This window comes from Gigantopelta aegis, chromosome 6 (assembly GCF_016097555.1).
Source record: "Gigantopelta aegis isolate Gae_Host chromosome 6, Gae_host_genome, whole genome shotgun sequence".
NCBI lineage: Eukaryota > Metazoa > Mollusca > Gastropoda > Neomphalida > Peltospiridae > Gigantopelta > Gigantopelta aegis.
Genome location: NC_054704.1, coordinates 26,020,791 through 26,129,481, shown reverse-complemented (window position 1 = coordinate 26,129,481; position 108,691 = coordinate 26,020,791). Strand labels below are relative to the sequence as shown.

General features: G+C 36.3%; 7 protein-coding genes and 1 long non-coding RNA gene across 9 annotated transcripts; 4 read left to right on the top strand and 4 right to left on the bottom strand.

Moving 5' to 3' along the window:
• Nucleotides 1-918: 918 nt before the first annotated feature.
• Nucleotides 919-38,884, top strand: LOC121376011. Its single transcript, XM_041503769.1, has 16 exons — nt 919-2,033; nt 9,088-9,161; nt 10,432-10,549; nt 14,024-14,098; nt 14,898-14,986; nt 18,590-18,663; nt 22,617-22,687; nt 23,537-23,685; nt 24,799-24,876; nt 25,335-25,395; nt 26,758-26,875; nt 28,603-28,685; nt 29,522-29,956; nt 32,687-32,818; nt 34,028-34,096; nt 36,322-38,884. The coding sequence occupies exons 1-16, from the start codon at nt 1,125-1,127 to the stop codon at nt 36,565-36,567; spliced, it is 2,781 nt and encodes a 926-aa protein (XP_041359703.1). The 5' UTR covers nt 919-1,124; the 3' UTR covers nt 36,568-38,884.
• Nucleotides 38,885-41,761: 2,877 nt separating this feature from the next.
• LOC121376246 (keratinocyte proline-rich protein-like) lies at nt 41,762-46,342 on the bottom strand. The gene is made up of 2 exons (XM_041504069.1): nt 45,935-46,342; nt 41,762-44,544 (listed from the first exon to the last, which is right to left on the bottom strand). Exons 1-2 carry the CDS (start codon nt 46,226-46,228, stop codon nt 43,549-43,551), a joined length of 1,290 nt encoding a protein of 429 aa, XP_041360003.1. The 5' UTR covers nt 46,229-46,342; the 3' UTR covers nt 41,762-43,548.
• Nucleotides 46,343-49,808: 3,466 nt separating this feature from the next.
• On the top strand, nt 49,809-64,997 carry LOC121374279. The gene is made up of 3 exons (XR_005958218.1): nt 49,809-49,841; nt 63,531-63,602; nt 64,833-64,997. It is a non-coding gene; the product is annotated as an uncharacterized LOC121374279 (long non-coding RNA).
• On the bottom strand, nt 54,689-58,100 carry LOC121374277. Its single transcript, XM_041501315.1, has 2 exons — nt 56,507-58,100; nt 54,689-56,432 (listed from the first exon to the last, which is right to left on the bottom strand). Exons 1-2 carry the CDS (start codon nt 56,974-56,976, stop codon nt 56,291-56,293), a joined length of 612 nt encoding a protein of 203 aa, XP_041357249.1. The 5' UTR covers nt 56,977-58,100; the 3' UTR covers nt 54,689-56,290.
• On the bottom strand, nt 58,251-68,898 carry LOC121374274 (PR domain zinc finger protein 10-like). Of its 2 annotated transcripts, XM_041501312.1 has the most exons (8): nt 68,142-68,898; nt 65,591-65,674; nt 64,660-64,713; nt 63,516-63,668; nt 62,894-63,003; nt 61,838-61,990; nt 60,868-60,973; nt 58,251-60,262 (listed from the first exon to the last, which is right to left on the bottom strand). In XM_041501312.1, the coding sequence occupies exons 2-8, from the start codon at nt 65,634-65,636 to the stop codon at nt 58,332-58,334; spliced, it is 2,553 nt and encodes an 850-aa protein (XP_041357246.1). In that variant the 5' UTR covers nt 65,637-65,674; nt 68,142-68,898; the 3' UTR covers nt 58,251-58,331. The 2 variants fall into 2 exon arrangements, with proteins under 2 accessions (XP_041357246.1, XP_041357247.1); XM_041501313.1 differs by lacking the exon at nt 68,142-68,898 and having other exon boundaries at nt 65,591-66,185.
• Nucleotides 68,899-70,160: 1,262 nt separating this feature from the next.
• On the top strand, nt 70,161-77,598 carry LOC121374278 (coiled-coil-helix-coiled-coil-helix domain-containing protein 7-like). Its single transcript, XM_041501316.1, has 3 exons — nt 70,161-70,513; nt 73,126-73,224; nt 76,233-77,598. The coding sequence occupies exons 1-3, from the start codon at nt 70,406-70,408 to the stop codon at nt 76,341-76,343; spliced, it is 318 nt and encodes a 105-aa protein (XP_041357250.1). The 5' UTR covers nt 70,161-70,405; the 3' UTR covers nt 76,344-77,598.
• Nucleotides 76,232-97,809, bottom strand: LOC121374275 (steroid 5-alpha-reductase DET2-like). Its single transcript, XM_041501314.1, has 10 exons — nt 97,721-97,809; nt 92,849-92,992; nt 92,333-92,416; nt 90,934-91,013; nt 87,186-87,239; nt 86,676-86,768; nt 86,167-86,276; nt 85,678-85,768; nt 84,848-84,937; nt 76,232-81,411 (listed from the first exon to the last, which is right to left on the bottom strand). Exons 1-10 carry the CDS (start codon nt 97,733-97,735, stop codon nt 81,348-81,350), a joined length of 825 nt encoding a protein of 274 aa, XP_041357248.1. The 5' UTR covers nt 97,736-97,809; the 3' UTR covers nt 76,232-81,347.
• A 107-nt stretch (nt 97,810-97,916) lies between these two features.
• LOC121375297 lies at nt 97,917-105,439 on the top strand. The gene is made up of 3 exons (XM_041502676.1): nt 97,917-98,273; nt 101,997-102,058; nt 104,568-105,439. Exons 1-3 carry the CDS (start codon nt 98,092-98,094, stop codon nt 105,164-105,166), a joined length of 843 nt encoding a protein of 280 aa, XP_041358610.1. The 5' UTR covers nt 97,917-98,091; the 3' UTR covers nt 105,167-105,439.
• The last annotated feature ends 3,252 nt before the right edge of the window (nt 105,440-108,691 follow it).

The following is a 108,691-nucleotide window of genomic DNA, read 5'->3' as shown; positions in this document are numbered from 1 at the left end:
CAGTGAAATACCCAGAAATTATGGGGGCCGAGTGATGCAGAGTAAAGCTACATTTTATCCCTCTGGAGCTCAGACTAAAGGCTAAAGAGATGTCATTGTTAAGACATATACCAACAGTCTTCTTAACGACCAAAAGGGGCGGGACGTAGCCCAGTGGTACAGTGCTCGCTCGATGCGCGGTCGCTATGGGATCGATCCCCATCGGTGGGCCCATTGGGCTATTTCTTGTTCCAGCCAGTGCACCACGACTGGTATATCAAAGACCGTGGTATGTGCTACCCTGTCCGTGGGATGGTGCATATAAAAGACCCCTTGCTGCTTATCGAAAAAAGTAGCCCATGAAGTGGCGACAGCAGGTTTCCTCTCTCAATATCTGTATGGTCCTTAACCATATGTCTGACGCCATATAACCGTAATTAAAATGTGTTGAGTGCGTCGTTAAATAAAACATTTCCTTCCTTCTTAACGACCAAATGTACACATTAAATTAAATTTCTTCTTTATTAAAATAATATTGTTTGTATATTCAATGCATTTCTGATCGACCTAATATTTGTGCCAACTTAATCTTCATTTTATTTTTTAATAGGCCGTAAATGTTTTTCGTACGTACGAAACTAGTGACAGACACAAGAACGACTAGAAACATACATTGTTCATAGAGACACTAATATTCTAAAAAATATATTTAAAAACTAATCTTCACAATTAAAAAGGCTCTATTACTATATAAAAAACACCCCCAAAACCCCAAGAATCCCCCCCCCCCCAAAAAAAAAAAAAAACCACAACAACAAAACAACAACAACAACACCAACCAAACCCCAAACCCTTCTTAACAATTTAACAATGACAGTCTCTAGCACCGGAAAGGTCATCCTGACGTCATAGATAATTAAAGTAGTCCAGTAGCAACGCAGGAACAAGGCACCAGTAACCAGTTTTATCGCATTGTATCACCACATAAGTATGTAATTACCACCCACTTCCACATATGTCGCAGACTTCTTCAAAAGATAAATATATGTCCTTGTTTCTGAAGTACTGAATTAGATTATTTTTTGTTTTGGAAAAAAAAAAACCGTTTAAAATTTTTAATCGAAAGTTTATTAAAGCAGAATACAATGGCTAACTTCGAGAAAACTATTGAGTTAGTTGCATGTAAAAGCAAATCCGATTTCTCTGATATAGATTTGGAGACTTACCATTTGCCAGAAAATTACCAAGGGAGTAAAGTCTCGTTTAATTTATTGAACTTGAAGCGATTGGTCAAGGCCAAATCAAAGAAGGATCAAACTGAAGAGGAAGTGAAGCACGTGGAATCAAAACTTGGTTATTTGTTTAGAAATTACGAACACATTCTTCCCACAAGTCTTAAAGAGGAGATCGATTATTATGAGAAAAGAAAAGAAAAACATGGTGCCAAAACGGTTGAGGGCAGACAGGAACCAGAAACAGAAAACATCACCAAACAAATAAAAGAGGATAAACTTAAACGAAAACTAAGCACCGGATACATAAAGATGAGCCATAAGAAAGTTACCTCAACTGAACATAAACGGAAAGTAAGCACCGATGGGATGATGTACAAAGGGCATAAAGAAGGAGTAAAAATAGTGTTACATGAGGTAAGTGAAACATCATCTAAACATGAAGACGAAGAAGAAAAGAAGAGTGAAACGGGTAAAGCTAAAGCAGGCAAAGAGCAACATTTCTTGGCGACAATATCAAAACCCGACAATGAGAGATTTGATGCAATGTTAGATAGACTAAGCAGCAATGAATCGTCAAAAACGGAGAAATCAAAGGGAAGAAAATATTCATTCCTCCCAGTAGAACGAAGACGAAAACTCTTGAGGAAAATGTCTGTCCCGCTTGATTTGGGTACTATAGATCGTTTGAGGACGAGAAGACGATCCATCGCCGCCTCTGTTCCGGAAAGAACAGCCAATACTTCTACTGGGTCTAAGCGGAAATCTCAAACACCGTATATTGATATTACAAGCGTTGAATTGGACATCAGAAGAATGCGGGTAAGATTAGAACAAAATAAAATATGTTTTGGGCCTCAAGTGTATTTGTTGGGTGGTGGTGTGTGCGTGTGCATGTGCGTGCGTGTGTGTGTGTGTGTGTGTTGGGGGTGGAGGTGGTGGTGGGTGATGGTAGCCAAGACACTCCCACTTGTCACCACCGGTATCGTATATAGACTAGCAATCCTTTAACCCACACAGTTCCTTTTTTCAAAATATAAAGGCCTATATGGGATCATTACCTACTCCCTATTTTCGTGACCGTGACTTACTGAGATACGAGGCTGTGATCGTTTGACCTACTTCTCCGTACTGTGGCATAATCTTAACTTACCAACCCAAATGTGGCACACTGACATGGACTTGTGTTACTGACCTTATTGGTATAAAAAGGGGCTAGATTTCGGCCCGTTTGAGTACTTTTGTATCTTGGACAAAGAAGATGTAATCAGGACCCTCATTAAGAGTCAGACCAATATTTCAGCCGAACAGCGACATGTAGGTGAATTTAGTTCCATTGAAAAAAAAAACCAAGTTTAATATCCATTTTATCTTTTTGTTGAAATCAGAACTGATTTGACATACTGAAAGGGGACTGACTCCCTTAATTATGGTGTATAATAACGTTGATTCCTGCATCTAGACTGAATGCCATATCATGCATTGTGTTGCCTGTATACTAAGATTTAACGAGTTACCTGTCTTTTTGGACCCCTACAAATACTAGTACTAATATTTCAAACTCTAGGTGGCGAATTCGATTATTATACCTTTTTACCAGATTGGCGGCACATTAATTTGGTAAAAAGTGAAACATTTATTCCCAGAGTAATTGCTACACATATACTAGGCTAATGTTCGTATGCTTGGTGTTCTCAGTGCCATGCAAAATGTGAAGACTCAAACTTAAAACGTTTGTTTTGTTTAACGACATCACTAGAGCACATTGATTTATTTATCATCAGCTATTGGATGTCAAATATTTGGTAGTAATTTTGGCATATAGTCTTAGAGAGGAAACCCACAACATGTCTTTCATTAGTAGCAAGGGATCTTTTATATGCACCATCGAACAGACAGGATAGCATATATCACATATTCATTTAATTTAAATTAAATAATTCAATCCAATTCAATTCCATCCCATCCTACCCCATTCAGTTAAATTCAATTAATTTCTCAAGCATGCAAAATTAGACTCAAAATAAATGTTTAAAATCGGGACCTCTCACATCATCTTCCAAAAAATTATCTAATCTCCAGCAAAATCTTAATAGCTCTCCAAGAAGAAAGTAAAAGACCCTTAGCTGGTCTGATTCCGCTACATTACGATTACAAACTTTTATTATGGAATATCAATAACTTTTTTAATGGTTATGTTTGGTAGCGAGCAATATTGCATAAACTAACCAGCTGAAAAGTTTTTCTTCCACTAGGACTTTCAGTATAACAATGAATGTTCCAAATGGACGTGTTCTGTCGTTTCACAGTCTTAATAAAGAAACCTATCGATTCTTGCCCGCACGAGAAGTTGTCTGAAAAGAAAACAAAAAAGCAGTCATTTGCCGATATCCTTCTTTCAAATGTTACTACTATTTGTGAGGCGGTTATTTTCTCCTAATACTAGGCTACAATACAAATATCAATTGTAATGCGCGAAACATAACAGCATGGTATTAATTATTTTACAAGAAACAAACCAGTGCTGCCAACAAACAGAATTTTAGAAATAGACCTAGATGAACTATACGTTTGGAATAACGTTTGGGTTAAACATAAAACACAAATACGATTCTGTTACATACAACCACAAATGTTCCACTCTTAGAACCACAAACGCATTTGGAATAAAATGTGACTAAATGTGAATAAACAGATGTAACATCGTCAGTGAAAAACTTACCAATAGTTGACTGTTTTGGAGAGGATTGTGAAAGAACCAAGTTTTGTATCTCAAAATCAAAGATGTTTCGAAACAAAACGACTATATGATCGTGATGTATGTCATATATGTATCTAAAGATAGCAGCAGCAGCAGCAACAGCAGCAACAACAGAAGATAAAGTGAACATATACACATTCAGCTTTACACAGGATGGTAGTAAACAGACACCTTTAGAAATATCTGCGCAGAAGAAAAATGTTTAGGAATGGTTTTAATTGGATACTAACAGCAAGACTAATTATGTGAGATGTTCTATATAGCGTTGTGTCATTTCATGGATTTCTTTGTACAAAATGATAGCCTACTTTTGTTACTATAATTAAAAAAAAAGACTTTGAAAATGCTTTTACTTGCTCAATGATTCGTTTGGGAAATGTTTTAGTTGAACGTGAAAACAAGTAGACGTATATCACTGTAAAGACATTGCAGATTTATGAGATTGATGGTTTTCTGTTGCAAAATTAGTTTCCGGATTTCAGTGCATAAGACAATAGTATACATTTACTACTTTATGCATAAAAAAACTAAATTTTTATAAATACTTTTCATCGGATCTATAAAGGAGAATAATGTTTTCCAATGTTTTCAAGAAAATAGTTTTATGGATTTATTTGTAGAGAATGGTGGTGTACATTCATTATCGAAAAAAATCGAAACAAAAAAAACATGATCATAAAGAATTGCTCTCTCTCTCTCTCTCTCTCTCTCTCTCTCTCTCTCTCTCTCTCTCTCTCTCTCTCTCTCTCGCAAATAAGCTTTTGTGAATTGTAGTTTCTGCAAGGATATGAAGATGTTAAGAGAAATCTAACATTCGGCTACATTCGTACAAAGAGCCACATGAAGAAAGAGGTTTTTCTTGTTATTAGTTGAAACTATATTCCTAATTGTAAGAGGCGATCCTAACGTTGGCTGTAGTTAGATGATGATTTATGAGAGCCTAACATTAACACCGACTATGAATCCCTTTAAATCAATTTTAGAATTCTGTTCAAAATGCCTCAATATTGTTTTATTGATGTATGAATATTTTAGTGCTACTTGTGGAAAACTGATTTTAACAGGATTTGAAAAGAGACTGAACTAAAAGTAACGTCTTTATTATATTATATTCAATATATGGTCATTTGGCACCAACCAGCTATCTTCTAACCACATCAGCTTTTGTAGTATTATAGTGAACCCAATTAGTTACTTTTATTACTGGAATAATAAATATGTGATGTAAACCACTCGGGAAGACAATAGAATATTTGTGAGACTTAGTATAACGCATTTAAAAAAAAAGAGGGACAAAAGAAGAAAAGAAATAATAATAATAATAATAATAATAATAATTTATTATAATAATAATACTAATAATAATAATAATAATAATAACATGAGTTTATATTTACCTTCAGTTGACGATTACACTATTATAGATCCGGAACTTTTCAAAGACGAAAAGTATAATATTAAAAAAAGCAAAAGACGAAACGAAACGGTGAGTTTTTCGCAGTTGCCCTATATAAAGGAGATTCCCCAAGAAGACGTGTATGAAAATCAAACATCAAAACTACATCAGATTAAACAACGTCTTAAACAGAAAGGCTATGACAATAACACAAGAAAAAAACCCCAAACCGAGGAACATCTCAAGCAACAAGAATATGACAGAGATTCGAGAAAACTATTAAAAATCTCGAACATTCAGGATCATGATACAGGAAAATTACTCACAATCAAAGAAGTTTCGAAACAAAAAGACTATGGCCGTGATGGAACATATTTGTCCGATATCAAACAGGTTTCTAAAGACCGTGATATTTCAGCAAGCAAATCAAAGAGGTACACTGTTAAATTCTGGCAAAGAGTTATGCATTTAAAGCACGACCGTCTAGACATTGTTTCTGGAGGCAGCCCAAGGTTCCCTGTCATCGCGAAAGTAGGAGACGTGGTGAAATGCAAACAAAACGATCCCACGCACTCATGTTGTAAGCTTGGAGTTAAACGAGAGCCCACCATGCAACAATTAATCAAACGTTTGGTTGCAAGCTCGCGTTCTTATTACCTTCAAGATGATTATAGATCAGAAGAGGTGAGAATGTTTAGGTGTCAGTCTGATTGAAATCAGCTCTACAGGCCCGTAGCCTATAATTAAAGACCCAGTGGAGCTGATTTTAATCAGATTGGCTTACGTGTCAAATACACATACTTGTTCACACGCATAGAGACACTCACTGCTATATGCATAGGCCTACATACTCAGTCGTGGGTCTAGACAGTTTTCTTGGGTGTGGGGACGTAACATAGAGGATGTGCATATGGGGTTTTGGGGGTCCAAACCCTCTGTTGAACGTGATTTTTTCTCTTTTTTTTAAAATACATTTTTTGAGAAGAACATAACCTGAATCCACTTAGAACTTCGTTCGCAACGCTCTAAGCCATCGCACACGTACAGATCCAGACGCTTGTGACAATGTAATGTAGTTGTGTTTATAGATAAATAGGCCTAAGACTTTTCACAATATACAATGGTAAACTTAATGACTTGATCAAAGATAGGAGAGTTGACCTCTTCGGTCGGACCCCACATTAATAATAATAATAATAATAATAATAATAATAATAATGTATATTAAAGCTTAGACTATTTTGTTTCAACGACACCATTAGAGAACATTGATTTATTGATTGAAACATATTTTATTGCATATAATGTACAAATGGATTGGGCACAAGTTATTCAACTTACGAGACCCTCTCCTAATAACATACAATAATGACAATATGACAATAACAGCGACTACAACTATTACAAGAATATGAAGAAAAAAAAATATTCAAAGAGAAGTATATACATGAGAGAAAAACAAAACATAGAAAATAAAACAAAATAATAAATAAATAAATAAATAAATAAAAAATGAATGAAAAAATGAAGAAGGAAATCAAACGAAGGTGATTTATTTTCCAATCAGACAACCCAATTTATAAAATAGTCTTAGCAGACAGGTTCCTGCGTAACTGATTTAGAATTACTTAGACATTATTATTATTATTATTATTATTATTATTATTCAAAACGCTGTGTTTGTTTAATATATTTATGTACCATATAGAATATTTGTTTGTTAATAGTATCATTTACAACAGTACTGCCATACAATACTAATTGCAGATTAACCGGTGCAAACGTTTTCAAAGAATCTAAAAGAAGTTGTCTCTGTTTGGTAAAAAGATTACATTCAAAGTAATAAATTATGATAGCAATTTTCAGAGTGGTATCCACAATTACAAGAGGGTCCACAACGATATAAGTCGGCAATTAAAGTACTGCAACTATGTCTGAATCTAGTGTGGGAGATATTTTCCTTTCGATTTCCATATGAATATAATGAAATTACCTTGCAGCTCTGTGGTACTACTGGGGTTTTTTAAAGTGGAAATTCCTTCACTGTTTCGAATTTCTAATGGCAAGGCATTCCACATGTCTATTGTTGAATGTAAAAATGACATTTTAAGTAAATTAGTTCTTGCGAAAGGAATTGATATGTCATTTTGATTCCTTAATCTATAATGAACGCACTAATCAACCCTGGGTGGTATACAATTTGTTAAGAAGACAGGAGCCATGACATTAAGTATATTATACATAGTACATATTGGTTTGCCTTTCGGCGTTCTAAAAGTGTGGCTAGCCCTGTTTCTGAGTATAGCGCGTATCTTGATGTGAACAGTGGTAGACCCGTTATTATTCTTGCTGCTTCAAGTTGGACTTTTTCTAACTTTTCCTCACCCAGTGCAGAACATCCATCCCAAACTTTAGACGCATATTCTAGTACTGGACGTATGAACGTTACATATATTTGCATCAGTATTTGTCGATTTAGAGTATACTTGTATTTTCTCATTGCAGAAATCATAGACGAAGCTGATTTACATATATCAATAATATGGTTTATCCATTTTGCATTGATTGTAAATGTTAAAAGCTAGATATGTATGTGTCTCAGTTATATTAATGTCCGTAATACCAAAATGTACGTGATGGATTGTTATTTTTTGAAAATAATATTACGTGTGTTTTCTCTGGGTTAAACGTCACCAACCATTGATTAGACCAATTATAGAGTTTATGTAAGTTTTCGTTAAGATTAGATTATATAGCATGCAAGTCATTTGATGATTACGTCATCAGCGAACAATCTAGTAACACAGTTCAACTCCTCAGCTATATCATTTATATAAACTAAAAACAGGAATGGACCGAATACTGAAATTTGGGGTATACCAGCCATTAAAGTACCATAGTTGGATAGGGAGCCATTTACTTGAACTCTTTGCGATCTATTTGCTATGTAATTGTTTATCCGTTTTAGTAAACGTCCTGTAATACCGTAACGCTCTAGTTTGTAAATTAAACCTTTGTGCCAGACTCTGTCAAAAGCTTTAGACTTATCACAGAACACTGCATAAAAAAATGTTCCTTGTTATCGAGAGATTGACATATTTTGGTATATAGTTTAATTCATTGATATAAAGCGCTATGCTTAGGGCGGTAACTCGTAAAAGAGATTGTTAGATATGAAACAATTATAAACATGTTTAAAAACGATTCTTTCAAATATTTTCCCATCACAACTGATCAATGATATGGGTCTGTAGTTTGTGGGACAACTTCTGTCTCCCTTTTTAAATAGTGGTTTTATTAATCGTCGGCTATTGAATGTCAAAGTATATTATACACCAACATACAGATCAAGAATACACATTCACATTTGAATCACGCAGACACACGTGTATACACTTCCTGACAGATGCGAAACTGTTTGACGTGCCCCTATCCAACATAGGTTCGGGCACGCCCGCCCCGGACTTGGCCTCTGACATAGCCCACCATGGACTCGGGTTCTGACTTCGCCAGCCTTCGATTCCATGGCGGGGGGTTTCTGACAGAACATTCCTTAGCAGCAGAAGGAAATATATATAGTGTTTGCCTTTGCTTCTTCCTTATAAAGTTTCCTCCTTTCTCTTCTTCTTTTTCTTCTTTCATATTAGTATAATCGTACCAAATGGACAATAATAATGTTCGTCTGTTGTTGTAATGTTTGTTGCCATTGTTACTTGCAGGCTTTAAAACGCTTCAGAAGGGCTGTTAGACGGGTGATCACGATGCGCAAAATTACGGACGCCATCAAAAGAGAGTGAGTTTTTAAAGGTCCATTCTCAAAGTTGCAAGTGTCTGAATTTTCTTCTCTTTTTTAAACATTTATTTGTGATAAATAACTACAAATTAATCGATCCCATATAATATATTTTCCTAATTAAACAAACACTCCCAGCAAACCCCCCCCCCCAAAAAAAAAACCCCACACAAAACAACAACCCCCCCCCCCCCCAACACGAACAACAACAATCAATCAACAACCCACCCACCCAAACAAACCAATAAACCAAACAGCAATAAAACTAAACAAATAAACACTGAAGTAGATTATTTAATGTCTAATTCGGATTCAGTTGGGACTGATGAAATATTTTTGTTATGTTACAGTCAATGTCTAAAATCAGGAAAATTATAACATGTCTGAAATTTTCAGGAAATTTATAACTTGTCTGATTCACTCAATCAATTTACAAAGTGCCTGAAATTTCCAGTTATTTTACAAATTGCCTGGGGAATGAGCTCCTTTATTTAACAGATTGATTGAAATTAGTTAGATAAAAGGAAAAGGAAGATAATGTATATTTTTAACGATTTATTTAGACAGAATGAAAGGCAATAAAGACAAAATATCTTGTTAATATGGTTCCCGGTAAACCCAAACATCCGCAAAGTCAGGGATCAACAGCGACGTACAGGACATGTTAATTGCATGGTGACAACGACTCAACAGATTGGCCAACCATATATATATATATATGTATATGTATGTGTATGTGTGTGTGCGCGCGCGCGCGTGTGTGTGTGTGTGTGTGTGTGTGTGTGTGTAACATACATACATACATACATACACACATCTAACCTCTCCTGTGGACTGGATGCAAAACCTCATCCATTCTTTGTCTTCCTACTAACTACTAGGCCAAGTTGGTTGAGTAATGTTTAGTTTTGTGCTGGCCGTCTAAAATGGCGTGTAATTCAATAGCATTTGTATTCGTACCACGCAAGTAATTTAAATAACATCCACCCCAATATTAATATATTTTCAATTTACTCATTTATTCCAAATTAAATGTATCATTTCAATTAAAATTCTATCTTTCTGACCTGGACAGGAGGTTTGGCGCAAATCAGCAGTCATGCCCAAAATGGACGTGCCTGAACCTTCAGTGGATATGGGCACGTTAATAGAGTTCCTTCCTTCCTGTAAGATATATGTACAATGTATATGTATATCTGTGTGTGTACGTCAGTATTAGCATGTTCTTGAAACTGTAGCATTAAATAACTATTTGTGTTTTGTGTTAAAGAGTCCACCCGGATACAGCATTCGCTCACATTCCATGCGAACAAATCGAGGAAGGCTCACAAAGTTGGTTATTTGACGGATCATTGTGGTTTGATGCATCTTATTTCATAAAGAGAAGGGTAATTTTTTTTTTTTTTTTTTTTTTTTTTTTTTTTAATACAAAGAAAGAAATTTTTTATTTAGCGACGCACTCAACACATTTTATTTACGGTTATATGGCGTCAGACATATGGTTAAGGACCACACAGATTTTGAGAGAAAACCCGCTGTCGCCACTACATGGGCTGCTCTTTACGATTAGCAGCAAGGGATCTTTTATTTGCGTTTCCCACAGCAGGATAACACAAACCATGGCCTTTGTTGAACCAGTTATGGATCACTGGTCGGTGAAAGTGGTTTACACCTACCCATTGAGCCTTGCGGAGCACTCATTCAGGGTTTGGAGTCGGTATCTGGATTAAAAATCCCATGCCTCGACTGGGATTCGAACCCAGTACCTACCAGCCTGTAGACCGATGACCTAACCACGACGCCACTGAGGCCGGTCAACTGCATATACTATTGATTAACAAAGCTCGGTTGTGAAAAGAAAGACGGACATGTGGCCAAGGACAATACGAATAAATAGAGAGTAAGCCTACTTCAGTCACTCCATTGGCTGTTCTTTTCGAGTAGTAGTAAGGGGTATTTATATATGCACCATCTCACAGACAGGGTGGTACATACCACGGCCTTTGCTACAACAGTAATGTTGTGGAGCACTGTCTGGAAAGAGAAATAGCCAAATCGATCTTGAGTTGATCCGCCATTAGGTTAGCGCTATATTACTGGGGTACGTCCCGCTCCTGTACACATCGATCGATCTTGGGTTGATCCGCCACTAGGTGAGCGCTATATTACTGGGCTACGTCCCGCTCCTGTACGTGTACATCGATCGATCTTGAGTTGATCCGCCATTAGGTGAGCGCTATATTACTGGTCTACGTCCCGCTCCTATAGACATCGATCGATCTTGGGTTGATCCGCCATTAGGTGAGCGCTTTATTACTGGACTACGTCCCTCTCCTGTACACATCAATCGATCTTGGGTTGATCCGCCATTAGGTGAGCGCTATATTACTGGACTACGTCCCTCTCCTGTACACATCAGTCGATCTTGGGTTGATCCGCCATTAGGTGAGCGCTATATTACTGGACTACGTCCCTCTCCTGTACACATCAGTCGATCTTGGGTTGATCCGCCATTAGGTGAGCGCTTTATTACTGGACTACGTCCCTCTCCTGTACACATCGATCGATCTTGGGTTGATCCGCCATTAGGTGAGCGCTATATTACTGGACTACGTCCCTCTCCTGTACACATCGATCGATCTTGGGTTGATCCGCCATTAGGTGAGCGCTATATTACTGGACTACGTCCCTCTCCTGTACACATCGATCGATCTTGGGTTGATCCGCCATTAGGTGAGCGCTATATTACTGGTCTACGTCCCGCTCCTATAGACATCGATCGATCTTGGGTTGATCCGCCATTAGGTGAGCGCTATATTACTGGACTACGTCCCTCTCCTGTACACATCAATCGATCTTGGGTTGATCCGCCATTAGGTGAGCGCTTTATTACTGGACTACGTCCCTCTCCTGTACACATCAATCGATCTTGGGTTGATCCGCCATTAGGTGAGCACTATATTACTGGACTACGTCCCTCTCCTGTACACATCGATCGATCTTGGGTTGATCCGCCATTAGGTGAGCGCTATATTACTGGACTACGTCCCTCTCCTATAGACATCGATCGATCTTGGGTTGATCCGCCATTAGGTGAGCGCTTTATTACTGGACTACGTCCCTCTCCTGTACACATCAGTCGATCTTGAGTTGATCCGCCATTAGGTGAGCGCTATATTACTGGACTACTTCCCTCTCCTGTACACATCGATCGATCTTGGGTTGATCCGCCATTAGGTGAGCGCTATATTACTGGACTACGTCCCGCTCCTATAGACATCGATCGATCTTGGGTTGATCCGCCATTAGGTGAGCGCTTTATTACTGGACTACGTCCCTCTCCTGTACACATCAATCGATCTTGGGTTGATCCGCCATTAGGTGAGCGCTATATTACTGGACTACGTCCCTCTCCTGTACACATCGATCGATCTTGGGTTGATCCGCCATTAGGTGAGCGATTTATTACTGGGGTACGTCCCCCTCCTACACACATCGATCGATCTTGGGTTGATCCGCCATTAGGTGAGCGCTTTATTACTGGGGTACGTCACGCTCCTACACACATCGATCGATCTTGGGTTGATCCGCCTTCAGGTGAGCGCTTTATTACTGGACTACGTCCCTCTCCTATAGACATCGATCGATCTTGGGTTGATCCGCCATTAGGTGAGCGCTTTATTACTGGACTACGTCCCTCTCCTGTACACATCAGTCGATCTTGAGTTGATCCGCCATTAGGTGAGCGCTATATTACTGGACTACTTCCCTCTCCTGTACACATCGATCGATCTTGGGTTGATCCGCCATTAGGTGAGCGCTATATTACTGGACTACGTCCCGCTCCTATAGACATCGATCGATCTTGGGTTGATCCGCCATTAGGTGAGCGCTTTATTACTGGACTACGTCCCTCTCCTGTACACATCAATCGATCTTGGGTTGATCCGCCATTAGGTGAGCGCTATATTACTGGACTACGTCCCTCTCCTGTACACATCGATCGATCTTGGGTTGATCCGCCATTAGGTGAGCGATTTATTACTGGGGTACGTCCCCCTCCTACACACATCGATCGATCTTGGGTTGATCCGCCATTAGGTGAGCGCTTTATTACTGGGGTACGTCACGCTCCTACACACATCGATCGATCTTGGGTTGATCCGCCTTCAGGTGAGCGCTTTATTACTGGGGTACGTCACGCTCCTACACACATCGATCGATCTTGGGTTGATCCGCCTTCGGGCGAATGCTTTATTACTGGGCCCGGTTCCTCTGTTGAAGAGAGCGTCCTTGTATTGGGGTCCCCGGCAGTGGGTAGCGTTATTTGGTGTTTTCCAGTTCCAACCAGTGTTTTGTAATTAGTATATGAAAGGCAGTCATATTTGCTGTACTCTTTGGAAAACTGCTTTTTAAATTCAACCTTGGACGTCTCTTCCCCATTGCTTATAAAGTTTATTTTGTTTAACGACACCACTAGAGCACATTGATTTATTAATCATCGGCTATTGGATGTCAAATATTTGGTAATTTTTACTTATAGCCTTAGAGAGGAAACCCGCTAAATGTTTTCCATTAGTAACAAGGAATCTTTTATATGCACCATCCCACAGACAGGATAGCACATACACCACGGCCTTCGTGATGCACTGGGGAACGAGAAATAGCCTAATGGGTCCACCAAGAGGGATCGATCCCAAACCGGCCGCGCATCAAGCGAGCTCTTTACCACTGGGCTACGTCCCGCCCCTCTATTGCTTATAACAGAAGTCCCGTACGCCTATGATAGTGCGGCAGCGGGGTCTATAACATGGTTGTTCTATCATTAAATAAACATTTGTTTTCTTTAAATTTTGTTTCAGCTTACCCTTAGCACTGAAGTGAAAAACATTTTGCGTCTTCCGCCTTTTATGCGGGCTCCAGAACAGGTCCAATCGGTAAGACCATTTAATGGTAATGGTTAAGCTATCTTATGCTCTCTTAACCTAGCTGAAGCCACATCGCATCGTCCTTGTAAACCGTTTTGCATTGTACACACTGCGAGATTGAAATCTTGCGGAGTTTATTAATTTGATTCATTTCAACTTATTTTTGTGCTTGTATCCAATTAAGATTCAAGCACGCTGTCCTGGGCACACACCTCAGCTATCTCGACTGTCTGTCCAGTACAGTGGGTTAGATGTTAGTTGTTAGTTGGTAAATGGTTAGTGAGAGAGAAGAGGGTGTAGTGGTCTTACACCTACCCATTGAGTCGTTAAAACTCGCTCTGGGTGGAAGCCGGTACTGGGCTGCGAATCCTGTACCTACCAGCCATATGTCCATTGGCTTAACCACGACACTACATCTCCTTATTTTAGAGGGGGTACCTAACAATAATAGAAATACACACACCCCCCACCCCCAGTTCAGATAGGTACAAATAATACTGTTTAAACAAATAAAAATATTAATACGCCTTTGAAGTAGAGACTTGTGCCAAGTAGCAGACTCTGAAAATAGTAACGAAATGCATTTTGTTCCAGGAAAAAAAGACCACGAGCTTGTGGTAGACAAAATTGGTGGGCCAATCGATTATTGGTTTCAGGTTTTTTAAATGTTTTTGACTACATATCCACCTTGCCTGAATAGCTCTACCGCCCCGCCCTTCTAATTCTTAAAGATGCCTGCTTCAATTTGATTTGATTTAAAAAAAAAAAAAAATGTGTAGTTGGTTGCTCATGCGTCTGTCTTTTTTAGGTAATATATGCATTACAAGATTTTGTAGCTTTCTCCGAATACCCATTGCACCTACAGGAGAAAATCGCCAAAGTGGCTTGGTATGAAAAGTAAGTTAATGATTCTTAGTCCAATAAGTAACTGTAAAACAAATAATACATCAGAACAATAACCAATTTTGGAAAATATTTTAATATTACCCCACAAACGTTTGTGGACTACTATTGTGAAGTTTAGAACGTCAAACCAAGTTTCAATCGGTAACTTAAATTAGGCGTTGGAATAATATTCTTTGGGAAAATAGATTATTTACTTTATGCTATTTTCAGTGAAATTGGAAATGGAATTTTACTGTTTGTTCATATATACATTTCTTTAAATTGTCTGAAACAGCATTTACATTCATATTACTATAAACGACCCAGTGCCTATAAGTTTAGTCAACTCATGAACAATTAAAGAATATGTACACTAAAGAAATTAGCAAACTTTATAAATAGTATTACTAGTGTCTTTGAACGACCACTAATTCAATACTTTTAAATACATGTTCAAACTTTCTTACAGCAAACAAAACACTATTCAATAATTAAAATTATTCTAATATTTAACCACTGTCTACATATTATATTCGAATATCAGACTTGATTTATATTCAAGATTTAAGCTTTCGTTAACGAAATAGCTGAATGCACATTGCTTAAAATTGAATTCGGTGAACCTTTTTAAAATATTAATTTGGCAGAAATGCTAATTCAAAAATCGTATTTTGTTTATTGATTGGTTTGTTCAGTCTGCACATCAAATTTTGTTTTATTTGGGAAATGGAAACTGGCACCTGGCTAAGTTTATCATGTTCAAAGTCACTATCAAATTGCTAATATGTTTTGTTACCCAGCTTAAACCATGTATGCTTCTCTTTGAATATTTAATTTCTTGTATATTCTTGTAATAGTTGTAGTCGCCGTTATTGTCATATTTTCATTATTGTATGTTATTAGGAGAGGGCCTTGTAAGTTAAATAACTTGTGCCCATTCCATTTGTACATTAAATGCAATAAAATATGGTTCAATCAATGTATATTGTGCACTATATTTTATATATGTACTTTGATATGGATTTTTATATTTATATGTATACAATCCTCTTGTAAACTATCTTGTCATATATGCATTATTATTATTGGTTATATCTTAAAATAAATTATTACACATAGCTGGAATATATTTCACTTGTCATGCAGACATGTACTAAGGCTTTGGTTTAATGAAACAAGCTATAACGACCTTTACACAGCCACAGAACCTAATATTTGTATATACAAATAGATTTAGAAGAAATAATTAATTAAACTTCATGCCTTTTAGAATAATGATTATGGGGAAAATTTGTTGGGTTTTGGTTTGTTTTCATGAGTATGTATATAAAAAAATCTGAACAAGAATTAAATGTTAATAATTAATGAAAAACGTAGGCTTTAAATAACTGAACAGGACAATAATGCTAAATACAAACACAACTACAGGTTTTGTTTAGATGAAGTAACAGACGACAGCTATGGTGGTAGTAATCGTGACGGCAGGATATGCTAATTTTTCGCGAATACCTGATAGCATCACTGTTTTGACAGTGATTCATGAATGCATGTCTTCACAGCTATGTTTATTCCAGCGAGCTCTGTCCTGCGCAAGATTTAATTTAGTAAACTAGTCTGAGAGTGGCAGTCCTCTGAGCGATTCAGGAAGGCTATATTGTCCCATAACGGATCTCCTCAGAAGTGGCTGTCCTAGACAGAGATTCATGGAATCAATCACTATTTTATCAAACTGCCCATTCGACTCTGCATTGGTAGTTTTGTCGTTTAAATTAATAAATGAATATCGTCTGTTTTCTAACTTACAAGTCATGTCGACATAACCATTTTTGTAGGTGATCAGGCTGATTTTTGCTCGAATTAAATGAAAATGCCCTAATTTGGATAACAACCTATCCTGATATTAGCATATCTTCCAAACAACTCTATAGGGTTGAAAATGAATCACTACGCGTTTTTACCTGGATTACAGTTAATATTGTGGGTAGAATACTTGTTTGTTTTGTTTAGCGACACCACTGGAGCACATGGATTAATTAATCATCGGCTATTGGGTGTCAAACATTTGGTAATTCTGACTCGTAGTCATCAGAGGAAACCCGCTACATTTTTCCTAATGCAGCAAGGGCTCTTTTATATGCATTTTCCCACAGACAGAAAAGCACATACCACGGCCTTTCACCAGTTATGGTGCACTGGTTAGAACGAGAAAACCCCCAATCAGTTGAATGGATCCACTGAAATGGGTTGATCCTGCGACGCAAGCACCTCAGGCGAGCACTCAACCGACTGAGCTAAATTCCGCCCCATGTGGATAGAATGATGTAAATACATGGTAAAATTGTTTCAGGCCAGCTGATTTTGTTCGAATATCTCTATCGTTTTTGTCCAAATTTGAAGATGTGCTCCAGCAGTAGGGGGTCAGTTGACTCCCACCCCCCACCCCACCCCCACCCCACCCTCTTATACGCTTATACACCTCGACATTATTATCAAGCTCTAAAAACATAATCAGCCGTATTATCTGTAACCGACTCAGACGCTGTATATACATATATATATTAAGCTGGGCAACAACATTCACAAGGCAAGTTGAGAAAGTTAAAAGTGTGTTTAGTTTAACGACAACAATAGAGCACATTGATTTATTAATCATTGGCTTAACTGGATATCAAACATTTGGTAATGTTATATATAGTCATAGAGAGAAAACCCGCTACATTTTTCCATTAGCAGCAAGGGATCTTTTATATGCACCATCCCACAGACAGGATAGCATATACCACGGCCTTTGATATACCAATCGTGATTTACTGGCTGGAACGAGAAATAGCCCAATGGGCCTTACTGATGGAGATTGATCCCAGACCGACCGCTCATCAAGCGAGCGCTTTATCACTGGGCTACGACCCGCCCCGCCCCGCCCTGCCCCGCCCCGCTACGCAAGTTGAGAAATACATTTTAAAACGTTACTACAAGCGGTGCACGTCCATGTTACAAGGGAAGTCTACAGCCACTCAAATCCAGCGGGATGCTATGATACGGTATTAACTGCGGGGGAATATCTAAAGAAAATCTAAGAATTGGGCAATACGGGGGAAAAACCCTTAAAGTTGCTGTTCTATTCTAAATGCTAAAATATGTATTTAAAATCTACTCGAGATTTTATAGCTTTAAAACTTAGCCATTAATTGCATAGTTCGAAAGTTTGGGAGTATTTTTTAAAATTATTATTTTAATATATCTATAATTTGAGTACAAATGTATACCTGTGTTCGCCTGTGTTATTTCTACGTTGTCTCAGATTTAAAACACACAAATATAACGGCAGATTACATCTAGTGTTAAAAAACCATTCAATAATTATTCACCAATATGTATCAAAACATGGCCTCTTTACAAACAGAGACGTTGCTTCATATGAATCAGTTTGTATTGTTTTAAATAATTAGGGTCATCGTAAAACAGTCTTAAAGACAAGTAGTCGTTTAACAGAATAGAATAGAATAGATGTTTAACGACTTCCCAGTATGAAAAATACCCGTTTAACAGAGACGGGCAACTTGACCAGGGTTTAGTGGTATTTTAACGACATGTTCGTCTGTTTCATCATTTCAGAATTCCGGCCAGGCGAATAATAATTCGACAGGGACACTATGCAGAAGCCTTCTATTTCGTTCTCTCTGGATTAGGTAAATCGACTGTTCTTTTATATCAATATATACACCAAAGTGACAGCCAGGAACGTTTTAATGGGTGATGTCACAAGTCATTAGATAACTAAAAGAAACACATAAAACCAATATAAGTTTGCTACATTTATTTACATCAGCAAATAATCATATAAACTCACACATTTCAATCATTACTCAAACCATAGGCCTATTCATCATACATCAATGCACACTAACACAACCCCTCACACCCAAACATTTCTCTCCATCACACATTTAACTAATTTCACCAGTCGCCATCTTACTACAGATGATCACCACACTAAACAATATTAACTACACACAAATACTACTCAATGTCTTAAGTATATGTCACATCGCACATATAGCACCACGTAATATTTAAAATATTACGTATTCAAAATAAAATGTCCGTGCCCACTTATGACTTCATATATCTTTATTAAAACAGTTTTTTATAACACCCGAAGTCACTTAGTTATATTAATATATCTAACTAATTAAGCAGTATTGCACATATCACTTTCTTCCAATTAGCAAGTATCACTGCTAATGTTTCAACACATACATGAGCACGTTGTTCACTAATACAATTATGAACTAATTTCACAACTCATCCTTCTCTTCACTTTCCGAATTCACCACACCTCCATTATTATACTTGCACAATATAATAATATTATAAAACAACAATCCGTTGTTTTTTATGTAACCCGAACATGGCTAATAAATAGCCCACACATTCATTTCCACATTAGCACCGCACTGCGCTCTCTCGTGTACGACTCCTCCACGAATTCACCAAACCTCCACAAGCTCAACTCTCAGCCACATCTTCATTCAGGCAAGCCAACTCTCCATTTCTCGGTGAATCTTCATACAGGCAAGCCACCTCTACATCTCTCGGTAGGCACTACTGCTATACCAGCTATAACAGTGCTGTAACCAAGATGCACTTAATTACTATGATGTAACACCGTATTATTCCATACACTTTATTTACAACCAACTTCATCTCTTTACTCAATGTCCACACTATACAAGTTATAGTAAACATTCATTATCGACATCTTTATAAAATTAATATGTCATTACCATACTACTACACTTTAACATAATACAATGTTTTATAACCATCACAAAATACCATAAACTTCAAATGTACAACTAAAATACCACGTGTACAAATAAACATAGTATAGTAAATCTACAAATAATCACTTTCAAATCACATTCTGCTCTGATTACCCTTGGCTTGTGACAGGTGATTACCACTATTTTGGGGGGAATAGTGTTTTATCAAAATCCAAATATAATGGTGAGAGGGTTAATTGATTTTTTTGTTTTTAATTTGTTTTTTTTTTGTTGTTTTTTTATGATGGGGAGGGGGTAACTACAATTTACCCCACACGTTTCTGGTTACGCCCAATGCACACAGTTTTATTTTTTTACAAATCCAACCTGTACCGCTGCAGGCATGACATATATAATATTACTTGAGTGGCCGCTAGAATTTAGATACAATGTATCTTAAAACGAGTTGTTTTAAAACGTATCTAATTACGAGTTATGAGATCCGAAATGTAATCAAACCCATCATATTTTTCGTGCTGGGGTGTCGTTAAACATTCATTCATTCATTCATTCATTCAAACCCATCACACATAAAAATCGATGGAACCACCATAGCGGTATTAAAACCAACCGAGTCCCCCAATACTGAATTAAAGGGACTACCCAGAGTTTGCTGACACTGTAACAAGTTTACGACATACGGAGCCTTTTTGATTACTAAAATAACATACTATTAATAGTATTATTAAAGATAGTTTCTTCATTATAATATTAGTGTCTGTATAAACCAAATTTTTTTTTTTTTTTTTTTATTTTTTAACGACACCACTTAGGTCAAAAATGACATTTGTGGGATCAAATAGACAATAACACCCGCAAATCTAAAAAGTCTATAATATGGTTATTTATTATATAACATTTAGTGAAATATCTTAAAATATCAGTGAAATAAAAGTGTTATCAGTCACTCAGTGACGATAACAACTTTTACAGTGAAAATATCACTATTTCACTCTAAAATATGTTATCGTCACTGTAGAAAGTGTTATTTTCACTGTAAGAAAGCCGGAACTATTTTGCTGCTGGCATTTAAAAAAAAAGAGGTAAATTGCCAAAAGTTATATAATAAATAGAAAATTTCGTGGTTTTTGTCAAATATGATTTATATATCATCTCGTGAAGTTTGCAATCGCGACTCATGAGATATGATTGCAAACTTCACTCGATGAGATATAAATCATATTTGACAAAAAACATGAAATATCCTCTAACTCCTAAATATATAGTACGAAGTAAAATGAAAAATTACTGCTATAAACATTAATATACGTCCGCAAATGCATTGGATATACAGACACTGTTATTCACTGTTCGCTGACTACACTTCTAAATTTGATCGTACGATGAAGATCATCGTCCTCTCTAGGTCCTCCTTGTTGCCATAGAGCTTGGTAGCAAGAGATTCTTGGTGAGGCCAGATCTCCTCCCTGATCTTCTGCTGCTGCGAAATATGTAATTTCAATACCGTAGCCAAAAGGACTGTTAGTGGGGAACATCTTACAATGGCTACAAACTAACGATAGTCACTTTAATTAAATCATTCCATCTCATCTGAAATAATATTCTTATAGTTCTTCCAACGGGGAATACCTTTTTTAATACTGGTACTGTAGAATTTACTACCAATTATTTATTTATGAACCGACTGTTTTCTAAAGTGCACACAAAAATAGAGGGTTTTTTCCCCCAAACATTTCTACTTTTCTTCTTACGTCAAACCAAACTGAAATTATTTACAAAAAACACCCACCCCCCCAAAAAAAAAAAAAAAAAAAAAAAAACAACAACAAACAAACAAAAAACAAACAAAAAACCCCAACATTTTTGTAGGAGGATGGGACGGACTATAGGTTAGTGGACTTGTACTAACCTCTAGCGGACGTCTTGCATAACTTCTCGAATACATGTATTTTAATGTCCGTTCCACAATATCACCACATTATCTTTTCTTTACTGTGAACTTTGAACATACATCTAGTTACAGACTAATTATGCCAATGCTTTGTTTTCTTCTTAAAAACTAAACAAAAACAATCACAAAGAAACAAAATAAACCTCCCCCCCCCAAAAAAAACAAAAACAAAAAACAACATTATTTTTTATTTTTTATAAATAAATAAATAATAAAAATAAAATAAAAGTAACATAACAACAATAACAACAACAACGACGGCGACGTTAAACGACACCACTGACGAAGATAGACAATGTGTTGGAGGGTGTTTAAACGTCGTAGTTATTGTTTTTATTGGGTTATTTCTCGTTCAAACCAGTGCTCCACAACTGATGTAACAAAGGCCTTTGTGTGTCCTGGGCACAGATTTTTAAAGCTATCTTAGAGCTAAGATCGTGTTCGAAACCCTAGTGGTATATGGACACGTTAAACCAGTTATTAAGCTAAGCTAAAGCTAAGATGTCGTAAAACCGCCGTAGGCTATTGCATTTGACATAGTGATGTGATAGCTTACAGCGGTTTTACGATATCGTAGCGCTGAGCTTTAGCCTGATGCATATAAAAGATCTCTTGCTACTAAATGGAACTTTTACTGTTGTACGTCGTTAAATAAAACATTTCTTCCTTCCGTCACATTAGATTGTTTAATTAATACATTTTGTCCAATTAACCATAAATCGTTATTCTCTGCCCAAAACCGGCAACCTAAATAACATAAGTGTGTGATAGACAGTGTGGTTTGTTCTGAATTGAATACAAGTAAACAAAAAATAAGAAAAAAACATATAGGCCTACTAAAGTAGACACAATGAGAAATGTATTTTAACTGACAAGACATAATATTGATTGCGTGTCTTTACAGCGGTGGTAACAATCATGGTTGGTTCAAATGTTAGAACAGCCACAGTTCTAAGAAGTGGAATGACTTTTGGGGTACGTAAGACGTTTATGTGTCTATAACACACACACACACACACACACACACACACACACATCTTCACATGCATGGGGTGTATAGTTGCAGAAAATATATCTAAAAATATTTAGTATTAACAAAATGGTGGATATTCGTTAATATTGAGTTCAGAATTTTTATGCATTAATATATGATCAATTTATAACTGTTACTTGTTACAAAGTTTATAATTTGCTATCTTAATAAAACTGCTATGATATTTTTGCACAGTCCAAACGTTACACCTCAACCCCCACGATGTTGGTGAAATGGCGACAGTGGTTTGTTGAAGGGATTGATCCTACGACCCATCGAACCTCTACATCCTGACATCAACACTTTTGTGTGGTGGTGTGGGGGGGGGGGGGGGGTAAAAAGGTTTTGTTTGGGGTGGGGGGATTGTTTTGTTGGTTTAACGACAATATCAGAGCACATTCATTTATTAATCATCAGCTAATGGATTTCAAACGTTTGGTAATTTTGACAAATATTCTTAGACAAGAAACCCGGTACATTTTCCTATCAGTATCAAGGGCTATTTTATATGCACCATTCCACAGACAGGATAGCACATACCACGGCCTTTGATACACCAGTTATGGTGTAATAGCTGGAACGAGAAATAATACAATATGCCCAACGACGGGGATCGATCTCAGACAGACCGCGCTTCATGCGAGTACTTTACCCCACAGGAGTACATCTCGTCACCGATTGTGTCTTGGACGAACAGCTCAGATGGCTGACATGTCTGCCCAGGACAACGTGCTTGAACTTTAAAAGTAAATGTGGAAATAAAATCAGTAGCTTTCAAGTGCTATTTTTAGGAGCTCGGTCTTCTTCGACGCAGTCTGCGAACGGCGACCGTGACGACCCATAGGACGATGGAACTTCTGAGTATCGGGCGAGGGGATTTCTGCGACATCTATCTGGAGTCTCAAACAGACGAAATACCCGAACACGTCTCCTTTCTCAGGTCAGCAGGCCCATGGGAACTAGAGGGGGCTTACCCCCCCCCCCCCCTTCCATTAAAGCATGCCCGTAGCTATGTAAGCATGGGGAAGTTGCTCCTACTGAAAAAAATATCGCTGTTTTAGAATCTGCGGACTTTAGCTGTGATGTATTCGCCTTAATTAAGAATGCATCCTCCCTAAAAATTGAATGGATACCCCTAAGTGACATCATCTAAATACAGGACTGCTACTGAGATCAAACATTTACTCTTTCCTTTTTTCTTTTTTTCTTTTTTTGTTGTTGTTTTTCTGTATAATATAAAACAACTGTTTTCAGTACCAGTGAGATATTTAAAATGGCGTGTCCAATCAAATGATTTGATGGTATTTTACTATTTTCAGTGCGTGTGATTTTATAAAGGTGTGGCTAATCAAATGGTTTGGCGGTATTTACTATTTTCAGTACGTGTGATTTTTATAAAGGCGTTGCCGGTCAATTGATTTGATGGTATTGCACTATTTTTAGTACGTGTGATTTTATAAATGCGTGGCCAAAATAATTTAATGGTAATTTACTAGTTTCAGTGCGTATGATTTTATAAAGGCGAGACCAATCAAATAATTTATCTGAATACGGGACTGGCACTGAGGCCTAAACTATTTACACTTTTTGTCCTACTGTTTTATATAAAACAACTGTTGTCAATACCAGTGAGATATTAAAAATGACGTGTCCAATCAAATACTTTTATGGTATTTTAAAACGTGAGATTTTATAAAGGCGTGGTCAGTCAAATGATTTGGTGGTATTTTATTAATTTCAGTACAAGTGATTTTATAAAGGCTTGACCAAAATAATTTAATAGTATTTTACTATTTTTAGTATATATGATTTTATAAAAAAACGTGTCCAGTGAAATGATTTGATGGTATTTTACTATTTTCAGTACGTGTGATTTTATAAAGGCGTGTCCAGTGAAATAATAATTTAATGGCATTTTACTGTTTTTAGTACGTCTGGTTGTATAAAGGCGTGTCCAGTGAAATGATTTGATGGTATTCTATTGTTTTCAGTACGTGTGATTTTATAAAGGTGTGTCCAGTGAAATGATTTGATGTTATTTTACTATTTTCAGTACGTGTGAGTTTATTAAGGACTGGCCTATCGAAGAACTACTTGAAAGACCAGACATGTGTATGCTTAAATATTTCAGGTAAGCTATACTTTTGCTTTATAAACTGCAATACCTGTAAACAAATTATATGTTATATTTTTATTTCGTTGTCTCAACATCATAGAAGTGAGCTGCAAATTAAATTAGGCATCACAGTTTTTATGTGTTTAATAAATATTATCCCCCATTAGTAAGACAATCAATATACCAGGCTTATTAAAAAGTGTAATAAGAAATTATCAAAAAAGAAAAAAGAAAAAAAATATTTTTTTTTTTTTTTTTGGTGGGGGGGGGGGGGGGGGGGGACATTTATTGGGTTTTGTCTTCATTACAAATTGAAGACAGTAACAATATTTTGGCACATTATATTCGCTATATATAGTAAAGAATAAAATGAATGAATGTTTTGTTTGGTGGGTTAATGGGTTGGTGTTTGTGTGTGTGTGGAGGGAGGGAGTATACTAATAATTAGCATTATTCAGTTTTTATTTCCGCAGACGACATGTTCTAATAGTCGACGACAGCGTTCAATCGAAGTGGTTGTATATTGTGAAGTCTGTAAGTTAAATTCTTTTACATCATAGTTTAGATTTAAGTCTGGTTGTACTGAAATATAGCTCAAAAGTGTTCAGTTACTTGCACAGACATAGCAATTGATTAGAGCTGAAATTGTTTTACACTAGAGAATACCATGGCTCTAGTGTTCAAGGTACCTTTCCTTTTTTTGTTTTGAATAAATTTAATTCGGAATAACTACAAACAATGGAGCGACTTAGAAACACGTTGGATTTGCTATTTAAAATTGATAATTTAAACAAAAAAGTTGTAAGCAATAATTTGCTAGTAAACGGTAAATAATTTTATATATATATATATATTATTATAATTATCTGTTATTTGTATCTTATATTATTTTTTATTTAGATCACTGATAGAAAAACAATATATATATATATATATATATATAATAATATTTGGATCAAGAAATATTTAGATCAAAAATTCATTATTAGCGTAGTTATATCTGTGTAAAATACAAAGATACAACGGTAGACTAAATGTCTCTGATATGGGGTTAAATGTCGGTAACATGGGGTTGAATGTCAGGAATATGGGGTTGAATGTCAGTAAAAAGGGTTTGAATGTCAGTAATATGGGGTTAAATGTCACTAAAATGGGGTTGAATGTCAGTAATATGGGGTTGAATGTCAGCAAAATGGGGTTGAATGTCAGTAATATGGGGTTAAATGTCACTAATATGGGTTGAATGTCAGTAATATGGGGTTGAATGTCGGTAATATGGAGTTGAATGTCACTAATATGGGGTTGAATGTCACTAAAATTGGGTTGAATGTCGGTGATATGGGGTTGAATGTCACTAATATGGAGTTTGAATGTCACTAATATGGGGTTGAATGTCACTAAAATTGGGTTGAATGTCGGTAATATGGGGCTGAATGTCACTAATATGGGGCTGAATGTCGGTAATATGGGTTGAATGTCACTAAAATGGGGTTGAATGTCGATAATATGTTGGTGATATGGGGTTGAATGTCGTAATATGGGGTTGAATGTCACTAAAATTGGGTTGGATTTCACCAATATGGGGTTGAATGTCAGTAACATGGTTAGCTTCCTGGCATTATGGATGAGAGTTTTGGTTGCAGTCAACATTTACTGATACTACTTGTGTGTTCTCGTATTTCTTTCCATCAGTATTTAATTATATATACTATATTCAAGATACAACAAAAGAAATATTCTATCTACCTAAAATGTGCCTAAAAAATTATAATATTTAATAGTAACGAAAATAATAATAATAATAGTTTTTAAAAAATTTAAAATCCTTTCGACTGTACTTTGTGAACAGATACGAGTTATTATTAATGTAAAACAAATAAATCTCTGTATGATCAGGGTTCGTGCGTGATTATGAAGACATTAAAAGGGGTCATTGCTCGTCGGAGTATACCGAGGAAGTTAACAAAATGGGATGATGGGGCTTGCATGTCCAGATTCGTCCTTGGCGGCACAGGTAAGTTGAAAACACGTAATTTATTTATGTTTAATTCTGTCGACGCGAACGCACGCCAAACACAAATAACTGACACATAAAATACTCACACGTACGAAAACGGTATTCATCGTGACAGTAATATATATTAGTGCGAAATACGCGGGTTATGAATCAGTTTTCATTAAGCCAATTAAATTGTAATTAAAAAATGGATATACTAGTATACATTTTTAAAAAATTACTAAACGTTATACGCTTCTACCGTCAGTAGCGCATTTTACTTTCAGACGGTTCAGACACGGGTTTGGTCTGAGCTAGACGCCTATCTTCAAGCATGCTGCATGGTTTTGTGGTGCCAGCTTGTCGCTTGGAACGCTCAGATACTTGACATTTAATCAGGCACGGCGGAGCAGGGGGAGGCTTGAAGATCCTACTCCCATAATTCTGAATAAAAATATTACTGGTAGTAAATTTTAAGGCAGAGATTAATTTTACTTTTATGCAGGTATTCCTCAAGTTCTTCATCATTCATCTGCGACGGTGTACAATGCAAGTGGTCACTATTTCTACAGGGGCGGGACATAGCCCAGTGGTAAAGCGCTCGCTTGATGCGCGGTCGGTCTAGGATCGATCCCCATCGGTGAGCCTATTGGGCTATTTCTCTTTCCAGCCAGTGCACCACGACTGGTACATCAAAGGCCGTGGTATGTGCTATCCTGTCTGTGGGATGGTGCATATAAAAGATCCCTTGCTGCTAATCGAAAGGAGTAGCCCATGAAGTGGCGACAGCGGGTTTCACATCTCAATATCTGTGTTGTCCTTAACCATATGTCTGACGCCATATAACCGTAAATAAAATGTGTTGAGTGCGTCGTTAAATAATAATACTATTTCTACAAGGCAAAATCGTTGTCTCCTAATCGTTATTGATAGGGCGAAAACATGTTTGTTTTGTTTAACGACACCACTAGAGCACATTGATTTTATTAATCATCGGCTATTGGAGGTCAAACATTTGGTAATTTGACATATAATGTTAGAGAGAAAACCAGCTACATTTTTCCGTTAGTAGCAAGGGATCTTTTATATGTACCATTCTACAGACAGGATAGCACATACCACGGCATTGCTATACCAGTCGTGGTACACTGGTTGGAATGAGAAATAGCCCAACGTGCTCACCGACGGGGATCGACCCTAGACCGACCGCACATCAAGCGAGCGCTTTACCACTAAGCTAAGCCCTGATAAGACGAAGTCAAGCTGAACAAAGCGAAGTTTTGCCTCCCTTCGCGCGCTGTAGGACGAGCCCTGACGTAATAGCCGTGTTAAGTACGGTCCACTGACACACGTACCAGGAACCAATTTCACAAAACATCGTAAACGAACATTTTCACGTAATCTATGACTAAACCACAATTTGTATTACCACAAACAGTACTAGTATAGTTTGAAGTATACATATTTGAGTTTTCTTTCGTCTTTACAATGTAAGGCATCCGTATAATCAATTTTCCACTGACAGGACAGCACATACCACGACCTTTGATATTCTAGTCGTTCGGCAATGGTTGGATCGGGAAAAAGTAGTTAAACCAAGGAGGTGGTTTGATCCTGCGACGCTAGCACAGGCGAGCGATCTACCGACCGAGTAGATCCCGTTCCCGCTTTGTTAGACTAATAAAGAAATTATAACTCTACTAATTGCAATGACTGCTAAATGTTTTTTTTATATTATTTTTAAGGTCCTAAAATCGACTCTGGGATACCTCATAGAAAGACAGGGTCTATTTCCCCATGGCCTCGGACTCCACCAATACAGTCTGAGGTAAATATATTCACCCATCACTGTCACCCTGTACAACGACCACCTGTCTGTACTTGTACATTCTCTCTACATAAAAGTGCATGTCTACGAAGGAAGGAAGGAATGATTGAATGAAAGAACGGACAAACGAATGAACGAACGAACGAACGAACGAAGGAATGAATAAATGAGCGAATGAATAAAATGAAGTGAACGATTCGGATTGGTTGATTGATTGACGGATTGATCGGTTGATTGATTGGTTGGTTCATGTTTACCGATACCCAAGTACGAAAACGTATGGTGGCCATTGGATGTAAAGCAAAGATAATTATGCGAATGAATGAATGATTTACTACAACTGCTGTACTGCTGTGTTAGCCAAGAAACACAGAAACATTAATAGTTCTCTGCAGTATTATAGTACTACGATGTTGCGCACGGTATTGCTACCAATTTACGTAACGTCAAAAACAGAAAAATTGGCAATTTTAAAAACGCTTCAATTTTTGCGTTGCGTCAGTTCTGGTTTACTTTCGATTTTAATGCAAATGTGTGCCTAATGCTAGTTCAAGACCACCAACTGCCAACAGAAAGTTGGCCAACTTTCTTCTGTCACGACTTCTACGACTGTCCAGTTGCTAGTATGGGCGCTCTAACAATTCGATTCTCGTCGTATAACCCATTAGTTGTTAATCTGAGCGCACTCATCGCAAGTCGGGATTGAGAAACTTACACCGCAACCGTCGCGTTGGCCAACTTTCTGCTGGCAGTTGGTAGTCTGAGCATAACATAATGCAGAAGTTTTAATTATACAAAACTTTTTTTTTCATTTTTTGTTTGTTTGTTTGTTAAAGATTTCAGTTACAGTGGAAGATGCAGAAAGCGAAGTAGGAGAAGAAAACGATGAAGAACAGGAAGAAAACGAAGAACAAGAAGAAGAAGGAGAACTGGAAGAGGAGGAAGTGGAGGAGGAGGAGGTAGATGGTGAAGAAGAAGAAGAAGAAGAAGAAGAAGAAGAAGAAGACGAAGAAGAAGAAGCTGAAAATGGAGAAAATGGAGAAAAAAAGGAAGAGAAAAGCAGTGAAAGACAGAACAACGAAGGAGTGAAAGAAACAGAAGTAAAAGAAACGAGAGGAGTAAAACATGTACGAATGAAAATAGCAGAAGAAGAAAAGTCAGAGCAAAACAATAGTGAAAACATGAAGAGCAGAAAAGAGAAAAATGTAAAAGAGAAAAGTTCTAACAAGTTTTCTAAGAAAGCATTTTATCCAAAAGACAAAGCTCACTTTGTAAGTACCATTGTTGTATCATTTAAGATATCATCCATTTAAATTGCAATGTTTTTACATGTGTAGATGACCAGGATTCGATATTACGCTAACGCCGCTTATCAGTGCATACATATTAAAATAGCCTGTTCACTGGTGTAAAATGTAAACATTAGGATAAATAATTTATTTTCAGAATGTAATAATTAAGCTGACACATTTAGCTCATCTTATTGCTTAGTAAAATATTCCTTTAATGCCCGTGACAAAAATAGCATGAATTCAGAAACGTTATTGGTTTATGAATAAATGTAGCATCGTTCTAAAACACTTTTGAGGTTATTTGAAATAAATATTTACAAATATATATGTTAAATGTACTCATATGAGTTGGCCTACATCAGGCTGTACTCATATGAGTACAAAAGTAATTGTTACATCATATTTATTAAATATTTATTGCAATCAGAGAGAAAAACCCATATCAACTTCATACAACAGAACACAAGAACATTGTAACAGTGCTAAAAGTGCAAAGAAAAGATTTCCAGTGGAATATGTTTGCCATAAGTGCCTATTGTAGGCCTACTCACAAGAGTTGACATTTAAATTCTTGGCTCTGTTCAAATGTAAGTTTAGTCATTCAAGTGGAATATGTTTGCCATAAGTGCCTATTGTAGGCCTACTCAAAAGAGTTGACATTTAAATTCTTGGCTCTGTTCAAATGTAAGTTTAGTCATTCAAGTGGAATATGTTTGCCATAAGTGCCTATTGTAGGCCTACTCAAAAGAGTTGACATTTAAATTCTTGGCTCTGTTCAAATGTAAGTTTAGTCATTCAAGTGGAATATGTTTGCCATAAGTGTCTATTGTAGGCCTACTCAAAAGAGTTGACATTTAAATTCTTGGCTCTGTTCAAATGTAAGTTTAGTCATTCAAGTGGAATATGTTTGCCATAAGTGCCTATTGTAGGCCTACTCAAAAGAGTTGACATTCAAATTCTTGGCTCTGTTCAAATGTAAGTTTAGTCATTCAAGTGGAATATGTTTGCCATAAGTGCCTATTGTAGGCCTACTCAAAAGAGTTGACATTTAAATTCTTGGCTCTGTTCAAATGTAAGTTTAGTCATTCAAGTGGAATATGTTTGCCATAAGTGTCTATTGTAGGCCTACTCAAAAGAGTTGACATTCAAATTCTTGGCTCTGTTCAAATGTAAGTTTAGTCATTCAAGTGGAATATGTTTGCCATAAGTGCCTATTGTAGGCCTACTCAAAAGAGTTGACATTCAAATTCTTGGCTCTGTTCAAATGTAAGTTTAGTCATTCAAGTGGAATATGTTTGCCATAAGTGTCTATTGTAGGCCTACTCAAAAGAGTTGACATTCAAATTCTTGGCTCTGTTCAAATGTAAGTTTAGTCATTCAAGTGGAATATGTTTGCTATAAGTGCCTATTGTAGGCCTACTCAAAAGAGTTGACATTTAAATTCTTGGCTCTGTTCAAATGTAAGTTTAGTCATTCAAGTGGAATATGTTTGCCATAAGTGCCTATTGTAGGCCTACTCAAAAGAGCTGACATTCAAATTCTTGGCTCTGTTCAAATGTAAGTTTAGTCATTCAAGTGGAATATGTTTGCCATAAGTGCCTATTGTAGGCCTACTCAAAAGAGTTGACATTCAAATTCTTGGCTCTGTTCAAATGTAAGTTTAGTCATTCAAGTGGAATATGTTTGCCATAAGTGTCTATTGTAGGCCTACTCAAAAGAGTTGACATTCAAATTCTTGGCTCTGTTCAAATGTAAGTTTAGTCATTCAAGTGGAATATGTTTGCCATAAGTGCCTATTGTAGGCCTACTCAAAAGAGTTGACATTCAAATTCTTGGCTCTGTTCAAATGTAAGTTTAGTCATTCAAGTGGAATATGTTTGCCATAAGTGTCTATTGTAGGCCTACTCAAAAGAGTTGACATTCAAATTCTTGGCTCTGTTCAAATGTAAGTTTAGTCATTCAAGTGGAATATGTTTGCCATAAGTGCCTATTGTAGGCCTACTCAAAAGAGCTGACATTCAAATTCTTGGCTCTGTTCAAATGTAAGTTTAGTCATTCAAGTCAATTGTACTTAGTTTGAGGATATTGGTCATATATGGAACTTCTCAATACTCGGTGTTTCTGACAGAAAGAAATCTTTGGGTATGGCGCTATGCAAATGAATATTTACAATGTTGACAGTAAGTATGCAGGGCCGTAGCTAGGATTTTATGTTTTGGGGGAGTGGGAGGGGGGGGGAGCAACTGAGTAGTTAATAGTCTAAAACTCCTTAAACGTTTAAGAAGAGAATTTTCTTTAAGTTTCTATAATTTTTCCGGATTTTTTTGGGCTCCACGCTAGCTACGGCCTTGGTATGGGGGACCTCCCCCAGAAAGAATATGTGTTAGGCTTAGCATTAGGGTTAATAAAATCATATACAGTAATAATAAGAGTCATTAATTTTGTCAAAAGGTCATCTTAAAATAATAAAACCTGCAAAAACATTTGGGTATGGCGCCATACCCATTTTACCCTCTTGCAGGTACCCTGAATTATTACTGATTCATTAGATTTGTTTGGGGTTTTTGTTTTTGCATTAGTATTTGTACTTATAACGCATGCATTCGTTTGAGTACATTTGGCATTAAAGGGATAGTCATATGTTGATCTTTCAAAAATTCAGCTATCCCTCGCATGATTTCAATGCTATTTTTAAATAATTATTTTTAGTCTGCTAAGCGCAAAGTGTATGAGGTTCCCCAAACATGTCTGCCAAAGATTCCGTCGAAGAACAAAAAGAAGTCCGTTAAACCGCCAGATGTCTATATTCGCGTGAAAGTGCTCAAACCCGGAGATGTTTTTGTAAGTTATAACAGTGTATTTTTCTTATATTCCACAATTCCTTTGTTTTGTCTTTTCAAATTATTTTAAAGATGCTATCTTCATAGTTACATAATGACAGCTTCACGTCAAAAATATTCATTAACTTTTCTTTAAAATATAAGCATTATACCTTTAACGTAATAATATAATTAACTAGTAGAAACAAAAAATTACAAGGAATATCTTAAATTGAAGACGACTCATAAGAATTAAAGTAGCAGACTCAAGTTTCAATCCGTGAAAATGGAGACAAGACTAAGTTTAGTTAATCTACAAATGGATACATTTCTAGTTTATGAAAGTGTTATGTATTCAGACTTCGAAAAATGTGTACTTATTGTCTATTTTCACTCCTTTTAACATTGTTCTATTTTAAAAAAAAAATTACCCATGTTTATTGTATACTTAATATGTATGACTTTAAAAACCTTGTACTATAACACCTAAACAATATTGTTTCCAAGAACCCGACCTACCTCATTTTGTTCTCCCAGTCTATTATTAATTTTTCGATGTTTTATTAATGTGGGTGAAAATAGTACATACATAACATTTTATCTGGACCCGTTGTAATGAAAACAGACTGAAGACTTCAATACAACACTCACTGCACGAGTAGTAGTTAAACTTGACTAACGTCTGGACTTGGTCTTGTGCTAATTCTGGAGACTTCAACACCATACTCATTCCACGAATAGTAGTTAAACTCGACTAAAGTGTGGACTTACGTTTGCGAAAAGTATGGAGACTTCAATACAATACTCACTGCACGAGTAGTAGTTAAACTTGACTAAAGTCTGGACATGGGATTGCGCGAAGTTGGGAGACTTCAATACGATACTCATTACACGATTAGTAGTTAAACTTGACTAAAGTATGGGCATGGGATTGCACGAAGTCTGGAAACACCAACACCTTACTCACTCATAAATAGCAGTTAAACTTTACTGAAGTTTGGACATAGGCTTTTCAAAAGTGTGTACACTTGAATAGCAACATACAAATTGCAATAATAGCAGCTAATTTCTATTAACATCTGGATTTTTAATACATATAAATGTTTTATAATCTACGGACTTGGTTGGTGAGTACCCTAAGTATAATTTAAACTGTTTGTATTGAAGGACGAGTTTAGCTTATTTGATCAAGTGTTAACATTTGTATTCATGTTTGGACAATTAATTGCAGGGTTTAACTAACCTGGTACTGGACGAGGATCCAACTGGCGTCAGTAGGTGTAACACATCTTTCAGTTTGGTAAGTTATAACCGTTCTCTAACTAAAGTAGTGTCGGAAATAGAATGAAAATATTTTCGTCGATTATTTCTTTCATATTAAACTAAAAAGTAAATATTTTGTAAATATCTATTTAATGACTTAACATTTGAGCAAAACTGTCAATAACCATTCTGAGTGTATGATCTGTTATACCGGTATTAAAGGTGCTATCTCAATGTTACATAATGACAGCTATTGCAATCTTTTTTTTGTATTATTAAATTTTGCTTTAAACTTTAAAGACTACACCTTCAACTATATGCCCACAAATGATTACTCGTAGAAAATAATTTTTTATTGGAGAATCGTTATCACTAACATATGCTCACATATAACTATGATATAGCACCTTTAAGTGATTGCAAGATTGTGTACATTTCTAATGTACTTATATTGAATTTATATTCACTAAATATGCTGGTCATAATTAATAATTTATGCTGCAATTCAAAATACACAGTTATCTTGCAGTTTTAAATTAAAAGTTTGTTTACGGGTAAATCTAAATAATTATGTTATAGTGTGTTCCAATAAAGTTCGCAAATCAACTGTTTATTGACATCTTTCTTTGAATTTCAAGAGTTATCACCACCTTATACATCAATGAGAGCCCAAACAAGTAAATGCTAAATTAGGTAGAGTATCATTAAATATATATTTACAAAATATTTACTTGTCAGTTTAATAAGAAAGAAATAATCCACGAAAATAATTTTTATTCTATTTCCAACACTACTTTAGACGTATCTCCCGTACCACGGTTATTTGCACCACAGACCTGTCACGCAACAGTCGCAATAACCGTGGTCTAACTAGACGAATCTCTCGTAAAAGGACGAGATAACTGTTACTCAACGACCGAAATAACCGTGGTCTAACTGGACGAATCTCTCATCAAAGGACGAGATAACTCACTCAACGGCCGCAATATTATAACCGTGGTCTAACTAGACGAATCTCTCGTAAAAGGATGAGGTATCTGTCACTCAACGGCCGCAATATTATAACCGTGGTCTAACTAGACGAATCTGTCGTAAAAGGATGAGGTAACTGTCACTCAATGGCCACAATAACCGTGGTCTAACTAGACGAATCTCTCGTAAAAGGAGGAGGTAACTGTCACTCAACGACCGAAATAACCGTGGTCTAACTGGACGAATCTCTCGTCAAAGGACGAGATAACTGTCACTAAACGGCCGCAATATTATAACCGTGGTCTAACTAGACGAATCTGTCGTAAAAGGATGAGGTAACTGTCACTCAACGGCCGCAATAACCGTGGTCTAACTAGACGACAGGCGCGAATTCAGATTTTTGTTTTTTGCAAGGGTGGGTGGAGGGTCTACGTGCAACTGCTTAAATGCTTAAATGAAAGTTGTAGCCCCCCTCCCCAAAACACATACACCCCTGGATTCACGTCTGTTCCGTGTGTACACATTTGGCTGATATAGCTTGAGATAATTATTGTCTTGGCTTTCGGTATTGTAAAAATATGTGTAAGTTGGCATACGTGCTTATGCTAGGTTTAGACTACCAACTGTCACGAGGAAGTTGGCCAGCTCAGCGATCTCATGACTTCTACGATTGTCCAGTTGCTAGTCTGAACGCTCTAACTATAGATCTACAACTCTTACGACCGATTAATCTGAGTACACCCGTCTAAGTTGGGAGTGAGAGAAATTAAAAAGTAACTATTATGCTAGTATAGACTATCAACTGTTACGGCGATTGCGTTGTAATTTCCCCCCACTCCCGACTTACGACGGGTGCGCTCAGATGAACAACTAATGGGTTATACGACGAGAATCGAGTTGTAAGAGCGCCCAGACTAGCAACTGGACAGTCGTAGAAGTTGTGAGAGCAGAAAGTTGGCCAACTGTGACGTGGCAGTTGGTAGTCTAAGTCTAGCATTAGATACAGATAATCTGGATACGCTAACGTTGTTTGATCCTGTTTATATTTTTATTTGTGTTATTGTTGAGATGAATGTATCATGTTGTCCAAGGATTTCGTTTTAGAGCACGCCAACCAAGATGGTAAAGTTTGTTTTGTTTAACGACACCACTAGAGCACATTGATATGTAAATCATCGGCTATTAGATCTCAAACATTTGGTGCCAACCAAGATAGATACAGATAATCCGGATTCACTAACGTTGTTTGGTCGTGTTTATATTTTTATTTGTGTTGTTGTATTTTTACAGGTCAGCCAAGGAGCTGAATGTATCATGTTGAGCAAGGAATACTTCTTACAGCACGCCAACCAAGAGGTGAAGAAGCAGTTGTGTTTATATCTCCGACCGTATCCAACTGACAGAGTCTTTCAGCAGAATCTGCAGATCAGTGAGGATTGGGAGCTGTACAAACACTGCGTGGTGGAAGACATAATGAAGGGTTATGCCAGGCGGGAAAGGAATACTGCGAACAAACAACAGCCGAGGAGACTGTAAACGTAATGGGTTGCCAGACGAGAAAGGAACACTGGGAACGTACAACTGCTGCTCGAGACTGTCAACTTAATGGGTTTATTTAAGCGTGCGTGCAGGAATATTAGACTGTACAAGCGAGGTTCATAGAGGGGTCGAGTCATGCTCCCCCGAAAATATATTGAAAGTTTCTTGAGTGAAGGGTCCACCCTGATCACGACCCCCAACCCCACCCAGCACAAGCGCCTGTTATTAAATATTTAATACAGGTCTATTTCAGATGGTATAAGAATCCAAAAACAGGTTTGTGTATTAAAAAAAAAGAAAAACATATTTATTCGAAATCTCAGCGTTTTATGGGTATTTTTCAGACAGGAGAAGAATTACGAGAGCCATGCATAAAGAGGAGGAAATATAATACTGTAACACAATCGTGTATTGTGTGTACGGTGGATTCCTGACAGCTGTTAATGCAATTTCATTATCTGGCGTCTGTTTTTCCTCATCTTGTTTTTTTCTCTGATATATGTCTGTGCCTATATCGAATTAAGGTTGAGGCACGCTGCAGTAACACACTTCTCAGCTATCGGGTCTATCCAAGACGGGTTAATGGTCAGGTGTTGCTGAACTGACGTCAATTACATCGAATGTATTGGTTGAGTATACAACAAAGGATCCCAGTCCTAGGGTCCCTGTCTTAGAGTTGATACGAAATAAGACGGCAACATAATATTATGAAAGTGTGGAAAACACCCTGAAACAAAACCTATAGGCATTCACTCAGATGTCTTCAGTTGTTCTTCGTGTATTATAGATATGTTTGCCATGTTTTATTGTTAAACATACATCTTTTATCATTCTTGCGGTTTCCTAGTAACGTCTTGCGAACTGATATTCGGTGCTTGTCAGACATCAACCATCTGTGTGGAGAAAAAGTGTAAATAATATGATGCCTTATTGAACGACGCTATAGGTTAAATCACAGCTTAAGCTCACCGTAAGGTCTGAACGTAGCTTTAGAGGTCGTAAGAACTGTAGCTGCATTTAAGGTTTGTTATTGTAAATTAGAGGTCAGGTCATGCCATAGTGTTTAACGTGCACATCCAAAACAAGCTGTTGTGGCGTATGCCTGTCTTGGGCGCAGGTGTCGGCTTTTGCCGGCTCCTTCGTCTAGGCCAGCAACAAGGTATAACCCGAGACCAGACTTGTATATGACTTGCTCATACGCCAGAGGTGACATCGTTTGTGATGTAGGAATTATGGATCTCGGTGGATCCGTTGTATTTATTCTGTTAATACTAGTTTCCCGCGTTTAGTACATTATAAGTCATAGTATATGTTGTCCCGTCTGTGGGAAAATAAATATAGAGAAAAAACATACATCGCTACTGTTCGGTATGAGAAGATTGTGTAGCGGCAGCGAGTTTAAGAGCCAGGGTAGACGCCAGATACATCATTTTACTTCCATTTTGTGTGGTACGGGTTTAAGTGTCATTATGGTTTGGGATGTAACCTTGACTTGCTGTGCCTCTAAACTATCTTCGACACTAATAATTGGGTTTTAGACCAGGATGTTTATTAGTATTTCGTTTTCTAATGCTTGGTGTCTTTAGAAGTTCTTGTTTATATTTTTTTAAAACCTTTTTTGTGTGTTTATTTGTTTGTTTCTTTTGGGGGTTTTTTGGGGGTTTTTTGTCTTTGTTTTTTATATGTTTTGGGTTTTTGTTTTTTTGCGAGTTTTTTTTACAGATGCATCGATGCCATGCCTCGAAATAAATTTTATCTTGACCCTTAATGTATAGTAGTAATCTATGTTTTATGTTCTACACATCAATCTAAAAACTGGTGAATAATGTAGGGGACAGTTGTTGTTTGTTTATTTGTATGTTATTTATTTATTTATTTATTTATTTATTATTTTGTATTATTTTTGCCTGTTTTCTATGCATATGCAACAATCATGATTACGTTTGTACACCTAATGTTAAGGATAAACGCCAATATGCTGTGTGTGTGTGTGTGTGTGGGTATTGTACAAATACAATGATCATGTGCTAAAATTGGACCATTAACATAAAGGATGAACACAACAAATTAATCATTTATATTTTACTGTGATTTTATATGTATTTTGTTGTTGGATAATGGAGTATTTTGTGTTTTTTGTTGTTGTTTTGGGGTTTTGTTTTTTTCTTTGGGGTGTGTGTGTGGGGGTTTTGGGGGGGAGAGCGGTTGTAGGTAGGTTTGTTGTTGGGTTTTTTATTTTATTTTATATCTAATGTTTAAAGTAATATTTATTTGATACTCGCAAATGTTTAGTAATAAAAGATGTGAAGTTGTTTTTACTGTTTTATTTTAAGTATTGCAAAGAGATTACTAGTATATCGTATGATTCCCAACTCTCTCTCTCTCTCTCTCTCTCTCTCTCTCTCTCTCTCTCTCTCTCTCTCTCTCTCTCTTTTGTATGTGTATATCTCTCTTTCTCTCTCCTAGCTAGTGGTATGTGTTGTCTTGTATGTAAAAAAAATGCATATACAAGATATCTGCCTCTTTTCCTTAGCTAGTGTCAAAACAACCCATCCATATAATTAAGCATAATATGGCATTATGTAGGAGTTACATAGAAATAAAAAGGATTGATACACCACTAACGGAGCACACTACTGACGGCAGTGGCATTGTATCCCAGTATCACCATCTGGTCTACCCAAACGTCAAGTCTCTTTCAAACTTCTGAGAACTGAAAATATACAGCATGATATGAAATGTGGTCATAACACAATTTCCATGTTTCAAAATCCAGGTTGATGTAGATGTTTATAATGTTTTTATTAGATAAGGTTATAATTGGTCAGAAGCTGATTTTATTTGGAAAGTTTGTAGTGAGAGTAAAATGTTTATAGACATTTTATAGTGCAAAACACAGGCCTTACTTGGTTCTCGACACGATTTAGTACTAAAGGACAAACCCACAGTATAGTATTTGTTGCATGCGAACATGTGTATCCATCATTCACTGCCATCAATACTTTGTTAGTAAAAACTCAGTTACTGATTACGACGTCATACACATCTTTATGAATTGTTTCCAGAACATTCTCATAACCCCCCCCCCCCCCCCCCCCCCCCCCCCCCCCCCCCCCCCCCCCCCCCCCGACAGACACACACCGGGTGAGAGTTCATTGATCACGGTCCATTATAGTTGACACATTTTATGGTTCACATATTCACTTCCAGGAAACGGTGAAGAGGTGAAAAATTAAAACAATATGTATATTTAATGGTGATCGGTAATGAATCTGTTAATGGACCACCTGTTCGGACCGGTACTACAGCCAGATACGGTCATATTGCAAAACACTGAGAAGGAAATGTTATCAATTTTGGAGTGAAAATAAATGCTTATATAATGTATGTTCGCAATGGTGTATATTGTTAGTGCCAACGAGAACCCGTTCCATTGGCAATCTTCATTTGAAGTTGGGCAATTTAACATGGGTTTCAATGGCAGATGACATCTGTGTAGTGAGACCTGAGTATCGACATTAAAGCCTCGAGTTATTCCTGGGCCCACCACGCCTGATCGCTGAACAGCATTTGCATGTTAGGATCGAGAGATCACCGACACAGTGGGCTTATCTAAGACTTCACCCTGTCTTGGTCGCCTCAAGTGTAGACAGAGTGCACGTCCAACGCATAGTAACCGCATGGTGACCACATGGTAACCACATATTCAGATCGCCTATTGCAAGTGGTGATGGAGTGGAGCACATACTATTTTGGGAAGGTACAGCCACATTTTAAAAGTGTATGTGTATAGTTTGGCCAAAAATTAATTTTGTGGGTCTCAAGTGGAACGGGTTGGACGTGTGCTCCCCTCTTTGATTCTTATGGACTTTAATTTTGTTGTAGTATTGTAAAATATACTAAATATTCGCATGTAATAAAACGGTTTTCACCTATTACCTTTTGTTTTGCTATTTCTGTACCACAACTCCCAACTCTGTCCCATTCCAAAGCGTAATAGACTAATCCACATTTCTCTATCTCTCTTCCTTCCTTTGTTATGTCCCGAGTCAAGTCCCTGGCTATCCAGAGACGGGACCCGGGATGGACATGCCTGAAACTTTAGTGGTAATGGGGCATGTTAAACTAGTTCACATTCACATCCCTTCCTCAGCTAGTGTTCTCACTTATCAAATACCGTGGTATTCGTTGTACTATATGTAGAAAAGTGTATTTTTAAAATCCCTTGCCATGAGCATGAGACGGGGGATTTGGCCTGGGGTTCAACGAAAAAAAAATCCGACGAAGCCGTTAGGGCAAAATGAGCTGTCTGAAGCCTTTTTACCATATATTTCCATCATTCTACTTGCAGAATTAGTTGTAATCCATGTTAAATAAGGGGCGGGACGTAGCCTAGTGGTAAAGCGTTCGCTTGATGCGCGGTCGGTCTAGGATCATCCCATTGGGCTATTTTTCGTTCCAGTCAGTGCTTGACAACTGATGTAACAAAGGACGTGGCATGTACTATCCTGGCTGTGGGATGGTGCATATAAAAGATACGTTGTTGCTAATCGAAAAGAGTAGCCCATGAAGTTGCGACAGCGGGTTTCCTCTCTCAATATATGTGTGGTCCTTAACCATAATATGTCCGACGCCATATAACGGTAAATACAATGTGTTGAGTGCCTTTCCTTCCATGTTAAATAATAATAATAAATAAATTAATTAAAATGCATAGTAAATCATTTGGTACCATCAGATGATGTTTGGTAGTAATGAAAATATGAATAAACGTCTCTTGCTGCTGTTAGGTAAGAACATCGCATTATCGGTATGCTAAGTACCTATTACAGGGCACTGCTAAACAAACATCCCTAGCCGTTTCTATTCCCAGATTCAACAAAGCTATGGGAGTTGTCCTCTCCTTCCCGCTCCAAACAATACAAAACTATGTCCTTTTAGATTAAACAATTTTATTTTTGTTTACCTGAAAAAGACCATATATTACTATGCCATGATTCGGGTTTTTTTTATTTTATTTACCCTCCCCTCCCACCACCAAGAGTTTTATCATAGTGCCTGAGTAAGACACTTCGACATCTAGAAGGACGTGATCTCAACGTAGCATACTTCTCGCGTGTAGTGGCCTTGAGAAAATAGTTGAAAATCTAATGACAAAATAAAAAAATATATAAATCAACAAAACTCAATATTACTGTAAAAACAAAATCATTTCTAATTTATTATACGATGATTATGAATATTTTGACAAACACTACTATCAAATTTATTTGTATAGTTTACCGAAACACTGTATATGGTAATTTTATGAACATGGATATTTTGTTGTTATGACGTGAACTAGTGAAGTGTAAATATACTACTAAAAACCATTTATATTCAAAAATTATTTTCATGCCAAAAATCTTTTTTAAAAGGTGTGAATTTTAAGATTATACATAGAAATGATGGATTGTTATTATAATTTATAATTTTTCTTCATTCCGTATTTTCTTCTTCTTTTTTGTTTTTGGTGTTTTGGGGGTTTTTTTGTATTCTTTTTTGTGCTTATTTTCTTTTCCCCTCAATTTAGCATTATTTTATGTTCATTCTTTGTTTTCCTTTTAAAAATAATTTTAAAAAAATGGTGTATCATCACTATCTCTTTCTTTAAAAACAGCGCAAAGCTGAAAACCAAAGTAAAAACAGATATATTATAATATTCCTCGCTTGAATTCCCTGTGAGATGAAAATATTCACATTTAAACATAAACGAAGATCAACAAGTAAATACAAGACAAGATCGAATAATAGTACATAAAAGGTATCGTAATAAAGGCTCTTTTGGTTTCATGTAAAACCGGGTTGTTGTTTTGTTTTGGTTTTTTGTTGTTATTTTTGCAGAATACCTTGATGTGGCCCCCTGCTTATTACTGGTGATTATGTTGAATTTTAATTTCTTTAAAACAATTGCAGCTATTCACTATAAACCAGATAGAGCACTACACTACTAAAATTGATACATAAACGCATCCCGTAGATATCAAAATAACAAGTATACATACATATAATTATATACATACTAAATAGCAAATGCAATACATGACAACTAAATAAATATACACTTTCACACAACCCGTACATATCAAATAACAAGTGTACATACATTGTATATATACTAAATAAAAAGTGCAATACATAACAAAGCAAATGTACACTTTCACACATCCCGTACGTAGGAAAATAACAAGTGTATGTATAATTTATTATATACTAAATAACAAGTGCAATGCATAAAAACAAAACAAATATACAGTTTCACAATTGCACATGAAAGGAGGAACTGACACGAAGAGACAGACACAATTAACATTAATTAACAATCCACACAACTGAGTAAGTCTCATTGACTACTAGTACATGTAATTGTATTTTGTTTTGGTGAAATAATTTCACGTAACGATTGATATTGTGTTGGAAAATAACCGTTGGTGGTTTCAGGTGGGGTTTCCGTGACTCCCTTATGCCCGTTTGAAAAAACTTTTTTAATGACGTTTTTGTTTTTTCAGATTAATCATCAATAATATAAACACTAAATATTATTACCTTAAAAACGCGTCTTTTAGGCATCTTTATTTCAAACCTTTTTGGGAAGCATACCTCTGAACCAACTACCGATCTCGCAGTCTTGGGAGCTCAGTTGATTTGTATTCTACAAACTCAAATCACTCTTTGTAAACCCTCTCCCTCAACAAAATCCAGGATCCGCCCTTCCTTGATTTCTGTAGGGGTTTTTCAAGTTTAAAAAATAATTTGATCATTAGATCATTCAGAGCTAGACCTGACTGTATACGTGACAAGATGCACTTTACCTGAGGTTGTGCAAAATAATTTTCAATCATTTCGTGATTGTCACAAACTCGCCGTATTTAATTTATGTGAAATCGAGTTTATTTAAACTGTAGATATTCTCGTTCATTTCATTCTTTAATCCTTTCGTCAATACCCTGTTCCCTGACGTGTGACTTTGACCTGACATTTCCGGTTTTTGGACGTGACGCCTTCCAGTTTAATATGGCAGACGACATCAAACTCGATGTCCTCGGGTTTCTTACAGTTACCCGCTTTCAGCGGCATGTCCGAGCTGCTTGTCAACTGGCACAATTTCTTCGTGGCCTTCTTCTTCTTCTTTTCCTCACACACTGGAGGTTGTGGTTTACATATTAAACGCTGTGGTTTACACGGTGGTGACTTTGGTGGACATAATGGACGCCATGGCTGACACATTGAGGATTGCGATGGTTCACATGTTGGTTGCCTCGACTCACACGGTGATTGCCTTGACTCACATGATGATTGCCTTGACTCACACGGTGAACGCCTTGACTCACACGATGGTCGCTGTGACTCACACGGTGGTCGCCTTGGTTCACATGGTAAACATGTTCGCGCCATTGAAGGGCGTCTTGACTCACATGCTGTGCGTCTTGGTGTACATGGTGGACTTTTTGGCTCACACGGTGGATGTTTTGGCTTACATGAAGAATATTTGGGCTCACACGGTAGACGTTTTGTAATAGACTGTGTACGTTTCGGTTGACACGACGCACCTTTTAGCTTGCACGATGAACGTTTAGGCTCACACAGTGGAAGTGTTGGCTTAGACATTGAACATTTTAGCTGACTGTATACACGTATTGGATTAAACCACGAAGAAATCGACTCACACGACGCACGTTTTGATGCACACAATGGACGTCTTGGTTTGCACAATGGACGTTTACGCTTACAGACTGAACCTCTTCTACCGCAATTGAAACATCTTACAAAGTTCCACATTCTGATAAAAGTGCTCTTTAGGAGATGGGCGCATCCAAAGTTAAATATGACCAGCATAAACATCATGTATATTGCTATCAGTCGCTGCCAGACTTTTGATAATCCCGAAAAGAGGTGAAAACGTCCATTCATCATGAAGCAAAACAGATGGTTTCCCTATAACATAAAACAAATATATATACATAAACATGTATAGGCGTTTTATTTAAAGGTCCACTATCAAATTTGCGGGGGATATTAAAAAGGTGTCCGTCCGTCAGATAATTTTCCTAAGCACCACTCCAAAATGGTTCTTGAAAGATAAATTTAACAAGACGCTGTGCACACATTAATATAGTGGTATAAGGAATCCCTTTTGCTATGAGGGACGTTTCATTTTCGATATTTTGTGTTTCTGTTAGCCTGCCATGGAAACAAAGAGACAACCAATTTCACTGTTCCTGGAACACAACTCCAAAATCGTTCAGATAACTTCACGTTTAGTTTGCGGGTGAATTTTTTAAGAATTTAAGAAATAACAGACAATACTTATAATTAAATTTGAAACATATTTACTAATAACAACACTAAAAATTCATTTTTTATTTTTAAATTGTTTTTATTATTCTTAAGAGAATAACTAACAAGCTACGAGGAATTACAAATTATTTCGCCAGAGGCTCGTGTTTACATTCATTCACTCAGGACAGATATATATAACCTTGCAAAATTAACTCGAAAATATTAAAATTAGAATATGCTGTCAAGCCTGCCACTGGTCATAACAAGGATCCTTGGCTAATAATAGTAAGTACAAACACGCACGCACGCACGCACGCACCACTCGACAACAAAACATCCTACGTCATGTTTCTAGAATTAATCCAGGGGACATTGCTTCCCCCAATAATTTTATTGGCCATCCATACCACTCTTAATTTAATTTCCACATTTGCCATTAACATCTATTACTGTAAATACTTGACCATTGTCGTCTCCAATAATACTCGCGTGAACCCTATTCATCTGAAATAACAGAATCGCTGGGGGTCTTAAACAAAAGCCAGGATTTTGAATACAAATCTATAACTTTGAAGCACCCGAGTGTGCATCAACATGACTAAGTTTTAATACAAAAATAAAGGAAGGAAATGTTTTATTTAACGACGCACTCAACACATTTTATTTACGGTTATATGGCGTCAGTAATACAGAAATATGTCTTAAATAACAGAAGCAGGGTTTCTTAAACAGTAGCCAAGAGCTTAATCCATTAAATTCTTTCAAATTTACGATCTCGCGATGAAATGCAAAAACATATATAAAGAAAAAAACAGGAGTAAATTACACGGTCTTGAATAGTACCTTGTTTCAGCCATCCATAGGAAAACGAAACTGAACTCCCCAGCTTGTAATTAAGTACCCAAGGGCCTAATTCACAATGCTCTCTTAGGTTCTCTTAACGAACATCGCATCATCCTTGCAAATCATTTTGCATCGCAAAGTTGTGAATGTTAGTGAATTAGGCCGAGTAGTCCCCAACTTATAATTAAATACTTAGGCCTACCTGGACAGCGACTGTGAGCATCAGGAGCACGGCCAACACAATAAAGACAGAAACAATGGATAGCAGAACGCTGAGACGATTGAAGAACTGTCTGGTGAATATCTGCTTCAGCGCCGGCAGCACGAACAGAACGCATGCGGCGATGAACATGAGTGTGGCAACGACAGGAGGACAAGCGCCATCACCTTCCGTTTTGAAGCACGTCAATACATTACATAGAATTTCCAAGAACCCTTCCGCCAACGGTTCATTGTCTGTACCGGACAGGTGTCCCGACTGGAACCAGGTAGTCATCACAGCAAGAAGATTCGATTATCGTTGGTGAAAAGCGCTTTCTAACATACTTTCCCCAAAGAGAAACGGTTTTCGGGAATAGCGACAGACGAATGACGTAACGTTGGTATGCAACGTTCCTACGAGGTCCGTACCTATTAAAAAGAAAGAAAGAAAGACGTGTTTTATTTAACGACGCACTCAACACATTTTATTTACGGTTATATGGCGTCAGACATATGGTTAAGGACCACACAGATTTGTTTAGAGGAAACCCGCTGTCGCCACATAGGCTACTCTTTTACGACAGGCAGCAAGGGATCTTTTATTTGCGCTTCCCACAGGCAGGATAGCACAAACCATGGCCTTTGTTTAACCAGTTATGGATCATTGGTCGGTGCAAGTGGTTTACACCTACCCATTGAGCCTTGCTGAGCACTCACTCAGGTTTTGGAGTCGGTATCTGGATTAAAAATTCCATGCCTCGACTGGGATCCGAACCCAGTACCTACCAGCCTGTAGACCGATGACCTGCCACGACGCCACCGAAGCCGGTCCGCACCTATTTAAGGCATTCCGCTAAACATTATATGAATAGTTGGAGAGCAGAGTAATAATTTGATGTATTCTCCAAATTGTTCAAAATAAATTATGATATAAATATACTTCACAACCGGTGAAATGTTTTTCGCGGTTAAAACTTTGATTGTTACGTCAAGCGTCCGTTGGTCTTTGTAGGAAGGGGGAGTTGTAACACATGGTTAAAAAAAACAAAAAAAACAAAACAAAACCCAACCCTGTCATATCACACAACTTTGCTAAAATACCGCTGCTGCCACATATACTACTCTTTCCAGGCCTGAATTTAACGGTGGTTCGGGGGGTTCGTCCGAACCCTCCAGCAAAAGCTGTGGTCCACATTTGTTTCGGGTTGGCTTTTTTTAATTTGTACAAATACCTGACTGTAACTTTTGCAACTCTCCCATAAAACAATATTTGCTTGTCTTCGTCATTTAGCAACCAAAGTTGCAGTGTACATGAATTAGAAACTAATCTGATAAAATCAAAACAAAGGAACCTACTTGTAGCAAAAGTGTTTAATTATACTGTTTGCTATATTGATGACCTCGTAGCATTCGATAATTACATGACAATGACAGCAGTTCACCTTCCATTGATATAACAACAGAAAGTAATCCTGTTCATGGCTTGACACCCCCCCCCCCCTCCATCCCGAGTCAGGCAACCGATTTTATCGGAGGTCGGACTCTGGATGGGCGTGTTCGAAACCCTAGTGGTATATGAGCACGTTAAAGTAGTTATCAGTCAATCATGCCTTGATCTTTATATAGAGATGCAAATCGACACTGGCTTCCATAATTATTTGTCAAGCAATGTTCTTCTGTCATTTTGACATATAAGTGGCTTTATTATGCCGGTTATTATATATTTCCAAGTAGGCCTATTTCAAAACGTTTTACGGCCAATATGTAAATGTCATATTGATGATATGACACATCAGTGACAAAAATGAAATGGGATGCAATACCTTATGCAATACCTTTTGCTGAACACATTTGAGGACTACACATGTACACTTAAATTCGGGGAAAATTACCTGGCCTAAACACTTTTAATCATGTATTTTTTATTATTCTATCCAAAATATTAGTTGTAACCCATGTAAAAATGCGTGGCAATTCGTTTGTAACACTATATAGCTGTTTGGCAGTAATGCTAATATGATTCGGGCACTTTTGTTTAATTCGGGCACAAATTAGCCCCCTCCCTACAAAAATGGGAGCCCGTACGGCTATGCTCGGTTCAATACCCTTAACTCCTGTTGTTTCCTTAAACTTAGGAGATATAAAAACAATTCTAGACGTTTGTTTTACAATGCCTGAAGATATTGATATGAAATTGTGTATATACCTTTACCATGTACTGTTACTGATCAAGTCTAACTTTTATGGTGATTTACTCACTTTTCACAGAAGTATGGCCCTTGAAATTAGGAAATACGAAAAACAATTGAGTTCGGTAGGGGACATGCATTGCTTTAGCAGTACTCTCACAGTGCTTGTTTTATTTTAAAAAGCGCTTGGCATCTCTGTAATAAAACAATAGTATTAATTGCTGAAATGAAAGTGCATATATATGTACTGTTAGATGTGTTTGTTGCTGAAATAGAAAGGGAAGAAACAATTATATACAAGTTATATACATTGTACATATTGGATATTTTATCTTTTTTCTTTGCGCTTTTGTGATTGCATAATTTACTTTCCACGTGTGTCCCCCCCCCCCCCCCCCCCCACACACACACGCACGTATAGCTATACGGAAGAATCCCAATGTACCAAATACACAAATGATGTGTGGGTTAAATGTTTCATTTGAATGAATGAATGAATGTTTAACGACACCCCAGCACAGAAAATACATCGTGCTGGGGTGTTGTTAAACATTCATTCATTCATTCAAATGAAACATTTAACCCACGCATCATTTGTGTATTTACCGGCCTCGGTGGCGTAGTGGTTAAGCCATCGGTCTACAGGCTGGTAGGTGCTGAGTTCGGATCCCAGTCGAGGCATGGGATTTTTAATCCAGATACCGACTCCAAACCCTGAGTGAGTGCACCGCAAGGCTCAGTGGGTAGGTGTAAACCACTTGCACCAACCAGTGATCCACAACTGGTTCAACAAAGGCCATGGTTTGTGCTATCCTGCCTGTGGGAAGCACAAATAAAAGATCCCTTGCTGCTAATCGGAAAGAGTAGCCATGTAGTGGCGACAGCGGGTTTCCTCTAAAAATCTGTGTGGTCCTTAACCATATGTCTGACGCCATATAACCGTAAATAAAATGTGTTGAGTGCGTCGTTAAATAAAACATTTCTTTCTTTTATTTGTGTATTTGGTACACTGAGATTCTTCCAGATAGCTATACGTGGTGGAAAAAACCAAACAAAACCAAACAAACAAAAAACGGTCATTTTGATTTGCAGTTTCGGGACCTATCAATGAAAGCATGCATTATTTTGACCAAAATGTCAAATTAACGACTTATCACCAAATCGATGACCTCAATAATACTTAAGCTTTGTTATCTTTTTTAACTTAAGTTTCGCTGTCCCCAATTATGTGGATAATTACTCATAAAACCAAAACAGGCAGCTGATTTATTTTAATGAAATACTAGTGTTTCAGTTTGTGATAAAAAGTAATACATCTCGTAGGAAGCTGCCAAAAAAGTGTTTGAGGGTAGGGGGCACAAACACACACACACACACACACACACACACACGCACACACACAGAGAGAGAGAGAGGGGGGATATACATACATACATACACACACATGTATGTATGTATATATATATATATATATATATATATATATATATATATATATATATATATATATATATATACCATCGCTGCGGCATATCCCCCCCGCCCTTGCCCCCCCCCCCCCCTTTTCCTACGCCAGTGACAAACATATATAATATAATATATAAAATCAGTCTATTCCTCCTACCCCCCCCCCCCCTCCCCAGTGACGGCTTAGATTTGTGGGAAGGTTTAGCATTGTGACGTCATAGACAATATACGCACCGTTAGCCCATCATCACGGTAAGTTTTAAATCTAGTTATTGTTTTTGTTGTTATTATTTTATTCTTTTTGTGTTTCAGAGACAAGAAAAACGTTTTGATGTATCATTCTGCAAAAGTCAACAGACGGTGTTTACTTAAAACTACTAAAGGACATATCAAAGAATGGTTCGCACCCCCTAAAAACAAATTCAACACCTAATCAAAGGATTGTGCACACCTCAAAAACATTCAAAATCAACAATGGGCACCCAAAGAAAATATTTTACATCGACAATCAAAGGATGGGTGCGCAATCCAAAGACATTCAACATTAATAATCAAGGATAGTGCGCACCCACAAACATTATTCAATATCAATAAACAAATGATGGGGTGCACCCCAAACACATTCAACATTAACCAAAAGACAGTGCTCAACCAAAATTCATCCAACATTAACAACCAAAGGATGGTGCACACCTCAAAAACATTCAACATCAACAATCAAAGGACGGGTGCCGCACACCAAAAATATTCAACATCAACAACCAAAGGATGGTGTGCACCCCCAAACACATTCAACATAAAAATGAAAGGATGGGTGTGCACCCCAAACACATTCAACATCAAAATCAAAAGAAGGGCGCGAACCCCAAAAATATTCAACATCAACAATCAAGGGATGGGTATGCAACCCAAACACATTCAACATCAAAATGAAAGGATGGATGCGCACCCCAAACACATTCAACATCAAAACCAAGGGATGGGTGCTCACATCAAACATTCAACAATCAAAGGACGGATGCGCACCCCAAAAGTATTCAACATCAACATCAAAGGATGGTGTGCACCCCATAAACTTTCAACATAAAACATCAAAGGATGATGCGCTCCCAAAACACATTCAATATCAGTAATCAAAGGGTGGTGCTTTATTATGCCGGTTATTTCCAAGTATTTCAAAGCGTTTTACGGCCAATATGTAGATGTCATGTTGATGATATGACGCATCAGTGACAAAAATGAAATAGGATGCAATACCTTATGCAATACCTTTTGCTGAAAACGTTTGAGGACTACACATGTACACTTAACAGTGGCTGTAAATATTGGCGGTGATTTGTGATGATACAATTTTTAAGAAAGTAACGTGGTTCGTTTTTCATAAGTAGACTATGTTCATTATTAAAGGAACTGATCATAGTTCTGATGTACACGTACCTTTTCTGTTACTAAGGTTATAATAACAATTGCCGAACATATTTAACAAAAACCCGGGTCCATATGCATATGAGACAGAGGGGAGGCAACTACCCCCTCCCTAGTCCTGGAGAAAATCTTCAAATTCGGGCAAAAACAATAGAGAAATTCGGGAAAAATGAGCTGCCCTATACATTTCTCACCATGTGCTTTTATTATTCTACCCAAAATATTAGTTGTAACCCATGTAAAAATGCGTTGTGATTCGTTTGCAACACTAGGCCTATATAGCTGTTTGGCAGTAATGCTAATATGAATAAACATTGTAATCTAGATTCGGCATTTTAAAATCAGCCTCCCCTCACACACACACACACACACACACACACACACACACACCCTACATAAATGGGATCCCGTACGCTTATGCTCGGGTCAGTACCCTTAATGGCATACTGTCACAGATTTAAGGACCTTATTTCGCTAAAAATGAATAATAAATCAAAATTACATTAATCTTTACAGCTACTGCATATACTTTAACTACACCATGATGGAGTGAAATCCATGTCAACCCTCTCAGCAATGTTAGTTTCTGAATTATGGACCATTGCCATAATTCCATTATTTTTACAAAATATCATCAATAAGTGGAGTATGGTGGTTACGTAGATGGTTGAATAAAGCACATTTAAGAACTAATCAAATATATATATATTTAAGTACTAGTAATACTTTGTTAGGCCATGTAATAGGTCAGTGGTCTGTGACAATATGCCTTTAACTCCTGTTGTGTGCTGGAATTTCATAATCTTAAACACACAATCTACAAAATATTCGAAAATCATTGTTTTAAAATATAATTGTTTAAGTTACAGATGCCAGGAAAACACATTTTAAGCTTTTAGAGATTTCAAATGTTCCGGGGGAACATGCCCCTGGACCCCCATACAAAGCTCCAGCGCTTCGCGCCCTCAGGCACTTTCATATCCAAAAGGCCCTAGCAAATACCAAGTGGACCCCGCCCCCTCGAAATGCTGGCCACGGGCCTGCTTTCAAGTAGTAGCATTTATTTATTATTTGTGCACTTTTTCAGGCCCGTAGCCATGGAGAGACATGGGGGGAAACCCACCCGTCCCCAGAATTTCCTGTATTTATATAAAACAATTTTATACATGCATAGTTTGATTCTGTTTGTGACTCGTAGTCCTATTATGCCATCTTCCCTCGCCATTATACACATAACAAGTTTCCTAATTTGGGGCGGGATTTATCTCAGTCGGTTGAGTGCTCGCGTCGCAGGATCGAACCACCTCGGTGGATCCAATCAACTGACTGGTGTCTTTTCTTGTTCCAACCAGTGCATCACAACTGGTCAAAGGCCGTCTGTGGGAAATTGTATATAAAAGATCCTTTGCTGCATTAGAAAAAGCGGGTTTACCGACTACTAATCAGAATTACCAAATATTTGACATCCAATAGCCGATGATCAATTAATGAATGTGCTCTGGTGGTGTCGTTAAACAAACCAAACTTTTTATTTCCTAATCCAACAAATGCAGATAAATCTGTGGGATGTTTAGGCTCCATTATCAATTGTATAATATATTTAATACAATGGTCATTTGATCAGGTTATAAATAAAATCCCAAGAAATTCGAACCTTGTGAAAGGCAGTCTAAATCCCTGTTAGTATTAAAGTACAGCTATTATTGGAGTATTCTTGAAAATATGTTCCCCGTTCCACGAAGCGATCTTAGCCATAAGATCACCGTAAGTTAATCTTAGGTCTAAGATCGCTTCGTGAAACGGGGCCTAGGCCCATAGGTACGATGTCTGAAGAGCCGATTAAGTGGAGCACACTAATTTGGTGAGTCACAACCATATTCTAAAATGGTTTGTGTACAGTAAGGCCAAAAATGAGTTTTGTGGTCTCAAGTGGAAGAGGTTGGACTTATGCTCCCTCTTTGATTCTTATGGACTTTTGTTTCGTTGTAATACTGTAAAATATAGGCTATCAGGGTAAAACGGGTATGGCGCCATACCCAAATTGTTTTGCAAATTATTATTTGTTTTAGTTAACCTTTTAACAAAATTAACGACTCATCATTACTGTCTGATTTTCTTAACCCTAACCCTAACCCATTTTCTTACTTGGGGACTGCGGTTGCATTCAGCACACATTGTAAATATTCAATTCCATAAAATGTCTTTCTGGCAGAAAGCCTGGCTACTAAATAGCTGCAAGGAATAAACTGTAACGACCTATTCCTTACAGTCCTGCAATTTCTGCAAATGTTGTAGGCCTAATGGCAAGACAAAATATTTACACATATGACTAGCGTGATTAGTTTTAAACTTTTAATGACTATTTTAACAAAAAAGCAAAACCACTAAAAATACTCTCATTCAAAATAGAGAGTTCCACTGATTGGAAATTCTGAATGTAGGTAAACCATGAAAAGTACTTTAACAACATGATAAAATGATGTGACAACATACTTGAGATGAAAATTATTAATTTTGACAACCAAACGTTTATCAACGTGCGTAAAATTCGTAATTTCTTCATCTGACGTTACACATCTTTAGTCTCGTAATTGCTAGTCATCTCATAAAATAATTCTTACACGTTGGTGACTAGCACAAATACTACACAATGATGCCACACTCGTATTAAAAGTGAGGAAAAACAAACAATTAAAAGGATAGATCACTTTTAATAACATGATTAAATCATTATATCGTCAGTACTTGCAATTATTAATGCTGACATCTGGCCTAAACATAATATAATGCAACATACAAACTACAGTGAATTATCGCCATCAACGATAACAGTCAATTGTCTTCATACAATAAAAAAAGCCATGATTTATAATACACTGCAATGCACTGTGCAAAAAAATATAAATAAATTAAAAAAAAACAAAAAAAAAAAACCCAACCCACCTGAAAAAGTGACCCATTTCAGTGTTAAATGGAGAATAATATGTTCTTATGTGACCCACATTACAGTTAAAGGGTATCAAAAGTGTGCGATGGAAGGAAAATTATTGTGGATGTCACAGACTGCAGCATTAAGAAAAGTGACATTTCCAGTGAATACTTGACACAGAATGACATAAAACCTGATTTACATATCAAAGCATGAACTGATTCAGTGCATCATATTAGTGTTTAAAAAGATGTTTAATGCTGATATGCACAAAAATAATTCATCGTTGCACCTTACAGGAGTTGAAGTACATGTAATTAAGCAGAAATACTGTATTCATACACTGAATGTACAGCATCTGCAATACTGTTTTCACAATGAACCTATGTACACAACATCCAGTCTCCAACACATTCAAAATTAATTTTGTTAACTGAAAAAACCCACCTCAAACAATTTTAAGCACTTGAGGTTATAAGAAAGAAAGAAATGTTTTATTTAACAATGCACTCAACACATTTTTTATTTACGGTTATATGGCGTCAGACATATGGTTAAGGACCACACAGATTTTGAGAGGAAACCCGCTGTCGCCACTACATGGGCTACTCTTCCGATTAGCAGCAAGGGATCTTTTATTGTGCTTCCCACAGGCAGAATAGCACAAACCATGGCCTTTGTTGAACCAGTTATGGATCACTGGTCGGTGCAAGTGGTTTACACCTACCCATTGAGCCTTGCGGAGCACTCACTCAGGGTTTGGAGTCGGTATCTGGATTAAAAATCCCATGCCTCGACTGGGATCCGAACCCAGTACCTACCAGCCTGTAGACCGATGGCCTGCCACGACGCCACCGAGGCCTGTTTGAGGTTATAAGCCCTTGATATTAAACGTAAACTCTAGATTGCCTCTTCTATTTGTTTCAAATTTATCGTCAAGAATGACGAAAAGGAGAACATAAAAATAATAGTTAAAATAGTTTGTAACTGTGTGTGTGAGTAAAGTATCTCTAGATGATAAACAGGCAATCACAAGTTACTGAGCAAACTAGATTTCTAGCTCTTTTAGATCAAATATATATATCAACTTATCCAATGTATTTGTCGCTATTGAATCTGCCACTATGAATTTTATAGAAAATACTAAGAGTGGCCATTAGATACCATCTGTCTTATGAGTTGTTTTAAAACGTATAGATCCAACAAGCAAAAGCAAGTTGGATATGTTTTTAAATGAGTTGTAAGATAAATGGTATCAAAGGGATATGAATGTAGCATTCTATTTTTCACATATCCTTACAAACCAGGTTTAAAATAAATTTAAACATCTTTTCAAACTTAAAACATAACAATGATAGAAATTCAAATACAGATCCCTTGCTGATTATATGAAACAATACCAGTAGATAAGAAATTATGCCATTATCTGAACAATGAATTAATGTACATATATATGTACACTGTGTACTACAGCTGACAGCTATATTACAATGGTAGTATAAAATATACTATACAGATGATTATTGCACTTGAATAATGGTACTATTATTCTTATTGTAAGTAAAATATAAATAATGGTGTCATATAATTCCATGATCTCTATGCACTTCTCAAAATGCATAAGACACATACAATAATATGAATTAAAATGATGTTTGTACAAAAACAATAAAGCAATCCATAACACAATTCTTCACTTAAACCCAAGTCTTACATATACATGAATTATATCCCGAAAGGGCACAATTTAAGAATTCTTGGCGATTCTTAGATACACGTACTGAGACCGTAAGGGGTTCCTAGCATTTCGTCAGTATTCTGGATTGACTCCCGACTTTTGAACGTTCAAAACTGTCGGGAGTAATCATGAATAAAGTTGAAATCGCGACTCAATCTTACGAGTTCTTGAGGGCATCATGCGTAACCGTAGTATGTTCGTAGACACATTCGGGATATTTGTGGTTAAACATGGGGTATTTGTACAACTATTGAAGGGTATTTCTCTACCTCTGGCTCTTTCTCTGCCTCTGGTTCTCCACGGGTACACTGGCTCTTCCCTCGTCCCTTGCAGCCAGTTGCCGACTTCTTGAAGAGCGGCATGGTGATGTTCACTGCTTGCAGGCAGAACGTCGAATGAAATCTGGCCTGTTCGGCAGCCTTCATATAGGCGTCTTGCGGCAGTCGTACTGGTTCTTGAGGCAGTCGTACTGATTTGTGTAGAAGTTGTGCGGATTCGTAGGCATGTCATAGTAATTCTTGATGCGTTTTCGGGAAGGCATCCTAAGGGACACATAGCAGGTCGTCCCAATTCGTAATGAATCTGGTTCAAGATCGTAGGACTCTCCTACTAACTAGTGATGCGACAAGACATGTCAACGTGCGCTCTTGAGCTACTCCCCCACCTGGGGGGAATGATTGCCTCTTTGTGGGCTCTGGTGGAGTACCGAGTCGCGTACACGGGGTCACGGGCGACCGTGACCTTAGTGTATGGCGACTCGGGGGAAAAGACGACCAGAAGAGGAGGGAACAGAGGAACGAGGAAGAGGAAACGTGCGCCAGGGCCGGCTCAGGCAGGAACAAAGCTGGTGGCTCAACTGCCAGCGGCGGTCCCGTCTGCGTCACCGCCCCCACCATGACCAAACCGGAGGGATAGACAGAAGGTGACTCGCCGACCAACCGAACCGACTGAACCGACACGGCAGGTAGAGCAGCCAACTTATGCACCGCGGCCAGCGTCAACTGTTCCTGCCCGTCGTCCATCTGCGTCGAGACCCCCCCCCCCCCATGGGGGACTCCGCAGGGGCGACCTTGGATGTTGGAGCTGCTAAGTGGAAGGCCGTAATCCTCCCCGGGGGACCAACCAGCCAAGACGCGGCCTTCTGCTTCCGCCCGGGACGACTGGAAGCTCGCAGCCGGCAAGATCAGAGGCCAGTACTCCAAGTACTTGGTGGGCGACGTCTCCAATCCCGACAGACTGCCAGGCGGGATCTTCGAGAATTTTAAGACCTTCTTGGATGGCCACCAGATTGCCATCCACACCACGGAACTACGGGGAGTGGGGCAAGCCCTAGTGGTCACGTCGCGCCGGGAACCGCCTATCTTACCTAGGACAGGCAACCTCCTTTTTGGGGCTTAGTTGGACTTTAAATTTCTCTGTTTATTTTTTTATAAAAAATCCAACGCATTTTACTTTGGCACCCGTTCAATTGCTCAAATCACCTTAAAACAATTTAGGCCGAGCATTCAAATATATTTTTTGGTTTTAATTTCTTAGTCCGGACATGATTGGGATGCAGATTATTCTCCATAGACTTAGGGTTTTTTTTTGACCGTACTAAAATTTTTATTCCAAATTCCGCCCACTTCAAACTTACTCCCCACCCCCCTCCTGTACCGGACTTAGTCACTGCCGAAAGTCGGAGATTAAGCCCGTGATAGGCGTGCGTAAAGCCTTCGTGGCATATATGCACGTAAAATACTTTACCTACCTACCTATCAAGATCGTAGTGGTATCATATTAGTTCTTGCCACAGTCATGAGCATTCGTACGCAGTTCGGGAAAGAAGCCGAATCATGCAAAAAAAATATTAAAATCGGGAGCAACTGGGGCTGCATAGGATCGTGTATATTCCTGAACATTCGGGTATAATTCATGTATGTGAGACTGGGGCTTTAGTGCAAGTCATTTTTCAGCCTCCCATCCCAGTCCTTGTTTTATTGACTGGATTTGTCTTATTTTCTTAACTTAACACAGATCAGCAGACACTGCTGCAGATCACCACCATTCCAGACTAGTGGTTGAGAAACTATTATCTGTCACGTTTTCACTGGATATTGGAATGAACAAGATCATACTACTTTATAAAAATATATAAATATTCCGATTTTAAAATTCCACAAAAATAACCCATTTAAAAAAAAAAAAAATTGAAATACAATGAAATTTCCATTACATTCATTACAATATAATGTCATCCTATTGGTCCAGACGTAGCAACGTGAGTTTGTTCATTTCTCGATGAACGTAAATATTATGTTGTCGGGGAACATTGTATTTGATTACGTCATTTTATATGGGCAAGTTGTCTTATTGAGTGTTGTTTAAATGGACCAAAAATAATTCAAAATAAAGTATGAAGTTTTAGTGTTATTATTAACAAGTATGATTCAAATTTAATTATCTCAACGCACCCCTCCCCCCACAAATATGGCTGGCTACGGGCCTGTGTACACTGTTAATATTTAGACTCTCAAGTTTAAGTTGGTATCTCCAATATGTCTGATTTACAACCATCATAAGCACTATATAGTATATTGGTTTTAATCATTTACAGTATTTGCAAACTAATGTCCTGCATAGTCAAATGGTAAAAGAACTGAAGACAACACTAATGAGGTTGCATGTTTCCTGGTGCCATACTACTACTGTGACCAGCATGCACCATGCTGGCCTGCCCTATTTCAGTCAAACTGACCGTCTGTTGTACAGGCTGCACAGCCACGTACTCTGTTATGGTGTCCCAACCAACTGACATGCCTGTCTGCCCCGTTCCAGTGTGGGACAGTGAAGCTGGGAATGGGCCATGATTGATTGGAAGATTCTGTATGAACCGAATTGTCTCCATGTCTCCCATTGGTCCCGGTGTGGTGAATTTGTTCAACGTCTTCGTCCTTCCACTGGCATACGAATGTTCTTCAGGGCCACTAGAGGCTGCTCCGTGACTGGACCACGTCGGCTGCTGGAGCCTGTGATGGACCGGCTGGTGGTCAGACGTGAAGATACCTCTGGATTTGAGCTGCTCGGCATACGTGATGAGTGTGGTCAGACTGCAGGGGTCCTGACCATTCACGTAACTCTGCTGCTGGACAGGTTCCGTTGTGTTCATTCCAGAGTGAGAATTGGGGTCGTTGGTGGAACTGGAGGTCTGTGTGGACGAGACGACCTGAGGAGCAAACCGGTATGGAACCGTTTTCAACGGCTGAGCATTGGGGTTGTTGTGAGTGTTGATTACCATTGTGGTTGGTGTTCCTGCAACAGTGAACACTGGGTCTTGAGACAACACATCCTGGGGTAGAATCTGCTGGGCAACAATGTGGGATGAGTCCACGATGTGGGTTTGAACCTGAACTGTCGAATGCTTCTTCTTTGGTGTCCTGGGTGTGTTTTCTTTCTGTTTCTGTTCTCCTGCAGGATGGACAGTCTTTATGTGATGCAGCAAATGCTTCTCCTTCTTAAAGGTGTACAAACAAATGCTGCAGGGAAATTCCTCAGAGTTTGCAAATTTTTGCTCGAGAACTTCATGGCGATGGCTGCACTTGTAATGTCGATGCAGATGGTCCTTTCGACCAAATGTCTGAGGACAAAATTCACACAAATATTGCTTCTCTTTAGTGTGCACAACTGAATGCCTTCGTACATCTTTCTTAGTACCAAACATCCTATTGCAAACCGGACATGGGTGTAATTTTGGTGTATTAGAGACTGATTTGTAACGGTTGTGACTCTTTGTATGTTTCACCAGTTCTTCGGCACTGTCAAATTTCTTGTTACAAATACTACATGTTGTGGCCATACCTTCTTTTGCTTCATGAATTGCTAAGTGGTAGTCATAGGTTGATTTAAAAAGGTATGATTTTCCACACTTATCACAGGAATATACATTACGGTTTGCATCATGAGTTCTCATGTGAATCTTGAGGTGATCCACACGGTTGAAAGTTTTTTCGCAGTAGGTACACTGTCTGTTTTGTGGTTTCACGTGAGTTAACTGATGCCGCCAATATGTGAATCTGGTGTTAAAACCTTTCCCACAGTTTTCATATTCACACTCATAAGGAGCTTTCCCAGTATGCTTTGAAATATGAATTCTGTAGGTCTCCTCTGAAGCAAATTTTTCATCACAAAATGAACACATGTGCCTAGCTTTTCGAACATATTTTTTTTTGCAAGGACCTGTTTTTATATCTTTTTCCTTTTTCATCTTGGGAGAAATATTTAGCTTAGCTTGCCTCATGGAAGCTCTCTTTTGTCGCTCTTCATCTGTCAGCTTAGGCCTTCCTCGTTTAGGCTTTTCCGCAACATCTTCTATCTTCAGTGGTATTTTACGAGGCTTACCTTTGCGTCTGGTTGTGCGCATTGGTTCGTCCCCGTCATTAGAGAGACAGGTGTGTTCGTATAGCTCCCTCATACTGTCAAATGATTTCTTACATGATGAGCAATAGGCCGATTCTTGTGTGTCTGAGTCACTAGAGTCACTCTCCACAGGGTCTTCAATCACATGGGATTTATTTATAGTTGACCTCCTCAGGACAGGTTTGCCTGATAACAAAAAGATTTTATTAAAAAATTTTAAATTTAATGTACAGTCTGGGCTAGCTCTTTCACTCTTTCAAATTTTATTTTAATTTGGCAAAATAGTTTCATGCAATAATTTATAATTTATATTTTAAAATTAAAAAAAAAATTAAGTTTAAAAGATAATTTGGCAGAATTTTCTGCTCAACCAGAGTTGGCCCTAAGAGTCTATTACATGACTGGGAAATACATTATAGATTGTAGCTACAATTAGTGTTAATGAAAGTTTTCAAATATTCAGTTGATGGACTGTTAACAAAAACAGCACAATCATGTCATTGTTATATAACAGTTTGTTAAAGTAGAATCATCACAAATGTTTTTGTACATCACATTAAAAAACAAAATTAAGCATTTCTTGATACATGCAAACAATAAATGTTCATCTATAACCTTACAAGACATTTGTATTATTTTTAACTCCTACTTACTATGATTAATTTAGGTAAATTATCAGTTTAGTTTTGGGGATTACATAAAAATCATGAATGGATGTTTAAAAGCAAATAAACTAACATACAGTGAAGAACTACAAACAAGACTTCTGTCGCTTTGTATCTAAAACAAACCTGGAATTACTTGGTTTTCAACATTCTCATCAAGCATAGGTTTTCCAATTTTAACAGCATATGCTTTGGCATACCAAACCTTGAGTTCAGTTGATGCAGGAATAGCCTAAAATAAACAAATTGCATTTACAAAGAACAGCATTTAATGATTTATGCATCAAACATAAAACAACCACAGAAGTGGCTAACATCAGACTACACAATAATTACAACATGCTAATTGGTGGAGAACATAGCATCTGAAAACCTGCTCTGAAGTCTGAATTTGTCCACATAATTGTTATAGCCATCTTTTGGATGCTATTTAGTGATCACCCCTCCTGCCCCGGAATTGGTCACTGGCGAAGTCAAAGGCCAAATCCGAGGTGGGCGTGCCTGAACCTCTGTGGATATGGGCACGTAAATAGAGTTCCCATCCCATCCATTTAGTGATCATGACAGCAGGTGGTAGTACAGAAGTACAATGTATTGGGAAGACATCAATGTGGCCATCGCTGATAATTGTCCACCCTAAACAGGTGGCTTTGAAGGCAGGTTTAACTCTGCCTTATTTTCCAGAACCCTAACATACATTGCTGACATAAAAACAATTGCTACCTAAGCAAAAAACTATGTATTACCTTACTTCTCTCCCAAATCACCAATATAGTACCATTTGACTTGTATTATGCAACCTACTGCCTAAGAAGCAACTTTTTGAAACTGTATAAGGGGAGTTCTTATTATGCGATTAGTCGTACTGTGAGGTCGGTGGTGCCGTTAAACATTCATTCAATAATTCATTTGTACTGTGAGAACACCTAAATCAGAATGACTTTAGTCTTACACCTTCCAATTTTTGTAAGGCTGTCAAATCGCATGGGACAGGTCAGTACGACAAATCGCATAATGAGAACGCCTCTTTAACCCAGGTTTGACAGTATATTAAATTCTATGATAATATCCAGGAATATATTTTAAAACTGCTCACTTTTGTGCTCACGAAGTAAATCTTGCCCTGTGACTGGTAAGCAACCAAATTCTGCTCTGCTTTATTCTTTGCTGCCCGAACAAATATCATCCAGTTACATTCTTCTTCATCGGTCTGATCATAAATCCACAGTGTATTATCATCAGTAACAAGCTGCAAGTAAAAAAAGCTGCAGTGATAAAAAAACATGTAATGAAGTAAAAACGATTCTACACCTTCATATTCTATTAAATTAAAATAATTAATGTTATTTTGTTAAACAATATAAATTTGTAAACATTTAGTGTACGATTTATATCAAACACTCAGGCTCACCTTGACTATTGCTAAATTAATCAACTGGTGATTATTAGGCAAAGTGGCTACAACATTTAGTTTTTGGCTAATGTATTTTCTTTAAATTAACCACTTTTGAATAATGTCCAAGAAAATTGTCTACACATCTCAAAACTAGCCAGGGTTTCCGCCAGCGGGTAAAATGGGTATACCCAAATGTTTTAACTTTTTTTTTTTTTAAAGTTAACCTTTTGACAAAATTAATTATGCTTAATATTAATGTATACTTTTCTTAACCCTAACTCTTAACTAAACCCATCTTCTTTCTAGGCGAGGCCCCCTATACCCCCTGTTGACTGTGGTTGCATTCAATTCCATAGCGCCATACCCAAAAATTTATTTCTGGCAGAAACACTGCTGGCAAAAACAAAATTTGTTTACACCTGAACACTATATATAGAAATACTCATCTAACATGTTTATGTATTTCTGTAAAATGCTGGAGAGGCATTAAAATAGGTTTTCGCTCATTGACCAATTCCAAACTGTTTATGGAAATTATGGAAATTATGGATTGGGCTACGTTCTTCTTTGTTTAAGGATGGCAGTGGTGGCTGCTGATTTATTAAGGACATGTATAGACAAGAAATTACAAAATACATGAACTATCATCTAAATAACCCAGCACACACACAAATATTTCACTTCTCTGTTGGTGTGTATACCCTTCATTTCTATATATCAGTAAGTAACAAAACTCTAAATAACGGATGGAAGAACCTTGAGGGAAAGCTGGGCAGGGTCCATTTTTGGTTGTGTTGCATAAAGTGGTGCCTCCAACGGTCCAAACTGACTTCGATGTTTGATGACACGTTTTGAGAAAACAGCATCTAAACAAAAAACTTTTGACAATAAATAACAAACAAAAATTTGAAAAATTTAAATAACATTTATTTGGAAAAAAAAAAAAAAAACCTGAATATTTTGGACATCAATGTATTCTTTTTGTCATACTTTCAATGTATATGTATTTTTTTAATGTTTAAAACTGAACATAGGGCATTATAACATGGTGCATTCAATTATTTATTACTAAATTTGACGTCTTTTGTTTTTCCAAGGTATTTTCCATTGATCTTTTTGAGGACTTTAAAGAATTTTTCTTCAGTCGTAAACATAATCTGATAATATTACAATTTTTCTGATAAGAATTGCTAATCACATATTGTATTATTTTAAACTGAAAACCCCCCACATATTCACCAATTTTTTAAGGCCCAACTAAAAATCTTTAACTTTCCTGGACTGAAAAATTACACTTATAAATTCCATGTTTTTCCAAACCACTATGAAAACTGTGTGTATTGATTGCTGAACCTAGCTACACAGTAACTATTCTAACCTTCGTTTGTTCCAGGAATCTTCTTTAAACCGAGAACAGAAGGAAGAGACATTCGAGCACGACTTGGAGCTTTGCCATCAGAGATGGGTACCACACCGCCATCACAGTGAATTTCACACTCCTCTTTGTAGCTCAAGCCACAGTCCTTACACCCTAAACACAAAGACAAAACAGTCGGAACATCAAATAAACAAGCATTTTGAGAGTACTGCTAAAGCAATACACGTCCCCTACCTGACCCAACAAATTTTCTTATCTCCTAAATTCAAGGGCCATAACTGTGAAAAATTAGTAAACTACAATGCAAGTCAAAGTTAGTCTGTAACAGTATATGATAAAACTATACACAAAATTCCAGCTCAGTATCTCAAGACATTTTGAAAAAAACATCCAAAAACTATGTTGGACAGACAGAAGGACGGAGATGAAACCTATAGTCCCTTCTGTTTGGACCAGCAGGCCCAGGGACTAACAAGACAAAACATTCCTTATATCAAAGAAACATAACAGTTCTTACACACTAAAATAAAAAGTCCTTGCATCAAATAAACAGTTTGTTTTGTTTAATGACACCACTAAAGCACAATGATTAATTAATCATCAGTTACACATTTGTTAATTCTTATAATAGCCTTCAGAGGAAACCCACATTTTTCCACTAACAGCAAGGAATATTTATATACACTTTCCCACAGACAGGGACAGCACACATCACAGCCTTTGAGATACATGTTGTGGGCCACTGGTAGGGACTGGGAGAAAATCTGATCTACTGACTCAGATAGATCCCGTCCATCAAATAAACCGACAAAACAGTCCTTACACTCTAAAAACAAAAGTATTTATATTCAAAACTAAGTACAACTGTTATTCTACCAATACATATACACAAAAATATAAAACTTTTTACAATTTAAAAATACATACAAAACAGTTTAAATCATGCTAAAAACCCCACAAATAAAGCAAATCTTAACCACCAACCAGCCCCCCCCCCCCCCCCTCCCCCTCCGAAAAAGAATTACACCTTATTAAGGGCTTATCAATGTAGCTAACAGTGTATTTCAATGTCCAGTACCCCTCACTCATTCAAAATAACTAAACAACACACACAAAAACACTAATCACTAAACATGAGGCTTACAATAAACTATTTCTTTGATGTCACTGTCCACCTCCACTTCACATTCTTGCAGTTCTGAAATAAGTAAGTGATTATTTTGTTATTTACATGTACCTACATTCACCTACAGCTGAAAGAATTAATAATCTAGATAAAAATGTTAAAATAGCATGTAAGTTGAAAATATTTTGCAGCAATTGATCAAATTTAAGAACAGGCTCTCAAAAGACTGACCGAATTACTTCCCATTTACCACTGATATATCAAAGACAGTGGTATGCGGTATTCTGTCTGGGAAGCTGGAGGATACAATATGGCAGCAGGCTTCTGATAAAATTACCCAACAGCTGGATTAGATGTGCTGGGATACCATATACATCCTTCAATTTAAATATTTACACCAAGTATGTACAAGTACAATACATATATAAAGTTTGTTTTGTTTAACGAAACCACTAGAACACACTGATTTATTAATCATCGGCTATTGGATGTCACATATTTGGTAATTTTTACATTGTGTCTTAGAGAGAAAATCCGCTACATTTTTCCATTTATGATTTACTACTGGGCTATGTCCTGCCCCATGAAAGGAAAGGAAACTTTAACACCACCTCAACACATTTTTAACTACCACTATTTGGTGACTAAAGAGAGGAAACCTGCTACATTTTTCCATTAGTAGCAAAGGATCTTTTATATGCACCATTTCACAGACAGGATAGCACATACCACAGCACTGGCTAGAATGAGAAATAGCCCAATGGGCCCACTGACGGGAATCAATCCCAAACCAACTGTGCATCAAGCAAGCACTTTACCACTAGGCTACATCCCCCCCCCCCCCCCCCCAATACACACACACACACACATACATGTACTTACACAATATAGTTTATAATGTGAATAATACAATTTATATTTTAAATAAATACATTAAAAGATCACAAACCAGAATCTTCAATGGCTCCCTCATCAGACATCACCTGAATTTCCATGACTGCAAACTCAGTAGCCCTTCTGGAAAACTAAAAACCTGCAAGTACAAGTATACATCTTTTAAAACACTTTTATATAATTAAGTTTAATTTACAAATCTCTGAAAATAGAATGAACGGTTGTTTTGTTGATGCAATCTAAATTTGTGTATGACAATCTTAAACATGGAAATAAACTGTAATACAATGCGAGAGAAATCGAAGTTTATGAAGTTTAAAATAAATTAATTTGTACAGTGTATTTCATGGGTAGAAATTAAAAACAATTTCTACTGGTCTGGGGGACGAGTAGCCTAGAAAAATTACTAGTCCCCAAGAAAAATCACTAGTCCTCCTACTATTGGGACATCCTGAAAAGATGAAATCTGAGAGTTCTAACAAGCTGATTTAAGGACCATGGCAAAAGTACTCTACAGTAAATATCTAAAAATTTGTGTTGCATGTGGAAGAAGGAAATTGTTTATTTAACGACACACTCAACACATTTTATTTTTACGGTTATATGACATCAGACCTATGGTTAAGGACCACACATATACTGAGAGAGGAAACCCGCTGTCGCCACTTCATGGGCTACTCTTTTCAATTAGCAGCAAGGGATCTTTTATATGCACCATCCCCCAGGCAGGATAGTACATACCACGGCCTTTGTTACACCAGTTGTGGAGCACTGGCTGGAACGAGAACTAGCTCAATAGGTCCACCGATGGGGATCAATCCTAGACCGACCACGCATCAAGTGAATGCTTTACCACTGGGCTACGTCCTGCCCATTGTGCCACACATATATGTAAGCAGAACTTTTCATTTGTCCACCGAACAAGCACGTCTAAAAATCTACTTGTCCAGCAATAATTTCATTTGTTCAAATGTGGAAACTTACACTACAGGACAGGTAGTGGATGTTGGAGGAAAAGTTCAAGCCATGCAACAACCACATTTAAAAAAAATTTAAAAAATTAAAGCCTAACATACACATATGATAGGATAGGATGCAATGAAAACCAGTCAAATGTATAGCGAGAGCACAGCCTCTTAGACCAAATGTCTCTAAAAAGCTACATTTCATATTTATTTTCTAATTATTTGGTCTCTTTTATATTTGTATCTTACATAAAATGGGAAATGTAGCTTTACAGCTCTAGACAAAATTATTTGATCTAATTCCATTAAGAACATGTTGCTGGGTAAATTTCACTTTAACTTTGCTGACAAGGAATCACGTGATCGGGGTCATCTGGGTTTTGTTGATCGATCTTAAATTTGTTTAAACTTTTGTTTTAGTCCAGTATTTAATAATTTACAAATTAATAAATAATAAATGTGTTCAACCTAGGGCCTAGATCAATAGTCTAACAGGTTTTTGTATCAACTAACTGATGATGTAATCACTAATTCCCCCAAAATCAAAGATAAACTGGCTTTCACATTTGTGGTAAAAGTTACAATTTTTTTCTATTTAAAATTAAACAAATAAACAATAAACTTTTTATTTTATGTTTTAACTGCAAATGGTGCTGAATATCAAATATGATTTGTTGATCAAATAAATTACTTATGTCGGCCATGGTATTCCAAATATTTATGAACTGGGACTTTTACAAGACTACATGTATGTTTGTTCAACTCAGAATCCACAATATTTGTGTTGCATTTTTCAATGGATACCGCTAATTTCTTTTGTATGATTGAAGTACAACAAATGCTAAAAATTATCATACTGCTTGATAATTTTTTACTTGTCCACCATGCAGATAACCACTGTGGTACATTATGACTGTCTGAGTAAATGATGACTTTGTAAGTGCAAATGGACAAGTGCTTATTTTGAATGCTGGCTCAGAATTACTGGTCTGACGGGCAAGCACAATTTAAATTATACTTGTCCCCAGCAATTTCTACTCTCCTAGGGTGAGTATTTGTTTCTATTCCTGAACTTGAACTAAGTTGAAGGAAACATGACAGGTAAACCATTTGGAGTTAAAAAAAAGAAGTTATTTTGTAAACATTTAATTATTATCAGTTATACACCTTAAAAATCTTCTTTCTTTTTTTTTTTATTGTTTTGCTATTTAAAGTATTTTAAAATTAAATGAAAATGTTTGTTAGTATGTTACTATGTAATTTTAACAAAAAAATATTTTATTTCTCTTTTTTTTCAATTTATTACAACATTAAAACTTATAGTTTAATACTAATGATATATCTGTAAATTTGCAAGTTGCTCATGATAGATCTTGGAATAAATAAAGTTTTAGCTAAACAGTTTAGTAAACTTCAGTTCAGATCCATCATCCATGTAAAACAAAATGGAGGCCCAACCTGGGTAGATTTGGGTCACATTATATCAAAATATCTGACAAAAGAATATTCAGTTAATATAACTGATGATGTTAATGATTTGCTCAAACATCTCTTTTTTAACAAGCGAGGCAAGTTAATTATTTACTTTTCTGAAAATAAGTATTTTAAAATTATTATCTATAAATTCTGCATCTTTCCAACCTTCAGCAGGACGCCATCGAAGAGGTGCATTATGGGTATACACAAAAATAAACAACGTACTGTTAACTAAAAAACTACCTTTATGCAGTTTGTATCTCTGTGGTTACCAAAGTTACACAAAACATAATGTAGGCCTACTTTGCACCGACAAATATCAGCCAAATATTTTGGCTGGAAATGGGAAGTATTCAAGTACATTATTAACTTATGTTACCCTAATATATGTTTACAATAAGTCCTGTAATAAACCATGCTTTTGTCCAGTAAAATTATGTTGATTATACCGTATGCGTGTAAAAAGGGGATGTTCTTGGTCAAAATCACCTCCACCTCCGCCGCTTAAGCAATTTAAAAAAAAAAAATCAATATATTTTCCGGGGAAGCATGATTGGACCTTTCCCAATTAAACTTCACTCGCCACAGACTAGATCCCCTGCTAAAATTCCTGTGTATAATTAGGCCTATATAAAGGTTACAATATTTTACATTAAAAAGGTGATGTCTAATAAATATATACATGATACAATTTAAAAGTCCGTTTCATTGAAAAGGGAATCGATGAATTGGCACAACATATTACTGAGTTTCAAACCCATACGTAAACTAAAAATAAATAAATAATAATAATAACAAATTTACTAAAATGTGTATGTAAATAAAACCGTTCCTTAGGTCAGGTCAGTGTTTAATGTGCACATTCAGTACAAGCTCATGTAGCGCACGCCTGTCCTGGGCACAAGTACCGGCCTCGGCTGGCTCCTCCGTCCAGGATAGGAAAGGGGTGGGGTGGGGTGGGTTGGAGGTTGAACCTCCTGCACTGGCAAGTGCAAGGGAGCATCAGCAGTCTGACCGGGGTCGGTAACAGGCGGATGGTGGTTTTGGTGCTGTGAAATTTGGAATGTCCCGTAGGATTAATAGCCTCAAAACTAAAAGGAGAGCTCCTTAGCAAATTAACAGTAATCTCGTTTTTAATGCACGGGTGAAAGAAAAAAAGAAATGTTTTATTTAACGATGCACTCAACACATTTTATTTACGGTTATATGGCGTCAGACACATGGTTTTAAGGACCACGCAGATTTTGAGAGGAAACCCGCTGTCGCTACTACATGGGCTACTCTTTCCGATTAGCAGCAAGGGATCTTTTATTTGCGCTTCCCACAGGCAGGATAGTACAAACCATGGCCTTTGTTGAACCAGTTATGGATCACTGGTCGGTGCAAGTGGTTTACACCTACCCATTGAGCCTTACGGAGCACTCACTCAGGGTTTGGAATCGGTATCTGGATTTAAAATCCCATGCCTCGACTAGGATCCGAACCCAATACCTACCAGCCTGTAGACCAATAGCCTAACCACGACGCCACCGATGCCGGTATGCACGGGTGAAGACAAAATAATAACATTTACTTAGACTAAAGGTAGAACCGTGTGTGCTGTTCCATCAGTTGTCTTCATACCTGTATTGTTAAATAAGATTTTAACCAATGCAATTTGATGATAATTTGAAAAGAAACTTTTATATTTACATTAATTAAAAAAATATGTATAATAATGTTTTAATGTTATTTCAATTCAGGGCCGTACCCTGACCAAAATCCATGGGGGGGGGGGGGCACTAAATTTTATAAATAATTTTTAACATACTATAAAGATTAAACATTTCTATGCTATTACTGGAGATATATATAAAAAAAAAAAGGACAAGATTCTCAGGGGGGGCAGCTGCCCCCCTGCCCCCCCCCCCCGGAGGGTACGGCCCTGCAATTGGTATGGTTTTAAAACTTAATAATATGTTTTTATATGAATTTTAACTTTTATTCATAACGCAAAAGTAAATTATGTTTTTTTCCACTTGCCTCTAATGTTGCCAGTTGCCCTTTTTACATTCGATGATAAAATGATTTGTTTGTGTTCTTCTTTTACTTGTTACAGCTTCGTGTGCAAAAAAAAAAAAAAAAAGTGCTGGGAGTAGAAAGTGGAGAGCGAAGACTTCGAGGGTGGGTGGATTGGGTCATGCTCCCCTGGCAAATGCATTTAAAAAAAAAATGTTTTGGAGATGGGGACTGTTTTAACCCTCAAACCAAAGCGCTTGTTATTAATTACACCAAGTTTATGGTTTCGTTCTATTTCAGCACAAATCAGCACATAGAACTAGTTTTAGTACAATGACAATAATAAAAATAAAAATAAAAAACCCTAAAAACAAAATGGCTGCTGCCATGTAATTCATGACTTTCAAAAACTCCAAATCTGAAAAACAGTTATGAGTAACTGGACTAACTTGAGTAACTTGACAGATAATAGTCAAAAACGACTACGTAAAGGAAATCCATCAAAGCACAGTGACGACGAAAAGAATCCTTGTCAAAAGGTAAACACTGGTATAATCGTGTCACGGCTACCTTTTAACTGGGATGGGGTAAGGGTGTTTGGGTCACGTAATGATATTCTACACAAAAAATACCCTCATGAATTGATAAATTTAAATTGGACTTTCCTCTGGCACTGTCACTAACCCTAACTTAATTTATGGTAAGTATTTATAATGTTCTTTATACCTGACGGTGCCAATTAAGAAGTTGAAGAAAGTTTGGAAAATATATTTATACTATGGTAATATATATATATATATATGAAACCGATAAATTCAGTTAAACCCCTCTATACCGGACACCCCTAAGAACTAAGTAAAATGCCCGGTGTTAAGAGATATCTGGTTTAGAGAGGTTAAATTCTGTAAAGTGCTGTCCAGTGTATCGGCGCACCTAAGCATTCAAAGACCATTTTCTACGTGAACACTGAAATACTTAATAAAATGTGTCTCTCACCAATAAAACAGTGCATAATCTGAGATACATGTCAAATTGTTTTATGTCTGTAGTAAATAAACATTTGAAAGTTGTGCATAGATGTAGGCATCCCCTTGTATCCAAAACGATTTGGAAGTCTGTTGATTCGGCGCAGTAGATCTATGTGGATCAGTGACCCCCGTTATTTATTGACCGCCTATGACCTAACTTTGCAGTCCATAAACGCTACACTACTGTCCCAGGATTATTTTAGTACTTTTTTGTTTTGTCTTGTTAAAAAATATTACTATGAAAATGAACGATCACGCATGACCCATCTCTTGATCAGTTTCGGAATTGTTTTCTTGAGTGGCACAGTAGGCTACTGCAGACCCATACATGTTCATTGTCATGCATGGCTAAGATGCCTACATGGATTTTTTTTCTTGGGTAAATTGTGCACACACGTGCACCTTATTTTACATTTATTATTATTATTATTATTATTTTTTTATTTTTTTTTGTATCAATGTGACAGTTATGAACTGGAATGTTTTGTTTGCATTTGTCTGTTTTCCTTTTCAGTTTAAATACAAATAACAGAAGAAAAAACCCAATTATACCGTTTACTATAATTTTAAAAATGCTGGAAAGGTGTTTTTAGACTTGTTTTAACAATCTTAATATCAATAAAGCTGACCTACTTCGCGTTTATATACACGAAAGCAGGTGAATGATTTATTTTGAAATTATGATGTAGGCCTAATTATTGACAATTTAAAAAAAAAAAATTAATTGTACCATTAACAATAAATATGTTGATACTTGATTAAACATTAAAAATGGAATTGAACTTTAATTTGTTAAAAACACCGACAACATGACAACTTCCTAAAGCATACTTTAGCAAAATACCAAGTGCGCCGAATCACCGGACTGAAAAATGTCCGGTTTTGGGAAATTCCAGTTTACAGAGGGTCTGCTTTTAAGAGGTTTCACTGTGTATATATATATATGTATAATAATAATATAATATATAATATATATATATAGAGAGAGATATATATATATAGATCAATATACATATAGATATATATAGATATATATATATAGAAAAGCTGCACGTTAGGAGCAATGGAGTACATAATAATTGTCGTTCCAAGACAACCGTAGTAAATAAATTTTATACAAAACATGTTTCAATATCAGATGAGGGGAGGGGCAGTTATTAATTCTACAATGCATACATACATGCATTCTAGCCACCTCAGTATCATAGTTGAAAAAAGAAAAGAGCTACAGTCTTTCTAGCCTGAGTAGGGCCTACTCTATCGTTTGAGAGCTAGACGGACATTTGTACAGTTATGATCGCTCTCTGCGAAAACACGGAATGGCTGACTACCACACAGTAGACAAAGATTCCCACTCTAATACAACAAACATTCTAAGTTTGACTCTAAATACTTTACATTGATCATTTTCGATTTCACCGATAACACTACAGGAAGGAGCTCGACAGTACCCACGTTCAATAATGTTCCAGTTAAATACGTAGGTGCTGACAGATTTCTTCCTGTAGTATGTGTATTAGTTGTGAATAAGCAAAATATTTATTATCCGCAAACTCGAAAATGAACAATGTAAAGGTATTTAGTGTCAAACTAAGAATGTTTGTTGTATTATTTTTAGAGCAGGAATCTTATATAGAATTATCTCTGACGGCAGAGAGCGATTATAACCGTACAAATGTCTGTCTACCTCTTGAAGGGTAAAGTACTTGAGCTATAGTGCTAACATACATTATGGATACATTATGTTTATTGCCTGTGTAATTTTTGTTGAAATTATCTAGGAATTCTTGGCGAAGTGAGAACATTAAAATTTTCAAAATCAAGAAACCAAAATTTAAAATTTCAATTATGATGAAGCATCTTTAATTCTAGTATGTTTATAATTTGTCTCCCCACCCCCACCCAGTGGACAGTAGATAGTGCCGGGGTGCACAGGGCATACCCCTTACCACAAATGTCAAAGGGTCTGGAAAATCTGGTGATTCTTCAACCGAATCATGGCCTAGCATTACCCTTGCTGGTCGCAAGCCAACATAGAGGGATGGTATCTGGTCGAGTCCAGGGTGATAGAACTAAGATTTTGGTTATCTTTTAAATATTTATCATAATTCTTTTATTTGCAGGAACATGAACAGTCATTATCATGCCTGAGTGAGAATGGTTTTGACAGAGACAAATGCAGTAAATGTTTCCAGAATTACAAAAATTGTCGAGATTTTTGGGTAAGATTCAGAACAGGGTGTAAGTTGAACCATAGCAAATTGTATCTAACAGTTTAACCGGCCTCGGTGGCGTCGTGGCAGGCCATCGGTCTACAGGCTGGTAGGTACTGGGTTCGGATCCCAGTCGAGGCATGGGATTTTTAATCCAGATACCGACTTCAAACCCTGAGTGAGTGCTCCGCAAGGCTCAATGAGTAGGTGTAAACCACTTGCACCGACCAGTGATCCATAACTGGTTCAACAAAGGCCATGGTTTGTGCTATCCTGCCTGTGGGAAGCGCAAATAACAGATCCCTTGCTGCTAATCGGAAAGAGTAGCCCATATAGTGGCGACAGTGGGTTTCCTCTTCAAATCTGTGTGGTCCTTAACCATATGTCTGACGCCATATAACCGTAAATAAAATGTGTTGAGTGCGTCGTTAAATAAAACATTTCTTTCTAACAGTTTAAGGCAAATTTGATCTCTGTTTAGCTAACTGTCTATTTGCTTTGAAAGAGAATGGGGGGCAGGACGTAGCCCAGTGGTAAAGTGCTCGCTTTATGCGCGGTCGGTCTGGGATTGATCCCTGTTGGTGGGCCCATTGGGCTATTTCTCGTTCCAGCCAGTGCACCATGACTGGTATATCAAAGATCCCTTGCTGCTAATTGAAAAGAGTAGCCTATGAAGTTGCGACAGCGGATTTCCTCTCTCAATATCTGTGTGGTCCTTAACCATATATCTGACGCTATATAACTGTAAATAAAAAATGTGTTGCGCACTTCATTAAATAAAACATTTCTTTCTTGAAAGAGAATGGATGAATTGGCATGTAACTCTATACTTTGAATTCAATAATGTAAAGTTCATAATTATAATTCCTCATATAAAAATATATTATTGACTTTTAAACCCATACCAACTCGAATAACAAAAAAAAATTGAGAAAAAAAAAAGTCAGTGAAAATACAAATGTTTCTTAACAAATTACCATGAAATTATATCTAGGTTAAATCTCAGTTTTAATACAGGACTGAAGACAAAATGCTAGAACAGCCAAGGTATGAAGCTTCACATGTTTTGTGACTGAAGTATTCGATAATGCAGTACACAGAGACTAAAGGTAGAACTGTGCGTGTTTTACCTTGGCTGTTTTATTAGATGCTCTCATACCTGCATGGAAAAAAAAAACATTTAACCTATGCAATTTGATGGTACATGTAATTTGTGAAGAAACATTTTTATTTAAACTGAACTTTTTTTCATAAAATATTATTTGAGTTGGTATGGGTTTAAACTTAATAATATATTTTTGTGTCAATTTTAACTTTATTCATTATAGTACATGCCAATTTATCCTTCTCTTTTGATGCAAAAGACTATAATTTAGGGGGAGGGGTTGTAGACAAAATGTATCAAAATTAAATAAAAACAGACCACATGTGGTCATTGAAATTGGTTTATGGTGAGGTCATTTTGAGATATATTTGTCAACTTTTTCTTAGATTGTATTTTGCAAATTGGCAAAGCTTAAACAGGTAGGTTGTGGGGAAAGTTTATATGAAGTTGATCATTTTGTACAATCATACCCACATTGAAGTCTAGCCCATTAATATACAAAATGCATGCATGAGCAGAACATTTCACCAAATCTATTTAATCTTTAAAATTGCAACAATAAAAAACCCAGTTATTTTTTAATAAAATAACAATTATTACTTGAAATTTATTTGCCAAATGAAAATAAAATTTGTTGATTGATTTGAAAATTCGCAATTGGCAAATGTTGCTAGAGTTTTACCGAGTTGTTTTAGTTACCTGTAGATCTGTGTTCCTTTTCATCCCCTGATTATTCCATCTTGTCACATCATGCCGTCTTCTCCCATGGATGTGTAGTATTTTAATAGTAGCGAGGGTGACATAATATGTTAATTAGAATATTCAATAATCCCTAATGCTGCTTAGGTGACTGATGCCAGCTTGTCCCAGTGCAGGCATAGGGAAGTAAACGTTAGGAAACAGCCTGGTACAAAGAAATGGTACTTGCAGGCATTCATTAAACTGGTATTTCTCTTTGTTGAACAAATGGGAAATACTGGTTTAATAGACAATTGTGTAGACATACCAGTCAAAATCCGATCGGAGCTACACTGCCTATTTTATTTATTTTGGAGAGTGATTTTTTACTCACCTTAGCCTAGTACAAAGAAATGGTACTTGCAGGCATTGTTTTATTTTTAATACAACAATGTAATAATGTAATGTGGGGTAACATTTGTGATGATTGTTGCCAGTTGGCAATTGTATAAAACATGTATGTTCCTGTGTGGTGACAGTGGGTTTCTCCGTTCACTCTCCAGACCTTAAATAAGGTATCACAGTTATCATATGTGACACTTGGTTATGAATTGCTTTTGTTTAAAATGTTCTGGAGAATAATTAAACAAACTTTCCTTTCCTTTCCTTTCCTTTTTCAATTGTTTGATGTGGCAGTAACAGGAGATAAGGAATGGATGGGTGGCATGTACTTCATTACAAAAAAATATTCAAATGTTGGTATCACCAGAGCCGGTTTAAGCATCTGCGGGGCCTGTAGCACAAATAACAGCAGGTTCCCCCTTCCCAGGATTTATATTTTGTAACCACCTCAGAGAGAGGGGAAAAATTACCTAGGGAAAATAAATGTACATATCATTGTGGGGCCCCCTGAAGTGCAGGGCCCGTAGCATGTCCTACATGTGCTACTAGGATAAACCAGCTCTGGGTATCACTTTCCAATGATTTTAAACTTTTATAGACTAAATCTTTTTATAGAATGGGGAAGAGGATATGTTAATTATATTTGTGGGATCTAAAATTATAATACCAAAGATAAACAATATTACATTTATTTTTCTTCCCATCATAACATCACAAATGTAAAGCAAGTAAAGGTAAAAATATATTCATGTACAAAGTCCATCATTATTACACGATATTTATTAAAATGTTTTATTACATGCTAAAATTTCTGTGAATTTCTTTATTTCAGCGGAATGTAAAAGTGGATAGGGAGAAAAGAGGTATAAAACCTCACCTTCCCGTGCCTGAAGATCGAGAGGCAATTAAGAAAGAGTACAGAAAGTGGATGCCATGGGCTTAACAATATACAACACTAGCTGGATTTAATGTTTATATATTCCTATACAATTGGTGTGAGTTTCGACTATTAAAAGTGTGAAATTGTAATATGTTGGAATAATAATGGAACAGAACGTAAACTTAAACTATCCCGGACAAAAATGTCAGTATGAATGGTAGGTTATAATTGTCTACAAGTTATGTAAATAATAGATACATGTAGATTTAAAGAAAAATGTTGTGGGTGTTCATGTACATTTGTAGGCTACAACAAATAAATGAGCAATATTGATTATTGTTCATGCACATGTGATATAGCCACAACTACGCCTTATGAGTTATGTTTTAATCTTTTACATGTTTCAGTCTCGTCTCTGGGAATTCCAAACTTGTTCAGACATAAATAAATACAGAGTAAGATGTATAACGAAAGGACATGATGTTAGGGGTGGTATAGAAGGGTATTTCCACAGAAGATTTAATTGTAGCTGGATTCTGGGACATTTTAAATAAGCATTTCTATAACTTTAAATGAGGGGTGGGTAAAAATTGTAGGGTTACGGGCATCCTGGTTGAAACGTTGATGTGTGATGTCTTTTGTACATATTGTATGTGTGAGTATATCCATGATTAAGTTTTACACTGTCACATACAGAGATAACAGCCATCTACTGGCCTCAAGTGTATTCTGATTCAGTTACTGGGTTTCGAAGCTGTTAGGTAATAGGTTTGGATCCCAATACCGGTGAATTAAATGGGGTAATATTATAAGCCAATTACAACCCTCACTTCTCTAGTTAACCATTGACTTCTAGCTCTAATAGTTGAGGTATGTGCTCAGGATAATTTGTCGAAACTTAACTGAATATAATATAATATAATATAAGCAAGACATAAACGACAATCTTACAAGTTTGCAGGTGTGTACTGCTCATATGCATATTGTTTTATTGCATTTTGGCAACTAGCATTAGGACATGCAAGAGATAAAAATAATACCTAGATGCACAGAATATTTAAAGTAATTCTTAGAAAGTTGTATTGTTTTATGTTGAATCTGGTAGTGTCAAACCAGTGAACTCTTAAAGCAGAGTTAAAATGTTTATATAGTGCTAGTTCAGACAATGTACTTTCATTTGTATGTGAAGATGGAAGAGTGATGAAATCTGTTGAATCAGTGAAGAATGTATAGTATTTTACACATATTAAAACTTTTTGTTTAACTGTTTGAAAAATGGCAGTTGTAAAACTAAAACATGAATATATGTGTTATTTTACTTTTGTTTGTTTCTCTTTGAACACTTTAAATAAAAACTAAAAATTTAGTTGAATGAATTCAAAATAATATTCCACACTGAATTTGATATTCTGAATAGCGCTGGAAATAATCATCTGACGATTTGAGGTACAAGACATAGCCCAGTGGTAAAGCATTTGACTGACGTGTGATCAGTCTATGATCGATCCTCCTCAGTGGGTCCATTGGGCTATTTCTCGTTCCAGCCAGTGCTCCACAACTGGTGTGACAAAGGCTGCCTGTTGGATGGTGCATATGAAGGATCCTTTGCTGCTAATAAAAAAAACAGTAGCTCATGGATGGGGGGGGGGGGGGGGGTGGGGCACCAGTTGTCTTGCTGCCCACGCCACCTTCCCCAGACCAACAGGTAAATTTATTGTGAAGCTTTGTGAGGACTAGATCAGATTATTGTGATGGTCATTGCAGCATATACCAATGTTTTGTTACCCGAGAAAATTGTTCCTGCATACTGGATCATGTACATTTGTATTTGTCCTACAACAGTGTGGAAATGCTCGATAGCCATTATTTATCAGATATACATGTAGTGAGCTCTTTATCGTGGGGAGGGGGTGTGGATATAGCAGTGTACAACACATACTGTCTTGTTCATTAAAGAAAGGAATATTTGTTCCATGATGCCTCAGTGTACTTTAAACTATGGCTATTTATATTTAATATATGGTTATATCGACACATTTAGATAGCAAGAGAGGAAACATGGTTCACACAACATAAGGTACTCCTAACAAATAGCAGCAAGGGATCTTTTAGATTGAAACATACAGGACAGCACATATCACATCAAACTGATTTGCTCCATTTTTTCTATACTGAGAATTCATTTTATGCTAGTTATGTAAAATAAATAATCCTTAAAAAAGTATATATATAAAGTGAAAAAAATGGAACGACTGTTACATTTCACGCATTTTTAAACCCCCCATCTCTGATAGGTTGTATTATGGTATGGCACTATGCGTCCATAAACCTTTTTGTTTCCAGAGCATATCTTTCTTATCAATTCATTAAAGGGTCATCAAACCTTGTTTGAAAGTACAACTTGAGATGGCGGTATGTTGTGTACAATGACTAGGTCACCATAATTTACTTTTCACACATGATTGCATATTAAAGGAAATCTTTGTCCTGGCCATATTTTTACAACTTGAGATGGCTATAGTCTTGTTATACATGTATTTTATATCTTACACAATAATATCACAAAACAAATATTGTTGTTTCACTGCTTTTATTGCAGATGTTAATTGTTTATAACAGTGTGATTAAAAATCACAAAAGCTCCACAAGTTACTAGTGTATTTGGCGGTCTTGGTACATAAATACTATACTAGTCTAGGTGGGTACAAAATACTAAAGACAATTACATTAAGTAAAGATGCATACAGGTCATGGAATGTCATGCAATTTACAAATACCATTTCCCATGTCTAAAACATGGACCACGCAGGTCTCTGAGAATTGAAAATCTGCGTGACCCATTTATTCGGTTACGCAGAAATAAATTCAGGTAACCCATTTACTTTTTATGTAACCCGTTATATATAAGTAAATGATGCTTCAAAATTTTGCACAAACAAAAATTATGTGATGCAAAATTAGATTTGTGCCAGTAATGTGTTAACGAAATGATTGCTCTCACAATTTTTAGAGGCCTGGCATAGAAAGTTGGGCCCAAAACTACCGTATTATTGGTAATAATGTTTTTCAAATTTAATATAACACAAAGAGATTGGTAATTATTTTTAATATATACTCGTGGAAAAAAGTTCCTGTGCACCAAATAATTGCATATAGAGTATAATTTACTTGAAATCTGGTCATAAAAAATTCAGTGAATAAACGTGTAACCACTTCCTTCCATATCCCAGCAGTGCCCAGTCAGTTGCACGAGCTATTCATGCTTTGTGATCATAAGTTGCATTACTAGCATTCTTGGTCACATGCTCCTCTTTGACGTCATTTGTCTTATCATTGGTCACTAAAACTATTGTATACATTCTCGTCACTCAGAAAAATACTTTTGTTGGCATCTAATCGTCGTCAGTGTGATGTCACGCCTCCAAGAAAAGATGGGCATGATTGCAGTTAGAATGGCACAAACGTTGTTGCTAGTCATTTTGGTGTTCATTGGTGTTCCTCAGAAACCTTTGCAGTGTCTGTGGAGATGTTCTCAACAGTTTAGGAATACTAGGAATCTTCCATGTTTAGTGAGTCAACACGTGACGTCATGTTAACCAATAGTAAATATCAAGTGGGTACACATGTGGAATCATTTGGAAATGACAAGTTTAACATCCCAATACATCCCTGTGTCAAGGCCAATCAGTGGAAGAACTTTATGCAACCGATTAGGTGATCACAAAGTACGACCATGACATGAGGTCAATACGTTGTTCTGTTATATCGTCACCGACAGTGCAACAAGCATTGTGTAGACTGTATTTCAGGTTCAGAAGACAGGAGGGGATCACTGTACTTTTGACAGATAAATAGTACATCTATGTAAAACACAATATTTTAAAATTTTATAAATATACGTCTCACTGAAATTTTAATGATGCACAGGAACTTTTTTCCGTGAGTATATATCTAGTATTTTAGAATAATGTCAGGTAAAAATGTTTCAGAAAAACTGCACCAAGGTAGTATATAAATTAACATCTTATAAATAAACAAATATAAATATGTCTCAACTCATAGTTAATGTATACACACAGAGTCAAATCTCAGAAATAAACGATAATGAATATAAACATGTATATTGCCTTGAAAAGTTACAAAACAATTTAGATAGAAAGTTTATAAAATAAATTAAGTATATTACTGGGATGACATGCAATTATTTTGACCTTTTAAACATACACATGTAGAAAGTCACACTTAATGAGAAAAATGTTAACATAAATTTGTTCATTATTATCTAAAAAAAAAAAAGGACAAATATTTTGTAGATATAAATAGGTTACAGGAGCCAATTTCACAAATGACTAAGTTTACGCCTTCGACCAGCAGTTATACCGGTCATAGTTTACATGTGTTTGGCATCTATTTCACGCAGAAAATTTCATCATTATGGAATATGGAGCATTTTAAGGGCAAAAGAAAATGAAATATATGTACTACAAATTATATTTGTTGTACTTTTAAGACTAATATGAACTGTTGTTTAGGCATAGTGCAAAACTAGTCTTATGATGTTTTGTGAAATTGGGCCCTGATCATTTATGTATAGTAGAATAAAAAGTAACATATACTAAATTCCAATGAAAACGCACCAGTCCGATTTTAATTCTACAAAGGATATGAGAAGAAAAAAGTAATGCATTTAACTGATTCTGTGTAGTTTGAGGTTATTGTGTATTTTATAGTAACCTCTCGCATGTGATAAACTGAAAATTGGGTGATACATTTTCAATGGAGTTCAGTGAAATGACAATCTTTGAAATACATTTTATTTCCATTCCTAACAGTACATGGCGTTTTAAAGAAATAGCATTGAGAGAAATACATTTAAATAAATTATTACACATCCACAATGACATTCAGAGTAATATTTTAAGCAAAGTAGTGTCTCAGAATTTTTCAGAATGACATACAAAACAGCATACAAAATAATATTTTTACTCAAAGTAACGTCTCAGAGTTGTTTACAGTGACATAAAAAATAATATTTTGTAAAAAAAAAGAGTAAATTTGACATAAATCTCAAAATAACCATGGAATTAAGGCCTTCCTGTCAGGTGGGTAAAGTTCAAACTGTTGTTTATACCTGTAAAAAGACCACAATAATGTAATAATTAGCAACTTCTAAGATAAACATATAAAGGCAACAAGTAAAATCAGGCATGTGATTCTTCCACTAATTGGTGGAATTCCGCTTTTTAAATTTTTTCCTTTCATTCATCTTCCTTGCATTCTGCACTCGATTACGTACCTTCGGCACGCATGTATCATTTTCAGCTTTTTTAGAAATGTTTCAATCACATGCCTGTAAAATATGTTCTGTAGAAACGAAAATAATGTTCTTGGGTTGTTGTTTTTTAAATCACAATATTTAATCTGCAGTCATTCTGGTCAAACATAACTTAATGATGATCTTACATCGAAGAAAGAATGTTCCGACACATTTATTAGTCCCTTCTAGCAGCAATAGGTGCTTTATGTTCCTAATCCCACAGACAAATGACCACAAACTATGGCCAATGATATACATATACTAATCATGGAGCACTGCAAATGAAAGAGGGGGAGGAATTGTTTTGTTTAACGACACAACTAGAGCACATTGATTTATTAATCATCAGCTATTGGATGTCGAAACATTTGGTAATTTTGACATACAGTCTTAGCGAGGAAACTCGCTACATTTTTCCATTAGTTGCAAGAGATCTTTTATATACACCATCCCATAGGTACTTGATGACAGGATAATAAACCATTTCCAAATGATACTAGTACATGATACAGTGGTTTCTGCATTGAGTTAGTCACTGTGATTAAAAGCCCAATGTCCGATAAACATTCAGTACTTTTCTTTATTTTTTCCTTTTTTTTAACAGCACCCTATCCTAAGCATTTTGATTCACGTTTTATTCCCGGCCATGACGAAATGAGGATTTTACCCCGCCCATAATGCAAATTTTAAAACACGAAACAACATGAGAAAAATGTAAAAAAAAAAGTAAAAAAATACTTTTACAGCTTAATTTGTATCATATGCTTCTTGAAAAATACCTTATGACTTTGATATAATCAGGTATTAAAAACACTTCATCAGGACCATAAAAAGATATTATATATTTGACTTTGAAAATGTAAGTTCTTTAATTACTTTGTATAATATCTACATTTGACATTTTATTGCAACTTCATAAACCAGTTCAGAGATTTAAAATGTTTAATTAATTAAACATCAGTTATTTCAAGTCAGTTTTCAAATTTATATTTTTGAGTTCAGTGTAGGGAAAACGCTTGTTAAGCCTTGTAACAATATAGGCTACGTGTTAGTGGTTATCATTTTTTTTTTTTTTTTTTTTTTTTCTTTCTCTTCCTCTTTGACAACAGCAATATTTTCAGGGGTTTGTATGTAGGCTAGTGTGCTAAGAGGGTTTTTGAGGGGTATATTGTGGTATATTGACAATATTTACATTATCCTGTCATCAAGTGCCTATGCACCATCCCACAGAACAGATTGCACATACCACAACCTGTTGATATACCGTCTTGGAGCACTGGCTTAAACGAGAAATAGACCAATTTCACCGAAGGTGATTGATCCCAAACCGACTGCGCACCAAGCGAATACTTTACCACTGGGCTATGTCCCGCCCCATGAAAGGAAAGGAGAGGAACATTTAACACCACCTCAAAACATTTTTAAACTACAACTATTTGGTGACCAAAGAGAGGAAACCTGCTGCTGCCATGCAGACTACAATTAATGATAAAGTAGCAAGAGATCTTTTAAATGCACTTTTCCATAGACAGGACAGTACATACCACAGGCTTTGATGTACCAGTCATGAAGAAATGGTTGGGATGGGGGAAAACCTAGAGTCCATCACAGACAATAGATTCTGCAACCCACTGAACTACATCCCACGCCTGGAATACATAAGAGCCAACTGGTCTTTTAAGGGAAATAATTTTGTGATCGGTTTTAGTTTGGGCAGACTTTACTTCTGAGCTACTTTCCACAGCCTGTTAATAACGTTATTTGTGAACAGACCAGAAGTGGCTTTACAATCTAGAACCATGATTCTTTGTGTTTGGGTTATGGAAGCATGTACATTGGTAAAGTAGCTAGATACTTGAATACAGACTGCTACCTCCACCCAAACCCAAACCCAAATAAATGAATGTATCTTCAGAAGTGTATGAATCGGGGTGGGGCAACTGCCTACCTAGTGCTGGATAATATCCTCAAATTCGGGCAGACATTAATTGGCTTGCATGAAACCTCATCATTAATCCATGTAAAAAAATGTGTTGTGATTCATTTGCAGCCCTAAATAGCTGTTTGACATTAATAATGCTAATGTTAATAAATGGTATCCAGATTTGGGCATTTTCATTTAATTTGAGCAAAAATCAGTCTGTCCCCCAACAAAAATTGGAGCCCATATGCCTATCATTGTGTATCTTAAAACAAAATCAGAACCATCCTTAAAACAAATTGCTGTAGCTCAACTTCCATCATTTAAAACCCCACAACATACACAGGATTAAAACAAGCAGGATTTAGCTCAGTTGGTCGAGTTCTCACTTGAGGTGGATCCATTCAAATGACTGGGGTTTTTCTCATTCCAACCAGTGCACCACAACTGGTCAAAGGCTGTGGTATGCTTTTCTGTCTGGGAAAGTGCACATAAAAGATCCAATTCTGCATTAGGAAAAATGTAGCGGGTTTCCTCCAATGACTATGTGTCAGAATTACCAAATGTTTGACATCCAATAGCCGATGATTAATTAATCAATGTGCTCTAGTGGTGCTGTTAAACATAAACAAACAAACTTTATTCCACATGGTTAAACCACTACTCCACTGAGGCGTAATGTAAATATGACAACTAGCTCCTCTGCATTGTTTGATATGTGCATTTGCATAAATTATTAATTTTCTACACCTAATTTTATTTCTTCTGGTGTATTAATGTGCTCTAGTGGTGTTGTTAAACAAAACAAACTTTAGTTTTTTACTTACCAAGTGCCATATTGAAAAAAAAATCCGGGAAAGCATTCTAGAAACTTAAAGAAAATTATCTTCTTAACTGTTTAAGGAGTTTTAGACTATTAACTACTCAGTTGCTCCCCCCATAACAAAAAATCCTAGCTACGGCCCTGTAATAGTATGAATAATCTTCATTTTGTTTTTGTTAAACGACACCAATGGAGCACATTGATTAATTAATCATCAGCTATTGGATGTCAAACACTGGGTACGGTAATTCTGACATATAGTCATCAGAGGAAACCCACTTCATTTTTCCTAATACAGAAAGGGATCTTTTACATGCATTTTCCCACAGACAGGAAAGTACATACAACAACCTTTGTCCAGTTGTGGTGCACTGGTTGGAACGATAAAAAAATCAAAAAAAAAATCAGCTGAATGGATCTACCGAGGTGGCTCGATCCTGCGACACAAGCACCTCAAGCGAACACTCAACCAACTGAGCTAAATCCCACCCTGTGAATAATCTTACCACAAGTGATTATGTCTAGATCTGGGGAAGAAAGTTGCTGCAGTAAAGAGGCACCACACTACTCCAGCGAGAGACCATGTTGCTATGGACCTGCAAAAGGAAGGGAACGTTTATCAATGCATTGTTCATTATCATGTATTATTGTCATTATCACAGTTGGCATAAAAGTGTTAGAAAGGAAACCTGCTGTAACCATATGTACTATTAAAAATTAACAACATGCACAAGTGATGTGTTCAAGAGGTGGAGTGCTCATGAACAATTTGACTGGTACCATCGTCTTCTATAATATCACATCCATCTAATATTAGAAAACAAAACCAGTTTAGCTAGAGACCTGAATCGCTCACCCTCCTAAAAAATGTCTCAAGGGTAATTGTTAGAATAGGAAATAACGCACATGTTCTCTGTGCGTGTGTGTGTATATATATATATATATATATATATATATATATATATACAGTGAAACTCCTTGAAACCTGAACCTCATTAAAGTGGATTTTTTCCCCCTCACAAAACCAGCCGCAAAGCATGGAACTGCGATGTTTCATATTCATATAAATTTTACATTTTTGACACCTGCTCTACTGTAAAATGTTACTGTGTTGGATAATCATAATTGAATAATTTTATCCACATTTGATTGATGATGTTTTTGACAGTTTTGTTAATGGAACTAAAGTATACTACAAAGAATTAAAAACCACAGTAAATTGGATACCCCTCAAAACTGAATGTTTTACTTGGTCCTTTGGGCATCTGGTATGGGGGTGGGTGGGGTGGGGTCTCAATGTATATAGTATATTACTGTCATTTATATTTACACTTACCATCCAATCCACTGAATGAATTCACCTAAATAATTTGGACATGATACCAACTCGTACAGACATCCATATGGGATTAAATATTCTTGTGATCCTGAAAAAAAATGCATAAAGATAAAAGACATATTTGATTTTAAAAATCCAAGTAAAATGTTCTAATAGCAAAGTAATGATAATTAGGTAAACACTACAGAGAATACCTAGAGATCAGAGATCCAGTTGATTTCAAAGCATTTTTGGCAGGAGTGCCTCCCCCCTCCAACCCCCCCCCCCCAATATTTATTCTTCATTTAACAAGCTGAAAAAGGAGGAAAATAGCCTCCAATGACCTATAGTTCAAACACTCTTCTCCTGATAAAAAATTAGTTGTTAGAATGGCTTATCTGAAATATCTATATTGACAATCCGTATTGCAAAAACATATGAATATAATAAATACGAAATAGATGAGAAGAAAACAGTCATTAAATACTGATATGCAAGAAGTTTTACCTTCGACATAACTGTCCATACTTCTTAAAGATCTAAGCTTCCAGTCAGCCCATCGGTTGATAACAAAACCAATAATAAATAGCAAAAGCCCAAGAATAAATCGAGGGTCACTGAAAAACAAAATTAAAAAGGTAAGAATTGTAGACAATAGTACCTAATAATGACCACAAACAGAATAAATATAATGTGGCTTTATTATACCTTTGTGTGACACCCAATAGCCGATGTGTCTTTTTGTGCTGGAGTATCATTAAGCATTGATTCATTCACTTACATTAAAAATATAAATTAATTACTTTTAAAATATATTTTGTAAACTCGTCAAACTTAAAGAAACCAATTATCAAGATGTCCACCCCTTCTATGTTTCCAAATATCCCTAATTTACAAAATTAAAGTTTGTTTTGTTTAACGACACCACTAGAGCACATTGTTTTATTGATCCTTTAATTAGATATTGAACTATTAAGGAAACGTTTCTGTGGAGCTCCTTGTGCAAGTATACTTACTAATAATAATTCCAGCTATAGGTTGCAGAACTAATAAAATCTGCATTTATGAAATGATATAAACAATTTGGGAACATTCCTCCAAGGGCTATTCTGAAAAAGAAATTGAACACTATGAAATGACAATGCTTGAGTTTACAATTATTATTTAAAACATGAAATAATAATAATAAAATATTCCAATATATCGATCACTTCAGTGTACTAAAGCTTATTTAATATTGGCAGACATTTCCTTTTTCACATCTATAAACACAGTTAAGATAATCAGTCGAACCTAAAAGATTGTAGTTTCCAAATGACAATGAACTTGAAATACACAAATTATAAAGTATATTGATACAAGTAAGGTATACTTTAATATATATCATTTAACCTTTTAATCATAATATATCTGTATACCAATAATACTGCACATCCATACACATTAGCAGTGCCTTTTTCTTATAAATCTCTGTTACAAATATGATTTTATAATAAAATATATGATTTAAAAACATAAGAAATTACCCAAGTGGTACATAAGCACTTCGGTATCGCATTATCAGTGGGTGAATCAAACCTCTGCAATGAAAAACAAATTGGTAAAAGGAATGCCACAATGTAAGACTGAATTGTGTAAGTTTTGTTTAATGCTAACCATTAATTTAGAAGCATTTGATGGCTATAAACTATATATAACATGTATTAATGGGAAAACCCCAAATCGTTGCGTGAGAGCTAAACGGTCATAAGTGGCAGATACGACATAAAACGTCTTTTTGGCATATTCGGAATCCCCATCCCCGATTACATATTATTGTCACAAAAAATCGTAGCTGTGTCCCTAATTGCATTGCTTAAACAGAAGGATTTAAACGGTCGTAAATGAATCACAGATACCAATTTGCACGAAAATAGACGTAACTGACACATACGACTTTCCTCCGATTTGCTTGCTGTCCATTATGTGCACACGACTGGTCGTGTGTGGTAGATACACCCTTTTAAATACAGTTCTTTATATAATTATGTCTGACATAGGTCGTATATGCCAAATACGACACATATGTATTCTTTGTTATCGGTCTGTGATAGAAATTACAAATGCGAAGTACAATAGAGCACACATTATGTCAATATTTGTATGTGCTTGAATCCTCAAAATAATATGACTTTTGTCGTTGTTAGAGCCCAGTCTATTTAAGAAAAACATTTGGTACTAGCTGCATGCAACGAACCATTTGGCAATAGACAAGAATGGTGTCTGTATATATAAATAGGAATTGCAGTAACATTAATGTTTGTATGGTTTGCTATTTTATGTGCACCATATTTATAATAATAAACATGTTTTGGTGAATTTTTTTGAAAAACAAATATCTATTTTGAAATGTTTTTAATTGAAGCAAAGTTTCCAACATGTAATTTGTATGAATGTGGCCTCAACATAAACGATAGCAAGATCTATGAACTTTGATTAACGTTACAGTTAACAAATATTTGCAACAGAATATCCCTGTCCCAAGTCAGACCCCCAATCCTATCGGAGTCCGCACTCAGGATAGACGTGTTTGAAATCCCTAGTGGTATATGGACTATGGACACGTTAAACCAGTTACTAAGCTAAACTAAGCAACAGAATGTTGAACGTGGACATGACACAACACACACATCAAAACATTAGCACAACATAGCACGCACAACAGAAGCTGAACATGACATAGCACACACAACATAAGCTGAACATGACATACATGTAGCACACAAAACAGGACTTGAACATGATATATAACATACACAACAGAACTTGGCACATCAATGACAACAAGACCTGAACATAACATAGCAAAAAGCTGAACATGAGAAAATAATCACCATAGAAAATGAACGTAGCATAGCACTTGCGACAGTTTATTTGTTTGCTTTGTTTAACAACACCACTAGAGCACATTGATTAATTAATCATCGGCTATTGGATGTCAAACATTTGGTAAATATGACTCATAGTCCTCAGAGGAAACCCACTACATTTTTTCTAATGCAGCACATACCACAGCCTTTATCAAGTCACTTGCGACAGAACCTGAACATAATAGAGAACTCACAACAAAACCTGAACATGATGTGGCACACACAACAGAACCCGAATGTGACATAGTACACACAACAGAACCTGAAGAAGAACATGACAGAACACACATACAGCATACCATGATCATGATATAGCATACACAAGAGAACTTGAACATGGCATATCAGTCACAATAGATGCAGGAAATAATTTAGCACACACAACAGACACCGGAGGATTGATCACTTAACACTCAATAAAACACGGAGAGAACACTGCACATAACATAGTCTGGAGATATCACTGAATACACATGAACACAATAGAACCTGGAGAGATCACTGAACACACAACAGAACCTGGAAAGATCACTGAACACACAACAGAACCTGGACAGATTACTGGACACACAACAGAACCTGAAGAGATCACTGAACACACAATAGAACCTGGAGAGATCACTGGACACACAACAGAATCTGGAGAGATCACTGAACACACATTATAACTTGCAGAGATCACTAGACACACAACAGAACCCGGAGAGATCACCAAATACACAACAAAACCAGGAGTGTGCACTGAACACACAACAGAACCCAGAGAGTACACAGCAGAAGCTGCAGGGGTTACTGTTCACTCAATATAACCTGTAGAGAATCCTGCATACTCAACAGGTGGACATGGTATAGTGTTCACTACTTCTGGATTTGATATTCAGTACACATCCTCGATGGAAATGTAAACCCTATATCCTTTGAATAAGCTTCACTTGAACTCGGTGTATTCCAAACCAATAAGCTGCTAAACATAGTTTCTTCATTAAAGGATACCAGCTTCAGTTTGCTTAACTATTCTGGTTTGTCTGTTACACTAGCTGATAAACCAGGCATTCTTGAAACTAGTGAAGTACACCCTAAGGCAGCAGAACCAGGAACTATCTGCAAAAGGACTCCCATGGCGCAAAGAACACAGAAAAAACACTGCACACAACATGACATTAGCTTTTCTGATACTCATCAGAAACGAATACTTGCCTAGAAAAAGAGGTTTTGTATGGACAGGTCGTCTGATTCTGATGCACCATCATCAAACAATGAACATGGAGCACTACCACCAGTGTTTCTGCCAGAAAGAAATTTTTGGGTATGGCTCTATGGAATTGAATGTAACCACAGTCAACAGGAGTATGGTGGGGTCCTCCCTCAGAAAGAAAATGGGTTAAGTTTAGTGTTAGGATTAACAAAATCATACAGTAATGATAAGAGTAATTAATTTTGTCAAAAAGTTAACTTAAAAAAAAAATAGCAAAAATATTTGGATATGGCGCCATACCCATTTTACTCTCTGGCAGAAACCCTGCACCAGATAAGGTCACACAAAATCAGGGGTGGGTCAAAGAAAACAAGGATTTCATGAGTCAGAGTAGTTTTTTTTCACATTATTATTTTGTTCAACTGGTGATTTTATTTATCGTATTATTATTATTATTATTAACAAAAGTGAAATAACTTTTTTCACATATTTTGTTTAAGCGGTGATTTTATTAATACGTACTTCTACTTGTATTCCTTTTTGAATGTTTGCTTCTAAATATTTTTTATCTACAAGCTTTCTCCTTTTTCAAAATAAATATGTGATTTGCAAAAGTGATGGTTCTTTCAAAATAAATATTCAAATTTACTTGATATACTGTTGGTCGTAAGTGACACATTTAATTTAATCATGAATAATTGTCGTAACTACAACTATTTAAGCAAATAACGGAAACACCTAATATGCTATAAATACCGCAAATATACAAAGAAATCGTAAATATGTTCAGATTTCAATGTCATTAAAACAAATTCGACATCTTAACTACTGATCAAGAAAAACAGTTTTCCTTCATTATCTTGGCTTGTTAAAAAATGAATTTTGATGCACTTACGTCCTTCTGGCTCTCACGTGACAAAATGTACTTGTAGCTTGCCCTCCTTAATAATAGCAAGAGGATTTTATATGTATTCCTCCACCAAATACAGGACAGTGCCTACCGTAGCATTTGAAACACAAGATAAAAAACCCAGTTCTAATCAGGGAGACTGATCCTATTTTTTCTTTGATAAACTTTAAATGCATACAATCTTTTCAAAGACTCAGATGCTGCTGACTAAATTAGGTTCAGATCAAATAAATCATCAACTTTTTTCATTTGTAACTCACCTGTGGAAATAATGTCCGACAAAGATAGCAAGGAATACATAATTAGCATAGCCTCTCACACTGCCAAACAAAAAGAACACCTGCAAGGACAAATATTAAAAGAATTTCTAAGAAATCAATGAAATAACACAGATTTTGAATATTGCCTGCATACATTATAACATGTGGGTGGGACGTAGACCAGTGGTAAAGCTTTCGATCCCCGTCTGTGGACCCATTGGGCTATTTCTCGCTCCAACCAGTGCACCACGACTGGTATATCAAAGACTGTGGTATGTGTTATCCTGTCTGTGGGATGGTGCATATAAAAGATCCCTTGCTGCTAATCGAAAAGAGTAGCCCATGAAGTGGTGACAGCAGGTTTCCTTTCTCAATATCTGTGTCGTCCTTAACCATATGTCCGACGCCATATAACTGTAAATAAAATGTGTTGAGTGCGTCGTTAAATAAAACATTTCTTTCTTTCCATTATAACATGAATAAATTATTTATCTATATAATAATAATATATTGGAACACAATGATGCCAATCAATCAAACTAACCATGTAACAAGACTGAAGTGCTTACATTGGCTGAATGCTCAAATATCCCCTAGTACAAATTCCCTGGAACAGAGGGATGTGCAGGATAGGTAGGCTTTGGAATTTGTAATTTTAACTGTTTTCTTTTAAAAAGCAAAATGGTACATGTAATATTACTAATAACATATGCTTCAGAGGAAAAGGGAACCACTTATATAAAAAAAAAAAAAAGTTTTATTTAACGACGCACTCCACACATTTTATTTACAGTTATATGGAGTCAGACATATAGTTAAGGACCACACAGATTTTGAGAGGAAACTCACTGTCGCCACTACATGGGCTACTCTTTCCGATTAGCAGCTAGGGATCTTTTATCTGCGCTTCCCACAGGCCTTTGTTGAACCAGTTATGGATCACTGGTCAGTGCAAGTGGTTTACACCTACCCACTGAGCCTTGTGGAGCACTCACTCAGGGTTTGGAGTCAGTATCTGGATTAAAAATCCCATGCCTCGACTGGGATCCGACCCAGTACCTACCAGCCTGTAGACCGATGGTCTAACCACGACGCCACCGAGGCCGGTAGAACCACTTATAAAGACTTCATATCAATTATCATAGAACTAAATTATAATGATTATAGTGGTACAAAGCTTTCAATATGTAAATTATCTATATAGACTGAGTTACCTAAGAGGAGCTTTTCGATCATAGGTGGATGCACCCAAGTTTTAACAATTTTGTAAAAATAACAGCTCTCTCTGCAGTAATACAATATGTAACTTGACTTATTGTGCAAACATTAGTATCTACATACATGTATATACCTAGAAGGTTGAAATGTATTATGTCGCTACATTCTTATTTCAACTTACCAACAGAAATAACACGATGCCTGGAAGTCCATCTGAGAGTATGTGGGAAAGTCTCTGAGGAATCATGAAGCCCCAGGAATTTTCCTAAGAAAAAATATGATACAACAGAAAATAAAACAGACGTTTGAAGAGAGCTTTAGGTAATTAGAAGCAAAGTGTTCCATGAACATTGTTAGATGTGTAGCTGTGAAAATTTACATAAAATATCTCGTTACTACATGGTAGGAGCAGCCCATGTGGTAGCAACATGTTTTGTCTTAAGTTAATCCAATACATTTTGTCTTGGAAGCTTGACAGCATGTTATAAGCATGATGCAAATATTGCTATTATAATAAAGTATAAAATCAATATATACTATTTATACTGGTTGGGCAATTATTTTTACTTTATTCACCATCTTTAAGGAACATATGCCCCAAAGTTTTAAAAACAGTCTAAAATAAAAACTCTATTTATTAATTTTGTTTGAGGGGTCTTACGTTTTCGTTTCAAACTCTGTCTCTATGTATTGATACCTGTGATTGGTGCTTTCCATAAGGAGCCGGAGATTTCCATTGGACAATGGCTGTGATAACACTGAGGAGAAATCCCAGAATAACAAGACCATAGTGAACCCAAAATCGTTTGCTGCCCACATCATAAAAAACCCAGGGTATTGGCTGAAACATAAGAACAGATGTAACAATAAACACTTTAGTTGTTGTCTGGAAGGCAATCGATCCTATATGAATGATCCATTATATCTGATGCAAGCACTCTTACCACTGAGTTACAATGAAAATGTACATGAATATAGGCAACATTTAATAATCCACAAATGTGCTGAGCAAAGGTGTTTTGGCAGAATATGTACTAAATATCAAGTAAAGCCAATAGGCTACCCCATAAACCAGATTATTTACATATGGGTTGTTTTTAACGAATATGCACATGTATGCATGAACCTTGACACTGTAATACTTTTGTTGAATTAAAAAAAACCTCTCATCAACAATCTGCACAACTGAGAAAAAACAAGTAGGCATGAAAATGCTTTTAATACATAGGGCAATGTATACATAATGGCAATTTTCATATATTAAATAAATTAAACAAATTTAAATAAGCAACACTTTTATAATGCTGTCATTGTTCATCTTGTCTACATGAAGTCACATAACATGCATCCTTCTTGTGAAGAAAAAAGCCTGGTTTATGTCAACATTAGACTACAGCATGACTTTCATCTCTTCACAATATAAACTGGCATGGTTGTAAAAACAAGTTTGGTTATTTTCCATAGTAAATTTAGTACAGTTAAACATTATTTTATAAAATTCATTGTACATTACAATGTGCTTGAGCTGAACAGGTGTGGATCATAGGTGGCAGAAGCTGGGGGCCAGAGGGGCACCGGCCCCCAATAACTTTAGTAAAGGGGCTAGCCCACTCCCCCAATAATTCAATAGCTTTTGTACTTTATATGGCTTCTTATAGAAGTGGTCTTCTTTTTTTTGTATATATTTATCATACAACTTCTCTATATGGTTTGCTTCAAAATACATAAACATAAAAGTTATTAAGGCCACACCATTTATAAACACATGCTACACGTACATGAAAGTTTGTCGTTAGCAAGGACACATTTTACTCTGCTGGAACACACACACCCCTTTAAAAAAACACCTGGGTTCACACTTGCTGAAACCAGTTCCCAATAACAGACCAGTTCACAATCACTTGAGGATGTCTTACCCATTGGATTAGACAACGTCAGTGACTTTACTATCATCCGTGGATCTGTTTCGATGAGGGACCTGTTTTGGTGGTTGTATCTTTTGTGCGAAATAGTACGTACATTTGAATATTTCTGACATTGATGACTTTTGCATGTGGAATGTAACAAATGTCTGTCATATTCACAGAAATATTTGTAAAAATAAAAGTTAAAACGAGCAAAGAAAACAAGATTGAACTTAACCCACTCATAAACACAGCACATTTCTTAATACCTTTTTTCGATGATTTTTCAAAGACTGTAATTTGAAAGAAAACTTAATCTTAAAAACTATTTTTGTCTGTGCACAGCTGTACTGCCATCTGGTTATTGAAGTCACATGACTGTCATGGCGTCTGCTGGTAAAACTCTCTTTACTTGCCAAAAATATATGGTCCTTATATGTTTAACATAAATATCCTTCTGGATATCTGTTAATATATTTATTAAAACTCAGAACGCAGCTTATATTTTTTAATCAAGCAATGTAACCATTATAATCATTCAATTGCTTAACTTATAACACGACTGCAAGACATCAGAATTGTTATATTCGTTTTCCTAAAATGCTGTCAGTTAACATTGGTTCTCAAGGACTCCATTTTGTCATTTGCCTGAAAATATTTTACAATCTAATTAAAATTAGCTCCACTATTACATGTGGATCTAACACCAGCCAGTTGGAGCTCATGTCCACCAATCAAAACCTTACTTGCAGAATCCTGCCAGTGATTTAAAAATAATTTGAAAACATTCCGAATTATCCTGAGGGTATACAACATGTTTTGTGTGAATTACAAATGCCTTAAAACATGTTTTATTTTATAAAATAAATAATTTGTAATGTAAAACTGAAGACTGATTTAGTTTTTTTTTTTTTATAAATAAATAAATTTTAATGTAAAATTGAAGACTGATAACCCACCCCTAACGTATTGGTATGGTTCGCTGTACTGCGGCCACTAAAATAGACTCGCCCAATATTTTTAGAATTTGTATGCTCCCAAATAACGTTATATAAGACGAAGTGTGATTGGTCAATATTTAAATTATTATTTACAGACGAAATGTTACCTGGACATTGAGGACTACGCAGTGTTGTTAGCAATCTGATTAAAATTAGTTCTACTGGTCTAAATAAGGCATTCGTAATTCACATGAAACATATCGTATACCCTCAGCATAATTCGGAATGTTTTCAAATTATTTTTAAATCACTGGCAGGATTCTGCAAGTAAGGTTTTGATTGGTGAACATGAGCTCCAACTGGCTGGTGTTAGATCCACATGTAATAGTGGAGCTAATTTTAATTAGATTGAATATTTTAAGTAATTTTTATAAATGATTATAAGTACATGTTTTGTTAAACAACACATGTTTTGACAAAACACTAAAAGGTTTTTTGTTGGAAAGTTTTTTCTGTAAGTTATACCAATAAACGTTTCACTCACCGAAACAAGTTACATAGTTAACAATATTTACTGCTGATGCATATATGCTACAGTTTTTGACGCATGTGCGGTAAATTTAGCTACTTAGCGGCTAGCCTGAGTACTCTGACTGTAAGAGAGCTAGACGGACATTTGGACATAAATACGCTCTCATTACAGTCAGAGACCAACCTATGTATATTTTTGGCAATTCCTGACTATCAAACGGTAGGCAAAGATTCCCGCTCTAATACCACAACAATCCTATGTTTGACGTCAAATACCTTTACATCGATCATTTTCGAGTTAACTGATACAAAAAAATCCACATATTAATCACTAATACACATACTACAGAAAGAAACCCGACAGCACCCACATTCAGCTACGCTTCGTGACACTCCGTCGCTCGGCAATCTATTTCGAGACGTAGATCATGTGATCGCCACTGGGCGATTCCACCTTGTGCAGCAGTTACAGGGGCCGTCTCATACCAAGCGACGTTACAACATGGAAGAGTTGGCTAATGCCGTTTGGGATGAATTTGGATTTAATTACAACATGGATTAGTTTCGTTTTGTGTTTCTGCGATGGAATGTGCATTCTGTAAAGAATGTTTCGAGGATAAAAGTGGACGATTGCGTAGAACAGGAATTTGTCCAGCCTGCGGGAAAGTACATAATAAAAGATCCATTGCCAATGTAGCGGGTTTCATCTCCAATACTCATGTCAGAGTTACCAAATGTTTGACATCCAATAGCTAGTGATTAATAAATCAATGTGCTCTAGTGGTGTCGTTGAACAAAACAAATTTCAATATTTTTTAGTTTGTTCTGAATAGCAAAACAACTATAATTATTTTGCAAGATAAGTTTTAAAGATCGAATGAGCTATGCACCGATTCAATTTTGATTTTGCAGTAACAAGCATTGCCATCCGTCCCCTTAACGCCTCGGAATACATCTTATGATACCCCATCCCCTCAAGAGCGTTACGTAATTGTTGGAAAAAAAACCGCACACACACACTCTACTACTGTACTAATGACTAATTCATAAAACATAAAATAATCAAATTAAATTACTACTTACTTTATCTTTCATAAGAGGAGGCAGTACGTAGCACATACTTTTGCCGTATCCTGTCGATAACACCCCAAATGTATCCTTCAAATTCAAAATGGAATCAATAATGTGTAATTGTTTTGGTTTAATGACGTAATTAAATCCAAATTCATCCAAAACGGCATTAGCCAACTCTTCCATGTTGCAACGTCGCTTGGTATGAGACGGCCCCTGTAACTGCTGCACAAGGCGGAATCACCCAGTGGCGATCACGTGATCTACATCTCGAAATAGATCGCCGAGCTTTGTAATTGTTGTGACGGAGTGTCACGAAGCATAGCTGAATGTTGGTGCTGTCGGGTTTCTTTTTGTAGTATGTGTATTAGTGATTAATATGTGGATTTTTTTGTATCAGTTAACTCGAAAATGATCAATGTAAAGGTATTTGACGTCAAACATAGGATTGTTGTGGTATTAGAGCGGGAATCTTTGCCTACCGTTTGATAGTCAGGAATTGCCAAAAATATACATAGGTTGGTCTCTGACTGTAATGAGAGCGTATTTATGTCCAAATGTCCGTCTAGCTCTCTTACAGTCAAAGTACTCGGGCTACTTAGCGGCCAGTTTAGTGAAATGTCTGTTCATAAATATTGATATGAATTACAACCGAATGCTTATGCTCACTGAAACTGGTTCACCCATGATAAAAGTTCATCAAAATAAACCTGGACATATGACTTTGCTAGTTCATCAAGATAAACGTCTCCGTCACGATATTTATTATTGTGATGTTTATTGCTGTGCCGTAGGTCCAATAAATGTCAAAATGTTAAAAAACGGACCGTAGACGTTTACCTTGGTGAACTAATGACTTTGCCAGTATAACGTTTGCTAAATATCAATTTAAACATAAAATTAAAAAAACTGGGAATATTATTATAGTTATTAAACAGTAAATGTTAATAGAAACATACTGACAGACCGTACTGTGGCATACACTATTACGACTTTTGATACCATTAATTTATGATCAAGCATCACCACTTCAATTTCTCACGAGTTGAGAGATATTTATATTTATTATTTCATAAACCGGTTTTACGTTAACATAATTGTTGTAACTAAGTATTAACTTACATCAAAAAGTGTCATCCTGTTTTGTGGTTAGCATGTTAATGGGTCTGTCAAACTTCGATATGCTTTATTCAGAAAATACCGAAAACAATTCTTCAGTTTCTAACGACATTTGTCATTGGATGAGCCTGAAACATATATTTGCAACAGTGAAGTTGATTGGTCTGTTATATAACATTCTGTGTGTATTTCCGGTTTACTTCCGGGTTGTAATATTCTTTGTTTTTAGTTGTTAAAGTAAATATATTTTGATAGAGTTTGCGTTTCTTATACAATGTAGTATAGAAACAAGACATTGCAGAAATCAGTGATGTGTATAATAATATTACAGTATTTAAAAATAATTCTTTAAGATCTATGACCATTAATGAAACATGAATTTTTGTCCAGAGAAAGATGATATTCAGCTTCAAGAAAACAAATTTGTACAGTTTTTAAAATATGACTTTAAAAACGATGAAAGATTTAAGACAGGACTGCAACGATTAATAAAATGTAGCTCTGAAAAGACAAGCGAGCAAGAGTATTTCAAGGCAAAATTATTTTACTACTCAAAGTGAGTACATGTATAGAGTATAATTTGAAGTGTGTTGTTTTTTGTCTGTCTTCTTTTTTTTGGGGGGGGGGGGGTTAATCAGATACAGAAAAACATTAATGACCATTCTACGATATCGTAGAGTCTAAGGTATTGTGATATTAGTGTTTAATTTTGTTGATACCCCAAGTTTAAAAAAATATAACACAGTGAAACCTATCCAAACTGGACCCTGAATAGCCCAAGTACTCTGACTGTAAGAGAGCTAGACGGACATTTGGACATGTAATGAGAGCGTATATCTGTCCAAATGTCCATCTAGCTCTCTTACAGTCAGAGTACTTGGGCTATTCAGGGTCCAGTTTGGATAGGTTTCACGGTGTTATATCAAGGCCAAGATAAAAAATAGTATTTTATCAATTTAATAACAATACAACAGCCTCTTAAATAGGTAATGAGAGCGTATAACCATCCAAATGTCCGTCTAGCTCTCTTAGTCAGAGTACTCTGGTTAGACCCTGAATAAACCAGCCAAGTTTCATGGTTCTGAATTTTGTAAATTCTAAAATGGGACTGGAGTAGAAATGTATAGAGAAATTTAAGGGTTGAAAATATTTCTTTTTCTCAAAATCTGAAAATATTATTACATTTTATTGTGCAAGTCAAAATATTTAAGAGGTATTGTTATTAAATGGATAAAATACTATTTTGTATCTTGGTCTTGATATACCAGTATTGGTCAAGTTTGAATGTTAAATCACAGCAAGGTTTTAAAAAATTTCTTATTGCCTTGCACAAGAATAACTGATTTTACTAGAATAAAATGTAAACAATTGTTAAATTGTACAAACAGAAATTTTAAGCTAGGTTAATATCTTTTTTGTGTTTATACTTTTCTTATATTTTACTATTTAAGTTTTAAAGCAAAAGGTCCATATTTGAATTGAAATCCCTTTAGGGAAACACTTTGAAACAGTGTGTAGTAGTTCAGCACACTTCCATTGATAATATATATTCACTACTTCATATGTTAGTAAACATATTAAAAAGAGCATGATTTTATGGCGAAAACTTCAATAAAAGTATATTTACCTTTAGAAATGTAGTGTTTTTTCATTTAGAACAACAAATGTACAATGTCATTAATTAACAAATTATCATACAGTATATTGTATCTTTCAGTACCGGTATATCTATATTTTTATTACTCTCTTGATAATGTAAAATATATGTATTTGTGAGTTAAGAGTGAAAGAATGTTTTAAAATCAGTTTTATCTACAAATTGCATCGGATTATATGCTATACCTTGTACCATCAAAACTTTTCTTTCATATTAAATATGTTCAAACTTCTTTTTTTTAAATTTAATTTGTATGTTTAATAATAATTTTAGTGTTTTCTAAGATTATAAAGTACACTTAGCGATCTTGCATTGCAATGAAAAAATGGTAAGAGAGCTTTGTGAAGTAGGCCCCAGGGGCTTGTAACTCGAAGCAGTCGAAAGGGCCTACTAAACTTACGGTAGTCAGAGAGCAATACTAAAAGGTTAGGTGTGTAACACGAACCACTCGCAATTTTAGTCCTTATCTAGGACAGGTGTAAATTTTCAGATTTACGACAAAATTTAGTTGTACCCCAGACCAGTTGTAGCATGGACGTAACATTAGTTTGTGTGATTAAAAAGGCGAACCTATAATCTATAACATGACTGTAAGGTAGTGATATCAGGACCCTCTAACCCTAACACTACCAAACTTGTTTCTGGGGTTAAACGTTTTAAACAAAACCCTATATCATTATATAGCCCAATCATTACTGAAGTGTGTGCGATGTTAAAAGATGATTTGTAATTTACTTAACAACACTTCAGCATATTTGATAAATTACTATGTGATATCTAACATGGTTATTTCGACACTTATGGATGCGATGGGAGGGGGAGGTAGGAGAGGGGGCACTGGGTCGCTGCTGCCACACAGGCTATGCCTTTCAAAAGTTTTCGAAATATCAGTCGTGGGACACAAATTGAGAAGGAAAAAAGACAAGTACACCGATGGCGATTGATTCTGCGTCCACCCATTGAACATCAAGTGAGCACTCTATCACTGAACTACACCCACCCATTTGTTGTCACTAAAATGCTACAGACATTTTCAGTGGGTGTCATTGATGCCAGCAGGGGAATCCCCTTGTCGTAAGTGTTTTAGACTGTCGAGTTACAGTTGTGTTTTTCTAGCTTAACGTATGCTTTACGCCAAAGCTATGTGTGTTTCGGGTTATACTACTAAACTTTCCCTACGACTGTCGTGACGAACACATAACACCAAAATATTTACGACTGCTTTGAGTTACAAGCCCCAGATTTTTGTGTGAGGTGAAATAATTTGTGATGGCTTATTGGTTACAAAAGATTTAAGAGTTTTCTCCCTTGTTGTTCACAAACATACACTCATAATATAAGGGCTCAATGGATCAGGGCTGTACCCTCGGGGGGGGGGGGGGGGGGGTCTGAGAATCTCTTCTTTTTTCTATTTTTTACTCCAGAAAATAGCATATACATCTCAGGGTTTAATTTGTATAGTGTTTCATTAGTTTATAAAAAGTAGTGCCCCCCACCCCCCCACCCCTAGGATTTTGATCAGGGTACAGGCCTGTGGATAGGTGTAAGGCCACTACACCCTCTTGTCTCTCACTAACCAACTAACAACTAACCCACTGTCTTGGACAGACAGCCCAGATAGCGGAGGTGTGTGCCCAGGACAGCGTGCTTGAACCTTAATTCGATATAAGCACAAAATAACTTGAAATGAAATGACATTCATATGAATAACACATTATTTTTAACTCGCATTGTAATTTTTGAGTGTCAGTTTTCATTATTATGTTAAAGGTGTAAATGATGTTTTAAAACATTCCAATAATGATATAATAGGGATCACTTTAATTAAACAAAATTAATCTGTCACAGCATAAAATACAATGAATACTACCATAGTCCTCTACAATCTCAAGAATACTTAAATATCAATTAGTTAAAACAAAATTTGTTTTGTTTAACAACACCACTAGATCACATTGATTTATTAATCATCGATTAGTGGATGTCAAACATTTGGTAATTCTGACATATACATATGTAGTCTTAGAGAAGAAACCTGCTACATTTTTCAATCAGTAGCAAGGTATCTTTTATATGCACCATAGACAGGATAACACATACCACAGCCTTTGATGTACCAGTCACTGGAATGAGAAATAGCTCAATGGGCTAAATATCAATTATATTCATAATGTTAATAAACTCATTTGTACGAGACAAGACTTCCAGGGAACATTTTGTTTTCAAACTTTTGATTATTGACCGTGAGTAACAATTACTATTTAATGTGATATGATGCCAAACAATGCCACTTGTACTTCATTAATTAGATTAGGTGTAGAAATTGGCAGATGTGAAAAAAAACACCAAAAAATAACCAAACAAACAAAAAAAACCAAACACGATAACAATACCTAAACAAAAAATAACCCCAAAACAAGAAATAAGGACACATTTTATAAACTGACCATTACACAACAGCAATTGTATTCAGTATTGCATATTAAAACTTCAAAATAAGAACAAGTGTTAAAGAAACCTATTGACCATCAGTTGTACATGTATACAGTACATTCGAATCTCTAATTGTGTTACTCTAACTGATAATGTCTACTACAAAGTAAGTTTATTTTTTATTTTCAGATATTTTGTACCAATCACATTTCAAGAGTTTATGGATTGGGAAAAGAGAAAACAAAATTTGGGTATGTTTACAAATTAACATACAGTTAAGTTAAATGATACAAAATCTTTTATTTAGCACAATAGTTAATATATTACTTATAATTAAGTGTCATATATATGTGGTAACTGTGGTTCTTGATGTAGAAAAATTATACAGCAAACTATACCTTGCAGTTAAAATGTTTTATTCTCCGTTTATATGCATCATTTCCCCACAAACAGGATAGTACATGACCTTTGATGTACTAGTTATGGAGCACCAGACCTGTCAACCTTTAGTCAAGAGAAAGCAGGAGATGTGTGTTAAAAAAACAGAATATTTTGTCAAAAAGCAGGAGATTTTTTAAATTTACACAATTTAACACAAAATTGCAAGCATTGGCTGGAATGGCAAACATTGTAGTAGAAGACAAATATAAATTGCAAGAAGTGGCAGAATCTGTAATAGAGGGGAAAACAAATATCTGAATACCAAATGATTTGATTAAATTGGAAAAATACTGGTGTGATTATTAAGTGAATTAGGTACACTGTTTGCTGTGGTATTTTCTATTTTTCTTTTAAAAAAAAGAGAGCAGACATAACCACTTAAAAGTGTAATGTCAAAACCAGACAAAAAATTTTTTGCCGAGTTAATATAGTCAAATATCAGGAGATGACATTACATTTGTTTTCATTTCAAATAAAGGCTATTTCAATTTTATTAAAAAAAACTTTTTGTATTAAATTGCTTTTTGGCGTAAAGGAAAAAGTACCACTGAGTTAACTCCCATGAATAATGATGTAGTTCATGTAATTTCCCTCAAATGCAACTGTAATGACCTACAGAAAGTGATCAAGAATATCATAACATATAAATAACCATGTCATCTTTGTTTTTGAATCAAGCATCCTTGTTTTCTAATAACGTTTGAACATTTAGCACAGATATTTTGTAAGACTTTTCCAGTGCTTTCATGAAAGCACAAGTAGAAATAGTACATTTTACTTGTTACTGGAAATACAAGGTACACAGTAAAATGGATTTAAATAGTTAATTTAATCATGTAGCTCATACACCTGTAGTTAATAATTTTGTTATAAAGTTAACCTTTAAAAATCTCATTGCTTGACAAAATACTTTAAGTGCAAAATAAATTAACAATTGGTAGATAAACTAAATAGTAATCAGTACTGCTTAGTGTGAACACTTCCTATTATCCTGTTCAATTATACAGACCCAAAGTTTTTTGCAAATGTTACGTTTATTTCCTATTCGATATTTGTTTTCTTTGCATTTACATGAAAACAAACCCAAACCCCGACAGGTTTTATATACAAATCATCATATAAAATGCACGAAGTTGACTTAATTCCACTTTTTAAAAATCTCTGTGTGTTCGGAATGCACGTTATTTCTCCTGTAAATAACTAGTCATTTGCATAGGAAATAAACGTAACATTTGCAAAAAACTTTGGGTCTAAATAATGAACAGGATAATAGTTACTCTGAGCTCGATAGGTACATGTAGCTGGTAAGGAAATGTTTTATTTAATGACACACTCAACACATTTTATTTACGGTTATATGGTGTCAGACATATGGTTAAGAACTACACAGATATTGAGGGAGGAAACCCGCTGTCACCACTTCATGGGCTACTCTTTTCGATTAGCAGCAAGAGATCTTTTATATGCACCATCCCATAGACAGTATAGCACATACCACGGCCTTTAATGTACCAGTTGTGGTGTACTGGCTGGAGTGAGAAATGTAGCTGGTAAAGTAATGCCCCAAAATATGAAGTTTTAATTATTAGCATTTTATAGCTACATATTTACAGGCATGGATCCAGGGAGAGGGGAATTTTGAAGTAATCACAAATATCCGGTGTGTAGTAAATGAATCATTCATGTAATACTTTTATTTGTGTTTAGTGGGACGACATGTAATATCTCCATTAGCTTGATGCTCATGTGGAGTACTGCTATATATTATTGGACTTTTGAATATTGTAAGTGACATTTTTAAATGTTGCACCCCTTCTTGAATTCTGTGGGTGCCCTTTTGAAATGCTGCACTCCCTCATGGATAAATCCAGTGTTCGAAATAAACACTTGTCCATTTGTCCTGACAAGTGAAAATCTGCTTGGACAAACAAAATGTACCTCAATGGTTGTTAGTGGACAAGTAAAATGTTTTAATGCAATTTAATTTTGAGCAATCAAAACTATGGTCCTTGTATTTTAATAAAACAAAACATTTTATTTGGACAAGTGAAAATATTGCTGGACAAGTAGGTTTCTTGATGTACTCGTCCAGTGGACAAATGAAAAATTCTGCTTATTTCTATTGCTGAAATCCTGCATGAGCCCCCAACTTTAGGTATATCTAATATCTCTATTTTAGAACATTACTGTCAAGTTTAGTTTGAATAGTTCCCCATGTGATATTTTTCTCTTATGATAAGTGATCCTTTACAAATATGTTTTAGCAGAAATGACATTATTTTTTATTTCACAATGCATTTAATGCTTTTTTATTTTTAGAAATGCCATATTTGCAAGGCTTAAATTTGGAGAGCTCTTCAAAGAGTGATGTTTTGCTTAATGGGAAGACTGAAGATAAAGAAAACACCCTAGAAAACAGCAGCATAGCATCAGTTGTTAAACAGTCTTTTAGACCTGTTCCTGATACTGACAGGCAGTCCATTACAATTAAATGTGATCTTCACTATTCTCAAAGCCCAGTGTCTTTTACTCAAAACTGCAAAGAGTCACTTGCTAGTCCAGTATCTTCTTCTCAAGACTTTAGTGAGTCCCTTACTAGTCCAGTGTCTTCTGCTCAAAACATCTGTGAGTCACTTACTAGTGAATGTGATATTCAAAATTCTCAAACTGTTCAAAATTCCAATGGGCTACTTACTCATCCAGTGTCTTCTGTTCAAAATGTTGATGAATCACTTACTAATAAAACTGACACTCAAAGGCCTGCAAGCCCAGTATCATGTCCTCAAAACTTTAGTGAATTAATGGAGATCATACAAAGTGGGAAGCCAGTTCCTGGTATAATACATATTGACGTGAAGCCCACTAACACACTAGAAACACCATCGGCAATACACAGAGTAAAAAAGCCTTGGGAGTAAATACTGTGCTGAACGCAGCCTTCAAAGCAGATGCACAAATCTCTTGACCTAAATATTGTATATCTAGAAGTGTTTCATATTTATATCGGATAAAATGTGGAAAATGTAAAGCTGAAATAATATAGGATGATTTATTCTGTGCACAGCTGTCCAGAGAAGAGATCATGGACCAGATCCAAAGTTAAAAAACAACTCTATATTATTATTATCGCTAATGTCTGTTTAATTTCTTATAACCATAACCAAATAAATGTTAAAAAGAAGAATTGTAAATGTTTTTCATTTCTTATTTGTTGTAAATTGAGACCAATCATTTACTTCTTTGTTGTCCAATTCTTCTTCTTCTTCTAAAAATAGAAAGGAGAGAAAAGAAAACGAAAAAAGTTGGGGCCTGACTCTCCTTATCTATCCTTAGACTTCCTGTTGCACTTGGAGACAATCAACGTGGACCACAACAGCGCTATATATAAAGTCAGGCGGCATTACTGTCACACAGATGACTCCTGATATCGTCACACGATGTTGGCATTTGTCTTCTACGATTATATTGTAGTCTATCTGACAGACATCTCACCAGGGCATTGTTCTTGTTACCATCAGAAACAGCAGAAATCGATATGCCTTTTGTAGCAGAAGTCTTCTTGAAGATCAATGGAGATTTTCTTCGTCTTTAAAAAGATTAATATATGTTGGCCTTTGACACTGAAAACACAACCAAATCAATGTTAAGTACGGTTTAACCTGTGCTGAAAAACCTGCATGCGATCAAGGGCAAGTTCAAAACGACCATGACTGATTTAATAGAGAAATAAATGGGAGTATGTTTTTGTGAAGATAATATTGCCGCTTTTGGAATGTATTATGTTGTAATTATGATGGAATAAAGAGTGTAAGAACACCGTTTCATTGCAGTGTTAATATAAACATTATTGATTTGATATTGTAAATATGTGGAAGTATTTTTGTGAGGAAATCAAATGGTGGTCTGTGAATTATTCTGCTATTCTGATGTAGTGTGTGTGGTGTGACTGTGGTTGGTCCAGTTGCAGTATTAGACTACGGTCCCCACTGGGGGGGGGGGGGGGGGGGGGAGGGGCTGATTTTGTCGGAATTAACGAAAATGCCTGTATCTCGATAACGTGTTTATTCGTATTTGCATTTCTACCAAACATCCGATCCAAACCAGTGCACCATGTCCTGTCTGTGGGGGAAGTGTATATATAATAAAGATACCTTTCTGCAGGGAATAATGTTTCCGGTTTCCTCTCTAAGACTGTGTCAGAATTACCGAACGTTTGACTTCCAATAGCCAATGTGTTATAGTGGTGTCGTTAAATAAAACAAGCTTTAATTTTTGTTGTTGTTTACTACCAAACAGCAACATGGGGATTCAAACAAATCGCTACACGTGTTACATAGATTAAAACTAATATTGTCAGTAGACTGATGGAAATATATGGTGAAAAGTTTTCGTGCCGCCCCATTTTGCCCCAACGTCTTCGTCGTGTTTTACCCGAATGCAAAAAATTTGATCTAACACTAGGTGTAGGGGCGGGGGTCAGTTGACCTTCCTGCTAATGAAATGGTGTAGTAAGTGCAGTTGTTACAATAATATAATAAGTATAATGAGTGTGTCGTGAACGATGTGTGATTGTTGGACGTGGACCTTTGGCAGCGATGGTGGAGTGAGCAAAGCCTTTTGTTGCGGTCTTGGGTTTAAACTTTTACATCAGAAAATATGCCAAAATCGTTATCTAATAAGAGTTTTAAAGCATTACTGTCGCCCATAGCCTGAGGAAAAGGCGTGTGGCTGTCTGTACTGTATTATCAGTTGCAGGATTGTATAGTCTTCAGTAGACCTGTAGGAACGATATCTGGAATAGGGGAGGCTCTAGACAGTTTAATAGGAGGGGTGGGGACATAAGCTAGATTTCTAAAAATCATTATTTAAATAGAGTAGGACAAAACATTTTACATGTTTATCCTAGAGTGGGTGGGTGGGGGTGGGTGGGTGCATAGTCCACCCATCCCCTTGGGTCCTACAGGCCTATTCAGATTGTGGTGGGACAGAAATTTCAATATGTATCATAGATCCATTTAAGTTTTTCTTATGTATGTATACATACATGTTTGAAATTCCTATTACACGACCATAAACTTTTAAGAAATAAATCCTGACACAAAAGTATCCATAATAAAAGATACGTACTCTATAATATGGTAACCTAAAACAAGTACTGTCAATTAACAAAATTGAAGCCTACTTATTTCTGGCAGTTGATATATAGTATAGTATGCTTTAGTAAGATTTTCACTTCAAAAGGTTTTGAAAGTAGGCCTACACGTATGATGTTAGAGCCGGTTTATCCCAGTAGCACATGCTACGGTTCCCGCGCTTCAGGGGCCCCCGCGGTGATGTGCACATTTATTTTCCCCAGGTCCCCCCCCCCCCCCCCCCCCTCCTCGAGGGCGTTGCAAAATATATATCCTGGGAAGGGGGACCCGCTGTTATTTGTGCTACAGGCCCCGCGGATCCTTAAACTGGCTCTGTATGATGTGTAAAACCGCCAGACGTCTTTAATTCCGTGTTTCAAATTGAGTTTATTTGGTCGTATAATTCAGTTTGCCAATTGCCTGTAAGGTCCGAATGTGTTGCAATTTCAGATATAATGTAATAAGAGTCGAGTGGTAAACAATGGTTTGCACATTTTCGTCCGTGGACACTGTAAAAGTAGAAACGAGTGGGTCACTTTCAAAGGAATAGGAAAAAGGTCCCTCGAAAATTGTTGACCTTGTTTACATTATTTTAATAAATTGAAATTCAGAGGCATACATTCCAAAGCTGACTGTATAGTTGGGTGGGAACCATCTTTTTTAAAAACCTATATTACCCATAAAAAGGTTAAATAGCTCTAAATCTTTTTTAACATAAAGATTTTGCAAAACCACAACTCGTAAACAAGTTATTGTGCCTTTAGCGCCTTGATCACGAAGGACAGCTCGTAGGAGGTGCGTTTGATTAACAACCTATTGGCATGATTTTAATCAACGACTTTTATTTAGGTGTCAGATATATGACATAATTACAACACACTGTCTAGACAATAAATGACAGATGTAACCAAATGCCGCCTCCAAGTTCTAAGTTTGGAATAGCACACTTAGTTTAGAAACATGACGGCACCATCCGTCGCATTTTGTTTATCGTTTGTGAAGCACTGAACAGAAAGTTGTTTTCAAAGCTCAATGTACTCCATAATTTTTTAACCAATGATGTCAAACATTAATTTCTTTTTGGAGTCGATTGTCTCTATATCCGGCAGTTTCTGTAGACGGTTACAACCAGTATTCAGTAGCCTAAATGATTATAATGCCCTTGCAAATATTAAAAAAGAAGAAGAAGAAAAAAAGAACAAAGAAACAAAGAAAAAGAAATTAAACACGAAGGGACTTAAAGCATTAATCTGTAGTTCGTCCCATCCTCCTACAAAAATGTTCTTTGTAAATAATTTCAGTTTTGTTTGA

What these genes read in the sequence shown, in the direction of transcription:
- LOC121376011 (XM_041503769.1), top strand. Translation starts at nt 1,125, where the DNA reads ATGGCTAACTTCGAGAAAACTATTGAGTTAGTTGCATGTAAAAGCAAA. An exon ending in TTTCGTTCTCTCTGGATTAG is followed by an intron (nt 18,664 to 22,616) that starts GTAAATCGACTG and finishes GTGTCTTTACAG; the next exon opens with CGGTGGTAACAATCATGGTT. An exon ending in CAAAAGACAAAGCTCACTTT is followed by an intron (nt 29,957 to 32,686) that starts GTAAGTACCATT and finishes AATTATTTTTAG; the next exon opens with TCTGCTAAGCGCAAAGTGTA.
- LOC121376246 (XM_041504069.1), bottom strand. Translation starts at nt 46,228, where the DNA reads ATGACTACCTGGTTCCAGTCGGGACACCTGTCCGGTACAGACAATGAA. An exon ending in TGCTCACAGTCGCTGTCCAG is followed by an intron (nt 44,545 to 45,934) that starts GTAGGCCTAAGT and finishes TTTATGTTATAG; the next exon opens with GGAAACCATCTGTTTTGCTT.
- LOC121374277 (XM_041501315.1), bottom strand. Translation starts at nt 56,976, where the DNA reads ATGGCAATCTGGTGGCCATCCAAGAAGGTCTTAAAATTCTCGAAGATC. An exon ending in GCTTTGTTCCTGCCTGAGCC is followed by an intron (nt 56,433 to 56,506) that starts GGCCCTGGCGCA and finishes CCCCGAGTCGCC; the next exon opens with ATACACTAAGGTCACGGTCG.
- LOC121374274 (XM_041501312.1), bottom strand. Translation starts at nt 65,636, where the DNA reads ATGGAAATTCAGGTGATGTCTGATGAGGGAGCCATTGAAGATTCTG. An exon ending in GATTCCTGGAACAAACGAAG is followed by an intron (nt 63,004 to 63,515) that starts GTTAGAATAGTT and finishes TTTTTTGTTTAG; the next exon opens with ATGCTGTTTTCTCAAAACGT. An exon ending in TGAAAACCAAGTAATTCCAG is followed by an intron (nt 60,263 to 60,867) that starts GTTTGTTTTAGA and finishes TTTTGTTATCAG; the next exon opens with GCAAACCTGTCCTGAGGAGG.
- LOC121374278 (XM_041501316.1), top strand. Translation starts at nt 70,406, where the DNA reads ATGAGTAACTGGACTAACTTGAGTAACTTGACAGATAATAGTCAAAAA. An exon ending in AAAAGAATCCTTGTCAAAAG is followed by an intron (nt 70,514 to 73,125) that starts GTAAACACTGGT and finishes TTTTATTTGCAG; the next exon opens with GAACATGAACAGTCATTATC. An exon ending in AAAATTGTCGAGATTTTTGG is followed by an intron (nt 73,225 to 76,232) that starts GTAAGATTCAGA and finishes TCTTTATTTCAG; the next exon opens with CGGAATGTAAAAGTGGATAG.
- LOC121374275 (XM_041501314.1), bottom strand. An exon ending in AGTGCTTATGTACCACTTGG is followed by an intron (nt 86,769 to 87,185) that starts GTAATTTCTTAT and finishes TTTCTTTTTCAG; the next exon opens with AATAGCCCTTGGAGGAATGT. An exon ending in TCTAGACATAATCACTTGTG is followed by an intron (nt 81,412 to 84,847) that starts GTAAGATTATTC and finishes GTCTTTTTACAG; the next exon opens with GTATAAACAACAGTTTGAAC.
- LOC121375297 (XM_041502676.1), top strand. Translation starts at nt 98,092, where the DNA reads ATGAATTTTTGTCCAGAGAAAGATGATATTCAGCTTCAAGAAAACAAA. An exon ending in AAATTATTTTACTACTCAAA is followed by an intron (nt 98,274 to 101,996) that starts GTGAGTACATGT and finishes TTTTATTTTCAG; the next exon opens with ATATTTTGTACCAATCACAT. An exon ending in AAAGAGAAAACAAAATTTGG is followed by an intron (nt 102,059 to 104,567) that starts GTATGTTTACAA and finishes TTTTATTTTTAG; the next exon opens with AAATGCCATATTTGCAAGGC.